The 127,666-nt window shown below is 38.8% G+C and overlaps 4 protein-coding genes and 2 non-coding genes across 7 annotated transcripts; 2 read left to right on the forward strand and 4 right to left on the reverse strand.

Moving 5' to 3' along the window:
- Positions 1 to 6,701: 6,701 nt before the first annotated feature.
- Positions 6,702 to 22,640, forward strand: c8b (complement component 8, beta polypeptide). The gene is made up of 12 exons (XM_052133652.1): positions 6,702 to 6,861; positions 7,125 to 7,245; positions 12,007 to 12,157; positions 14,554 to 14,695; positions 14,913 to 15,045; positions 16,520 to 16,717; positions 17,143 to 17,383; positions 19,979 to 20,107; positions 20,425 to 20,588; positions 21,290 to 21,443; positions 22,197 to 22,265; positions 22,401 to 22,640. Exons 1-12 carry the CDS (start codon positions 6,797 to 6,799, stop codon positions 22,553 to 22,555), a joined length of 1,722 nt encoding a protein of 573 aa, XP_051989612.1. The 5' UTR covers positions 6,702 to 6,796; the 3' UTR covers positions 22,556 to 22,640.
- Positions 22,641 to 23,285: 645 nt separating this feature from the next.
- c8a (complement component 8, alpha polypeptide) lies at positions 23,286 to 42,222 on the reverse strand. 2 transcript variants are annotated; one of them, XM_052133650.1, is made up of 11 exons: positions 42,070 to 42,222; positions 41,882 to 41,993; positions 41,303 to 41,447; positions 39,754 to 39,901; positions 35,643 to 35,832; positions 34,650 to 34,832; positions 33,986 to 34,226; positions 26,502 to 26,621; positions 26,260 to 26,417; positions 25,497 to 25,722; positions 23,286 to 23,640 (listed from the first exon to the last, which is right to left on the reverse strand). In XM_052133650.1, the coding sequence occupies exons 1-11, from the start codon at positions 42,162 to 42,164 to the stop codon at positions 23,492 to 23,494; spliced, it is 1,767 nt and encodes a 588-aa protein (XP_051989610.1). In that variant the 5' UTR covers positions 42,165 to 42,222; the 3' UTR covers positions 23,286 to 23,491. The 2 variants fall into 2 exon arrangements, with proteins under 2 accessions (XP_051989610.1, XP_051989611.1); XM_052133651.1 differs by having other exon boundaries at positions 41,882 to 41,975; positions 42,070 to 42,203.
- Positions 42,223 to 43,479: 1,257 nt separating this feature from the next.
- On the forward strand, positions 43,480 to 89,270 carry LOC127649398 (uncharacterized). The gene is made up of 18 exons (XM_052134470.1): positions 43,480 to 43,488; positions 43,785 to 44,712; positions 75,656 to 75,847; positions 81,812 to 82,029; positions 82,069 to 82,211; positions 82,349 to 82,482; positions 82,554 to 82,579; positions 82,873 to 82,913; positions 83,071 to 83,115; positions 83,627 to 83,759; positions 84,504 to 84,663; positions 84,931 to 85,054; positions 85,549 to 85,583; positions 85,704 to 85,767; positions 87,657 to 87,691; positions 87,764 to 87,827; positions 88,698 to 88,775; positions 88,982 to 89,270. Coding segments are annotated over exons 1-18 (2,430 nt in total). The 3' UTR covers positions 88,983 to 89,270.
- LOC127649399 (uncharacterized) lies at positions 47,085 to 49,104 on the reverse strand. The gene is made up of 2 exons (XM_052134471.1): positions 47,819 to 49,104; positions 47,085 to 47,651 (listed from the first exon to the last, which is right to left on the reverse strand). Exons 1-2 carry the CDS (start codon positions 49,002 to 49,004, stop codon positions 47,218 to 47,220), a joined length of 1,620 nt encoding a protein of 539 aa, XP_051990431.1. The 5' UTR covers positions 49,005 to 49,104; the 3' UTR covers positions 47,085 to 47,217.
- Positions 89,271 to 107,904: 18,634 nt separating the features above from the next.
- On the reverse strand, positions 107,905 to 107,977 carry trnar-ccu (transfer RNA arginine (anticodon CCU)). Its single transcript has one exon. It is a non-coding gene; the product is annotated as a tRNA-Arg (tRNA).
- Positions 107,978 to 127,186: 19,209 nt separating this feature from the next.
- On the reverse strand, positions 127,187 to 127,258 carry trnam-cau (transfer RNA methionine (anticodon CAU)). Its single transcript has one exon. It is a non-coding gene; the product is annotated as a tRNA-Met (tRNA).
- Positions 127,259 to 127,666: the final 408 nt, after the last annotated feature.

Below are 127,666 nucleotides of genomic sequence, written 5' to 3' on the forward strand. Positions count from 1 at the left end.
ATCCCTAAAAGGGGTCATGGTAACCTTGGGCATGTAGCCCGGTCGGGGTCTCAGGATGACGTGAGAGTAAGCCGGACCAAACTCTAGGCACAGTTTGCTAACAGAGAACGCCTGCAGGTTCCCTACCCTCTTGATGGAGGTGAGTGCCGTCTTTAGCTCTGCTGACTCAAGGGGCTCGAAGGGAGCTCCCTGAAGGACCACATAGAGGTCCCAAGAGGGAACAAGGTGCGGCCTGGGGGGGTTTAACCTCCTCGCACCTCTCAGGAACCTGACGACCAAATCGTGCTTCCCTAAATACTTACCTTCCACTGCATCGTGATGTGCCGATATAGCGGCTACATACACCTTCAAGGTGGAGGGGGACAGCCGGCCCTCCAACTTTTCCTGCAGAAAGGAAAGCACTGATCCAACTGCGAATCTCTGGGGATCTTCACCACGTGAAAAACACCACTGAGCAAACAGATGCCACTTCAGGCCATAAAGGCGCCTCATTGAGGGGGCTCTCGCCTGAGTGATTGTGTCTACCACCGTGGGTGGTAGGCCACCTAAATCTACCGTGTCCCGTCCAAGGGCCAGACATGGAGATTCCAGAGGTCTGGTCGCAGGCGCCAGATTGTGCCCTCTCTCTGAGAAAGAAAATCCTTCCTCAGGGGAATTTGTTGGGGGGCTTTCGCGAGGAGCGTGAGGTCCGAGAACCAAATCCGGGAGGGCCAATAAGGTGCCACTAAGAGGACCTGCACCCCGTCCTCCCTGACTTTGCACAACGTCTGCGCAAGTAGGCTCACTGGGGGAACCGCATACTTGCGAAGCCCTGGGGGCCAGCTGTGTGCCAAGGCATCTGTGCCGAGGGAGGCCTCGGTCAGAGAGTACCATAGTGGGCAATGGGAGGATTCCGGGGAAGCGAACAGGTCTACCTACGCTTGGCCGAATTGACTCCAGATCAGCTCAACCACCTCGGGGTGGAGCCTCCACCAGTGACGTGCGGTGATGTCTTAAAGAGGCTAGGCACTGAGTTATGAAAGCCAGATTACCTGATTTATTGTTTAAGCTAATAATACGTAATAACAGTAAACGTTACGCACAAGTGCGGCATATCAAGAAATGTACAAATCAGGATGTATATCGTGTACACTCTCTCTCTCTCTCTCACACACACACACACACACACACAAGCGCGTAAACAGTGAACGTTACGCACAAGCGCAGCATATCAAGAAATGTACAAATCAGGATGTATATCGTGTACTCTCTCTCTCTCACACACACACACACACAAGCGCGTAAACAGTGAACGTTACGCACAAGCGCAGCATATCAAGAAATGTACAAATCAGGATGTATATCGTGTACTCTCTCTCTCTCACACACACACACACACACACACACAAGCGCGTAAACAGTGAACGATACGCACAAGCGCAGCATATCAAGAAATGTACAAATCAGGATGTATATCGTGTACTCTCTCTCTCTCTCACACACACACACACACACAAGCGCGTAAACAGTGAACGTTACGCACAAGCGCAGCATATCAAGAAATGTACAAATCAGGATGTATATCGTGTACTCTCTCTCTCTCACACACACACACAAGCACGTAAACAGTGAACGTTACGCACAAGCGCAGCATATCAAGAAATGTACAAATCAGGATGTATATCGTGTACTCTCTCTCTCTCTCTCTCTCACACGCACACACACACACAAGCACGTAAACAGTGAACGTTACGCACAAGCGCAGCATATCAAGAAATGTACAAATCAGGATGTATATCGTGTACTCTCTCTCTCTCTCTCACACACGCACACACACACACAAGCGCGTAAACAGTGAACGTTACGCACAAGCGCAGCATATCAAGAAATGTACAAATCAGGATGTATATCGTGTACTCTCTCTCTCTCACACACACACACACACACACAAGTGCGTAAACAGTGAACGTTACGCACAAGCGCAGCATATCAAGAAATGTACAAATCAGGATGTATATCGTGTACTCTCTCTCTCTCTCTCACACGCACACACACACACAAGCGCGTAAACAGTGAACGTTACGCATTTATCAGATCCTTCAAATCCTCACAGTTTTCCTTTACCTTTTCATTGTGGTAGGTTATATTCAGCTTCCTTTGCTCATCAAGTGCAAGGTTGATCCGAGATTTTCCAAAGGTTTTCAGTGTAATTTGACACTGGATGTGAGCTGACGACTTTTCATGCTTGGTTAAAGCTGCTGGCAGGTTGTTCAAATCACAATATCCTGCTGAAGTCCAAACAGTCTGACTGGTTGAAAAAAGCAGGCAGGGATAGCAGTACAGCCGCTGATTGTTAGAACAGCCACATAGCCAATCTTTTCTTACATACCAATCAGTTTGAAATGATCGGATAATTTTTGGGCCCTTTTGCTGTGCTAGTCCATCTAAGGCTGGCGTAGACCTCCCTCTTGCAATTAACTCATATTTGGTTATAAAATTTCCTAATTCCGTGATTACGGCCGGTGTTCTGTCATTTTGAATTTGGCGGGGATTAGGCATGTACGCTAGCTGTGGTGTAATGACGTTAGCTACGCAAATGTCCAGGAATATCTCGATTTTAATTGGTCCATGTCTGATACGTAACGGAGATGATTACGGGCATAACATATTTACGTCAAAAGGCACAGCAGATTTGTGCTTTTGCCGTACATGTTAAAGAATACAGGATCGAGTGCGCATCGCTAACATGGGTTTTCCGCTTGTCGTCTGTAATGAATGGACCGTAAAAGCACTGCTTATTCTACCATTTGTTTTTAGTTGATTATGCGTAACTGCTACATTTGTCATCATAACGTCTAAACAATTGGAATAACACACATATTGCATATATAAATCACAAGAATAAAAAGTAAAAATACAAATACAAGTTTATTATTTAATAAACATTTTATTTTTGAATTTTGGCAGGGTAGGCAGTGCCTAGTTTGCCTACCCAGACCGCACGTCAGTGGCCTCCACTCTCCCCTGGATGTAACCTGCCGCGATAGCGTGTCCGCTGTGCTGTTGAGGTAGCCTGGGATGGGAGTGGCTCACAGCGACTTGAGTCGGTGCTGACTGGTTGATATACGCCGCTGCGGCTGCGTTGTCCGTCTGGAGCAACACATGCTTGCTCCGGATCAATGGCAAAAGCCTCCTCAGGGCAAGTAGTACTGCCAGCAACTCGAGGCAGTTGATGTGCCAACGCAGTCGCGGGCCAGTCCAAGGGCCAGCGACTGAGTACCCACTGCATACGGTGCCCCAGCCCCGTTGGGAGGCATCTGTCGTGACCACGGCATGTCTGGAGACCTGGCACGCCTCAGCTTGAACAGGGCCATGATGATTCACTTTTGGGTCAGAACCGGCGGCAACCTGTGATAGACACAACATCAGGACCCATATTACAGTCCTATCAGAAGGGCAACTGCTCCCTTTTGATTGCAATTCGTCCTCTTCTGGTTGCTTTTATTTGTGAAATTAAAATGATATTAAGCGGTCTAATTTCAATGAATTGTGTTGAATTTGTTTCTTTTGTGATAAACCAAAACTTATTCTACAAAGCGTTTTTTTTTTTTTTGGCATGACATCATCACACACACACCCTTTTTATCTATAAAAGGCCATTTGAATGGAAATGGGCAGAAGACGGCAAATTTCGCAAAAATATTTTTAAGCGTTTTCTCTTTGTCGATAACAAAAAGCGAAAAAGTGGATGGAAACTAGTTATGATGCTGTTAATCTTCTCTGTTTTTGAATGAAACACTGTATTTGTCTATTTGTTGAATTTTAAAGTCTCCGCTCGGGAGATATTGAGCCATGAGATTTTCTCATCTCAGTGTTGCAAGTTCAGTGGGATTCATGAGCAATACCGTATGTGCACATCTGGAAATCTTCAGGGTTCATGTTTGTTTTACTGACAAACCGTTCCATTCTGCATTTGCCACCTATTGTTTGTGAACAGTGTTGGGTAGTAACAGACTACATGTAATCTGGATTACATTACATACATCAGATTACAAATATTAGGTACTTAGAGTACATTATCTTTTAAAAGACATGCAATCATTTTACAGTTAAATAATTAGCTATTTTTATATATTACATAAATACATATTGACCAATCAGGCAACAACAATTAAATCGTTTACTGATAATTGACCATTATTTACTGATTGTGCCCATGCATTTTACAAAAGCTTTCTGATCCAGAGACTGAAATATGTCCAGTATTAAGTAGTTTTTACTAGTTAACTGGTAAACGTAACAAGTTTACTACTCTAACTACTATGTTTAAAGTATGTTATTTGGTATTTAAAGCACTTAAATGAATATTCAATACAAGTTAAGATCAGTTGACAGAATTTGTAGCATTATGTTGATTATCACAATAATTAATTTCAAATCGTCCTTCCTTTTCTTCCAAAAAAAGTTCAAATCTGTGTTACAATGAGGCACTTACAATGGAAGGGAATGATGCCAATCCGTAAACATTCAAATACTCATTGTTTCAAGTATAAAAGTATAGCCACAAGACAAACAATATGTGTGTTAGATTAGCTCACATGGTTCAGATAACTGTCTGGATATTGTCTGCTTTGTTTGAAGTGTTTGGTTGACAGTTGCAATGTGTTTTTCAAGATATTAATCTGATTTTTGCCCAATTTCCTCCAAAATGTATCATTATTTTTAGAGCTTCCATTACATTGAACCAGCATTTGTTGTATTGTAATTATCTACTCAAATTGCCCTTTTTGTTGATAAAAAGCCAGATGAAGTGCCATGTTTATAAGTAATGTCTGCCATTGTACTAGCAGATCTGCCATTTTAATTTTGCCTTATGGTATGGTTTAAAAAAGAAGAGGTTTGATTTTTTTCTTAAAAAAACAACACGACTGCATGTGTACTTATTCCGTTTGATACAAAGAGAAGAACTGGACTAACTGTGATAATGCTGTCAACATGGCACCTCAAAATCAGCAAAGCAATTGAAATAAAGCAAATAATATGAACTGTTATACGTCATGGGCTAGATTCACTTATATTTATGTTAGACATATACATGCTTTTGTCAGTGTGACTTTATGCACTGTGCAAATAAAAACAGTAAGTTGTTACTGAACATTCTTTGTTGTCATTATATTATTATTTGTCTTAAAAGTGTTATTAGGATCTAAAATAACAGATGTAAGTCTTGCAATGTTTTAAATGCATAGTAAAACATCCACCATATCATGTAATTCTCTTCACAAATAAAATATGTATTTGTGGCAGAGTGTGTATGGTAATAGTATAGACATCAATGCTTATGCCTGCATAATAATATTTAGCTGGTCAATGTTAGTTTAAGTTGCTTAAGCACCCTCAAACGAAACTTGGAGCTCCCTCAATTGCAGACCAGGGCAAACTACTGCCCGCGGGTCGATTTATCATGAACGTTTTAGATCTTTCTAAATCTGTCTTTTGGAACTATCGCACATCCACAAGCGTTAAATATGCTCAGGGTTGTCAGATAATAGATGCAACACCCCAATCAGAGATTTAAACAAACAAATTGGTAATATTTTGCCTTATGTCATACTTAATTTATCTGGCAAATCTACTGAATCTTGTGGTGTTGTTTTCGCACTAGAAATGACGTCACTTCCTGGAGGATGATGTCATTAAGGAAGCGTCTTTTTTTTGTTTTTGTTAAAGGAATATTATATAGAATTAAAAGTTACATTGTTGTAACTTAATATAATATATACAGTAAAATATCAAATTACATATTAAAACTATTCCATAGGAAAATATGATGTTGCTTTTTTAAATGTTAAAATTCATATGTTGATTAGAAAAAATGGCAATATCGGCTCAAACTAAATTAATTATGTTACTGTGCTATAAGAAAACAAAGATTATATCCATCTTTTTTTTAAATTATTATTTAGTTAGTTAAATGTTATCCAATGTATTTTTAGTATTATATGAAATTGCGCTGCATATTTTATTTTGAGGTAAATCTCATGTTGCGTCCAGCTTAGAGCAGCACTTTCCTGCATGATCATGTCTTACATCAACACCATCATGTGCAAAGAGAGCGTTTATTAATCCTGCAGTTGGAAAGATAAAAATTTAAATAAAAATATTTCTTTTTAATAAATAAAAGGTTGTCAAGTGATCAATCATGAACAAAACTACTAAGATAAGTTCATGAATTAATATAGTTCATTAATTAGAAGATATAATAGTGGTTTTGTGCAAAAAAAAAATGCAGGCATAAAGTCACTAAATTCAAATGTCTAATATTTAGCTAGAAGTCCAAAGGTTATATTGAAAACCGCTCAAAACAAACAATTATCTATTGATCCATTCTGACTCATTTACCAGAAATAAAGACGTCAATTTCTCATCTTTATTTGAACAAATCCTTGAAAAGTCTTTGGAGTTTTTACATTTGTTCTATGCTTAAAAGATACTTAGCGAAACACTTTACATGATGTGATATTGTTAACATTTTGCTCTAGTCTTCTTATAGCTCATCATACACTTTTTCCCTGGAAGTTTTACTGCAAAAATTGCACTGCAATGTCTGTGCCAAAACAAAATGCAAGCCAAAATGTGTGTTATGCCATACATAAACACATCAATGGGTGTGCAATGTAACTGCAGTGTTGTCCCTTGTGTACGAAAGTGTTTTCTGTTGTCAGAGATGAGAGGAGGGGTTGTTGGGTAGGTTCGAGTTTTAAGGTCGGTTACTGACTAATCTATTCTAGTCCGTCTAGGTTTCCTTGATGTTACAATGCCCCGTTTTTCAACAGCAAATTTAGCTCACAGCACAGCAAAACTTTGTTTGGCCATTATATGGTATGTATGAATTCATTTAACTTTGAGTGTGAGCGTATGATATTTTTCCCAGTGTTTTGGGTTCACTTTACCGTCAAGCATTGATTGTGTCTGTTAGTCTATAACATTTCAAGTTTAATATTTGCTGTTAGAGTACATTGTATTTATTATTCTTAATGTTTTAGTTGTAAATGTTATATTTGTTGTAAATAGTAGGTTCTGAATTTGTGTTCTAAAAATAATTTGATCTAGTATAAAAATTGTTTTATTTTTACTTCCACCAGTGCCTTAATAGTTTGTAGTTCAGAAAACAGGAACACTCAAAAACAATCTCTAGGCCCTGTGGACTGTTTAATGTCAGAATGGTCTTCATGGACACGGTGTGACCCCTGCCACAAGAAGAGGGTGAGAAATATGTCTCATGTATTATTAATCACATATTAGGCTAAACTATTACCAGTGTTGGGTGTGTTGCATTACTAAGTAATTAATAACTAATTATATTACTTTTCCTTAAATAAAAAGTAAAGTAAGAGTTACTTCTAAAGTATTTGTGTTAAAAATTGTATAGACAATAGAACAATTCTATCAAAAAAACAACAGTAAAATTAAAGTCTAATGTTAAAATATAAATTTTATAATTTATCGCTGCTCCCTTAAATGCTTTGGCCAGTTCAAGAATAATTTATGTGATTTAATATGATTTATTTGAAAAAATTAAGTTTCATGTCTGCGATGGACTGGCGACCTGTCCAGGGTGTCCCCCGCCTTTCGCCCAATGTTAGCTGGGATAGGCTCCAGCCCCCCGTGACCCTGTACACAGGATAAGCGGTTGACGATGGATGGATGGATGGATGAAGTTTCATGTCTATCCTTATATTCTCCCTGTATTCTTCATCAGGTCGAGGTTGATTTGGGTTTTAAAAAGTAATTAATTGGTAATCCAATTACTTTTCAGTCAGAGTAATTGGTACAGTAATCGAATTACAATGTAAAAGATGTAATTAGTAGTTAGTAATTAATAACTTTTTAGAGAAGCTTACCCAACACTGCTCATTACTTGTTGACATTGGGAGAGAAATCTGGTCATTACCAGCCTGTTTGGTCTGCCATGTTATGGAGTTATATTTGTGCCAAAATCTGCACATGCAAGATGATATTGAGCGTACAAAACTTTTCTGTGCTTAAGATGATATTGAGCATTCAAAAAGTTTTCTGCACGCAAGATGATATTGAGCATTCAAAAATGTTCTGCGCGCAAGATGATATTGAGCGTTCAATAATGTTTTGCGCGTGTAAGATTATATTGAGCGTACAAAAGTTTTCTGCACGCAAGATGATATTGAGCGTACAAAAGTTTTCTGCACGCAAGATGATATTGAGCGTTCAAAAATGTTCTGCGCGCAAGATGATATTGAGCGTTCAAAAATGTTCTGCGCGTGTAAGATTATATTGAGTGTACAAAAATGTTCTGCGCGCGTAAGATGATATTGAGCGCACAAACATTTTCTGCGCGCAAGATGATATTTTTAGATGGTTGCTGTAGCTAGCTCAACTGTCCAATCGCAGAGCGCTTGTAAGCAGTTCCTAATAGCCAATTATGATGTAGGAGGCGGGACTTGTCAGAATACGGGGCTGCGTTCCACTTCACCTTTAACATCTACTCGCTAACTCCCCTAAGCACTTCCCCTCGGGGAATCTCCAACGGCATTTTGGAAGTCCATTTCACTTCGTTAAGTGAGCGAGGGAAGTTTCTGTTGATAGACCCTCAACCCCTCGATTTTGGCCAAGGGAGCGAGGCTACTCTGATGTACACTTCAGGCAGCTCCATATCCCACAATGCAACACGATCGCGACGTGACAGCATATCACGCTTCATCAACTCCACTCCCACACAACTCCAAAGTATGATGGAAGTGAATTTAGGTCAGTTAAGCAGTTTAGAAAAGTTATTTTGGGATTTAACAGCATAATACTTGTAGCTACTTTAAACTGTTTATCACACAGTTATAGCCTATGTGCAGGGCTGGACTGGTAATCTGGCATCTGAGCGGGCCAGTGGGTCGCCCACGAAACGGACTGAATTAGCGGTAAGCTATAATGAGCCGCCGCGTTATGCAGAACGGACCACAAAACGGTGCGCGCAATATGCAGAAAAGGACAGCGAACACCCCCCATTTGAACATGCATTTGAACAGCGGTGAAACACTTTCTTGTGATGTGTTACATTCATACGAGCAGACAGAGAAGTAAGTTTGAAGTAAGTTTGGATCAGAAGAAATAGAAATAAACCTTGTGTAAATTGTTAGCTTTACGCTAAGCTAAAATGCTATTTCTAGCCATTTTACATGCACGTGTTACCAGACACGAACATATTTTTTTATCAAGAAAATTCCCGTTGGATCATAATTTCTTTTTTTCTTGTAAGAGCTTTGATATTAGGGTAAAAATCATATTCTTGATGATCATTTTTTTATTGTTTTCCTGTAAAAATATCAAAAAATTCTTAAAACAAGATCAATTTGATTTATCTTGTTTTAGAAACAACACTGCACAATATAATTGGGTTTTTCAGAGAATTTTTATTTTATTTTTAACATGTGTATTTTGAGTTTTTATAGTCAAAACAAGTGAAAAAATCTACCAGTGCTGAAGAAGTAATCCAAAGTATTTAGAATACATTACTAATCTTGAGTAATCTAATGAAATATGTTACAAATAACATTTTACAGCATGTATTCTGTAATCTGTAGTGAATACATTTCAAAAGTAACCCTCCCAACACTGGCAGTGATGTACATCCGAGTCCATGAGACGGAGTGCTGTTTGCTAGGGAAGGGGATACAAATTTGAAATGGAATGCAGCCCGGGTGGAAAAGCAATGAGTCTTTCAGCAATGAGTGGAAAAGCAACGAGCAGTCTAAAGTTCTTAGCACATGCAGAGCACGTATGGGGAAAGAGAGCCAGTGTTGGGCAAGCTAATCAAAAATATAGCAAGCTAAACTACAAACTACTCAACAGAAAATGTAGTTAAGCAAAGCTAAAAGCTACACTTTAGAGAAAGTAGCAAGTTACACTACAAGCTACACGCAAAAAGTAGCTTGAAACAATTAAGTCACTTCATATTTTTTCAACCAGATGCACAGAGCATACTGTCATAGACAAAGCATCTAAAATACTTATTCACATAATGTTTATCAAAGCCATGGTACAGTATAGTACAGTACAGTATAGAGCCATACAGGTGCATTATAAAATGTATGTGCATGTAAAAATATTTCATATTTATACATGCTACCTATACAAACACATGTGTTCAAAATTAAAAATCACTATTTTTACATTTCATTATTCGTATTGATACTACTCCCTCTACAATACCTATTTGAACATAATTTCCTTTGCACATTCATGTATAAAAACTCATATATTATTCATCTTATCCTGTAATTCTGTCTTGCTGTTGTATATTTCTGTATGTACTGGAAGCCTCTAATCAGAGGTCAATTGATATATGATTACCACATTCATTTACAATTGAATGTACACTACCATTCAACAGTTTTGAAACACTTGACTGAAATGTTTCTCATGATCTTAAAAATATTTTGATCTGAAGGTGTAGGCTTAAATGTTTGTGCTCAAAGGATACCATGGTACTACTATGGCACTTCACTATATGACTACCTTATTTGTATATCTCTGTATTAACATGGGCCTCCCAGGTAATGGTGCATCTCCAAAAAACATGGTAATGCCATGGTACTTCTTTGATGTGTTTTCGTGTAGGCTACTTATCATTTTTATACTCTTTTGGTGGTTACCTGCATTGCCATTCAAGCTGTACACATGTTAAACTTAATAAAGACCTTTTATCACTGGCAAATACGATAGGATACATTTGCAGGTTTGGTTTCCATTGATTGTAGATCCACTGCAACCAGTGTTATCTTTATTTTCCATATTTAAAAATATTCCTTGAGAGTGTTGTCAAGTGAAAGTGCACATCAAATGATTCAGCAGCCTGCACCTGAGCTTTGTGAGACATTCAGATTGAATCACAAACTGATTCAGACCTTTTTGCTATAACGTGTGACCGATTCTTTGTAAAGAACTGACTCAGATGAGTGATTCATTTGTGAGACAGACATCTTTAGTTCTGATTAAAAACTGGATAGCAAACAAATTTACTGAAAAGCTACTGAAAAGAAACGGGATGAGGTCAGGCAGTTCCAGGACAAGGATAAGGTCAGGCAGCCTCAGGATAGGATGTAGACAGGGTTGATGGTGGCCGCAGGGGAGATATTTGGTCAGTGGTGGCTGCTGGAGACAGGGCTGGGTCAGACTCACCAGCGGGTGATAGGGACAGGTTCGGGTCAGACTTTGCAGTGGCCAATGGGAACAGGATCAAGTCAGACTCAGGGCGACCGCTGGGGACAGGACCAGGACAGGCATTGGATTTGCAGACACCTTCTGGCAGCGGTAAGGTGCTGGCTTGGCAGACACCTCCTGGCAGGGGTCAGGCATGGGCTCAGTGGACGCCTGTTGGCAGGGGACCGGCGTGGGCTTGGCGGATGCCTGTTGGCAGGAGTCTGACTGGGTGTCGGCGGCTGGGCAGGGGTCAGGAAAGGCTGCTGTCTAAGGGTCAGACCTAGCCACACGGACCCTTCTCTTCCTCCTCCTGCTCCTCTTGAGGGTGGAGGAAATGACAGCAGTGAGTTTGGATGCCTCCTGCCAGTCAGCAGCAGTTGCTGGGGCAAAGGGGCAATAGCCCTGCCAACAATATTGCAGCCTTGAGGACAGGGGCATGTCTTTGGGGGCCAACTCTTGCCGGACCCTTAATTTACTTAGGTTATATAACCGGAAATCAATTAATGTGTTAGATCTAGTAGAAAATTATCCTTGAGGTAATAATTTTATGTTACTATTTTTTGCAGTGTATAAAAATAGTATACATTTTGATAGACAAATTTTACTTAAAGACGTCACTAACATTAAATTTTTACAGAAAATATAGCATATCGTAGATAGGTCATGTTACTACAGGTATCTGTTCATAAACGACATATTTATGTACATGTTCAAGATCAAACAAAATAATTTGAGAGTTTAACTTGATTGATTTTTGTGTCTGTGCATGTCTCTCAATGACTTTTATCTCTTCAGTATCGCTATGCCACAGTGATCCAGCCATCTGAGTTTGGAGGAGAACCGTGTCATGATCACGGCAGAGAGGAGGAGCCTTGCACTCCTCCATCTCGATACTCATGTCAGACTCGCACTCCTTTATGCCAGGGCTTCCGCTGTACCATCACAGGTGACCATTCATCAACACTGAACAATTCAAATAACTGCAAGATGAAGACAAATAAAACATACATGAAATACAATAATTAATTGTTTATTTTGGGTCCATACTCAGTGGCCCCAAAATTATGGACACTTAAATTTAGAATTGTATGAATGTCATTACATTAGATATACACTCACCTAAAGGATTATTAGGAACACCTGTTCAATTTCTCATTAATGCAATTATCTAATCAACCAATCACATGGCAGTTGCTTCAATGCATTTAGGGGTGTGGTCCTGGTCAAGACAATCTCCTGAACTCCAAACTGAATGTCAGAATGGGAAAGAAAGTTGATTTAAGCAATTTTGAGCGTGGCATGGTTGTTGGTGCCAGACGGGCCAGGCCGGTTCACAATCTGCTCAGTTACTGGGATTTTCACGCACAACCATTTCTAGGGTTTACAAAGAATGGTGTGAAAAGGGAAAAACATCCAGTATGCGGCAGTCCTGTGGGCGAAAATGCCTTGTTGATGCTAGAGGTCAGAGGAGAATGGGCCGACTGATTCAAGCTGATAGAAGAGCAACTTTGCCTGAAATAAACACTCATTACAACCGAGGTATGCAGCAGCATTTGTGAAGCCACAACATGCACAACCTTGAGGCGGATGGGCTACAACAGCAGAAGACCCCACCGGGTACCACTCATCTCCACTACAAATAGGAAAAAGAGGCTACAATTTGCAAGGGCTCACCAAAATTGGACAGTTGAAGACTGGAAAAATGTTGCCTGGTCTGATGAGTCTCGATTTCTGTTGAGACATTCAGATGGTAGAGTCAGAATTTGGCATAAACAGAATGAGAACATGGATCCATCATGCCTTGTTACCACTGTGCAGGCTGGTGGTGGTGGTGTAATGGTGTGGGGGATGTTTTCTTGGCACACTTTAGGCCCCTTAGTGCCAATTGGGCATCGTTTAAATGCCACGGCCTACCTGAGCATTGTTTCTGACCATGTCCATCCCTTTATGGCCACCATGTACCCATCCTCTGATGGCTACTTCCAGCAGGAGAATGCACCATGTCACAAAGCTCGAATCATTTCAAATTGGTTTCTTGAACATGACAATGAGTTCACTGTACTAAAATGGCCCCCACAGTCACCAGATCTCAACCCAATAGAGCATCTTTGGGATGTGGTGGAACGGGAGCTTCGTGGCCTGGATGTGCATCCCACAAATCTCCATCAACTGCAAGATGCTATCCTATCAATATGGGCCAACATTTCTAAAGAATGCTTTCAGCACCTTATTGAATCAATGCCACGTAGAATTAAGGCAGTTCTGAAGGCGAAAGGGGGTCAAACACAGTATTAGTATGGTGTTCCTAATAATCCTTTAGGTGAGTGTACATTAGGTATGATAGACCAAGTGCCATTTATAAATTATATATATATTATAAATTATAAATAAGTTTGTTAGGTTTTAAATGATGAAACATTAGATATGAAGGAAGACATAATGTATTTGGATACTTTGTGGTTGTCAAACATTCAGCATGATGACATGTGAGATTGACATGTTGCTACCGAATGTTCCAGTATTTTGACATTGATCAAATTCTGCCGAGTTACTGACAAGCGCTTCTCCCATTAGACATGTTTGCATTTATTCAAGTGTATTTATCTTTTCCTGCATATTTATTTGTTCACCACTAGCACGTTGCACTTGCTCGTTTTGATTATGGGGGACTTGATATGTCCATTTTTTTTTTACTTGATAAATTGGTTGCCAACCCAAAAGTACCTTACGTGAGGGAAATCTGTTATCTCTGCATATGCATTTTCTGAAAAACCATCATTTCTGGATATAGATGTCATAAAAAAATCTATTTTCAACATCAAGAATGCGTTTGTTTTTAATGTTATCCCAATTGAATAATAATAATAAAAAAAAAAAAAATACATTTTGACCCATAAATTACACTGATTTTATTTATTTAAAAAAAGTTTATTGAAAAATATAATCATGACATTAAGACATTTTCTGTGCACATGTGCATGGCAAATGAATAATTTGCCCCAGCCACTGATCTAGTGCCAGCCAGCTGAGCCATTTTTTCTCTGCATTTGGATTTGAGAAAAGAAAACTGATCCTAGACCAGCAGTTATGGGCAGCATTTTACCTAAAGGCGATCCGAAGCAGTAGAAGGCAGTAGATTAGTCATTGACAAAACGGGTTTAAAAAAGTGAAGTCAGGACTGAAAAACGCTTTAGAAGCATTTGTTTGCCGATGTCACTTGCTTTGAAAATTTTATTCCAGTGCAATGACACTGACTCTCTTCTCATATAGAAGTATAAAGACAAGATATCTTCATATTTCATCAGATACCATATTTTTTTTAAGATGTGTCTGTTTTAACAGGTCGCTGTGTGTTGGAGGGTCTTCTCTGTAATGGTGATGATGACTGTGGTGATGGATCTGATGAACAGAAATGTGATAAAGTGCACAAAGCATGTAATCAGCCAACTAAAGAGTATTATGGAATAGAAAATCTGGCTAAAGGGTGAGATTTTGATACACTTCTATAATCACAAATTGCACTAATCCATAGGCTCCATTGGTAAGTCCAAGATGACACAAAGACAAGTTACTGAGTGCACCTTAAATATATTGCCAATTGAATGCTGGGTCACCACTTGATGTCCAGTGTACAATCAGTTAATAAACCTGAACATTATATTTGGATCAAATGAAAAGAGATTGTGTCTTTTCATTTGTAGAATTAACATCTTGAATGGGAATCTGGAGGCAGTGGTGCTTGACAACCGCTACTATGCTGGTAGCTGCTTGCCTAATTTTATTCAGGACGTTCGCTTCAGGAAGCCATATAATCTACAACAGTACACAATAGAGGCATGTCTCTCCTCAATTACCACACAATATTGCACATTACATGCTACAAAAACTAGTTACATTTGTTCAAAAATGAGTACCCCCGTAAATTCCGGACTATTGAGCGCACCCGAATATAAGCCGCACCCACTGATTTTTAAATAAAATATTATTTTGAACATAAATAAGCCGCACCTGTCTATAAGCCGCAGGTGCCTACCGGTACATTGAAACAAATGAACTTTACTCAGGCTTTAACGAAACACGGCTTGTAACAAAAATAAATGGGCTTTAACGAAACACGGTGTGGCAGCGGGGGCGTGGTCAAGCGCCCGTCCGGGAGAGAAAAGCGGTAAGGGCGCTTACACCTGAGCTAAATTATGTCTAACACCGGTGTCTAATTTCAGTAAGCATGGGGAGAGCGGCATAAAAGGCAGCAGCCACAGAGCTGAGAGAGTGACACACGTCAGTCTAGTGTTGGCGCATAGAGGAATTGAGAAACTTTATAAAATTGATTGTAAACATTGCTGTGGCCATTAAAAGCCTTACCTGGAACGTCAAGTGCCCTGCTGAAAACTGTCACACTGGTGCCCGTGTGACAGTTTTCCCAAGAAGGACACGTGAAGCAGGGCACTTGAAATTAGACACCGGTGTTAGACATAATTTAGCGCAGGTGTAAGCGCCCTTACAGCTTTTCTCTCCCGGACGGGCGCTTGACCACGCCCCCGCTGCCACACACGGCTTGTAATAAAACATTTGCAGTAAACAGTAGCCTACCAAGAAAGTCATTGGTCACTATCTTCCTCGTCCTGTGCACTGAAACCACTGAAGTCATCTCCTTCGGTGTCGGAGTTGAATAGCCTCAGATTTAGTTGTCTTTTTGCACTGAGTCAATTCCTCACGCTGCTGTTTCCAGCGTCTTATCATCGACTCATTAAGACCAAGCTCCCGTGCAGCAGCTCTATTTCCTTTTCAACAGCCAGATCAATCGCCTTCAACTTGAAAGCAGCATCATATGCGTTTCTCCATGTCTTTGCCATGGTGAGGGTGACAAAATTACTACCGTAATCAGAATGATGGGAAGTTTGAGCCGCTCGATTTAATCTAAACAGTAAACAAAAAAGTTGTTTTGACCTTAACCCGTTCGGCAATTTCATTGGTCTAATGAAAGCTTCACGCCGCCAAAAAACTGAGCACGTCACAGAATGTTTTTTTAATATTTATATATATATATATATATATATATATATATATATATATATATATATATATATATATATGACATTTAGCGGGAAAAATCCATATATTAGCCGCGTCATTGTATAAGCCGCGAGGTTCAAAGCGTGGGAAAAAAGTTGCGGCTTATAGTCCGGAAATTACGGTACTTCTTTGGTGAAGGTGTATCATCTAGCGATACTAGTTAAGAACTAGCTAATAACTAGCTATTGTCGAGGCTGTATTTATGTGGGATATAATTCTCTTTTGTTATTTACAGTCAAAAGGCTCCTATGATTTCAAGCTGGAGGCATTTGAGTCATACAGTGACTTCTCTACAAGTGAAAGCAAGGCAACTCTGTCCAAGACCAGTGTCTCTATTGGAATTGCTTTTCCTAATGTTTTTGAATTCGGTTTTAATTATAATGACCACAAGTACAAGAAGTCAGTGAAGAAGATGCGCAGCTTTGCAGGGACGGTAAGATGTGTATCTACTACTACTTCATTAGTAATAGGATGAGGACTATCTTGGTTAAATTCGATTTTTAAATTTTCTGAAGAATATTTGAATGTGTTTGCCCATGCAAAACCTACAAGCACAATGCTGGGGTGTTGTGGGTGGATACCAGGGCATTGCTACTGTATGTGGTTGCTATATGGTTGCTGTGCTGCTCCATGATCAGTGCCAATCTATGGCACTTTTTTGGCCAATTTTTACATCAGCTGGGGGAAACTCTGTTTATAGTATGAGCAAAGACATTTGCCTTAGCAAACACCACAAACTAGAAATTATATCAAATATAAAGAAGAAACAGATGTCATTTTGGCTTATAACATATTAAACCCATGCCCAAACTGTGACATCTTACACTATCTTTATCTGACTTTATTTGTTGTCCTCAGAAAAAGAAATTTATCCGTGCCCACTCTGAGCTTGAGCTAGCACGATATGCTTTAAAGACAGAAAAGCTGATGTTACACCCTGAGTTCCTGTCCCGCCTGCACTCCCTGCCATTGGAGTACACATATGGCGAGTACCGGCAGCTGTACAGCGACTATGGGACGCATTTCATAAAAGAGGCAATGCTCGGTGGAGACTTTGAGTATACTGTTGTGCTCAATGAGGAGAAATTAGAAAAATCCGGTAAGAAAAAAATTAGTTGGAAAGCAGAATACTGTAGGTTGTTGAACTAGTAAACTGTGAACCAAAAGCTTAAGTCTACAATGATTGCACATGCAGTCACATTACATTACATTTATGCATTTGACAGATACTTTTATTTCAAATTGACTCATGTTGCTTTAAATTATGCTGTACATTAAATAAATGTAGGCACTCCCTAGGAATAGAACCCACAACTTACACAACCGTTACAAGCACCATGATCTACCAGCTACAGGAACATGCACAGTTCATGCTGATTTTGCACAATCATTCTAGAAAATTCAGTGTGCCTTTGGGCATTCTGTATATTATTATTATGTATTTATTTATTTTAAAGCATGTTCTTTCCTTATCTAAACTAATTTCAGGAACACTTCCATCAAATGAATACTACTTGAAAACTTGAACGAATCCTTTATTCACTTATAGACAATTGAAGCAATCTGTTGGTGTTGGCAGTATGGTTCTGTTCTGGGCAAACTCTCAACAGGGAGTGCAAATAATTAACTCCCTCTCCCTAGGGGTAACAGAACAGATCCAGCAAATAAACAGTGGAAAGAAAAAGTATGTGAACCCTTTGGAATTAGCTGGTTTTCTGCATTAATTGGTGATAAAATGTAATCTCATCTTCATCAAAGCCACAAGTATAGATGAACACAATGTGCTTAAGCTAACAACACACAAACAAATCTTTTATTTCTCTATTGAACACATACCATTAAACTTTCACAGTGTATCCTTGGATTTAATAACTGGTCAATCCTCCTTTGGCAGCAATAACCTCAACCAAGTGTTTCTGGTAGCTGCGGATTAGACCTGCACAATGTTCAGAAGGAATTTTGGACCATTGTACCATACGGAACTGCTTCAACTCAGCTATATTTTTAGGATTGCTGGTGTGAATGGCTCTCGAAGTCATTCCACAGCATCTCTACTGGGTTAATGTCTGGGCTCTGACTGGGCCACTTCAAAAGTTGAATTTTCTTTTTTTGAAGCCATTCTGTAGAGGATTTACTTAGATTTTTATGGTCATTGTCCTGCTGTATCACCCAACTTCTACTGAGCTTCAACCACCCTGACATTATCCTGTAGGATATCTTGATTAACTTGGGAATTAATTTTTCCCACAATGATGCAAGCAGTCCAAGCCCGAAGCAGCAAAGCTCCCCAAATCATGATGCTCCCTCCACCATACTTCATCATGGGGATGATGTTTTCATGTTGGTATGCAGTAGCCTTTTTACGCCATATACAGTGTTGTGTGTTCTTCCCAAACAATTCAACCTTAGTTTTATCAGTCCACAAAACATTTTACCAGTAGTGTTGTGAATTGTCCAGGTGGTCTTTGGCAAACTTCAGGCATGCGGCAATGTTTTTTGTTGGAAAGCAGAGGTTTCCTTCATGGTGTCCTGCCATGGACACTATGCCTGTTTAATGTTTTACAAATACAAGTAGCCACAGTACAAAATTGTCTCCATTTATAGACAGTTTGTCTAATTGTGTACAGATGAATATCTAAGCTCTTCAAGATAAATTTGTAACCCTTTCCAGCTTAAAGCAAGGGAACAATTCTTAATTGTAGGTCTTCTGAAATCTCTTTTTTGCAAGGCATGGTCCACATCAGCAGATGCTTCTTCTGAATGGCAAACTCAAAATTTTTGAGTGCTTTTTATAAGTCAAAGTAGCTCTAACCCACACCTCCAGTCTCGTTTCATTAACTGGATGCCAGGTTTGCCAACTCCTGACTCTAATTAGCTTTTGTTGATGTAATTAGCCTAGAGGTTCACATACTTTATACTGTGAATGTTTGAATGATGTATTCAATGTGTACAAGAAGTATACAATAATTTGTGTGTTATATGTTAAATCAGTGTGTTCATTTTTATAACTTAGTTGAAGATCAAACCAGATTTTAATACAAATGTATACATAAATGCAGGAATTCCAAAGGGTGCACATACTTTTTTATTTCCTGTATTACAACATTGTATAATTTCTTTTTTTAAATAATTCTGACAGTGCAACATTGTACAATCCTTTTTGCATAATTAATTAAATGGACATGTAATAGAACTTCAAATATTGTATATCAAGTTGGTAAATCAAGAACAAGGTGCAATAACACATTGAAGATAGGAATTCCAACTGGCAATCATCTGTATTCTTAGAGCACAGAACAACAAGGCAGATATAGAGAAAACTAAAAGGCAAAGCTGCCATATAAGAAGTGGAGCTGGGGATGGAGGAGGATGTTAAGTGCAGCTTGCATTCATGCAATGGAAAGGCAGCTAAAGCAATAAATAAATGAACTTAAATAGGACCGCTCTGATAAGTGTCTGGATTGTATTGGTAGACTTCATGATCAGCTGTGCATCAGCTTATTGCAGCTTGATTAACATGACCTGTATGAACTGTTGCTATGATTAATATTTGCCATCTACTGTACATAGAATAACTTACATATACTTTCTTCTTCTTATACAGTATGAATGCACAGTACAAGTACGGTACATTTGCAATTGTATGACAAATAAAACTGTGACTTTGATTGTGTTGGTGCTGTCTTAAATTTAGGCTACACGCTCGATGATACCAAGAACTGTATTCAGTTAGGACTCAAAGTTGGGGTCAACATTGATGGACTGTATGTGAGTGGAGGATTGTCTGGAGGTGGCTGTAAAGGTCTACTGAAAGAACTCGGAGGTGAGGAAAAGCCACAGCTCCACAGTTCAGATAAATTAACTTATGTTAAAATACTTTCTTCTATGCCATTTGAATGTTTATAGATGAAAGCCATTTGTAGGTTGACTTCCGCAAAAAGTGTAAACACTGACTCAACAGTCAACTACTTGCAATGGTGTGTTTAGTGCTGGACCATCTGTTTGTCCATACAATGGAAGAATTTAACCGTTTGCTTTTTGCAAATACGTTTGATGCGGCAAGCAAAGAAATACTCGTTTAAAGTCTACATGAAATCCGAATTGATCATCGAAACTCCTGTTCTGTGTATGGTGATTCAGATTCCAGTGTATCCAATGAAATGGTTGAAGATTTAATTATTAAGGTGAGAGGAGGTGACAGTGAGACAGTTTCACGTCTAGCAGCAAAAGAACTACCAACTCCAGACATCATGCAACAATGGGGTGATGCTGTCTTCTACAATCCTGACTTTATCAACAGGAAGGTAAACCTCTCAATGAACATCTGTTTTTCTATGAAATGCATTAAATCGTCATTTGATTCAGGGAAAATTGTTTGAGATGATGTGCAACTGAATTCTGAAGCAAAATCTGCAATTTATAAGTTTCTGTATACCGTTCTGTATAAGTTCTACAACCTGACCTGAGCCTGACGGGAACGACGCATATGAAAAGACATCTCTAGACACCTGCTTTCTGTTTTATTCATTGTGCTCTGTCTAGCTTTTTATTAGAGCAGGTGTAAAACTGTTTATGTTAACTTTTACAACAAAATGATTACATAGGTCAGCATGTTGTTTCTGAGGGTTTCATACTGCTACCAATTTCAATGTGAGATCTGTCTGGACACTATACCGTATTGAATGTTGCCTACCATGCTTAAATGAAATACAGCATTTTGCAACCTCTTTACGTGCTTAGATATATATCAAATATAATGATATCGGTCGGGTCACACGGTTTCGAGTACGGGGGTTCAGATTTCAATTTAATGCTTTTTCAAGCATTAAAAAGCTGATTTACCAAATACTTTCAATTTACACTTGCAATTTAATATCTTATCCTATATTGAAAATATGCCTCTGTTATTATATGACTGAAGTTATTTTCACTTTTTAGATTGCAAAGTCAAGGATATACTGTAAGAGTTGAGTCAGCAAAAGTTGCATGCAAGCTATTTTTACAGATAGAGCCACTGTATGAGTTGGTGTCATCGCGAGACATCTCTGATGCTAACATCCTAAAGAAGAACCTGAGGAGAGCTCTGGCCGAGTACCTGAGAGAAATCAGCTCCTGTCGCTGTTCGCCCTGTTTGAATAACGGAATAGCACTCCTCAAAGGTGAGAATAACTATAAACAATTAATAACTAGCTAACAAAGCACGACAGGTTTTTAGGACTCTCTGTCAAGTTAAAAGTAGTTGAAAAATTTCAAAACACATCTCAAGATCCCTGTATTCTTTTGTGCTTCATCCAGATGAACATGTCTGTTCTCTCATTCTGTGTGGCTGCACTGCTTGCGTGATTTGTTTAGGCACACTGACTGCCCCCTGCTGACGCGGCTCTTAAAAACACAAAGTATGACTGAGTTCAGAATGGCATATTACTTATACTACTTCTGCCATATGTGCTATAGTAGTATGAATAGTATGGTAGTAAGCAAATCAGCACACAGCCAATGTATTTAAAATTTTAAAGGTGTACTCAATTTGTCTTTGTGTCATCTTCAGCTTACACTGACACCTAGAGGCTTGGATGCAGCATCATTTAAAATAAATAGTTTTCAGTTTCAGATGTCGTTGTAGAAATGTAGTATTCACAGTCAGCCATGATGACTTGAATCAATGAGTGAAAGTGTCAAATAACAGGACAGTTACTGAGATTAAGCGAGGAGTATTCAGCTGGTCATGTGATTCTAACATGGCTGCCCCCATGTAGAATAAAAAAACTCTAAATATCACAAATCCTGCTTTTGATTTATAAACTTTGTTAAATAATTTCCCAACAGATTGCTTAAAATGATCAATACATCATATTTGACAAAAGTGGTCCTGACTGAAATGATATTTTTTTTGCATAAATTTTTCTCATTAGGCTCCAGGTGTGTGTGTGTATGTCCAGCTGGTTTCAGGGGAGTGAGCTGTGAGATAACTCAAAGAAAAGGTGCTTCTGTGTGTGCCATGTTAATAATAATAGAGAGATATAATAGAATATATTGTTCATAAGACATTAAATGTAGTTTTATTTTATTATGGTAAATATTTTAGTTTTTTCTTTTCATTTTCTTTACACATCCAGTAATGGCAGTAGATGGCAGTTGGAGCTGTTGGTCTTCATGGTCCACCTGTACAGAGAGAACCCAGAGTCGCACCCGCCAGTGTAACAATCCAGCCCCACAGAATGGTGGAGTGACGTGCCTGGGACCTCAAGAGGAATCAGCTGATTGCTTCTAACGTACAATGTTACAATCAACCCATTTTGTATGGAAAAGACTTATAAAGTAGTTTAATAAAACCACACAACATACATTACTGAAAACTGCCTATTGTGGGTCATTTACACTACCGAATATGGTTGGCAATTAAACTATTTCTTTGAGCAAAGCTGTAATAAAAGCTGGAAACTGATTCCAGTGCATAGAAATCCATTGGTTAATGCGTTCTCTAGCTCTTACAGTTCCAGAGATAATAGTAAAAAATATTAGTTATTATAATATTAGCGCCAACTGGTAGCCTACTCTCACAAAACTTGGCACACAGCTTCTTGTAGACACTGTGCATGTATTTACATAGTTGCATAGCCATCGGACATTCACAAATACATTTGTCGGCAACTGAATTCTAATTGGCTGTTGGCCATTTTTGTTGACTTGTCTCATGGATATGTTAGCACTTGCCTCAATGAAAATGCATGCCAAAATGCATCAAGCGATTGCAAAGTTGTAACAGGTTTAGTTGTTGTTGTTGCCCCCTATGGGTGAAATTTGATAAAACTTGGCATGCATCCTCAATGTTTTGCTGTCAAAGGATACCAAGGTTTTTTTTTTTTATTTTGGATTCAGAAAATGTAGGTCAGTGAGTGAATTTACAGCCCACGAACCAGAACAAATTTAATAGATTATATATGCCTAATTTTGACTGAATTGGACAAATGGCTTAGGAGGAGTTAAAAAACAACAACAAGGGTTTTCAGAAATTTTATTTCTGATTCTAGTCCTCATGGTTCCACACAGAAACATTCCTCACAGGTCAAATTTCACCCCAAAACAACCTTTGTTGTTCTTGTGAAATATAAATCAATGGCAAAATCAATATTTAAGGCAGATTGAACCTGTATTATCTTCATGAAATGTAAGACAAGGCAACATCAACATGAGATTTAGTAAATGTTTAACAATTCCTGTTCTGAACACCGCTTCCTTGACAAGGAAAACCACCATCTTTTGGTGGGGGGTTGTTGCATTGTCGTGTTCTTGTCTTTTTTCCAGACACACAAGGGGACCAGGAGCTCCAGCAGCTCCAGACTCCATGTGTAGGACCTGTCAGAGGGAAACATTTGAGTATAAGCTCTGTGGGGCAATTCACTGAGAATGTATTGCACACACTAATAGCACTGTTTATTTACATGCCTTTACTAAAATACTTAAGCACAGGACTAAAATTATTTCTGCAGAATATAGCTGCAAATGGCAACAAAGACCCTTTCAATTGTTCATAAGGGAAAAAGATTTTTTTTTTTAAATGCGTTAATTTTTGGTGAGATAAACTGCTCATTTTTATCTAGATTTCCATACCAGGTCCTGTTTTTCTCTTGCAAGATGTGGCAACACTGGAACTGGTATATCACCCATCCTAAGTGTGGTGTCATTTTTCAACTAATCAAGAGGATAAGTACATCAGAGTCTCTAGTTTGAGAAATAGATGCATCACATGTCCTCAGCTGACAGCTTCATTGAATTCTACCCGCTCAACACCAGTTTCATGTACAACAGCAAAGAGAAGACTCTGCAGGCCTTATGGGAAGAATTGTAAAGAAAAAGCCACTTTCGAAACAGAAAAACTAAAATAAAAGGTTAAAGTGGGCAAAGAAACACAGACATTGGACAAATAATTGGAAAAGAGTGTTATGGATCTAAACCCCATTGAGATTTTGTGGGATCAGCTAGATCTGGACAAACTGACAGCTATAATGCCAAGGATCTGCAAAGCTATCATTGCTGCACGTGGAGGATTTTTTGATAAGAAATCTTTGAGGTAGTTTAAGAAGTTCAGAATTTATTTTTCAAATTGTAGTAGTAATTTTTCACGTTATTAATATCCTGACTATATATTGTGATCAGTTGAATGCCACTTTGGTAAATAAAAGTACCAATTTCATTCCATAAGAGCAAAATCTTACATTATTCCAAACTTTTGGCATCAGTGTACTGTATATATATCAGCGTATATAGTGCCTGTTCAAGTTGGACTAGTGAGTGGTATGCAAATAAATTACATTGTTTCTTAAGCCCCATTCAAACCGCCAGCATCATCGTGCAACAAAGCGACAGGATCCCATTCATTTTCAATGACAACAGAGCGATTTTCTATGACACATGCTGCTGTGACCGTTGGTGACAGAGATCGCTGTGGTAAACGACAAGACAAAGTTGAGAAAATGTAAACTTTATGCAAATTACGGGTGACATTTGGGAGCGACTACCAATGGGAGTGAAGACAGTGGAGCTCACGTCATCTGTCTCCAGGCAGTGAGTGTACGAGATACTAGAGTCAAGTACAGGCAAGACGGAGAAGTTAAAAGTTTCTGTGAATGATTTCACTGTTCTATATCATTTGTCTGTAACCACATACATGGATATAGCCTAATTAAACTGATGCATTGAAAACCGTTTGATTTACATATACACTGACATATTTGGTAGACACTTTTATCCAAAGCGACTTACAGTGCACTTATTACAGGGACAATTTCCCCGGTGCAACCTGGAGTTAAGTGCCTTGCTCAAAGACACAATGGTGGTGGCCGTGGCGATCAAACCAGCGACCTTCTGATTAACAGTTATGTGCTTTAGCCCACTATGCCACCGCCACTCCATTTACTTTACCATTTACATAACAGCAGTATAATAACCAGCGACACAGAGTGACACGAAGCGACAAAGGGTGCTTCTCAATCGTAATATTGCAGCCTTGTTAGGCTGGATATCTTGGCTGCCATGTCATGATGCACCGTCGAAGGCCATCTCAATTGTGAGGACCCTTGGAAGGCAGCCTCATTTCGCAGCCTTCGTTCGCCATATTCGCCACAAAGTCGTTTGCAGTGTTATACAAAGGAATTATAAGGGGCTTAGACCACATACATTTATGAAGAGTTCTATTTGGTCAAGAACATCACCTTGTCTCTCAGTCTCCTCACAGGCATCACCAGTGTAACCACTTTTACAAATACATCTGCAAGCTGTCCCGGAGAGAACAGGAACTCCGTTATTCATGCAGGGGGCACAGTGACAAGGGTTGAAGGTCTGTATATACTCCTCCCATGCCATCTTCAGGTGGGGCAGCTTTAAACGTAGCTGCTCGGCTGCCGTGCTTAAACGCACCAACTCATATATTGGTAGAATCTAGAGTAGAAACAAAAACCATTAATTACTAATAAGGACTATTAAAACCTTTCCAATAGTAGGAAAACATAGACCCCATTATTGACATTTGTTTCTTTAAGTCCCTGTCTGTTAGCTTTGAGGCAATGTATTTATATCCCATATGAGAACGTCCCTTCCTCCTGATAAACGTTTTGAAAATGGGTCCACCTCAATTTAATTTAATGAGCACTCCGTTCTAAACACAACTGTGTCTGGGAAAATTGACGGCACCCAGGAATCAAGGTCCCAAGCCCTTCACTAGCGATTATCCTGAGCTGTGACGTTAAAGCCATTCAGACAAGCGCTTTAATACGGCCCTTTTCCCTGAGTGCAGGAAAGAAGACTGCACTTGTTTAGCTAAGAGTTCATGGGCTCTTTAAATAAATATGTTTCATAATGAATTTGGACGATACTCTCATCCAGTTACAACACCGCATCAGTGTTGATAATGACCTTACCAATGGTACAATACATATGACAAAGTATGAAACAAGTGTATTAATAATATAAATGCACCTCAAAATCAATTAATGCAGGGTTGTATTTAAGACTCTTTCCCCAGTTCTTGTAACTTATGGCATCCCTGATAGCCAAGTTTGCACTGCTGGTGCCTGTGTATCCACCCTTCACAAAGCCAAAGACATCCTCAATAGCACTATTGGATGCTTTCCCACCTGTAAAAGAAAAACATAGTTTAGTTAAAAGATGTGTAAAATCCAAACTCCTAATAAAAATGTGTCAGGCTCCAAGTTACATACTTTGATTCAATTCCCCATCTTTTTGGCATCCTTTTACGGAACCTTTAGCGCTGACATAATCATTGAATCCCACGCTCAAAGACCCTCCAAGGCACATTCCCATCTGTTGTCCATGCATTTCTAACATTGAAAAGAATGTGTTAATAGTACACTCACTTTTAGTTTTTCTAACTGAAATTTGCAAAAAAGAAAAATCACATAAAATAAACATTATAGCACAAAACAGCAATCATCTGGGTCCAGGCATATTGGAAAAGTGCTGAAAATTACCACACTGCAATACTGTTTGGTAACATAAATGATTTAAAAAAATATATAATTAAATGTAATTTATTACAAAACTCTGTTGTAAATGTGTGACTCTAACTGCATTTAAGAAACAGTCAAGCTGGCCTTGATGTAATGGTTGGAAGTCAATGAAATATATGAAGACATGCAGTAACTTACATAGCAATTAATTTACACATATTTGTAAATAAAATCATTCTATTTCAGTTTGACAGACAAAATAAGTGACAAGTGTAATTTTGAGGATTTTCATCTAAAGCGCTTTTTAGTTTTTCAAATATAATGAATTCACAGAGTCAAGAATATCAAGAAGTTTTTTCAGGGTTACACCACATGACCCAAGCATAAAAATGTACAAATATTGATATTGAATCATTTAATGACACAAATTTTATTGTTTTTTGTTAAATGACAGCAAAATGGCCACCTATGCAGTTACACCACAAACAAACTTTTTTAATATGAGAAATATTATAAAAACGTTTGGTTACACCACATAAACAAACTTTTTTTTTAATATGATAAATGTTAGGGCGGCACGGTGGTGTATATCTGGACTATATATCTGGACTACAAAAAAAAAAGGGGGAAAAAATGGGATTGTCTTATCTTTGACTCAAACATGGCGGGTCGATTTTCCCTGTGCTAAAAATGATAGCTTTTAAATAAATGTTAAATAGATATAATTGGCGGCAAAAAACCCCCCAAAACAATTATAATTAATTATAGGGAAGCACCAATATGAAATTTTTTGGCCAATACCGATTTGAACAAATAACTTTCATAATTTAGAATTAAAAATAATTCTGTCATCAGATCACTAGTTTGTTCAGGAATTGTGTTTTAAAAATGTACAAAGAGGTACAAAAGCTTTTGTTCAAACAGCAAGCAATATCCATTGAACATGGATTTGATCTACTGAACACTTGACAAGCCAAAAGTTTAAAGAGAGCCACAATGAAAGATAAATATCAAATAAAAAGATAAAAGAGATTGAAAAATAACTAAATACAGTATCATAGCATGATGCTTGATGTAAAAAAAAGTTTATTTTATACTTCAAAAAAAAAAAATTTGCACTTCTGTTTTTGCAGTTCAAAGCAACAGAACTCACATTTTACATGTTTGTACTCTAAATAATAGAACATCACAATTTCATAGTATGCAAACAAACTATGTTAAGCAATTCCAAGGAAACACATCAATTAAAAATAGAAAGTTACCAAAAGAACAAAGCGGCCTTTAAATTCTATAGTTGCGTTATGGATAATAGAAAATACCATCCAGACACCGCTAGAGGGCGCCGCTTGTTTACACAATGCTGACTGAAGCGCTAACTGAAGAGCTGATTGCAGCCTTGTTAGGCTTAGTTTGTAAGCTTAGCTTAATTGTAAGACCTTGCAATAACTTATTGTGATTTCAAACTTAATCAATTGTGCAGCATTAATGGATACATACCAATGTCTCAGAAGTAAAAGTTTACTGTTTTGGATGGTTTTACCTCATCATGTATAGGTAAGTGCCGCTTTCACAAGTGTCACATAACGACGGTATTTCCTCATTAATACAAGAGTGAGAAAAAATCAAAATGTTATATTATAAGTTCTTTGGAGTGCTAACCCTCATTATTATCATTATTTCTGGATTGTGCATTTGAATTCAAAGAGGTTTTACAAAGTGTGATGATAATTAATTATAAATGAACCATCGGTTTTTCATATTGGCGTTTTCATGCTTAAACCAATTTTCAGATGGTTTTAATTTGGTAATTAATTTGCTGATAAGTATCAACGGCTGATACAAGGCCCAGTTCTACAGGGGTGCTTGAGGATGTTCAGCACATGAGCATTGATTGGTTAAGACCTCAGCTCGCACATAGAGAATTTACACAAAACCATGTTTATTTAAACAAGGGTTGTGGGAAATTAAGTTGCTGTGGAGAAAGCTGCTTACTGACAGAGCCGCATGTACAACCCCAATTCCGAAAAAGTTGGGACAGTATTAAAAATGCTAATAAAAACAAAAAGGAGTGATTTGTAAATGATATTCACCCTTAGCTATATTGAAAGCACCATGACTACACAAAATATGATGTTATATCTTGTGAATTTTATTGTTTGTTTTTTTAAATGTACAGTAATTTCAAATCAGATAATTGTGTTGGGCCTCATGTGTTCAGATAGGAGACAAAGGCAGGCCTACACACAGTCATAAATTCTGACTGGGGCCTGTAGGAACACTCAAAGCCCGATAACGCAAAAACAGCACCAAAATCAAACAAAGGGAGTCCAAACAGACTACAGATCCCATCAAGCCTTGCTCACTTTACACCTAGGTGTGAAATTCTGAAGGATCGAACTCTCAACTCCTATTGGATGAAACGCACGACAGAACGTGTCCCTCAACCATGATGTCATCGAGAGTATAATACCCCAGAGATTCCTCCTAAGCCTTGCTTCCAGCGACAGCATGCTCCATGTCTAGTTGCATCCCTGCTGCTCCCAGGTGTAGCCTTGTTGCCCCAGGAAATAATGTATGTACCTGAACTTTGGCCATACAATCTTCATCCCTCTGGATGAGCTAAGATTCTCCGGTTCCACCAAGCACGCTAACAGAGTCGAAGGAGACCGCCGGCAAACCGTGTATCACCCTTTTGCCTGAAGAAGTGAAGAAAGAATATTCTATCTTCCTTCTTTAACAGAGTCGACTTCCCTGATATCTCCACCAACCCACCGATAATCAGCCGCTACACCGCCTGCCAACAGGGCAAGGAAAGGCCTATGGTCATCACCCCAGCTTTGAGGAACTGAGTCAGAGTCAAACGACGGACAAACACATCCTGCCCCTGTCCTCACGTGACTCAAGTAAGGGGTTTATGTCTGGGCAGAGATAGATTATTATATTGTGTTATTCTTGAGTATCAAGAATAACTTGTACGGTTTACAGACCGCAGAGTCCGCTCATTGTTGCTAATAATACTCAAGGTATTATAGTAACTTACGGTTACCACGAATGAGATTTGATGTGTTGTTGTCCAACCACATTAGGGTGTTTGTGCATTTCCGCCGTTGCGGGTGGGACTGGCACATTGAGTTTATCCATTATAGAACCAATGGCCACGGCAGCCGGATTAAGAGCTGTTCACCACGTCTCTGAGTGAAAAAACGGTTGCCGTCTCTCCCACGATCGCTAAACCAGACAAACAGCTTTGGCTGTTCTCTCTCTCTCTCGTACTAACCGCACACACACACACACACACACACACACACACACACACACAGAACCCCTCACAAACATACCCGCACACACATTTGGCAAACGATAACTTGGCGATAGAGCCCAGCTTTGTCCCAAAGTTATCGTACCAGCTGAGACACGCATTAAATGGGCAGACACAATAAACCAGTCTCTCCACCCACATTCGTGGCCACATGCTCTGGCCGGAAACTTCACGCGGCACACTCTCTAAGAGAGCCACATCCGTGATTTTGTGAACTCCTTCTCTCCTTACACACACATACACCGATTCACACACACCCCTACCCTCATCTCATGTACTATAAGCTTATCTCTTACCATATCTAATCATGTTACTGTTTAGTTTGTAGTTAGTGTATCGACTGCATTGTATTGATAATTAATTTATATTACTGCATCAATAAACTTTGTTATACTTTAAAGAGAAGTGTTTTGGTATTGTTCTGCATGCACCTATGCCAAGGTCTGGCTGTGGATGTCAGTGCTCAGATTCAAGCCTTCACTGTTTTCCTTTTAAATGTTGATGTTCTCTGGACGTCAACATTCCTAAGAGAACAATCCTATATTGAGACTGCTTTACTGTCTGGTTATTAGTCTCTGATTCCAGGGTGGTGCCCCGGCAATAGATATCCTTACTAATATTCTATTGATTTTAATAATTCGTCATTATCTTTATCTTATAATTATTCATTATTGCTAATAACCAAACCCTCTCCTGAACGAAGCCCCAACAATTTCAAAACACACCCAAAAATTTGAGACGTGCAATTTAAGACTAATAACAATTTGACTAGATGAAATATGAAAGGCAATGTGAAACAGGAGATGTTAAACAGGTGAGGAAATTGTGTCATTATACTGTATACTGTATAAGGAGCCTCCAAAAGACTTGTCAATTTGCCAACAAATGCTTCAGCAAATAATACAGCACTTTGAGAACAATGTTCCGCAAAGACAAATTGGAAGGATTTGGGGCATTTCACTTGGCAAATCTCGAGACGAAAACCACTTCTGATGGCGAGTGATATCTGATCTCTCAGACGTCACTCTCTTAAAAACATCATTCATCTGTAAAAGGATATCATGAACATGGGCTTGGGATTACTTTAGCAAACCTTTGTTAGTCAACACCATTCGCCGCTGCGTCCACAGATGCAAGTTAAGACTTCACTATGTAAAGCAGATGCCCTACATCAACACTGTCTAGAAGCACTGCCGACTTCTCTGGACTCTGTCTCATCTTAGATGGAAAGTAGTGGTTTTTTTTGGTCCGAAGAGTCCACATTTCAAAAAGATTTTTAAAAACACAGTCATTGTGTTATCCGGGCCAAAGAGGAAACGGGCCATCCAAGCTGTTATTAGCATCAGGTCCAAAAGCCAATGTATTTGCCAGGGGTTTGTCAGTGCCCATGGCATGAGTGACTCGCACATCTGTGAGAACACCATAAATACAGACAGATATGTATACATTTTGTTCCAACCTATACGGTTATCCAGCACCATCTTTTCCAGGGACGTCCCTGCATTTTCCAGCTGGACAATTTCAAACCGCATACTGCCCGGATTTCAAGAGCATGGCTGTGTGAGCAGAGTGAGGGTGCTAGATTGGCCTGCCTGCAGTCCTGACCATCTCCAATTGAGAATGTGTGGCACATTATTAAGCACACCATCCAGCAATGTAGACCCTATACAATTGTGCAGCTAAAAACCTGCATATTGGATGAATGGGGGAAATTAAGTCAAGTCAAGTTTATTTGTATAGCGCCTTTCACAACACACATTGTTTCAAAGCAGCTTTACAGAAGATCAGCATTAACAGACGATAAAACTGTAATGTCTATAAAGTCGATGAATCATCATCATTGTGCAATTTAGATAAAACACGATTCTTAATTGTGTTTAAAAATAATTAAATAATAATTGTATTAATAACCCCAGTGAGCAAGCTGTAGGCGACCGTGGCAAGGAACACAAAACTCAATAAGATGTTGATTAATGGAGAAAAATAACCTTGGGTACCAGACTCGCTGTGGGGGCCAGTTCCCCTCTGGCTAACATTATGAATGTAATGTAAATATTACTTGTGTATAGTTAAAATCATGGTTTAAAATGATTAAACTAAGTAAGGGTTAAGGGTCAGTGTTTAAACATCGATTGTGTTTGAACTGTAAGATTAATGACCACAGTCTTTGAAGTCCATCTTGATTAATTGCAGAAGTTCACATAGATGCAATTGTCCTTGTTAATTGGCTGATGAAGGCTTTTGTTGGCAATAGTTAGTCAATTACAGATCGTAGTCCATCAATAGACCGAGGTGATGCAGGTTGTAGTTGGCATCAGTTCATCCTCTGAAGTCCATCATAATAGACTGAAGTGATGTTTGGCACCGGCTGAATTTAGTCATCATCATTCAGCGACATGTAGCAGTGGAGTCCAACACAAAGCAGGAATGAAGCTGGATCCAACCGGTTCTGGTGACCTCAGGATAGGAGTCCCGAGGTTGAGACACAAGTTTAGAAATTCCACATTCTAAACTTAACAAACCTGTGTCTTCAGAGCCCAAATGCTTAATAAGTCTTAAACAATGAAATTCACAGGGTAAACATCATATAATGTGTAGTTTTAAACTGCGTACACACGGCCAGCGACTTTGTCACTGCAGGTCGCCAGTGGGCGTTCCCACTACTGGTTGCCTAGTAACGTTTATAAATTACATTCACGAATGCCATTCCATTGCTGTTGACAGCGAATCGATTTTCTTGCCACTAAAAACAAACATTTTGGAGGGAAATTACTAAATATAAATGGAGTCAGTACATAAAATGATTTATATCAAAGATGAATGAGAAACAAGGCGTGCTGTTTGCCATAGCGACTGTTTATCTGCGGCAAAAATGCAAATGCCGGTCTGTCTGGGTCCACAAAATCCCCGCAATCTCAGATACACCATTCCACGCAGTATTTTTCTTAAAAATGTCCTTGTATGTGGGAAGAGACATATCATAGAGCACTGGGAAATTGCTAACAGCAAGAATTTAGCCTTTCATCCATCTTTCCGTTACTGCAGGAGCTGAGAGAGAGAGAGAGATAGAGAGAAGGATCTCGTGAGCTCTCCCGTCTTCCCTCCTATTGGCTGTCGCTTATGTAAGTCGCTCTTCATTTGAATAAAGTTGAACTTGTCTCAACTTTGTCGCGTCACTGGACACGCCCACATCTAGTAGCCAACGGTCGCGATAGCTCGTGTCGCCGGAAGTCGCTGTGCTCTCATTGAAAATTAATGGGATGGAGTCGCTGTCGCGCGCGATGTCGCTGGCAGTGTGTACGCCCCTTTAGTGCTTTCAATATAGCAAACGGTGATTATAATTTACAAATTATTTTTTTCATACTGTCCCAACTTTTTCGGAATTGGGGTTGCATACGAGAGTAAAGAGTTTTGCTGCTTATACAGTGCATATAAACGGGAATATAAACGGGAATGCTGCTTTCTCACACAAAAACTCTTTCTTGCAATAAGCCGCTTTCTGGTGTCCATGTCAACATAGTCAGAACCAGGCCTATTGGTATCAATATTGGCTTTGAGAATACTTGGTATCGGATAAAATGGAAATAATTGGTATCGCCTATTCCCATTAAAAATCAATCTCCATTATAGTGGCACCTAGCGTTGGAATGTCGTATGCCTTTGTTTATGAATGCAAGTTGTGGTTAAGATTTGGGACCATCTTGGCAAGTTTTACCATCCCAAACTTTTTTAAGGCAGAAAAATAAGAAAATCAAAACAACACAACAGGATTGCAGCAGCTTTTTTGATTGGACCCCTAAATAAAGCTAGCACATGTATTTAACTTTTAGTTTATTTTTTTTCATGACATCATTCCTTTTTATTATCAGCAGTTCATCTTGTCCACTGTACATTTTGGACTGAAAAGTTTACTCACCGTTTCTTTTCATAGCATTCTTGTTCACAACTGCAACATAATCCAGTTGCCCTCCCATCGTTCCCTCCGTCACATAGTGTGTGCCATATTCATTGAAGAAATGGGAATATGCACCGAAGTCATACTCATCAGGTAGATCAGCTAGAGCCCAGAGCACGTCCTCGTCCAGCATCAGATCTTTACTCCTCATCTTAAACTGAGCTGTTTTTACTGTTGACAATAGCCTGACAAAACCCATCTCCTAAAAATGCAAAGGATAGTCAACAATATTAACAGAATACATTTTTTCCCACCCCCAGAAGGCATCCGTCTAGCCAGTGGTGCAAATATGGGGTATGCAGCATATGCAACACATTTAGGTGCCAGAGAAATGGGGGCGTCCCTCAGATGACAAAACATTAAATGGGGACCAAATCTTTCTGTCTTAGACAGTGGTTCTTGCCCAGAATATGCTGTAATATGGACCAGACTTTTTGCCAGTTAGTTAGCAAAACTAAAGAAAAGTAGGCTGTATTCCCTAAGTAAGATAAGGTCTTTCAACATTTGCAGAATGCTTCTAGAGATATATGTATATGCTTTATGTCTTTTTCACACATCAATATGCATCCAGTTGTTTCATGTATGTACAATCATTAAATGTATAAGCCATGATGTATTGCTTTACCTCACTATTGTATTGTGATATGTTTCTTAGCAACTTGTTTTCAGAACTGGCTTGCAAACCAACTTCCACCACAGCGACTCCAAACGTTGCTCCAAAGTTAAAGGATCTTTCTGTCTGTTTTGCCTTGAGAAAGCTGACAGCGTCCTCATAATAATCGGATCCCTCCTCAGTATTTGCTTGTGCCTGGCAGGAACAGAACCACAGTAAATCTGGTGAAAACCAAAATATTTTATCATATTTACAGATAAAAAATTGATACTAGTTGTTTGGGGGTCATTCTCAGCAAACTGCTGTTTGGGTGCTACAGTATACACTGTTGAGCCATAACATTATGACCACCTGCCTAATATACTGATGGTCCTCCGCGTTCCGGCAAAACAGCATGACCCGCCAAGGCATGGACTCTACAAGACCCATGATGGTGGTATCTGGTGGTATGGTATCTGGCACCAAGACAAAGCAACAGATCCTTCTAGCCCTGTAAATTGCTAGGTGGAGCAGCCATGGATCAGACTTGTTGGTCCAGCACAAACCACAGATGCTCAATCAGATTGAGATGCAGGGAATTTGACTGGGGTAACTCTGACCCAGTCATCTGGCCATAACAATTTGGCCCTAGTCAAAGTTGCTCAGGTCTTCACTCCTGCCCATTTCTCCTGCATTCAACACTTTGACTACGGGAACTGATTGTTCACTTACCAACTATTCTACCCAGACCTTGACATGTGGCCTTGTTAGGAGATGATCAACGTAATCTGCTTCACCTGTGAGTGGTCATAATGTTTTGGTTTATTGGTGTATGTGTGTCCCCATTACTTATTATTAATACAATTAAAAGAATACTGAACTTAGTCACATTATTTGATCATTCATGCTAATTTGTTTCCTAAGAAGATGCTTGAGATGATCAAATATAGACACACGAATGGGAAACATAGCAAACAATAAAAAGATTTTCTGCGAAATAAAAGTATCACAGATATGCAAACATACCGTGAAGTGATAGGAGAGGAAGTTGTAAGGTTTCCGGTAATACATTTCCTCATCATCATAACTGAGGTGTTCACAGAAGGGATCATACGTGAGTTTTCGCCACTCTCCATTATAGATGTATTCACAAGTACCTCCGAAGTATTTGGGATCCAGAACGTGATTTACAAAAGCACCAGATAAGGCATTATATCTGACAAAAACAAATCCATGCAATTGGATACAATTGTATATACATATGGTGAGTTTTTAAACAGTTTTTCCTTCTAAGCTGGTTGTGAAACCTTGTGAATTTTCTGAGTGAGTAAACTGATACAATCGTATCAAATCTACATATCAGATAACAGACCGTTGCTCTGAAAATAACTTGGCCGTGCTTCAGACCTCAAAGCTCAAAAGGTCGGAGTTAGCTGACAGATCAATCTTCACCGTCTGTCTGGTTATTTATGAGTACAGTCAGGTTTGTCTGGTGTGATGAAGTGGCCCTATGGTCCTCATGGGGCCCATACAGTAAATGTTCTCCTGAGTGCCATGAACTTCAGCGATGGCCCTGAGTCACACACTCAATGTTGTGTCGATGTAGTGACACTAAGGGTCGCCCTTAGGAGCCCCAAACACCTCTGATCTTTGTGAAAAGGCCAATGTTGAATTGGCGAGTGGAATTTGCATGCCACTCCCCCGGACATACGGGTATAAATGGAGCTGGGGTGCAACCACTCATTCAGATGTTTTCTTCAGAGCCGAGCGGTTGTGTGCAGCAAGCTGAATTTCTCTGCCATTCCATTGTCCTCTGAGAGTAGTGAGCTGTTGGATTTACGGCGTATTACAGCGGTTTCTCCCCCTCTTGCACCGGTGTTGCATAGAGAACGCCCCTGGGAACTATAGCAGCAAAGAAAGCATATTCTTCCTGTCGAAAAGGCATTAAAGATGCCTTTTCGTATGTGTAGTATTCCTGGTTGCGGTCGCTATCTCTCTGCTTCTGACGGCCACAATCGCTGTCTCTCGAGCTTGGTTGCGTCCCACGTTGCGACATCGTTCGTGGATGGTTCATGTCCACATTGCGAAAACATGACCATGGCAATGTTGATGTTGCGGGGGGCAATGGGAGCTTCTCCACCGTGAAACCCCCCACGGACTTCCCATTCCCAAGCACGCTTGTGTGCCCCGGTCGAGTTCTGGGATGAGACCGCAGGCTTTTATACTCTTATGTCCAGGGGAGTGGCATGCAAAATCCACTCGCCAATTCCCATTGGCCTTTTCTCAAAGATCAGAGGTGTATGGGGCTCCCAAGGGCGACCCCTAGTGTCGCTACATCAACAGAACGTCTTGTTCCATCCATCAGGGAATGGATGTTACGAAAGTAACCAGGACGTTTTGTTACAATAAATTTAAAGAATGTCTTCTGAAGTCTCACAGTTTTAAATTTTGAAGACAAAGCTTTTTATGTCTTATCTTGGTTCGGAAGCAAACAGCTGTGGCATCGTTCGGAAAAGGAACTGAAACGTAGTATAGGGTGCGAATGTTGGATGCACAGATCAACCGGACTAATGATATCATACCTTTTTCTCCCTTTGAATAATTTGAATATCTACTTGGTTTTGACATATGCCAGCCACAAGTGGAATATCTTTTTTAGAATATCTTATTTTGACCAGCAATACACCTTAGATTTGATTAGATTAACACAATCTATGGACAGTTTTTCAGCCCACCAATAATGTGAGAGCAACCGGTGGTAGAAACGCCCACTAATTATCAAAAGTACAGCGGCTAGCAATAAAATCGCTGGCAGTGTGAATGCGGCTTTATACAGCGATTTTGTTGATAAATACTAGCCACATTGTAACGTGCAACATCGTGACAGAATGCAACAGTCTGGTGCCGGAAGCAAAAATCCTATAGATTAATATGTACTATTTCTTTACTTATGATAAACAACTTTAAATCAATAGTTTCATATTTTTCTATTGTTCTTAATTCGATATTATTCATAATGCTTCATTGTAGGGGTAAGACAATAGGGTTATCTAATCATGATTCTATTTATTCGATTCAATGGATTTCGAGCAAAATGCAGTTTCTCATAATTTCTCATACAAATTTAATTTTCTAATACATAATATAAATATTCAAAGTTCAAATAACAATAGATTTTCTCAAGTAAATTTTTTCACAAACAAAAAACCTTCAAAAATAGTTTGTGTAGGTGGAGGTTGAACAGCTGTATTTGTTTCCATCCCTATAGCTTAGTACAGGGACTATCTATTTTGTTCAAGGAAAATATATATAGTGTGTGAAAGTGTATATGTATTTTTACATAACTTGTCTTATTATTATTATAAACACAATTTAGCTTTTTACATTTTATAATTTTACAATTTAACATTTTATAATTTAATATTATATTATAATATTATTAGCTGTCACTGAAATAATATGTACAATTTACAAGTATTTATCTTGACTTTACATTAATTTGTATTTCAAGAACTGAAGTACTTTTGCTTTAAGAATTGCGGCAGTTCTATTAGCATCTGGCAGAAACGTTCAGGCGATTTCTTTCACAGAAGTCGCTATTTCTTTACAGCACCCGTGCTATGTGTACTTAAAATTAATATTTAATTTTACTTTTTGACCAACAACTGACTGTACTGAAAGAATATTCTAAGACACATGGATTTCATCTTTGATGTACACACATTACATGGAAGACATTTTCCATTTTAACTTCAAGCACTTTTAAGGACTTTTCAACATATAATGTAAATTTACCTGGTATTCCAGTACTTACATTTCTAAAGGCTAAATTTGAGCACTTTAAACACTTAAAGGACAGAGAGATTTTAATGTTTGATGGGTTATTTCATTTATGAACACATGGAGAAAAAGCAGCTTTGCTCATTTAAAAATATAGAATTTTGCAGAGATATGGTTTGTCATTTATTTTGGTTATTTCAATATTTCAAAATTCAATATACTGACATTAAGTACAGTACACTGTTTTGAACCTTTGTTTTTTTGTCCGCTTTTCAAATACTACTTTTTAGCTTTAAATTCAAGTTTGTATTATTGTGATTCACCTCTGAGTTGGTTGGTTTGGTTCATGGCTTAACTTTTATGAAGATTTTAGAAAATCCTTATGAAAAAATGTGTGGACTTGGGTGAAAAAGTGGTGCTGTGGTGCTCCAATCTGGCTGAGTTCAGAATGGCATACTACTCTTGCTACTTCTGTCATATCTATCTTTTGCAGAAATAGTAAGAGTAGTATGCAATTCCATACTCAACCTCTGTCTTCATCCCGCAAGACTACAAGTAATACACAAAATCAAAAAGTGATTCCATTGGCTAAACGTACTTTTAAAATTCTATCCAATTGCTATATTATTCATGTTGTCTTAACCATGTAAATATGCCAAATAATAACTTTTAAATTATCTCACATTTCATATTATTAAACCAAAGCTATAAATAGTGAAATTAATCATTTCTCATTCTGTTTTCACCAGTAAGTTCACAAGCTAACTGGTTAGCCTACTAGCTTAGCATACTGTTAACAATTAGCCTGCTTGCTAGCGACAGAGGGTGCTCCTCCTTTTTAAAACTGTGCATCCTCGTTTCCTTTCTTTGCATCCTTTCCTCACTTCTTAGTGAACTGAACCTTATCATAGATGTAGTTCACATGTGGACATGTTGCACTACCTTTTGACATCTAGAAAGTGTCCAGATACTTTCTGTCTTCATTTTGAACAGTGTATAGACCTAAAATGTGTTAAACATTTAAAACTTAAAAAATGTCTTCTTGTGAAATGTTTTACTTAAGTACTCTATGCTTGTCCTTTTTAATAAATGCCAATTATTGCACTAATTTGCTATGGAAATAAATTACATTTACAGAGTTTCAAGTGTGCATTAAGTCAAATACTTTTTGTGCTACTGACGTATACGTATGATGTATATATGCAGTATTGACTATATATTATCAATATATATATATATATATATATATATATATATATATATATATATATATATATAAATAATATTATGCTATTAAAATATTTTAATAGCAATAGCCAAGAAATAAACCATGTGCACATTTCAATGTACATCATACCCTTGAGTGGCTTTCTCAGCTCCTGGTATTATCAGCATGTGGGTACATTTGTTTTCTTTTTTATTTGTCACTTCACAGTCAGTCTCATCATTCTGTGTTAGACAGTCCATCTCATCATTACAACGGAGCTCCTGTCTGAGACAACGTCCTGTGAAGAACACATAACATTTAAAAGATTCATAAGCCAGTGTAATTAAAAAAAAAAAAAGAAAACGAATTGAATTCATTTTAGTTAACCCTTTAAGCTTTGAGGGTGTTTTTAAAGATTCCCACAAATAAACAACAACATAAAAACAAGGAGGGTACAGTGTTTTGAATCACTGTAAAGAAATGTTTTTTTTTTTTAATGATATAGTAGATTTATATCAATTTTGAGACTCTCAGCCAAAGAAACTGCTGAAAAATAACTTAAGAATTTCTTTTATTCTTATTTTTCTGATTTGACAGATGTATCATTTGTCAACATTATTAAAATGTTTGGGCAGAAGACTATATAGTAAATGTGACGAATATAAGCAAAGTGACATTAGGCTCGTGAGTGGGGAGGCATGAGTTTAAACAGTATATATATTTCAGGGTGTAACTCATTTTTGTTTTGTTCCCAGTCATGTCGCCTGTAACTTACAAAATTTTGTGATGATACAACAAAACAATCAAAAGTTAAATAGCATTACAAATATAATTTATCCTAGTGTCCAAAAATGTCTCTAAGTGTCCAAAAGCCTCTCTAAACAAATAAAACATAATAATTGTGCATCAGATCTAATTACACATACACATAAAACAATGACTAAAGGTATGCTCTCTCTATCTCCAAAGCATCAGTTTCATTCTGTGTCATTTGAGCCATCATTGAGTCTGTGTCATGTACTTGGCACCATCTCCTGGTGTCCATATGTAATTAGAGTAAACGATCCTCTCTGCCCATATTTGGATGACTTCACCTCTGGTTGCAGTGATCTGAAACCTAATACGATTGGTTTAGCATTCCATGATGCTTGACAACGTACTACATAATTTCTGATCAAGTCATCTGATCCAGGAAAACGAACGTGTTTTAGCCACATTGTGCGTTGTGTGGATTATCTAATGATCTATGTATCCGATTACAATGTGTGTGGGCTTGTTTGAAAGATTATCACCTCTTCTAAGTAATGGTATTTGACATTATATGTTCCATTTAATTTTCATGAAGTTATAAGCTATAAAATATGAAACTTTTACAATCTGCCTACATAAATGCCACAGATATAAATTACACTGAGAAATGTATCATTGTTAAATGTATTTCGTCAGCTCTGTACAACAACACAAGTACAATAAAAACACAACTACAATAAAAATTAAACATAGTGGAAAAATAGAAAAACAGACAAAAATGTTTGAAAACACTAATGAAAATGCCCATTGGGAAATAAAATAAAACTGAAAACTAAATAAAAAAAAATAAAAAAAATATTTGCATATTGTGAAATATATAAACAAATACAAAAATAGAAAACCTGGACCAATCAAACATAATGACCGAAATGCAAGCAGAAATATTTACCATAGGGCCCACATGCAAACATGTCCCCACAGTGGTCTTGAGGCTCACACTCGCCCTCTTGTCGACAAAGTCTCTCATCCCACTGACTGTGCACACACTGGTGACCCTGAAACTGAGAGGGCCGTTCCAGATACTGGAAGCGAAACTGCAAAACAGACCCGAAATTACTTACAATATAGATAATTTTTCAACGCTTAATAGCTTATATTGTAAGAGCTTATATAACAGACTAATAGAGCATGCCTTCAACTTAACTATTGGACAGTCGAGATCACAGTTTTCTGACAACGTTTAAACAGGATTCAACAATCATGGCCCAATGGACCAGAGCTAGTGTGAGAGTGTTTCAGACCAGTTGATGGAAATTACATTATTTCATGTTCAAATTAAGTGTAAAATACTTAATTAAAAAAAAAATACTTTTATAATTTAAATGAATTAAAATTAATGTTGTATTAAACATTTGGTGGGTAAAAAAACAACTGCAAATATTAACAACATACAGTTTTAGGAGTCACATAAGAACCATTTGATGGTTCTTATGTAACTCCAAAAATAACCATTTTTAAGAGTTTTTACCGTCCTCTCTCTGCATGAGTTACAAGGTGACCACTGCGACCAACTCTTGAGTTTACAGTCAATAGGGTTGGGGGTGTTCACTCCTCTGGTCCGTCTTGAAGATGCATTAGACCTTAGAGATCAAATATAGTGTGCTATGAGGAATGACATGACACGAAAAGACCACGAAAGTAAAGTCGCTTGCTTACCTGTTGTGTTGTAAATCATCAGTAAATCTGGTAGAAACACAATGACAAAAGAGAAAAATCCCCAAAATACAAAGCGAAAACATGAATCTGCTCATAACTGAAATGGTTTGTTGGGGGTTTGAGATTGATTTGAGTCTTAGGTCCAGTCCACAAACTGTATGTCAGGGTTGTAAATGATTGACAGGGTTTGGGAAAGAAAAATTAAATACCTTTTTTTCAGCACAATGATACTTTTCCCAGAGAGCTCCACCTCCAGGCCAGTAGACTACTATAAGAACCTTTATCACAGACATCTGGGTTGATAAGACTGTTATTGATTCAAAAGAAAGAAAAAATACCAATTGTTACCACCTATATTAGATTTAATATAATTTTTACCCATTGTAATTATTTTGCCATTTGCACTCTTCACCTGGCACTCCAGCACACCCTGTATGTGCACTTTATTGCACACTGTATAGTACTTATTAAATAGCTTACCATTTGTCCTATTTTATGCAATGCTAGATTATGATTGAAACTGCATGGTAACTGTGATTTTCTTTTTTTTTTAAGAAACTCACCAAGATAAATTGTCAAAAGTGTTATTGATTTTCCTTGTAAAATGTCATATATATTTCAGTGTTGTTCAGTCATGGCGCACATTTGTAGGCCAGGAAAGCTAATTTGTCATGGGAAATCTAATTAATATTCATAAGCTACATCATTCACTTCCCGATGCTGGGCGAACCAGCGCGAACATCACGAAACTAAATTAATATTCATGAGGAAAGCCTCGTTAATTCGCCAGCTGACTATCACCAAAGTATTTCTAGCAAGTCAGTCCACTGTCGGCCAGCTTTGAACGCTCTCGGGATGCTATTTCCAGTCTTGCCCGTGCAGCGCTACCTACTTGAATAGGAAAACGCCGAAATCTCAAAAACGGTTGGTCAGGATTACGATCAAATAACATATTTCAAATCAGCAGTAAAATCTGACAACGCTGCTTCCATAAATTATGCTTCTTTACCTCAAATTACGCTATAAAAATGCTTTCGCAGTTTTCGCGGCTACACCTAAAGCGCATGCGCGTTCTTGAGACAATTGACAGGCTATATCTGTATATAAAAGGTGATGGCTCTTTTACATGTAAGGCGGGACTTCCTTTCTACGTCCCTTGGCAGTTGTGTGCTAGAGCTTCTTGGTTGGGCTATTCGTTTTAATAGAAGTGACTCATCTCTGCAAAATAATCTCCAGCACTCGCTTGCCAACGTCTGCGTTTCAGCCAATCAGGTAGAACAATTTAGGGAACGACACACAACATATTCATGAGTGATACTACACTGCCTGAACGCGTTGTGTGAGTTACTCGAATAACTTCGTATTATGTAATATTTAAGGTGAAAAAAACAACAACGAAAAAAAACAGCAATGGAGCAGGTAAGGAGATTGTTTTGGGATAATCAACTTATAAATGTATTTAAAAAAAAAGCCTTTGTTGGCCTCATGTCAAATGGATGGAAGGGTTTCAGTAGAATATTTTGTTGTTTAGATGAAGCCCATGATAAGTTTCTCTTGTTTATAGGTTTATATTGTTATATTTATGTATTTTTTTATTTTGTTTATTCTACAATATTTATTATGTAGAAGTTTAAATGTATTTGTTGATGGGTTATCATTTGTTTGATTAAGCTGTTGTTATTTACCTTTTACATTTGGGGTTTATATGATTATAGGAAGTGTCCAACAATTTCAGATCCATAAGGGCAAAGTTCCAGGAGGAGATCCAGGTGAGAAACAGACCACTGTTTCCTGAGAAGCCCAAACGTCTCCCAACATCAGGTGTAGGACGTTCTGGTCCATTGACCACCATGAGCTCCAGCTCAGCTGTGGCCAACAAGACCCGTAGTCTACCCTGGGGCGTTTTAAGAAATGGAGAAGACCAGAAAGCTCCCACAGGAAAACACCCAGTTTCATTTCCAAGCTTTCCTCACACAACACCTGAAGTCCATCGATCTGGAGATGGTGGGAACCGGCATTCGCTTAAAGCCCGGCATCTGCCCCTTGTGTTGCCATTGACAAATGAGCCAAAGCACGATGCTGCTACTCCTTCATCAAAGGGATTCACATCACCTCTCAAATGCATCAAGAAACCAATGCCCGCACCATTCAAGTCAACCAAAATGTCAATGTTTGGCAAAGAGATTGGAAAAAATGGTGGAGAGGATTTGAAAAAGGGCAGTGTTCAGGCAGAAGAATCCACCCTAAAGGCTGTGAATACAGAAACTGGAGGGATCCACCAGGCTAGGGTGTCAGATCCTGGATCGTTGAGTCACAGTCCAGATATTCCATCTTCATCTTCTCCAAGCGAATCATTGACGGATTCATCTCCTGGTAGCGTTTCCCAGTTCTTTGATCAGCATGTCCTGAGTACGCTCGAGAAAGCCAGGAGAAAGTTCTCTCACAAGAACATGCTGGTGTGTGGTCGACCAAAGGGCTTCTACTCTAGTAAAGTTGTTGTACCCTCAGAGAGTCCTCCGTCCTCTAGTGAATCTGAGAACTGTCGCCCAGAGACCGTGCTACCTTACCAGCCAGGATATTCCTCCAATGGTGTACCTGCCTATGCAGCCACTTCTCCAGTGAAGATCAATGGAGCTTCATGCAGTAAGTTTTGAAGATGTTTTAATAAGGTTTTGTTTACACTTAATCATATAGTATTTTTCTTTCATATTTTTCCATGATGTGAGGGAAAAGCACTGCATTTACTAAATGCAACTGTGATGTATTAGTCACAGTTGCAATACTAAAACCAATACTAAATATCTTGGCTTTTAAGTTGTGTCGAGGCCCAATCTAGGTGTCATTGGAAAGCAGAGAGTCACATTGATGTGTAACCTATTTTGCTGATTATTTGTCTCATTCTTTTTATACCAGACTTCATATTTTGTTCTAAAAGCTTTAGAAACAATATTGGATCATTCTCTAAGCAAGCTAACAAACAAGTAATTTATTTTACTCATTTTAAAGCTAACAACCCAAGGTAAGATTTGATATAATGGGGCAGTAGTGGCTCAGTGGTTGAGGCTCAGGGTTACTGACCAGAAGGTCGGGGGTTCAAGCCCAGCACCACCAAGATGCCACTGTTGGGCCCTTGAGCAAGGCACTTAGCTCCGGGGGGATTGTCCCTGTAATAAGTGCACTGTAAGTCGCTTTGGATAAAAGCATCTCTACCAAATGTGTAAATATAAAGTTCGAGGCTATTTGGGGCTTGCAGATCAGTGGTCAGCACAGAAAAGAGACATTTGCATTTTATGCCTTACCGAAATAAAATTTCACTTAGTTAAACATTACAGTCACCTTCCTGAGAATGAGAGCTGTCATTTGACTTGTCTATTTAAGTACTATGTGGAGGACTTTTATATTAATTTTAACAATTTCTGCAATGTAACCTCTAGGTGGGGCCAATTTGCGACACAAATATTTTCATGCCATATTGTTTTATGTTATGTAACTAAATGCCAAAGTTTAAGTTCAGATTCTATGCTTTCAAATGATACCACATACAATGGTGGCCAAAAATGTTGGCACATTTTGGCACCTTGGTAAATATGAGCAAAAAAGGCTATGAAAAAATTAAATCTACATTGTTAATGCTTTTGATCTTTCATTCAAAAAAATCACAAAAATCAAACCTTTTAATTGAAGTAAAACAACTGAAACGTGGGAAAGATCTCATTATTAAATAGTTTTTATCCAAAACGCATTGGCCACAATTATTGACACCCTTTTATTCAATACTATTTGCAACCTCCCTTTGCCAAGATAACAGTTCTGAGTCTTCTCTTATAATGTCTAATGAGGTTGGAGAACACCTGGCAAGGGATCTGAGACCTTTCATCCATACATAATCTCTACAGATCCTTCAAATTCAGAGGGCCATGTTGGTGGTCTCTCCTCGTCAGTTCACTCCACAAATTTTCTTTGGGGTTGAGGTTTAACTGGGATGGCCATGGCAGAACCTTGTTTTTGTGGTCAGTGAACCATTTTAGTGTTGAGTTTAATGTTTGTTTTGGGTCATTGTCCTGCTGGAAGATCCAACCAGGGACCATTGTAAGCTTTCTGGCAGAGGCAGCCAGGTTTTGATTTTTATCTGTTGGTATGTGATAAGTCCATAATGCCATGTATCCAAACAACATTAAAGATCCAGCACCACATTTAACCGTTGGCATTGGGTACTTCATCTCTGTGTATGCCAATCCCATCTCTGGTGTTTGCTTCCAAAAATCTCTTTTGTTTCATCTGACCATAGAACCCAGTCGCATTTGAAGTTCCAGTAGCATCTGGCGAACTGAAGATGCTTGACTTTGTTGTTGGATGAGAGCAGAGTTTTTTTTTCTTGAAATCCTCTCAAACAACTTGTGGTGATGTAGGTGACGTCTGATTTATTTTTTTAGACTTTATGACCCTAAGACTAGAGTTGGGTCCGAGTCCACCTTTGTCGAGTACGAGTCAAGACCAAGTCCTTAAACATCAAGTCCGAGTCCGAGTCAGAGTCCAAAAGTGTCCGAGTTGGACTCAAGTCCGAGTTCTTAAAGGCCGAGTCCGAGTCGAGTCCGCCCGAGTCCAGAAAGAAATTAAATTGAAAAAAGATTAGAAATTGTTATTGTCAGTTTTTACATTCTATTAATATTTTAACCTTTCAACCCATTAAACCAATGGCAATATAAAATGAAATAATAAATACCACTATTACATCTTGTTATTGCCATTAAACATTTTTATTTTATGTCAACAGAGCTAGTTTCCTATCAAAAATGTTTTCAAAGAAAAGAAGAGATATACAGTAGAGGTAGCCTATATGTAGAACTTTTATTATATTACAAGTGCATGAAAATACAAATGAACCTGTTTTATTATTGTATCACACTATATTGTCCTCCAGTTAAAGCTGACATTTCAATCATTTAATGCCTCTCCCCACATTTAAATAGGCTGAGGCAATACTCAGAGTAGAATTTAAATATATCAGCTTGTAATAACAAATAAAAAAGCTTTATTACTGTGCTTAATCAACAACAAACTCCTTTCTGAACACCGCTCTCTGGTCTTGTAAAATGAGTTGTAATGAACAATGAACATGCAATGTACTATAGTGCACACAGTCAAGCACTAAACCAGGGCCATATTGCTTTTCAGAAATACAAGCGCTGTGACCATTTTATGTGTTAAGCGTGCACGATGTGGTCTCACGATGAGGCCACCTTTGCTAAAGACACGCTCTACTGGTGCAGAGGATGCTGGTATAGACAGCACTTTTACAACCAGAGAGTAGAGCTGTGGGAATCTCTCCCTGTTTGTCAACCAAAATTCAAGTGCTGTATTTGTGTCTGTGTCTTGAATGGCATCAAAGTACTTGTGTATCTGAGCTGAAATGCTGCATGTATCCTTAGCTGAGTGGCTCAGGTGCTTGTGGGCTCGATAGCGAGCTAGAAGTCGTGGGCATTTGCCAGGAGGAGAATCTGTGGTTTCATCAGCATCAACTCCAGAATGCAGCATGTCTCCATCTGCTGTGGCCTCGCCCTCAACTTCTGCAGTCAAAGTTTCTGAAAAATATGAAACATGCACAAATAACACACGTTAAAATGCATTATTTGGATTTAGGGACCTAAGGACCATTATTGTATGCCTACTGCATATTTCTATGCTCTGCACAGTCTGCAGTATACAGAGTATATATTTTTAGGTTATTAAAGCAAATAAACTGCATTACCTATAAGTGTTCTTTTCAGATCCTCTCTGAATTTCTTCACTGAATCTGGACTCTCACTGTTGGTTACATCTAGATCAACCCAGTTAAGACCAAACTGAGGATCAAGCATTGTAGCCAAGAAATATACATTATTGTTGAACTGGTCCTCTTTCCCATTTTGCTCAACCATTTTGGTTCTCACAAAGATCCCAGAGAATCTCTTTAAAAGTGATTGCCGAAGGGCTGTGGCTAGTGGCCGGCAATGACTTCTTGACTCTGATATTTGGAGCAGATGAGTGTTTAAATCAAGTACAGTGGGGACCACCATACTAATAGTGACCATTTTCTCACCCTCTGTAAGGTCTGTTGCTTCTGCAAAAGGATAGAGAACAGAACCTAAATCCTTCAGTTGATTCCATTCACGAATTGAAAAAAGAACATGTTGGAAGTCTGAACTGCAAATTTGAGTGAGATCCCTATGGTCAAGTGCTGTAAGGGCCTGTAGCTGCTTGAATGTACTGTTCCAGCGTGTGGATGTAGCTGCAGGAATTGATCTATCTGTCCCAAATGTAGCCTCAAATCGCTCTTTAAACGTAGTACTTGTATGAAGTAATGAGGTTAATTTTGACATTTTGGCAAGTGCTGAAGAAAAGGCCTTGGCTTCTTTCATTCCATCATGCACAATTAATTGCAGAGAATGTGCAAAACATGACAGCCTTTGTCTTGTTCTCACCATGACAGTCTCGTCTTCCCAGGTCACATCCTCCCAAAGACTCTCATCATCTAAGTTTTCCTCTTCTGCATCACTGTCATCACTGTGCTGCTCTTCTTGTGGTAGCTTGACTTTGAATGCACACTTCATATTGGCTGCATTATCAGTTATAATGTACCTGACTTTACTTTCAATGTTATATTCATCAATGATCTCGTCAAATGCCATGGCTATGTTGTCTCCACTGTGTCTGCCACAAAACCTCCTACAGTCTAAAAGAAAGGACTCCAGCTGATTTCCATCTTGGTTTAATCCATGGGCTGTAACACCGAAGAAGGACCGCATGGTTCGATCAGACCATATGTCAGCAGTTATGGACACAGATGATTGGGTCTGGAGCTTCCTTTTAATTGAATCCTTCACCTGGTCAACCAACAAAGGAATGTGTTTTTCAGTGATTGTTTTTCTTGCAATGGGAGTGTATCTGTTGTCCATTACTTTCAAGAAATGCCTGAAATGCTGATTTTCAACAATTGACAGAGGTAAAGTGCAGCCAATGAGCAGATCCTTAATGATGGCATTATGAATTTCTTGTTGTCTTGGAGAACTTGCATCATAAAGTTGCACTGCTTGTTTGGTCAATTCTGGTCTTGCAAATCCTGCTATGCTGGGCTGTGCTGCATCTGCTGGTTGCTGCTGTCTTTGGTACTCTCTTATTCTGGGACAAAAAAGAGAAAATTTGAGCAATTCTTGGTAATTCAAAAACAGTTTTGATTCAAATTTCAACCACAAAATTCAAAGTTTTGTTTAAGCTACTTAACTAGTTATTGCAATTCAGATCACATTAAGTAATTGAATGAAAATAACATTGCATTAAGAGCAAATTATTTTACATTTAAAAGGACTATATTTACAGTCCCTGCATTTCTGTGGTGATATGTTAATTTCCTTATTCTTTACTAAAATGTACAAAAAAAACACGTCTCAATCAGCAGGGTTTATGTTATTTCCCACATTAAGAATTAAATTACATTTAACATTTTGTAAAATTAAAGACCGGAATCTCCACATGCTAATGTTTAGGCGTGGGCGATACTAAATCTTATTTCACGAAAATGATGTTTTATAAGTAGGTCTGCATTCAAGTAAGAACAAATACTACAGAAATTAAATAGGCTAAAGCAATTAAATGTAAAACAGACTTCACTGTATGACACGCACAATGATTCTCATTAAATTTAATAAAGTTAGTCATCAGTAGAGTAAGTGAGTGATTTTGTTTGATTAAAATTACGGCAACAGATTAATATTGGACTGATATTGATATTGATTGAATTGATTTTTCCCAACTGTTTACATTCACTTAAGACGTCTGTCTTACCAATGTACATAACCGGCTGTGTACATAAAATGTACATAACCGACTGTTTACATGAATACTTGGCCAGACTTACATTTTGACATGATGTGTGTGAATTTATTTGACCGTACATGCGTAAAACCATTAAATCCATTACTGATGATGCACATTGAGGCGGCCTCATTTCTGTTTGCACGATTTAAGTTGGCGCGCACGCACACACACACACACACACACACACACACACACACACACACATACCTACTTAACCACAAAATGAGGTCGTATGACAGAATACCCTAACTTTGGGGACACCCCTTTCTAGAGGGTCTAGAGACAAAAGAAAAACATGACTGCACTTCAGGAGATGCTCTCATTACAAATATCACTTGATATTTTCAATAAAACCTTTCATTAAAGACCTGACAAATTACCTTCACTTTAGGGACAGTATTTTTTATGTCACTTTTAGGGACATACACAAACTCTGATCAAGTCAAACTTTTAGGACTTTGTGGTGATACACAAACTCTGATCAAGTCAAACTTTTAGGACTTGATAATTAAATAATATTAGAGGGTGAAAATGCTACAAAAATTTATTCCAAGTAGGCAGAAACATGCTTCAATGCAAAGTTCTCATATTGACAAGAAATGTACAAGCCAGCACAGAGATATCATTGTTAGAAAGTAAAATATCAGTTTCTTCATGGTTGAGGATTAGACAACTGAATTTTTATTTGGACTTTTGAGATGCCACAATTAGACAGGCAAGCCACAATTCTTCTCACTATTAACTTGAATTGCTGTATAACCTTAAGAAAAAAAAATGGTTTGAACCAAATTCAGCAGTGAGAACCAATATTGCAACCAACTGATGATGTCATCGGTGCTTGAATCAGCAAAAACTTATGTGCTAGTTATTTTACTTCTAAGTGCATCCCCAAGTACAGGTTGCTGTGTCACTCATGTGACTCATGCCACAGATCTATTGACACCGAACTCCAACCACCTCCTGCAGGTAGTGCTGATGTCATGGTTGGGAGGATTACTTTGAAATGTATTCCACTACAGATTACAGAATACAGGCTGGAAAATGTAATTTGTAACATGTACCATTAGATTACTCAAGGTCAGTAATTTATTCAAAATACTTTGGATTACTTCAGCACTGGTAGATTTTTTTTCACTTGTTTTGACTATAAAAACTCAAAATACACATGTTAAAAATACATTCTCTGAAAAACTGAAATATCTTATGCAGTGTTGTTTCTAAAACAAGATCACATTTATATGGATAAATATTCCTTCCATCTGAAAGCACTGAATATTAAAAAGAAACAAATGACAATAAAATGCAAATTAATCTCTTTGATCTACAAAGTGGAAAACTAATATTACTAATATTTTGTATTTTAAATACGTAATCCCATTACATGTATTCCGTTTCTCCCCAAACCTGTCGCATGACACATTAACAACTTTTCATGCCATCCTAAACTGCCAGTGTAAAAGCCCTCAAAACCGACACTATAAGCGGACTCCAGCGTTACACACACACTCCACTTAATAGACATTTCGAGGACTCAGGCGTTACACACACTCCACTTAATAGACATTTCGAGGACTCAGGCGTTACACACACTCCACTTAATAGACACTTTGAGGACTCAGGCGTTACACACACTCCAATTAATGTCACTCGAGGACTCGGACGTTACACACACTCCAATTAATAGTCACTCGAGGACTCAGGCGTTACACACACTCCACTTAATAGACATTTCGAGGACTCAGGCGTTACACACACTCCACTTAATAGACGCTCGAGGACTCAGGCGTTACACACACTCCACTTAATAGACATTTCGAGGACTCAGGCGTTACACACACTCCAATTAATAGACACTCGAGGACTCAGGCGTTACACACACTCCAATTAATAGACACTCGAGGGACTCAGGCGTTACACACACTCCACTTAATAGACGCTCGAGGGACTCAGGCGTTACACACACTCCAATTAATAGACACTTCGAGGACTCAGGCGTTACACACACTCCAATTAATAGACACTCGAGGACTCAGGCGTTACACACACTCCACTTAATAGACGCCGAGGACTCAGGCGTTACACACACTCCACTTAATAGACGCTCGAGGACTCAGGCGTTACACACACTCCAATTAATAGACACTTCGAGGACTCAGGCGTTACACACACTCCACTTAATGTCGCCGAGGACTCAGGCGTTACACACACTCCACTTAATAGACGCTCGAGGGACTCAGGCGTTACACACACTCCAATTAATAGACGCCGAGGGACTCAGGCGTTACACACACTCCAATTAATAGACACTCGAGGACTCAGGCGTTACACACACTCCAATTAATAGACGCTCGAGGGACTCAGGCGTTACACACACTCCAATTAATAGACGCTCGAGGACTCAGGCGTTACACACACTCCAATTAATAGACACTTCGAGGACTCAGGCGTTACACACACTCCACTTAATAGACACTTCGAGGGACTCAGGCGTTACACACACTCCACTTAATAGACTCTTCTAGGACTCAGGCGTTACACACTCCATTAATAGACTCTCGAGGACTCAGGCGTTACACACTCCACTTAATAGACACTTTGAGGACTCCGGCGTTAACAAACTACGTCTTGAATGACTCTTTGGGGACTCTGATACTGATATACAAACAATTGAGGATAGAAAAACACACCACACTGTATTGTACAAGCAAACTTTTTTAAATTGACTTTGCAATATATAACATTGACAGGATGTTGCAAAGAATATTACATGCAAATGCACTGCATGCACAATCATTCTCTTAATCCTAAGAAATGCCAAGATGTTGAAAGAGCAGTGAACACATTGTAGAAGATAAAATATAATATATACTTGAGATCGAGAACCTTGGCCTAAACAATTAACTATATCTTCATTCCTCCCTCTTTTCCTCTACTTCACTTTCCTCCTCCATCTTTTTGTCTACTTCACTTTCCTCCTCCCTCTTTTCCTCTACTTCACTTCCTCCTCCCTCTTTCCTCTACTTCACTTTCCTCCTCCCTCTTTCCTCTACTTCACTTTCCTCCTCCCTCTTTCCTCTACTTCACTTTCACTCCTCCCTCTTTTCCTCATACTTCACTTTGCACTCACTCCATCTTTTGTCTACTTCACTTTCGACTCACTCTTGACTCTACTTCACTTTCCTCCGCAATCGAATGTCATTGAATCGAATCGACATCGAATCGAATCATTGAATGGAATCGATCATTGAATCGAATGAATCGAATGTGAATCGAATCGAATGGAATGAATCATCGAATGGAATCGAATGAATCATCGAATGAATCATTGAACGAATGAATCGAATCGAATCGAATCATCGAATCGAATGGAATGAATCGAATCATGAATGAATCGAATGGAATGAATCATCGAATCATGAATCATCGAATGTGAACGAATCATCATCGGATCATCGAATCATCGAATCAATCGAATGGAATCATCATCATCGATCATCATTTGAATCATCGAATCATCATTGAATCGAATGCATGAATCATCATCGAATCGAATGAATCATCTGAATGTCATCAATGAATCAAATGTATGATCGAATCAATGAATCGAATCGAATCGATCGAATCATTGTACATGAATGCAATGCATCATCATCGAATCATGAACTGAATCATCAATCATTATCATCATGCATCGATCTTAGTCACATCAATCAACATCATCTTGTGCTACTGCAATCATAACTCAGATCATGACTTCACTTTCATCCTACCTCTTGTCAAGTCTACTTCAGCTATCAATCCTCACTCTTTTCATCCATTTCACTTCTACTTTTAACAACTGTTTTCAGAGAAGATGAAAGAGTGTTAAACACATAGTGGTGAACAGCTTATGAAACAAAATTCAAAAAGTGCTGAATATTGAAAAGTCATTTTACTTCTACGGCTACAAAGCACCCTTTTTTTTTGAGAGTTGTGATCCTGTTTACGCACATAGTTTTTCAGGCCAGTCCATGTTCGCTCCTTCAAAGCCTCTGGCTCTGCTTCAATGCATCTTTCACAGTCTTGCTTACCAGGAACTTTGCATGTCTTGATGAACCTCATCATGTGCCTTTCTATTGCTTTTACCTCAATGTCCTCCCATTTTCTTTTTGGAGCCTTTAAAGAACCTGAAAAAAATAAGGAAATAAAGTTTTAAATCAGAACCAATCATGACATATTGTAATCTGTAGATTATTAGAAAATGTGAAAAGCCCTCAGATGCTTATTGCTCAGGGATGCCAACTGCTTACATTTCAGGAAAATTCCCAGCTTTGAAACCAAAATCAGTCACCTACATGATGTGTGTTTGAAAGAGTTTGTGTCAGTGAGGATGGGGCCCAAATGGCCAATGGCAGTTAGTAATATTTGTGCTATTCTTTGGCGATCTGACAGGAGTGCAGTTTTAGATAAACAGCTGAGAATAAGGTGAGGCTGCCTATGATCACATAATAGTATTAACACAATAATATTAATCTTCTGCTAAAGGTGCTGTTTCTCTCCTGGTAATGTTGTAATTAAAAATGACAAACAAAATTATCACGTTACCGTATGGGATTAATTAGTAAATTGTTCTTAATCGTGAGTAATGCATTTACCGTTGTGTTCTGATGTCCCAGTGTGTATACTGGGAGGACTTTTATAATGGCGTCTATGTTGTGTGGCTAGATGGCGCCACCAATCCAATGTTACTTTCAGTTTTTTCCTGCCTTTCCACAGGTGTGAATGTGGGTTAATACACACAAGGTTTTTTAATAATACTCTTTTACAAGTGGTGTATGCTTTTTTGAAACACTAAGTTTGAGTCATTGCAGTTTATATTGGTTATAATGATGCAAGTTCCTTGTGGCGATTCGCGAGCATATGTTAACCGCTATTTACCCTTTCATTTGCATAATAGTGCACATATTCATGAACGTGGCTGTATGGTTGCTGTGCAAAACAAAAAAAGAAAGCCATATACTTCCAACTGATTAATATTGTGGAGGATGAGTGTTAAAGAGATTTAATGCCCATTTTAGGACTGCACAATATATTTAATTTATTGATATATCAAGGGCTTGCAAAAATTACATTATTTTAATACTTTAACTTTCATGATGACTTTTTCTTACACAATTCCCACATTGAATGAAGTCACAACAATTGGATCAAAAAATAAAAATAGACTCATTCAGAATATCCCACAATATGCTGAAATTAACTATATTCATTTATTTTACAAAGCAAATACAAATAATTGCATTTTGATATCAATCAGTAAATGGCATAAATAAATACAGTCAGGTCCATAAATATTGGGACATGGACACAATTCGAATCTGTTTGGCTCTATACACCACCACAATGGATTTGAAATGAAACGAACAAGATGTGCTTTAACTGCAGACTTTCAGCTTTAATCTGAGGGTATTTATCAGGTGAGCGGTGTAGGAATTACAACAGTGTGCATATGTGCCTCCCACTTTTGAGGGACCAAAAGTAATGGGACAGATTAACAATCATAAATCAAACTTTCACTTTTTAATACTTGGTTGCAAATCCTTTGCAGTCAATTACAGCCTGAAGTCTGGAGCATAGACATCACCAGGCGCTGGGTTTCATCCCTGGTGATGCTCTGCCAGGCCTCTACTGCAACTGTCTTCAGTTCCTGCTTGTTCTTGGGGCATTTTCCCTTCAGTTTTGTCTTCAGCAAGTGAAATGCATGCTCAATCGGATTCAGGTCAGGTGACTGACTTGGCCATTGCATAACACTCCACTTCTTTCCTTGAAAAACTCTTTGGTTGCTTTAGCTGATGCGCTTCTGGTCATTGTCCATCTGTACTGAAGCGCCGTCCAATGAGTTCTGAAGCATTTGGCTGAATATGAGCAGATAATATTGCCCGAAACACTTCAGAATTCATCCTGCTGCTTTTGTCAGCAGTCACATCGATCAATAAATACAAGAGAACCAGTTCCATTGGCAGCCATACATGCCGCGCCATGACACTACCACCACCATGCTTCACTGATGAGGTGGTATGCTTTGGATCATGAGCAGTTCCTTTCCTTCTCCATACTCTTCTCTTCCCATCACTCTGGTACAAGTTGATCTTTGTCTCATCTGTCCATAGGATGTTGTTCCAGAACTGTGAAGGCTTTTTTAGATGTTGTTTGCAAACTCTAATCTGGTCTTCCTGTTTTTGAGGCTCACCAATGGTTTACATCTTGTGGTGAACCCACTGTATTCACTCTGGTGAAGTCTTCTCTTGATTGTTGACTTTGACACACATACACCTACCTCCTGGAGAGTGTTCTTGATCTGGCCAACTGTTGTGAAGGTTGTTTTCTTCACCTGGGAAAGAATTCTTCGGTCATCCACCACAGTTGTTTTCCGTGGTCTTCGGGTCTTTTGGTGTTGCTGAGCTCACCTGTGCGTTCTTTCTATTTAAGAATGTTCCAAACAGTTGATTTGGCCACACCTAATGTTTTTGCTATCTCTCTGATGGGTTTGTTTTGATTTTTCAGCCTAATGATGGCTTGCTTCACTGATAGTGACAGCTCTTTGGCTCTTATAGTGAGAGTTGACAGCAACAGATTCCAAATGCAAATAGCACACTTGAAATGAACTCTGGACCTTTTATCTGCTCCTTGTAAATGGGATAATGAGGGAATAACACACACCTGGCCATGGAACAGCTGAGTAGCCAATTGTCCCATTACTTTTGGTCCCTTAAAAGTGGGAGGCACATATACATACTGTAGTAATTCCTACACCGTTCACCTGATTTGGATGTAAATACCCTCAAATTAAAGCTGAAAGTCTGCAGTTAAAAGCACATCTTGTTCGTTTCATTTCAAATCCATTGTGGTGGTGTATAGAGCCAAAAGATTTGAATTGTGTCGATGTCCCAATATTTATGGACCTGAATGTATATTGTAAGTGACCTGCATGCAATTTGGAACAAAAGACAACTTTGTGATCTCTGGGATAGATCGTAAATACTGTAGGCACCAATGCTCTTTTTTGGGAAACACAGCCCTGATCTTTCCCATTATACATTTTAAAATTAATTTCAATTTAAAAGGTAAAATTTTAGCACTTTCAAAATCAGTGATTATTCATGATTAATGATGTAAAATTATGTGATTCATCACGATTAAAACTTTTAATTGACCGACAGCACTAGTTGTAATAAAAAACACAAGATTGTGTCATATTCTTATAAACAGCATTGTTTTATACTATGCATATGTTCTGTGATTAATGAATACAATTGTAATTACATAAAAAAAAGATGTGTGAAAATATAGAAGCCGAACAAAAGCCAGCAAAACAGCGAAACCTTACTGAATGTACATTTAAATCATTTACTTTCTTTAAACTTGCAGTCTATTTTCTCTAAAAGAAAGCCCAGAGGCATACCCCAAGATATAAAACAACCTTTTTACTTCGAACTGGCCTCCCTGATTGTTGTCTTTAGTTAATATAAAAGTAATTCTTGGTGATTAAATGATTGGTTAAAAACTTTGCTTACTTTGATCCTTTTGTGATCCAGACAGTTGAGCCGTCTCTTCTGGGGATGCTGACTGAGATGGGTCGCTGCAATCCTCCTCATCACTTGACATATCATTAACGAGGGGTTCAAATTGTTCTAAAGAAAGCATTGATGAATGAAAATATAATATCGTCATAGCATCATACTTTCAAATGTAATTTTTTTTCTTACATTTTCTGTCAAAAAACTTGCATAGACAAAAATATTAGCATAGACATGCAAGCATGCTCATACCATTTGGGTCAATTTCAATCTCATCAAGCGTCTTTCCTTTGAAGTCTGAGAGTGTTCCCTTTTCCATTGCTAACAAGACCTTGCTCATCTTTGCCAGCTGCAGCGTCCCCTCCGATAGCGGTAATATTGTCTGTGGATTCTGATATCATGACCGAGGAAATCAGCCAATTGATCTGCTTCGTTCTCATCAAGGTTCAAGATTTTTGACATGGTTGCTATGTGTTTCCTCAGCTTAGTTGATGACAGTGCTTCTGGATTCTTTATGCCACATTCCTGAGCAGCTCTGTAAATGCACTCTCCTCCTCGGTATGCAGACATTGCTCCTGATCTGGCAAACAGAAAAGGATTCTCAGCTGGGACTTCACAAACCTCACGTGTTTCAACAAGCAGCTCCATGGCAGAAACCATTGAAGGCTTGAGAAGCACAGGAACCTTTCTCCCTCGTTTACCACGGATCTCAACTTCGGGTGAAGTGCAGACACAACTTTCTCTCGAACTCCGAAAGACAGATCGCTAGGTCTTCATGTAGCTCAGAAGAATCCCTGCTTTTAAAAGCTGCCAAAAGCATTCAGTGATACCTCACCTTCTCTTCTTCTGTTGAACAGGATGACTTGCGTCAATGTGACCTTAGCAAGAGCTGAATAGCTTTTTGCCGATGGGCAGTTTCTGAGCTTGCTTAGGAACTGTTTGTGTTTCTTTTCAGATGTGCATGCAGAACTTTGACATCTTGAGTGAAAGGAATGATCTGAGGCGTGTTCCACTTGGCTTCTTTTAAAGTAGTTAAAGCACCAGCAGAAATGTATTAGTTCCATCTTGCCTGGTGTATTTTTCTGAAGTCTCGAGCACACTCAGCACGTTGATGGTCTCCGTACATCATGGCATTGCTCTCAACAATACTACAGATCTTGTTTAAAGAATGACCAAGTTTGAGAGCTAGAGAGGAATCGTGGTAGCAGTTTTTCTCTTCATCATAGCCAGATACAACTTTAACAGCTGAAATGACTTGTTTGAAATTTGCTGGAATGATGAAGTCCACCATAGATCTTAGCCGAGTAATCTTCCTTGCTTCAAGAAGAAGTCTGCCAACTTCTCTCATCTTCTGTCTGATGTAGTCATGTTTATTAACATCAGATCCCATCCTATTAAACATGTGCTCCCCAGTTGCATGATGCAGCAGTCAGAGTGAACAACACGGGAAACTTCATCATAGTTCATAATGGAAAGTATATTCTTTAAACCTTTGCTCACTTCTAAACCAACTGGAGTTTTCAGGCGCAGAGTGATCGGACTCTTTTCCTGCCCTTGGATTCATCATCTTTAGGTTTCAGAGGACAGTTCTTTAAATGTTTCCAAAGGCTACAGCTTGTTGTAAAGCCCTTGGCAGTAAACACAGTGAATGAAATCCTTGGCTTTTTGCTCTCTTTTGGACGGTAGCAGGCAACCATCTCTCCATGTCCATTTCTTGCCACATCTGTGTTGTGGGCAAAGTTGCCCTTTTTCTAAGGAGGTTTAACTGGATTAGCCTCTCTTTAGAATGTTTTGGAAGCGTAACTGCCTTTGCAGCGTCCACTTCATTGCGATGGACAGATTCAAGGTGTCTTGCCATTTTTGAAAAAGGCTTAGAGCAATAAAGACAATACTGCTTCTTATATGACTTGCGATCCTGCACAGGTGATGGCATTGATTGAATAAAAGACCTATCTTCAGAAGAGGGTCTGTCTCTTTAGTTTTGCATTGCACTTTAGCATTTGGTGATGGTGTTGTCACGCCTGTGTCTGATGAACTGCTTGTATCTTTATAGCTTTGTGAAAAAGGTGAAGTTGGATTTTTCAGAGAACTTTTGACCATACCTTTTCAGAAGTCTTTTCATTAGCTTCATCTAAGCTACTTTCAACCATGCTATATCCAGAAGCACTATCATCTGATTACGTCTGAGCTGCTCTTGGGTACATAGTCAACATGGCTGTAGTCTGTAACATCTGAATCACTGAGGGCTTTCCATGAGTACTGAAAAGAGAACAACACATGATGAAAATAAGGATGTACAATTTCAGTAAGTTTCAGTGCTCAAATAAGGGGAGTGAACTTTTAAATAAGATAAGGTGTTAGTAGTCTATGGGCATTATGTGGTTTCTGTAAATCTAATTAGCATTGTACTGTGGTTACTTAAGTGTAATGACAAGCAAGACACTCTTTCAGGTTATCATACAAGCATTAAAAATGCTGCATAGCATATCACATTACCTCTCACATAATTTCTCTAATAATCTAAAATGCCCTTCTTTGGAGAGTAATATGTGATTGGAATTTGAGTGCACAAAAATTTTTATCAAATAATTATGGTTGGACATTTATGTAATAATAGTGACTTATCTTAATAGAGATATTAAGACTGGGTGGCGTTTCATCTCCACGATATACTGTATATATTTATATAGAAATAAAGTGTCAACTGGTGGAGATTTTTTTATATTGTTAATATCATTGTATGTAAATATCTAATGCTTCACCTGGTTGCACTGACAGACAAACATGCAGAAAGATGAACACACAAAATCTTGGGACAGCATTGAATTTGATCATTAGCAAGAGGAATGTATTTTTATATAAAAATGTGCCGTTTTCTCATGTTCTCACTAGGGCTGGTTTATAGGATGATTTAATTGTATATCGATGAATAGAGCTGGGTAGTTTCCAAATATTTTAAACAGTATCCCATTTACCATGATTTTAAAAGCGTGCTAATCGAAAATTAAACAATTAAAATCATTTCGGATTTTAGAGACAGGCTGTGTCAATTTTCATTGCTCTGTTGATTGTCGACATGTTCTCTAAATAGAATCAGCGGATGACATCAGCGGATGATCACTTTTGCACTGATATTCCTGGCCAAATTGAGAACAGATACTAAGGATGTCTGCATACTATTTACATGTCACAGCAAGCATTGTCCTACATAAAGACATTGGAGTAAGCCATGTGGATGAATCTGCTTGTTTTAGGTGCTTATGCCTCAAGTTGGCTGGAGTTTGTTTTGTGGAATATTTCTTACAGGACATTGGAGTGAGTTTGACTGCACAAAGAACTGAATAGATGCTTTGTGCAGGTTCACTAGCGGCTGGAGCTTGTTTTGTGCAGGCCCAGACCTTCAAGACAATTAAGTGGATGAATCTACACTTTTTTTGTGTGTTTATTCCGCTTATGGGCTGGAGTTTGTTTTATAGATGATCTTCTGATGTGTAATTCTGTTTAAAAAAATTGTGTGGAAGCACCGGACTTGAGCAATCTGATGGCAAGTTTGTGCTAGGGACTATCGTAGGCGTACATGGACTGTTTGAGTTTAGAGGGATGGACACCAATTGGTGATGTTGTGCGTAGGGTTAATGCACATGTTTTTCTTTTTTTTGCTGGGGAAAGTTAGGGGTTGATTGTTGCACCAATGTGGAATGTGGTCTTTATAATTACATTTTTATCTAATTTCTCTACTATGTTAATGTCAAATACTAATATGAGTGGATTGTCACTCTTCACATGGAATGTGAATGGTTGGGACACCCATAAAAAGAAGGAAGGTTATTTATTTTCTTAAAAGCGTAAGAAATAGGATATAGTGTTTCTTAAAGAAACACAAGTTTTCTGCAGGAAGCTGAACATTTTGGGAAGATATGGGATGGACATGTTTTCTTTAGTGCTGGCTCGAGTAAGAGCAGGGGAGTCATTACATTGATAAGTAAACATCTACAATTCAAATGTCTCCAGCAGATTAAAGTTAAATTAGAGTCATTATTTTTTTTTTTGAAATTCAGGGGCAAAGGTTGATTTTGGCTAATATTTCTGCACATAACAATGTGCATTATAACAATATAATGTTGGGAGGAGACTTTAATCTATTGATGGATTCAGTCCTTGATCATAGTAAAGGAAAAGTGTGTAAGTCCCCTAGAGCAACATCTACGCTTCAGAGGATGTGTACAAATCTTGGTCTTACAGATATTTGGAGACTTTTGAACCCATATGGTAGGGTCTATACATTTGAATCCATATGGTAGGGACTATACATCTTAGTCTCTGATCACACTCTGGTGAGTTTAAAGGTGTTGCCACATACAGAGAAAAAAAAAAAAAAGAATATAGTTGGTGTTTTAATGTTTCCCTTTTGCAAAATTCTGAGTTCCAACTAATTTTAAAGTCGAAATCATTGTTTATATGGAGTCCAACTGGTCCTCATTATCTTCTGTGGGCGTGGCTTGTAGACACTTAAGGCATTTCTTAGGGGTGGGATCATACAGTATGCCTCATTCATCAAAAATCCAAAGCATGAGAACTTCGTGGAGTTGGAGGGAATATTAAAAGTGCGAGGCAGAGCTGAGCGCCAAATGTAGATCTGATGGCCTCAGAGAATTGACCCGATTGAAATACAGATATAATACTATTTTGTCATACTTTGAGTCGGGGGACAAAGCAGGGAAGCTTTTGGCTAGATATATAAAGGAAAGAGTCTTTTCTACCATTCCCTCAATTAAATCTGCTGCTGGTGAAATATTTACCATTGATATTAATAATACTTTTAAAAGAAATCTATCTTGATCTTTATAGTTCCATGTTTTAGATCTACTGATGAAGATATTAGAAATTTTGTGGAACCATTAGATCTCCCTAAACTGTTGACTGAGCAAACATTTTTTATTGATTCTGGAGATAAACTTGGAGGAGCTTGGCGAGGTAATTAAGCCCTTACCTACAGGCAAGGCTCTGGGGTCTAAATTCTATTTAACTGGTCTAAATCTGAAACTTTGGCTCTGACAGCATACTGCCCGTAAACAGCTTTTCATCTGACATCTTTCAGTGGCCCAAACAGGGCATTTAGTATTTGGGTATTTTATTCCCAGCAAATTTATGTGATTCAGTTAATTCAGAGTTAATTTTGACCATTTAAAAAAAATTTGAGGGATGTGGGCAGGTGGGGTATGTTGGTTAATTGTATATGTTTTTAAGTCATCAAGTATTTTATTTGGACTGTTTGTTTATATGCGTGTCTGTTGTTATTTTATGTTTGACCACTGGAATGTATGTGTGGTTGCAGGTGGTGGGGGGGTACATAAATGTTAAAAGTTGTTTAAATTGAGTTCTATTTCATTTTTAGGAGGCAGTAACTGCATTACCCAAGCATAAAACAAACACAAATTAATGTGCATGTACCAGAAGCTAAACTGGTATGGCGACATCCACAGATTGTCTACTAAATGTGTATACCCACCTCCCTTAATGAGACAGGCTCAGGTTCCTGTGATAAGCCATTCCCTGCGGTGGATGCAGCACAGGGCAAAGGTGATGAGGATTGCGGCACATTAAGTGGTGAATGTGATGGTGTATCAGATGTGCATACTTCAGTGGGTGGCGGGGACAGCTGGAAAACATAATCAGAAGTAATATCATATGGACTAAATGAAAGGCTCAAAAGTACCAAAAAGCACCTGTAAAGAAATTGAGGTGTTAATTATTTGTGATCGTCTGTGTTCATATATATTACTCACCGAGCAATCTTTTTGTGACAGCTGTTTAGTGACCTGATCATGCAATAGCTTGAGATGTTTCTTTTCACTCTCATTCCTCTCAGTCTCTGCTCTTTTAAAGCGATTATAACAATCTTCATGATGTTGTGCATAACTTTGACATTCTTGATTGAAACAGCTGCTGTAGATATAAAAGAGGTATTTAGCTTAAGCCAAGAGTAAAATATACATTGTCAATGTTAAAAACTGTGGCACCTAAAGACATTTAAGCATCACTGAGGTGAGCCAAAAGGTAAGATGTATGTTTTGTTAATTTAACGAAGTTGTTTTATTTTTGGTAAGCACTGCTCTGGTATAGTTGAGGGAAAAGTGAGGACAAGTCAAAGAAATTTTGTATCACTTCTCACTTGACTTGTTAACACTTACATTAAGCGTGCGTGGAAGGGAAGAATGTGACCAGAAGTGAAGATTATCATAACTTTTTAATTCTGTTATTTTCTTATAAACATCATTAATTTAGCTTGGGAAGACATTAATGGCGGACTGCAGTTGTGTCGATTACATTGGGACTATCAAAATTTGGTACCTGTTGACTTGCATTGTCACGGACCTACAGAGCTGAGATATTCTTCTAAAAATCTTTATTTGTGTTCTGCTGAAGAAAGAAAGTCATATTCATCTGTGATGGCATGAATATAATGAAAGAATTGTTATTTTAGGGTAAACTACTCCTTTAAGAGTTAGTTATATTGTTTTAATGCATTGTAAAATCCGGCCTCTAAGCTTCAAAATTACCCATTTTGTCATTACAAGGAGTGAAGCAGAATTAACTGTACTTACCGATTTCTGTGGGCCCAAACTGCTGACTGATTTTACATCACTGGATTCTGTTGACGGTTCATTTAAAGACTGGAGAAATATGAGACCATAAAACACATTAGCAATTAATGACAGGAAAAAGGCATCATATATTGCTGCTTATGAATTCTAGCATTTTCTTTATGGTACCTTGGCTCTCCACGGCCAGTCGAGTACGCCATAGTTGTAAGTGATTTCTTCACCTGGTAAAATGTCTCGTACAGCAAATAGACAAAGATGAGGCTTTTTCTTCACTTCAACAGTTCTCATTTTGCAAGTTGGATTTTTGTGCTCATCGTTGACAAGTCTTCCCAGGGACTTGTCTTCCTTGGATGCATCCATACTATATAAACACACACACTTACCATTAAATGTATGCAAGACATATACAGAAGTGTTTTTCACATCTACAGTCTGTTTTTATATTAAAGGCACAGTTCACTATAATTCTCTCATCATTTACTCGCCCTCATATGACTTTCTGTCTCCTGTGGTAATCATTTTTGGCGTGTTTTGGTCCTTACAATGTAAGCCAATGGAGTCCAAAGCTTTCAAGCTCAAAAAAGGTTATAAAGGGAAAACATACAGCTGCTCAAAAAAATTTAATATTGTGGAAAATTCATTCAAAAGTGGAACTTTCTATATTCTAGATTCATTTCACATAAAAATTATTGTTGCAATCTTGATGATTACTGCTTACAGCTCATAGAAATAAAAAATCCAGTATCTCAATATATTAGAATACAGAATTTATAATACAGAAATATCAACCTGAGAAGAGTTTTAATCAGCTAATTAACTCAAAACACCTGCAAAGGTTTCCGAGCCTTTAATCTCCGTCTGGTTCAGTACACACAACCACAATCATGGGGAAGACTGGTGACTTGACAGTTGTCCAGGCGACACTCATTGACATCCTCCACTAGGAGGGTAAGCCACAGAAGGTCATTGCTGAATGAGTGCTGTTCCATTCCAAGACCAGAGACAACGCCAGAACCGTCTTACCTGGGTTAAAGGAGAAGAACTGGACCGTTGCTCAGTGGAGAGGCCAGTGTGAAGTTTCCACAGTCAGTGATGATATGGGGTGCCATGTCATCTGCTGGTGTTGGTCCACTGTTTTCTCTCAAGTCGAGAGTCAATTCAGCCGTCTACCAGGATATTTTAGAGCAATTCATGCTTCCATCTGCTGACAAGGTTTTTGGAGATGCTGATTTCCTTTTCCAGCAGGACTTGGCACCTGCCCACAGAGCCAGAACTACAAGTAACTGGTTTTCTAACAATGGTATTACTGTGCCCAACAATACAGACAAGCTGATGGCCGCTATCAAAGCATCCTGTGCTTCCAGAACACCTCGGCAGTGCCACAGACAGATTGCCTCCATGCCACGCCACATTGATGCAATAATTTGTGCAAAAGAGCCCTGACCAAGTATTGAGTGCATAAATTAAAATACTTTTCAGAAGGTTGACATTTCTGTATTATAAATTCTTTATTCTAATATTTTGAGATACTGGATTTTTTATTTCCATGAGCTGTAAGCTGTAATTATCAACATTAAAACCAAAAAAAAAAATTTCATGTGTAAGGAATCTAGAATATATGAAAGTTCCAATTTTTAACTTTTCCATGATATTCACATTTTTTTAGATGCACCTGTACCTCTCAAGTGTTTAGTCCATGTCTTCTGAAGTGATAAAATTAGCTTTGGGTGAGAATTCAACCCAAATATGTCATTATTCTCTATAAATCCTCAGCTGTAGTTCATGAGAGAAGCTGGTTTACGGTTGTTTGCACTTGACACATGTGCAGAGCACTCTACATTTCAAATGTGAAAGGAGTTATTCATGAATAAAGATTTATAGGGAATGATGACTTAAATTGGGAGTCAGATAGAATAAGAATGAGTAAATGATGAGAGAATGATCATTATTGGTAAAATTGGCCCTTTTACTCTCTTGAAGAAAAAGATCTCTTTGAGCTTCCCTGCTACATCAAGTCAACAGTTCTTGATGTACTTACCATAATATTTTCCATGCCACTGAAAATCAAACAAGAATGTGCTCTCAGTTTCAGTGTAGTTTTTAGTTCGTTCAAGACTCTCCTTTGAACTCAGAAGTTCACCTCTGTATTCAAGAACAAAGTCTCCTCTGCAGAAAGATTCAGTGGTGAAAGCGCCACGGCCTAAAGCAGAAAAAAACATTATTTTGATTACTGTTACAGGGTGTCTGCAATCTCATTTAATAAGTAAAAATGGAAATATCTGAAATGTACTAACATTTTACTAATTCAACAGTTCAGCTGCGATACAAAAGTAATCCAAAGTACTTATATTTGAATTGTCTTGCCTTTATATTTGCTGATGTACTGCTCTTGAAGACCAGGCTTTTCAGTTTCAAATATGATGTTATCTTCAGCATCCTGCTGAGGTCTTCTACGTCTTTTACGGATAGCCAGCATGCTGAATTCCACACATAGGGCAATTTTCATGAGGGAAAAAACGATTATATAAAATTAATGGAATAAACAAGCATAATTACAATGTAAAAAATATCTTAGAAAGAATTGTTCAATCAAAAGAGAGAGAGAGAGAGAGAGAGACTCCAAATTAAATAATGACAGAATGTTGATTTACATTGGGGTTTAATCCCACTGGTCACAACTGTGATCACACTTTGCTTCCATGTTTGTGGAGTATTACAGTAAGAGGTAAGATATAAATAATGATATACACCAAACTATTTCATTTCTACTTCACCACAGAAAGATAATGTCCTCAAAGCAAAATATGTTAAAATACAAATAGCAAATTTGGTACCTTAGGTACTGCTATTAATGCATTTCTAAGATTTACACTGAATTATATCCATCAATACACAAATGTGACTAGTGGGAAAGCACAAACTTAATTGGCTTAATTGTTTAATCGTCAACTTCATAATTAAACAGGTTCAACTAACAATTGACATGAAGAACACAAGTGAATACAACGCTAAACATCGATTTATTAGTCAAGAATCTCTTATTGTATATTTTTATGACAAGACATCTTACCTTTTCTTCCTTAATGAGCGTGTTCAGTGTTGTCGTTCGCGGGAAAAACTGTCTTCGCTCCATTAGACGTCATTGTCACGTGTCTGAATTCCCGGGAAAACGAGGTTTGTCACGTGTTAAACTCGCAATGACACACATTCATACTAACGATTTCTGCCATATACGATATAAATATTATGTTTAGTCTTGTAGGAAGCTTTTCTGAAATTAAATGTTTAGACAAATATTCTGATAACGTCTTTTTTTCTTATTCTGATACAGATTTTGCCAACTATGTATTTTTATAGTGCAAACACAGGACATTTAAATGCTAAAAATGCATAATCTCATGTTCTCATGAAAACTGACATTCTACCTTTCGTTTAGTTGAAAAAACGCCACATATCAAATGTCTTTCAAAACATAATTAATCTCATCGCGTTACTGTGTAGTGACGTCACTGCATCTCACGGTCAGCGCGAGCGCCCATCCCCCTTCAAGACTTTTCCGCGGGCAAATCAAGTGCTTCTGAGTGAAAGCAGAGTGGGGGAGGGGTTAATTGAGTGTCTCCAAACTTACACTTCACTTGCAATCTTATATTCTGTTCATTCTAATAAATCAATGGCATTTCCCATTAAATACAAAGTTAGAAAAGTGGCTATGTCTAGTAACATTTCTTTTTAATTGCTTTATTTACACAATAATTTAAATTATCAATATTCTTATGAGTATATCTACTTTATCTTTTTTGAGCACGTCTAATTTTCTTTCCCTTTTTGAGCATGTCTACTTTTCTTGCTTTTTCAATTTTTTGAGCTGTGAAGTTTTTGCATGTGAAGTTTTGCTCTGGATAGGCAGCAGTGATCAGGTGTGTGGGGAAGGGCAGCCTACACTGACCTGTATCTGATACACTGCACAAATATCTATCTTAAATCATCTTGATTTCTGATTCCCTTAAATACCATTATTGTAAGAAACTATGTAATATGGACATAACTTGGCTGATGGTTATTCTGCATCAAATCATCAAATTATTTTTATTTATTACTTAAGAATACATTTCCCAGCTTAATCACTTTGTCACATGAAAAGCAGCATACAGTCCCTTGCGATACATAAATAAAATAATCTACTTTTAAGGGTTAGGTAAGAATTCAACTGAGATTTGCTTCAAGACAGTAAATTAATCTCCATGTCTTTTAATATAATTATAGTATACACACATATACATATATATATATTTTGTATATATATATATTTGTGTGTGTGTACTATATATATATATATATATATATATATATATATATATATATATATATATAAATAACAAAGTGTTAATGAAAAATATAATAAGTGTTGTGCTGTTCATTGCTCGTCTCTGTACTGCTCTCATTGAGGCAGGGGAGGGTGCGGTGCTTCCCGCGCGGCTGAAAGATACCAAAATAATTGAAGTGGGGAATACAATGTTTAAAAAGATCACTAATAAAATCAAGCGATTTCGATTTTAACACATCCTTTACAGGCATATTTTCATTGAATACATCCAGGTGCATACACATACTTTTAAAAACGTTAATAAATGTAAATATTTGTCCCCCTCTCTGAGAAGACAATGATTGCTTTGCAAAGACACGTGCTTATGTGTCGATCACCTTCCCTATTTTAAATATTGTTTATACATTTATCTTTAATAAACTAATATCTAAATTTCAGTACAATCAATTGACTGCACTGCATCGTTCGCGCCGCCTCCGTCTCGGTAATTCTCGGTAACTCTCGGTAAACGGGGGAGGGTCAGCTCGGTAGTGTGGCAGATAAGGATCGGGATTAGAAAAACATTTTGGACATACGATTTTAAATCTCCCAGTGCTTAACCAAAACCACTCTATTTTTATTTACTCACTAATGATTTACAATGTAATGTTTTAGTGCAAACACACGACATTTAAATGCAAAAAAACGAATTGTGTAATACATACATAATCTCATGTTCTCATGAAAACTGACATTCTACTTTTTTCTTTTAGTTGAAAAAACGCCACATATCAAATGTCTTTCAAAACATAATTAATCTCATCGCGTTACTGTGTAGTGACGTCACTGCATCTCACGGTCTGCTTGAGCGCCCATCCCCCTTCAAGACTTTTCCGCGGGCAAATCAAGTGCTTCTGAGTGAAAGCAGAGTGGGGGAGGGGTTAATTGAGTGTCTCCAAACTTACACTTCACTTGCAATCTTATATTCTGTTCATTCTAATAAATCAATGGCATTTCCCATTAAATACAAAGTTAGAAAAGTGGAAAAGTGTCTAGTAACATTTCTTTTTAATTGCTTTATTTACACAATAATTTAAATTATCAATATTCTTATGAGTATATCTACTTTATCTTTTTTGAGCATGTCTACTTTTCTTGCTTTTTCAATTTTTTGAGCTGTGAAGTTTTTGCATGTGAAGTTTTGCTCTGGATAGGCAGCAGTGATCAGGTGTGTGGGGAAGGGCAGCCTACACTGACCTGTATCTGATACACTGCACAAATATCTATCTTAAATCATCTTGATTTCTGATTCCCTTAAATACCATTATTGTAAGAAACTATGTAATATGGACATAACTTGGCTGATGGTTATTCTGCATCAAATCATCAAATTATTTTTATTTATTACTTAAAAATACATTTTCCAGCTTCATCACATTACTTTGTCACATGAAAAGCAGCATATACAGTCCCTTGCGATACATAAATAAAATAATCTACTTTTAAGGGTTAGGTAAGAATTCAAATGAGATTTGCTTCAAGACAGTAAATTGTATATATGTATGTGTGTATATATATATATATATATAATAAAGTGCTCCTCTGTGGAGATCATCAAGAGCACCAAATTCCTTGGTGTTCACCAGGTAGGAGAACCTCATCTGGTCCCACAACACCAACTCTATTACCAAGAAAGCCCAGCAGTGTCTCTACTTTCTTCGAAGTCTGAGGAAAGCACATCTCCCACCCCCATCCTCACAACATTCTATAGAGGGACTATTGAGAGCATCCTAAAGCAGCTGCATCACTGCCTGGTTTGGGACTTGCACCATTTTGGACCACAAAGCCCTGCAGAGGATAGTGAGGACAGCTGAGAAGATCATCGGGGTCTGTTTTCCCTCCATCAAAGACCTTTACACTAAACGCTGCATTCAGAAAAAGCAACCAACATTGTGGATGATCCACACTCCCCTCACATAAACTATTCACCTTCCTGCCGTCTGGCAAGAGGTACCGAAGCATTCGGGCCCACACGGCCAGACTGTGTAACAACTTCTTCCCCAAGCTATCAGACTCCTCAATACTCAGAGACTGGTACTAACTGTATATGGTAGAACGACAATAAAACCACATGACTTAACCTGAACATCACAGTGTAGTATGTCACTTTTTTTTTATTTACTGCAAGCCACTTTGCTTACCCTGGACATTGGTTTGAAAACTGGCTAAAAGAAACACATTTATCAAGAAAGTCAGTCTATTTTTCTTTTTGAAGATGAAGGCTATTCCATGCACCACTACTTTAAAGAATAAAACAATCTGAATTAACAGAGAAATGGACAAGCCAGATGCACAACTAGTACACAAGTCCATCAGACTCTCTAGATAACTCCGCACAAATCCTAGACCTGTACATGCAAATACCAGTTTTATTCTGCAACATTTAGAAGAGAAGAATTTTAGGTAGACTTAAAAGAAAAAAAGTGCCTGACACTGGCTAATAGGAAAAAAGATAGAACATGCAATTTAAATAATGAACTGATAAATGATTAATCCATTCAAATGTCTCTATTCTGTACAAAGTTTGAGATGTTGAGCTGTTGTTCAACGTTTGCGATAAGGTCAGTGAAAGGTGTTCACTTGAAGATCTAGAATAAACTGACTGCTAGGAATGCCTGAGGTGTCAATGCTGCAAGTGTAGGATTCTTGAACACAGCATTTATTTTAATTAAATTAGTCATTTTTAACAATATAAATGTCTTTACTGCATTTCTTGTTAAATTTAAAGCATCTTTGATTAATAAAAGTATAATTTACTTACAAAAACATACAAAGTTCATAGTGATCCCAAACTTTTGAATAGTAGTTTATCTGTATACTTGTATCTAGTAATTTGTAAGTATACACATATCTATACTTATACAGTATATGCATACTTAGTGATATTGCACAATTGGTCACTGTACTTTTAAAAACTTTTTTATTTCATTTTTTTTGTATTGTATTTTTTCCTGCATTAAATAAATATTCAAAATAACCACTCCAGCAAAGGGTGCAATATTTCCTGTTAATTTCCACTTTTGGCTTTTGTAACATTGTACATCTTTAATCTAAAATGTTGCCACAGACATTTCACAAATGATTTGAACATTGATTATGATTTGAACAGTCAATATGGACAGGCTCTACACATCATTCAGAATAAATGTATTACCCCTCAGTTATGAAAAGCAATTAATTGTCAATCAGGCAGTCTGCACCTTCTCCCCTGCCAACAGTTTTTGTGACTTTTAGCTCCTGCAACAGGGGAACTTTTACCCCCAGTACTATCCTTGCCAAAATTCAATGTTTATTGAAAAACTTTTTATTTAATCACCTTCAACAAAACTCTTTTGTCTCAAAATACATAGAATCATTTCAGGTATTCTAATTTTCTACATCAATTTGCAGCATTTTTAAACATTATAGTTAGTGATTTTTTCACTAAATTATATTAAATTATAAATTATATTAGCTACATTAAAATAATAATAACAATAATAATAATAAAATAACAAAGCAGCCAAGTATGTCAACAGGAACAACAGGAAATTAACTATTAAATAAGAATTGTGTTTAAAGTTAAGCTTCTCCTTGTAAAATAAATAGGGCTGGCCCATGGTAGTTGTTTCTTTTCATTCTTTTTCTTTGAAGTAAAAGTTAATATGCTAAATGATTTCCCTTTCAGTCAGAAGTCTGTTATGGGTCTTGAAGGCACAGAACTAATGACACTGGGTCTAATTCTAGTTAGATATCAAGTTTATTTTCTGTTTCCAAAAGCTTTTGTAACTTATAACATGACCACGTTACAATGTGTTTTAGCTACATTGGTGAAAATGAGGATTACAATAATGACTACAACTGTGTGATGTACAGTATGTAACAAAAGTGTTAATTTTGAATTGCTGTTGTTTGAATACACAATACATATTTTCAGACAGGGTTTCAAATGTCCTAAAATTTCTCAATATCAATTGCAGTCACTCCTCTACAGATTTAATCCTCTGTGTGATGAAATTAAACACAGCACCATAAAATAAACTAATAGTCATCCGTCTTGGTATTGAAAACAACATGTTCTAGTTAATAACGGTCGTATGCTGTATAATAATTTGATAGGAAACAAAAAAGACAACTTGGCTGCTGGTTATTCTGCAATCAATTATTTAAATGTATTACTTAAGAATACATTTCCCAGCTTAATCACTTTGTCACATGAAAAGCAGCATATATCCCTTGCAATAAATAAATAAAATAATCTACTTTTAAGGGTTAGGTAAGAATTCAACTGAGATTTGCTTCAAGACAGTAAATTAATCTCCATGTCTTTTAATATAATTATAGTATATACACACATATACATATATATATATTTGTATATATATATTTGTGTGTGTGTACTGTGTATATATATATATATATATATATATATATATATATATATATATATATATATATATATATATAAATAACAAAGTGTTAATGAAAAATATAATAAGTGTTGTGCTGTTCATTGCTCGTCTCTGTACTGCTCTCATTGAGGCGGGGAGGGGTGCGGTGCTTCCCGCGCGGCTGAAAGATACCAAAATAATTGAAGTGGGGAATACAATGTTTAAAAAGATCACTAATAAAATCAAGCGATTTCGATTTTAACACATCCTTTACAGGCATATTTTCATTGAATACATCCAGGTGCATACACATACTTTAAAAACGTTAATAAATGTAAATATTTGTCCCCTTCTCTGAGAAGACAATGATTGCTTTGCAACGACACGTGCTTATGTGTCGATCACCTTCCTATTTTAAATATTGTTTATACATTTATCTTTAATAAACTAATATCTAAATTACAGTACAATCCAATTGACTGCACTGCATCGTTCGCGCCGCCTCCGTCTCGGTAATTCTCGGTAACTCTCGGTAAACGGGGGAGGGTAAGCTCCGGTAGTGAAGTGGCAGAAAAGGATCGGGATTAGAAAAACATTTTGGACATACGATTTTAAATCTCCCAGTGCTTAACCAAAACCACTCTATTTTTATTTACTCACTAATTATTTACAATGCAATGTAAAATATAATGTGATTTATCCTTATATTCTTTCATGTAAATAAGAACTCTCCTTCCGCCATCTTTAAGGATGACGTAATTGGCTTCTGATTGGTCAGATTGACAAGGTATTAAGTAAGTGCAGTTTCTATAAGAGCCACTGAGTGCGCTGTGTCGAAAAATTCTTACTGGCTTCTGATTGGTCAGATTCCGAAAGTGTGTATAAAATCGGAAGTGCAGTTCTCTTAGGGGCGCTGTGTTATACACAAATTGGTGGGGGATACACACTTCAGGTACACAAATCACTTAAAAGTGTTTTTTTGGGACAAGTGAGATTTTAATGCTGGGGACCATTTTAAAGCATGCTGAATACGATTATATGGTCAAACAAATGAGGACACACAAAAAGTCCCAAATTGTCAAGGTGGTGCTCAGTTTACTGGTGTGTATTCTGGTGAAAGTACCCAAAAGTGACATAAGTAAGTACACACACACACACACACACACACACACACACACACAGCTGATATATATTTATCGTCATATCGCCCAGCCCTAACAATGTTATTTGGATTTAAGTTGGTATAAAGTTATAATAAGCAACTTACCTTTCTTTATGTTTTCTTTGAACATGTCGGTAGAAATTTGAAGTTGTGCCAGAAACATCAGAAAGAGTTGTTTTGCAAAATTTGCAATCCATAGAGTGCTTCTTTTTACCGGATGTCTTGCAAATAAATTCTCTATGATTTTCAGTAAGCAAAACAAATTATTGCTGACTTTGAAGACATCGTCCTACGCATTGATATCCACACTGTGTGATGTGTGTGTGTTTTGTCTGCAAGCATAAGATGATGCTACTGCTGCCTGCCGGTGTGGTGCAGTAAAATGACAGGCGTGGAGACATATAATAATTTTAAGACAATTACAAATTTTATGCTGGTTTTATTGTTACACATGGCGCTGGACTCGACGCGTACTCGAATATTTTCCGAGTCCAAAATGTTCAAGTCCATGTCAAGTCCGAGTCCAAATTCATCCGAGTGCGTGACAAGTCCGAGTTCATAAAAAATTGGACTCGAGTCCGGACTCGAGTCCGAGTCCAAGTTCGAGTACCCCAACTCTACCTAAGACCCAACTTACAATTCTCCAGCTGTGATCCTTTGAGATTATTTGGCCACTTGGACCATCCTCACTGTGCGTGGAGACAATATAGAAACACATCCTTTTCCAGGCCAATTCTTAACATCTCCAGTTGATTGGAACTTGTTATTTATTGCCCTGACGGTGGAAATGGGCATTTTCAATGCTTTGGCTATTTTCTTATAGCCACGTAACATTTTGTGAAGCTCAACAACCGTTTGCCACACATCAGAAGTATATTCTTTAGTCTAACCCACTGTGATTGATGATTAAGGGAATTTGGCCTGTGTGTTACCTCACATTTATACCCCTGTTAAACAGGAAGTCATTGCTGTACAATTTCATGTCACCCAGGTGAACTAAAAAATGTAAAATACGAATGGGAATATACTTCAAATACATTTTACTCATAAGAATTTCAAGGGGTGCCAACAATTTTGGCCAAGTTTTGGAGAAAAATATTTCTTTAATAATGAGATATTTTACTTGCTTTCAGGTGCTATCATTGCTATGGAGCTAAATGCAGTCGTACAGCCTGAAAGAAAATTTTCCCGAGCACACAAACCTCTTCCTGATCTCGCATCCCTGGGCCCTGTGCCCATTAAAGCCCCCTCGACCACCACACGTGAGGAGCTTTTTTTGAAGGAAAGATCAAAAGGATAAACAATACATATATTTTTCTTTGTTCATACTTACCAAGGGTGCCAACATTTTGTCCACCATTGTATGCCTCCAGGGACTTCAGTCTTTTTAGTGATAAAATGGCTTGCCATATAGTGCTTCCCACAAGTTAAAGAGGAGGTGCACACTGAGATGCTTTTAAACAGTATTGAAGTAGATCACAAGTATGATGGTCACTTGTTGGCTGTTTTTCCTTCACTGTACACTCCTAATCCATAAAATATTGTATTTGACTACCAAACAAACTTAATTTAAGCATAAGCCTTTAGATCAAAAGCTTTTTGAGATCATGAGAAACATTAATTCAGTCAAGTGTTTCCAAACTTTTTAATGGTGTTGTATTTCTGCTTGCTTTCAGGTGCTATCATTGCTATGGAGCTAAATGCAGTCACACAGCCTGAAAGAAAATTTTCTCGAGCACGCAAACCTCTTCCTGATTTCGCATCCCTGGGCCCTTTGCCCGTAAAGCCCCCTCGACCCCCACATGTGGATCTCAGCAGATATAAACCTGGAGCCCATGTTATTGATTCAAGTGAAACTGTCTCTATTGGTTGGTAGAAGTTCATTCACCTGCCTCTTTTACATTTTTCTGATTTGTTACTTGCGCACACAATAGCAGTTTACTAAAGAACTTGAATTCAGAATTGGTGCATATACACTATTAAGTGCTTTGGCTGAATGCTGCAACTGTGAGATTATTAGTTTACTCTATGGCAAACCGCAATATCATGTTACAGTAACAAGCCATGAGAGGCCATGACTTATTTGGATGTTACTATTGGTAGGGGTTGTTTATGGGTAAGATATGAAGTTGAATGTGTTAAAACCTCCACAAACATGGCAAAATCACTTTAATTCACAGCTTTGCGGTTTATTGCTTTTATAAAATGGTGGCAACAACAATATTATAGGGCTGTAAATCATATTAGTTACATTATTTGCTGAGTAATTAATCAAATGTATTGCAATTAATCACATATCAATATTTACAGATATTTATTTTAATAATAATTAAACTATAAATATAATATTAAAATTCCAATGATTAAATTGCATTACATCATATAAATATATTGTGGCACCAGACAAGGGGTGATCGATCACATTACACTTCGCGATGTGAGGACCCGTAACCAATGAAGATCGAAACGGCACACCCTGACCTCTTGGCTCAATTCAAAGGAAACATACATCAAAGCTGCACATCTTGATTGTTGAAGGAAAGTCAGTACACAATAAATTTTTAATATAATAGTGTAAGGAAGTGGACTCTCTGAAGGAGGCACGAGCCGGTCAAACATCCAACATAAGACACTTTATTGTCAGCACTTTTCAGTGTAACAAAGACATTCAACACCACTGCTTTTCAGCAGCGTGAACACGCATTAACAAGGAGCTTTTCAGCTCCACATAGACATAAACAGCTTCATTGCATGTATTTCTCTCTCGACTGCAGCTCTCATTGATTTATCCCCCGCCCGCAAACACCACAATCGACAAGAGCTGGGCAGGATAATTCGCTCCAGGTGTCCATGCTGGCCTCACTCTGCACAATCCCGCTCTCCTCATATCACGATTGCCCGACTCAGGCCGGGAGCTCTCTGGCCTGTGCCTTAAAAATATGTACTTTCAAAATCAAGAATGCACATACACATCGAACTAAAAATTACATTCCCTTTCCACTGCCCCTCCCCGAGAACCTTTGAAAAAAAGACAAATATCCACCCCACTTCCTATTAAATAAATCCCATTTTTCCCAACCAACTAAAAATCGTCTCCTCCAATGCCCTGCCCGCAGCACTCCTAGGATGCCCCAACTGTCTTTCATCCCCTAAGAATAATTTGCCTTCCAACCATAACCCCAGCTAGGACCCAACTTTTCCATCACCTAAGATGCAAAGTCTGAGGCAAAATGAAAATAGAGTGCCCAATACGTCACGCATAAATCTCTGTACCCTCAACCAAAATTCTTGTGTCTTAATACATCCCTAAAAATATGGGTTGTGTTCCCGTCTTATGAATAACATTGCCAGCAGGTGGGTGTGTCATTAAGACCCAGTCTATACAATCTAGAGGGTGTCCAATATAATCGGAATTGCATCAGACACACCCTTGAATCTCTAGATGCTGACTTGAGAATACTTTAATGCCCTCATTGGCTGAAAAGCCATTACCGGGTAGTTCGCCGTCAGAGACAAAGTTTCGGATATAGACCAACTGACTCTGTATCCTTCGAAATTAGAATAGGAATTAATAATTCTGTGGAGGCAAGGCGTAGATCTAGAGGGGTTGGAGACCAATGATAAAATATAATCTGCATAAAGCAAAAGCTTACAGTACGTGTCATGCCTCCTGCCATGACCCCTGGAAAATCACCTTCCCTTCTTATCATGGCAGCTAATGGTTCCAGGGCAAGACAGAACAATAATGGGGAAAGAGACAACCCTGCCGGGTGCCCCTATCCAAAGTAAAATAATCTGAAATTAATAAATTAGTTTGTACCGCCGCTATCGTGTGTCTATAAAGTAACTTAATCCATCCAATAAAAATATTCCTGAACCTGTATATTTCCAAAATCTTAAAAAAAATAATCCCATTCTACCATATCAAACCCTTTTTCAGCTTCAAGTGAGATGGCAGTGACCGGAGTCTGCTCATTCGCCACTGACCACATGATATTAATTAGCCGCCTGATGTTATCAGAAGAGATACAGCCCCGAATAAAACCCACCTGATCTATATGTATAAGCGATATCATAACTTAATCATTTAGCCAAAACATTTTTGACAAAATGTTAATGTCTTGCTGGTCAGTGAATTTGGACTGTAACTCTTACACTCACTTGGATCTTTGTCCTTTTTAAGAATCCGACTGATCCAGGCTTGTGTCTGGTTGGCGGAAGCTTTCCGTTCTTTATTTATTTCATATAAACTTCTAGCAAAAGTAGAGCCAGTTCTGTAGCATGAGATCTGGCCCCGGAGCCTTGCCTGTAGGCAAGGCCTTGATTACCTCTGTAAGCTCCTCTGTTATCTCGGAATCAAGATAATTGTTTAGCTCAGTTTTAGGAAGTTCTAATGTTCTATAAATGTTCTAATATCTTCATTGGTGGACGAAGATGTAGAACTATAAAGATCAAGATAGAATTCTTTAAAATAATTTTTAATATCAGTGCCAAGGGTAAATATTTCACCACCAGCAGATTTCACAGGGAATGGTAGAAAAAGGCTCTCTCTGCTTTATATATCTAGCCAAAAGCTTCCCTGCTTTGTTCCTCGACTCAAAGTATGACTGTCTTGCCCTGAAAAACCAAAACTCCACCTTCTGCAACAAAATTTTATTATATCTCAGTTGGGTCAATTCTCTGAGGCCATCAGATGGCATTTGGCGCTTCATCTCTGCCTTGGCACTTTTAATATTCCCTTCCAACTCCACGAGTTCTTGTGCTTTGGATTGTTTTACAAATGAGGCATACTATATGATCCGACCGCTAAGAACCACCTTAAGTGCCTCCAGCTAATAGGCAGAATAAACACAAAGAACGTAGATTCATTCACAAAACTGTCTCAAAGGTGTGTTCCTCCAAAACGAATTCCAGCCGCTAGTGTAATCAACACAAAAACAATTATTATCCGTTCAGTTTCCTCGGATGATCAGTTGTATGTTCAGTGAGTCAGCTCCCTGGGAGGCAATGTGAGAGACACACTATGACCTCCTCAGTCCATTGATTTTGTGAAAAACATTGCTTGTTGTGTAAATGTAAATATTTTGCGGCCATCCTTAGTATCGTTTCTCAATTTGGCCGAAAAAATCAGTGCAAAATCGATCCTCCGTCGATGTAGGAGTTTCTTGAAGGAGTATTACTACACAAAACAACCTCCATCCGCTAGGTGGAACCAACAGATACAAAATGGTGCCCTGTCTCCTCAAACAGTCGAGGGTATATTTAGCAAGTCAATCCACTTGGGGGCCAAATGGCTTACCCCATTGTCTCTATGAAAGACAGTGCTTGCTTTAGGCATGTAAATATTTTGCGGCCATCCTTAGTATCTATCGATCATATTTCTCTCTTGTTAAATTTGCAAAGTCTGGGAACAATAAAATGCTGTGGTTCTTCCAAGAAAGCTTTCCTTTGCTCCTCGCCTTGCGCAACACGAGATCCTTATTGGATGATCTCAGAAATTTGGCCAAAATTGATCAAGGCCTGTTTCCCTCAGCGGATCTCCGAGCCGGGACTCTGTGAGCTTGCTCGATTTCCAGCTTATGGCCTGTTATGTCGAGCAGACTCGGGAAGAGCTCGTCTAGGAATTTCACCATATCTCTGCCTTCTTCATACTCAGGAATTCCAACAATTTGGATACTATTCTCAAGGTCTTCCAGTTTTTCCAAAATGCATTCCAAGTTTATCTTGGTCACTAACAGATTAGCAGCTAATTCCCTCTCCGATGACTCCTGATAATCGATCTGTTTCTCAACCTCCAACAATCTTGTAACCAACTCGGAGAATTTTGCCATCACCATAATCAATCGACATTTTACAGCAAGATCCTCCAAGTCAGCCACAACTTTTGTCAACATCACAGACATGCTCGCTAGTTGCCGCTGGATTTCTCACACAGCACCATCCAAAACAGAGTCCCTGGTCTGTGGGCCTGTCTGAGGTTTCGGCTTGAGCACGTAAGTGTCTTTTAATATCTCCAGAACCCGAGGATTTTGAATTCTTTGCCATGTTGACTTCAAAGAACAGATATGTGGCAGGGTATATTGAATCTCACTGGTTTATGACAAAGAAATTATTAAAATTAGCAAAGTGCACAGAGCTTGACGTTTACACATCTGTTCCTCGCATGGCATACATTAAAACTCCAATATTGATGAAATATTAAAAAAATACATTAAAATGATGTAGCCTTTAAGTGCTTCTCCTACACTTTACAAAATGTTAAAGTAATTATTTAAGAGCTGGTAATAAAATAGAGAAAATAGTACAGTGCTTTGTTTTTTGGAACTGCAGCAATTCATAATTAAAAAAAATTGTGATATAAAAACAAGTAATTAAAGGAAAAATAGAACAACTTAAATTTACTGTGATTCAATACAGATTCTATACTGTCAAAAAGCAGATCTGTTATTAAAATGTATTGGGCTTAAAGCATCTGAAGTTATCCAGCCAAGGGCAATGAGTGCTTTTCTCTTTTTTTCTATTTTTTTATTCTTTTTTTTTTGGTAAAAGTTGTTGCTTTATGTTTAACATCTGTGTTTACATATTACATATCGCATCAATAAGTGCATTTAAATGTTCACGCGTGCAGCTGTTTTCACCATGTGGAACATGCTCTATAAAGAGCAAGTGCACATATGCATGTTTGTGCTTAAAAACCTTCGGCTGTAGACAAACAGCCCGCGGGTACGGAATTGAGTCAGTACTCATTACCGCTGGTACTTTCAACTGGTGGCTATTTAAATATTAAACTGAGCAGAGATTTCGTGGCACCCTTAGCCAGTCCTGGCAGCACCCCAGGGTGGAAACCACTGGTGTAGAGGGTAACCCCCCGGCAGCCTAAGTCTCACGAGAGTCTCATTCGCTGTTGTTAAGGTTAGGTTTAGATTTAGTGGCAGGGTTAGGTTTAGGGGTAGAGTTTCTGTAGGATTCTAAATAAACACAAAAAACATATGTGAACATTCAATATGGCTCTCACAAGACTTTGGGTAACTGGGGGTTACCTTGTAGACACAACCTCTGTGGAAGGCATGCTCATTGGTCTAACAAGGTGTTGCATGTACAGCTGGAGTTGTGCTGACTACCCCCTACTGCTGCAAACTCGGACATCAAGGTGCTACATCAAGCTTGAAATATTCAGATGTTAGGAACATTCCTTATGACAGAACTTGTGTATGAATCAGGGGAATTATTAATTTTCTTTATTTTTCATATAATTAATCGCTCTAAATTAACATGTTAAATTGACAGCCCTATTAAAAAACATTGTAATAATAACAATCATAAGTAGTTTTTTTTTTTTACAGTTATTAAGCAAAAAAAGCAATTTGCCATATTAATATAGAATTCAATTGATTTGCAGTCACAAGTCTTACGGCTTCAAAATTGACACATACAATCAGATTTAAGAGATTAAGTTGAAATTATCAGGTTTATAATGATCCTTTTACAACTGCTTGGTTACAAAGAACACAGAATGAAAAGTTTGTAATTAAAATTAAATGAAGGCCCAGAGCTGCAAACATCAGTCTAACTATTTTATAATCTCATCTGAGGTGTGATTTTAGGGAAATAACCGTAATATCTGAAGTTTGAATTCGTTTTGGAGTCGTTGTTACATGTTGGCTGATCTAACAGTCTGCTTGCTTATGGGTAGTAAAACCCAAATAACCATTGATGGATATTGTAGTCCATTCAACACCCAATCATTCTTATTTATGTCAAGGAACCAAATTTAATCATGTTCATATTTAAATATTTGTAGTTTAATACTTGATTTGACTGTGTTGTTTCAGAATGTGCACCAAAGTCTCTTGGTAATGAAACAGTTGAGAATGCAACCCTGCCACCCCCTGAATTTCCAGATTTTGACATTCCTGCACCAGAAGACACCGACTGTAGCGCCATAAATCTAGCAGCACTGGAATCAGAGGTGACTGAATTCCCCGAGTGTGATCCCTTACTTTCGTCTCCACTGCAAGATGAAGTCAATGGTTTAGACTTTCATGCTACGGTCATGCAGTCGGGAGCGGGTCTTGCTGGATTTGTAGAGGAACTGAGACGTTTAGAGGTCTTGACGTCACAACAGTCAGTCATTCCTCCTGAACCAGAACCAGCCACCTCTGACATCCAAATAAATGGATCACACACTGCTTTCATCTTGAGCACTGAACACCAACTTCCATCAGAACCAATGTAAATGAAGATGTTTTCATTAGTCGCGCTATGTTGACTTAAATCAGTGTCACAAGAAACTGTATCTTATTGTGGGACCATTTCAGAAATCGATGTAGCAATGTATGTGACACTTTAAATTTGTATTCTCTTTATAGTTGCATTCGTCATGCATGTTTTTTCTGCATTTGTCATTTTCATGAAAGCTGTGACAATGTCTATGAGGATGTAGAGAACGCCCCCAAATTCCCTTTTTCCCAAAACTCCAAGAAACGCAAAGGACCTCCAAAAAGTGAGTAGTACACTTAATTCAGATACTGTTGCATAACGTTTTAATTAATTGGTGTATACTGTGTTTTTCAGATCCATATGCTGAAAATAGCCATGTGGTGAGTAACAATAATTTTACTTATTGGAGTTTTTAGATCCAGCTATAAAATCCCACATGTCTAACTGGTATAATTCTAATTCTTGATCAGTTGTAATTATATTTCTGGTACATTCATATAAGGAATAATAATTCCAGCATTATGATACAATAATATGTTCATTTTTGGGCGGGTGTCCTTCATACAGAATTACACTCTTCCATTTTCCTTATTGCTCATTGGTTTTGGTCAAGTTTAATCTCTCTACTGTGTCTGATGCCTTGATGAACAATACAATTATTATTGTTTTACAGAAAGAGGAAACAAAGAGGCACTTATGGCACGTCACTCAATGGTTAGTTTGCATTTATGTTTTATTGAGAATTTATTATTAGTTTCTGAAGTAACAGTAATGATTTCAGATGCATTGCAGTTTTAGAAAATAGTAATTCATTATAATTTTTATACTTAACATTTGCTTAAAGACCCATTTCCCATATTTCAATTTAAAGGTCTAGTGTGACTGAAGATCAAAATGTGCAGACACAACATGACAGGTATCAATCTACTGGTTTTGTTTTGTGGCTGAATTCACTTTGGCCAACTTTACTGTACTGTGAAAAAAAGGCTCATTTTCATTACATAAGGGAATAAATGATGGTAGTATTTTAATTGAAAATCTTTTTGCAGAGACAGGATGATTTTCATGTATTAGAATAATGAGAAACACCACTGAGAACAATGATAATTACAAATAAACTCTAAAGTGACATGTCCGGAAAATGTGCTTAATTGCTATGAAAATATCACAATACAAAAAACATTTATAAAAAAAAAAATACTATTAAGATATGCTTCATTTTATTTTGCAAAATCTAATTTATTTCTCTTAAATTTGGTATGAAATATTCCATTTTGGTGAGATTCACCCTTATATCTTTCAGTATATACAGTGCACTGTCTTTGATAAATCACATTTAAATGTAATTTTCTGTGGAGTATCTCCAAAAAGGACCTGCAATCTCTCAATGTTTTAAAAAAAAAAAAAAAATGTTTTTTATTTTTCAGAAAAGAGCAGCAGAGCCCTGACCACCACGATGAGAAAGAGTGGAAAAAGAAAGAGAAACAGCGTCTGGAGAGAGAGAAAAAAGAACAGAAAGAAAAGGAGAAAAAGAAAAATGAGATGCACAAGAGATTTAAGGTGAGGTCACATACAGGACATTTAAAGGGATAGTTCACCCATAAATGAAAATTCTCTCATCATTTACTCACCATCCCAGATGTGTATGACTTCTTCTGCTGAACACAAATGAAAATATTTTTTGAAGAATATTTCAGCTCTGTAGGTCCATACATTTCAAGTGAATGGTGACCAATACATTGAAGAACCAAAAATCACATAAAGGCAATATAAAAGTAATCCATATGACTCCAGTGGTTAAATCTATATCTACAGAAGTGATATGATAGGTTTGGGTGAGAAACAGATCCATATTTAAGTCCTTTTTTCTCTCTCTAAATTTCTACTTTGCTTTCACTTTCAGAAGTGAAAGTGAATCTAAACAAGGACCACATGTGAATTTTAAATGTGAAAGTGTAGATTTAAAGTAAAAAATGATCTGTTCCTCACACACGCTAATTAAATTGCTTCTTAAGATATTGATTTAAACACTGGAGTCGTATGGATTGCTTTTTTGTTTCCTTTGTGCTTTTTGGAGCTTCAACATTTTGGTTCCCTGTTCACTTGCATTGTATGGAACTACAGAGCTGAAATATTCTTCCAAAAATCTTTGTGTTCAGCAGGAGACAAAAAAGTCACACACATCTGGGATGGCATGAGAGTGAGTAAATGATGAGAGAATGTTCATTTTTGGGTGAACTATCCCTTTAAGACCCACTTAAGTCATGTAGATGTGTCATGGATCTCTGACATGTTTTTCACTAGATCACAGGAATGGAGGAGCCCATGTATCACGCCAGAGTTCTGGTGGCCAGCAAGCTCTGCAAACACCACCTGCCCGTCAAGAGCGGAGATGTCATCAGCATCATACGAACTATCAACTGCCCCAAAGGCAAATGGCTCGCCAAGGACGGCAACAACAAATGTGAGAAATATCTGCGTTAAACTCGAAGGAACTATAACCACCTGTTCTGTGTTTACTTTTAATTACGCATTGTGTTATGTATACTTGTACAGACTGATGAAGGGTATGCTACAGTAGTTTACGCACAAACCCGCTGTAGCTTGATTTATAACTGTTCATGTGTACATTCTAATCATCCACTGAATACTGCACAATGCTGCACTGCTCATGCTTTTCTCACCCATGTACATTACTTTCTCACTGGTGTACATAATGATGGCTGTGTAGATGGCTACGTATCTGTGATGAATGTGGAGTTGAACATTAAGGAGATGCTGGAGCTAGGGAAGAGAGCATCACAGGCTGCCGGACAAGGTCAAACCGATGGAGATAACATCAGCTTCAGCAGCAGGTGTGGAGCAAGATGGAACAGCAAACACACTCATACCTAAACAAAAAACATAATGACCTACTCTTTTAATTGTTAATGAAGACTTTTCAGGTCAGGTGCCACCTTCAATCAAATCAGAACGTCAATGTATCACTGATGTTTATTTTTTAATCACTTCAAGTGCAATCTTAAGGACATACACATCAATATACACAATTTAAGAATCAATATTCCTGTAGTAAACCCTAAAACACACAGCTAACTTCCCTAGAATGCACATACACGCTTGGTGTACATAAACACAATTAGATGTAAATTCTTCATAACTATATAACCATAAAATGGAAATACTTCCAATGAATTGTGTGTTGTCTTTACACTAATACTATAATAGTAACATTTACAAGTTTAGTCATTACATTAAACAAAAAAAGCATTTTTGGTTTTGGAATTTAGAGCAATGTAGCCTTAAAACATATCAAACATTTCCCTACTGTCTTGATTTGTCTTTTTAGGTCTTCCCATCAAAATCCCATGTTAACAAGCAGCTGTAAGTTGTTACATTTTGAAATGTTTTATTGATGGCCTATTGTATCTCAGTATATTATCTCAGTAAGGTCTACAGTATATATATTTTTTTCCTTTCCATGTGTCTTCTTTTGGCTTTAAGTCACCGATGACAGTGAGGAATGGACATGTGATGAAGAAACTTTGTCTCCATCTGCTGACGATCTGTGAGTTTGACAGTAGCTCTGATCAGATTTGTGTTTGTTTGGATGATTTTGAAACATTTATTTTAACCACCCAAAATATCACACCTGGTATTACTGTAACCTGTGATGGCTCCGATACTGCTGCAGCAGTTTGGCAGGTTGATGTTGAAGTCTGGATAACGGGACGTTTTATAAAAGCAATAAGCCTTGAGAGTCTGTGCATTACAGCGACTTTACAACAATTCATTAAGGGCTGTTGTTAGGTGCGATGCAAAGTCTTGTGTGGCTGATTGTTTCATGAAACAGCAGCAAAAGCAATAGAGACAACAATATTCAAAAAAATGACATTTTATTAAAGCTGATGTAATTTTTGCGATTTATTATTATTTATTTTTTTTGAATACTTTTTCATATCCCAGCTTAATATGCAGAGACAACTGTCTATAAGTAACAGGTTGATTCCTCTATTTATTTGAGCATCCCAACTGGCCCCACACGGCAACATTGTGTTGACTTGGGAGTCTGGTTTCAGAAGTTAAAAAAAAAAAATCTACAGAGGGGTTTATTTGATTATTATTAGATGATTATTACTGATAACTTATAAATGGGGCTATTGATTTATTGCGTTAATTCAGTGCAATCGTTAAAAAATTTAATCTATTAATTATGTCCCTGCACCGTAATAAGGAATATTCCTTCCATATAAGCAATTCAAGCTTGGAGTACAACCAGTTTTCTCTAGGGGGCAGTAAGCCAACCTCGCTGTATAGGCAATGCGCAGCTCAAACAGACAAAGAACAAACTAAACTACAGAGAGCAGACAACGGCAAGATGAGAACACATTATTGCTGTCAAAACACAGCTCGATGGAGCGCAATTCGATACTGAAGAGAGAGATCCACCAATCAGAGAAAGTGACAAACAAAGTGCACCAAATGAGCTTTGCAGCGACCACTCACTCCCATAAAGCAGTGTGAATGACGCAATCGTGTCTGTCTTCCTACACTCTCAAACTATTTGTATATATCTGAATATTTGGTAATAAACGTAAAATATATTGTTTATATTCTTATAATCAAAAACTAAAAATTAATAGTTGTTTGGATTGTAGTTCATTCCTCCATTAAAGCCGTCAAGTACAAAGTCTTGAACTTTTGTCCAATTTTTTAATGGTTGTTTGTTTGCTTCAAATCAAAGTTTGTAATGTTGATTCATCTCAGAACTGGTTGGTTTGATTTATTGCTTACAACTCTTCTATGAAGGATTTTATGATATCTCAATGGAAGAATTGAATATAAAAGATTAGAATAGAAGAACAGGGAGCCCTGCAACAGATGTCATGGCCCCCACAAATCCCCCCACTGAACATCAGGTCAGTCTGAAATTACAAGAAGAGACAGAAGCAATTGAGACAGCCGAAATAGATAGAAGAACTGTGGTGAATTCTCCAAGAAGCTTGGAACATCCTATCTGCCAACAACCAAGAAAAACTGTGTCCAGGTGGACCTAGGAGAATTTGATCTATTTTTAAAGGCAAATATGGTCACACCAAATATTGATTTAGCTTTTTTATGTTTGCTGGAATTTGTATGACATTAAGTGATAACTGAAAACTATTTATGGCATTATTTATGAAGACATCCTCACTAAGCAACATTTTTCACCAATGCCCAAAACTTTTGCTCAGTACTGTACTTCTGAAAAGTGAACGGGCACTGTTGCGCTATTCCGTTCGCTGTAAGTAATTCCACAAAAATTGCACACTTAAGCTTTAATAACTGCTTGATTTTTACATTTGCTATTTTCTACTTTAGATTTTAAAGTTGGAACTAGTACACTTTTGACCTGCTGATCTGTAATGTACACTGATCTCAACTTTTTTGAATTTCTCTTCATTTGTCTCGATACAGGAGTCAGAATCGAGCTGTCTCTATGCCTAACATGTGTAAGTATGCACTTTCCCTTTCTCAGGAGTAAGTTAAATAATCATTAATTCGGTCTCTATTTCCTCCATCAGTTTACAGTAACTGCTCTGCTCAATATACTGTCAGTGATGGCAGTATGGAGGATATCCACACACAGTGAGTTGAAAGGGATAGTTCATCCCAAAATGAAAATTCTGTCATCCTTTATTCAGTCATGTTTTTCCAAATCCATATGACTGACTGATATCTATGGGGCACAAAAGGAGATGTTAGCAGAATTTTTTAACACCAATATTGAACACCACAAGTTTCACAACTGTACAAGTTTCGAAGTGGTCAGTAATATCGAGAATATTCTTGCTTACGCCAGACATGAAGCTCTGCAGAAGTTAGCTGTCTTTTTCCAGAACACCAATGATCATAACATCGCTGCCACTGAAAATGAACCGTCTCTCCCGAAGTACAAACATTTTGTAACTATATTTTTAAATTAATTCTATTATCCTTTTATTTTTAATTTCATTATATACATAACTTGTCATGTTTAACTTGTGTTAAGTTAAACGTGTGCATAATTTTTTCTCTTTTTTTTCCACTTTTGAAAAACAAATCTGCTGCATTGATGATCCAAGTAAGTGGTCATAGTAACTTGGATGCTTTTGTTGTTTTATTACTTCTGAATACTTTATTTTTCTAACAGTCCACTCATGGAAAGCTTGAAAGAATAATTTGAATGTCTACTGTGCATGTAGTGCATTGTTTTATGAGCTGCTTGTCATTAGTTTTTTTGTTTAATAGGCTTTCTGAGGACTGTGGATGAGCCCCCATACTTGTAAGTAAATGAAAGGGAAATTGAAATATATTTACTAACCTATACAGTAGATGTAGCCTTGAACTACTAAGCAAATGTTCATTCTAGACACTCTGCCAATTGTTTGGGTTACACCTTTTAAAGAAACAAAATAAATAATTTTACTGTATGTGTGATCATGCCCAATCTTCATTATCCCTTTGTGTTCATTACAGAGAGGCAGAAGACTTCCAGTTTGCAGACATTGATCTGCTGCCACCGCCTGAGCTGTACGCTGACTCTGTGAGTGTCTGGTATGTGTGTTACTGCTTCATTATCTCATTCTGATTGATCAAGATCATTAGTGTATGATTTCAACCCACTGTAGGCAAATCTTTTAGGCTTTTAGACTTTTTCCTTTGAGAAATCTGTAAGTGTCACAAGAACAGCCAATGACTGTCAAACAGAAAATGAAACCAAAAAACAAACATCTGAATTGTATGGTTTCTTTCCTCTACAGAGAAAGTGATTCCAGATCGCTGTCTTTACTGAGAAATTCTCAGCATACAGTTCTTCAATGGTGGTTACTGAAAAGCACCTTATTGTAGCACTTGGCTTTTGTCATTGGAAGTCAAATCAGACGTCATTCACACATAAAGAGGACATAATTCTCCTTGAGGTCTTGCAAAGTTTATCCACTGTACCAAAGGTAGAAAAAAACTGTTGTATTGTGACATTTTGATTGAGATGAATTTTCAAGTTTGAAACCTCAGATTTGCACTATGAGGAAGGAGGGGTAGATTGAGAGTGAATGACAGACAATGCCAGCTATGGGTAATAAATTACATTGAAATGGGGAAAAGGCAATTTTTCTATGAATTATTAAATGACTTAAAAATAAATCTGTATTGTATTAGTAATCGACCTTGGATGAATTTATTTTGCTTTGATGCATTGTGTTTGTCAATTTGTTAGATGGTGGTTTGATTTGCATGTGTGTTTATTCATTAAAACTTGACTGGGGAATGTTAATATGCAATAAATTGATCAGTAAACAGCAGTGATTCTGATTTGATTTTGTTTGAGACTTTATAGTGTCTAAGCACAGTTTTGCCATTTTATTAAGAACATGGCATTACTACTGCATTTGAAACAATTGAAACAACCACATGACTGATGGGTGATGAAAACGACCAGCCACCACACTGACCATGATTTGTCGCCAGCTTAATCCTTGCTTCTCTCCTTCTCCATTTTAAGTGGCTTTGCCTGATTCGGATGGCCATGGCAATTTTCTGGCACTTGTTAAATGCTCCGCTCCATGATTTTGGTGCTCTGGCCACCAAGATCTCTGCCCGGGAAATCAACAGGTTTATGGGTGGCCCAGTGTCCGTGGAGTGACACCTCTGGCTGAATGTTTCATTGATTTGCTTCTTGCTTTCCCAGCCATTGTGAACCGGGAATGAGAGTGCAACATATCCCCTGTAACACAGGATGTGCTGATTTTATGCTCCGATGTACAGTCTCTCCTTATCAGAGATGTGATTGAGAGCGTACCAGCATGTGATGCACTGAAATGCTTTTACCAGCATGTGATGCACAGAAATGCTTCTACAGCCATTATTATCTGGTTGAGAAGAAGGATGGTGGTTCCCATCGGCTTATCCCTGGCTCCTCACACATTTAACAAATGTTTGAACGCTGTGCTCACTCCACAGAGGTTGAGCGGCATCCGTGTGTTGAACTACCTCGACAATTAGCTGCTCTTAGTGCAATCAGAGGAATTAGCTGGAATTGGGATCTGTTGCATACACACCAGGAGCTTTAGGGCCCATGATGGGAGAAAGGTGCATCAAGGTGTTCCTGGAAGGCAACTTAACATTACTTCCTCCATATGGTTAGGATTAGGAATGGAGGTGGTGTTGGGGCATTCTCGGCTTGCCAGGTGCAGTTCCAGGCACCTTTGTATTTTGGTGCGCAGTTAGCAAGTTTCCTTGTTGGGGATGAAAGTCGACTCTGTGACCATGTCACATTTGACTGAGCTGCTGGATGCTACTTGAAAGCTCGAGGCACAATCTGGCTTCCCCAGCCAGAGCTGTGGAGACTTGATGTCTGGCCATAGAACGGTGCTCATCAGATACTCTGTGGTTGTCGCACCCAGTTCTCGACACCATATTACAATCTAGAACTCCCTTGATGAGGCTGCTGTATGTCCCCGGTGAGCCTGGTTTCCCACAAGTTTGTTATTCTCCATTAACCAACATCCACAATTGCCAAGTCGGCTTGCTCACTAGGGGTCTAAATACAAATAATGTTTTAACAGCATACTCCACAATCACATCTGACAGAAAAATTTTAGTGTCTACTGTGTATGTGGTGCATTGTTTTATGAGCTGGTTGTCATTAGTTTGTCTGTTTAATAGGCTTTCTGAGTACTGTGGATGAAATTCTATTTACCAACCTTATATTTAAAATGCACAATGAAGACTTTTAGATATTACAGCTACATTTTCTGTTTACATTTTTTGTAAAGCTGCTTTGAAAAAATGTGTGTTGTGAAAAGCTCTATACAAATAAAAATTAGGGGTGTAAATCGCCAGTTTCATCATGATGCAATCTTTTATCCATTCGCTTAGCCAGCAATCCGATACCTCAAAGCCTGCCATGATATGATTTCAATTCAAATATGATCCTATTTCACATAATCCATTTATTATCTCACAAATGTAACCAAAATATTATTTGAATATTTTAATGAGCTCCCTGACTTCAGTCTTCAGTTCTTGAAAGTACTTTCTGTACTTAAGTTATTGAAAATGTAAAAAAATAAAATAAACTCTCATACATGCAATCATAAATCGTTTGACAGCTTATTGTTTAATGGAATGAGGTAAACATTACAGTGACAATTTGTCATCTCTACAGTCAAGTCTTTCGAAATACTTGTATATCCATGACTTGTTTCTGACAGGAGAGAATGTGTGATCCACTTTTTTTCTTGACTACATTTTCCACAGTTGTGTTACAGTTTACTGTGATAAATGTAAGAAAGGGTGTTTGTTTAGTTGTGAAAGATCATGTAATTAATGTTGGTGCAGGGCAGATGTTATCTCTTTCCCCTGGTCAGTGCTGTTCGTAATGTCAGTCCTGTCAAGCCATTTGACATGGTTGAATTGCTTCATCACGCTTTAGAATAGAAAGACCACATTTAGAATTCAAATGTTCGCATGCGCCACGATATCGAGGGTAGCCCTATTTAATTGAGCATGTGAGTGTCTCTACGCAATCAGTTCACCCCTCCTCCAGTTGAGTCGGAGAAGAAAAAGAGGCCACACATGCTTTATCTAGTAAGGACATTGACTCATCCAGTCAAAATACATGCGTCGTGCAGGTTGTCAGAACAGCTATGTGGCAGCGGGGGCGTGGTCAAGCGCCCGTCCGGGAGAGGAAAGCGGTAAGGGCGCTTACACCTGAGCTAAATTATGCCTAACACCTGTCTCTAATTCCAGTGAGCACGAGGAGAGCGGCATAAAAGCAGACACCGAGCCTTCAGTCAGAGAGAGACGACAAGCCAACTCAGTGCGCTTGCATGATATTGTGTATTGTAAAGAGAATTAAAAGCTTACCTTGTGCTGAACACTTGTTCCCTGTCCTCCTTCTTGTGGGAAGCGTTACACTGGTGCCGAAACCCGGGACTTGTTCATCCAAGTATGGAGATGGGTCGCCCCGTAGAGTCCTCCCAGCTGACGGAGGTCCTCCAGTCCCTCGCGACACTACACCAGAGCCACCAACAATCCCTGCTTGAGCTCCGGCAGGACCAGGATCGCCGGTTTTTGAGATCATGCGGGCTCAGGCAGAGGACCGGCACGCCATCCGAGCCTCCTTAGCCAGGAGGCGCGCCAGCCACAGCCGCGACCCCGACACCCGCTCCACGCTGCCCACGCTACAGAAGATGGGGGTAGCAGACGATCCTGACGCCTTTCTTGATTTGTTTGAGCTTAACGGCAGAAATCTGGGGCTGGCCGCATGAACAATGGGCAGCCCGCCTAGTTCCTCTCCTGTCCGGGAAGCTCAACTCGTGGCTCAACAACTGCCGGCAACTAACCTCCTGGCCTATACAGACCTAAAAGAGCCATTTTGCAACGGGTCGGTCGGAGCCCGGAAGAGAATCGTCAGCTCTTCCGGGCATGAAGTTGGAAAAGTCCGATCGCCCGCTCGCATTTGCCCAACAGCTCCGGGACGCCTGTCGGAGGTGGCTGATCGCTGGGGACCGCGACGTCGAGGGTGTTATCGATCAGGTGGTACTGGAGCAATTTAGTCAACGGCTGCCCCGAAAACGGCGGAGTGGGTCCAGTGCCACCGCCGGCGTCGCTGGAGGAAGCCGCTCGTCTCGCAGAGGACCATTTGGCGGCGATCCCGAGGGCAGACGAGCCCTCTTCTTCGCTCTCTCTCTCTCCCCTTCCCTTGTGTCTGCCCCTGCCCTCGCCCCTCCCCTGTGTTCTCTCCTTCTGTTCTCTCCCCAGGGCCTGTTCCTGCCCCGCAGCAGGCGTGGAGGGTTCCAGAGACCAGCTTCCCAGCCTTGGGAGAATGTACCCTCCCATTCCCCGTCTTTCAGCCACTCTCCTCCTCAGGTGGGGGCTCGCCAGCACAAGTGCGGCCGCAACGCCTGGGCCGGCCTGTTGGAGGTGTGGAGACCGGACCACTTCGGGATCAGTGTCTGCTGATGGAGGTGGGGATGGTGGTGCAGGTCTCCAACGTCCCGCAGGCTGCCCCTATCGGGCTGGAGCATACCGGATTCGGTAAGGATCAGGGGGTATTTACCAAGCTTTGCTGGATACCGGCTGCAATCAGACCACCATCCACCAACGCTTGGTTCAACCCGGGGCTTTGGGTTTAGCTAAACTGGTGGGGGTGAGGTGTGTGCATGGGGATGTTCACAAGTATCCCATGGTGACTTTGGCGATTAAATTCAGGGGAAAAAAACCATAGTGTGGAGGCAGTGGTTAGTTCCCGCCTCACCCATCCGCTAATCTTGGGTACCGATTGGCTTTAAAGATTTTTTGAATTTTAAAGATATTTTAGAGGGTATTTGTGCGGATGGGTCCTGCATAAAGAGGTGTGCGGTGTGCGATGCTTTGGCAGGGGAGGCGGAGCCGGGGCTGTCCTCGGCTGCTCGGAATGACGAGGGAAGGGGCGAGGTGGCCGCCCCTCCTCTCAGGGAATTCCCTGAGGGGGACTTCCCTCTAGAGCAGTCGTGGGACGAAACCCTTAAACATGCTCTTGACCAAGTGAGAGTAATTGATGGTCAACAGCTCCGGCCGGGCATCGCCATTGCATACCCATATTTTGCCATGATTAGAGATCGGTTATATAGAGTGACGCAGGACGCTCAAACAAAGGAGGAAGTAACAATTATTGATTCCACGGAGCCGCCGGGAAATGGTTTTTCCGGCGGCTCACTATAATCCTATGGCCGGTCACCTAGGGGAACGGAAAACACTTCTCCGTCTAATAGCCCGTTTCTATTGGCCGGGCATTGGCGGTGACGTCCGCAGGTGGTGTGCGGCGTGCTGTGAATGTCAGCTGGTAAACCCACCGGCCACCCCAAAAGCACCATTGCACCCTCTACCATTAATCGAGGTCCCCTTCGAAAGAAATGGGATGGACCTCGTCGGGCCATTAGAACGGTCAGCACGCGGACATCGCTTTGTGTTAGTCCTAGTGGATTACGCAACGCGATATCCGGAAGCAGTGCCTCTGAGCAACATCTCCGCAAGTAGTGTTGCAGGGGCACTCTTCAAGATAATCTCCCGGGTGGGGATTCCGAAAGAAATCCTCACCGATCAAGGCACGACTTTTATGTCACGGACACTTCACGAACTTTACGAGCTCTTGGGCATTAAATCGATTCGCACTAGCGTTTACCATCCGCAGACTGATGGCCAGCTTGGGAGGAGGGACCTTCTAATAGCAAAAATGAAATTCAGTTCGTTCTCGATCTTAGAGCAAAACTCCACACACTGGGGCGACTAACACAGGAGAATTTGCTCCAAGCTCAAGAACGCCAACGCCGGCTGTATGACAGGGGTGCTCGGCTACGGAATTCGCGACCGGAGATAAGGTACTCAGTATTACTCCCAACATCGAGCTCTAAATTACTCGCCAAGTGGCAAGGACCCTTTGAGGTCACACGACGAGTAGGGGATCTCGATTATGAAGTTAAACGCACCGATAGAGGGGGCGATGTCAAATTTATCACCTCAACCTCCTGAAATTATGGAGGGAGGAGGCGCCTCTGTGACGTTGGCCACGGTAGTTCCGAGAGGGCGGAGCTCGGACCGGAGGTAAACAAAAACTACAATCTTAACACTCCGGTTACTTGTGGAGACCAACTGTCACCGCGGCAACTCACAGAGGTTTCCGAATTACAAAAGGAATTTGCGGATGTGTTTTCCCTCTACCAGGCCGTACAAACATCATACAGCACCACATCGAGACCGAGCCGGGCGCGGTGGTGCTGTCACCTCTATCGCTTACCCGAACATAAAAAGAAAATAGTACGGGAGGAATTAGATGTGATGCTTGATATGGGCGTAATAGAGGAATCCCACAGTGATTGGTCCAGCCCGGTTGTTCTTGTTCCCAAGAGTGATGGGTCTGTTCGATTCTGTGTGGATTACAGAAAAGCCAACGCGGTGTCTAAATCTGACGCGTACCCAATGCCTCGTGTTGATGAACTGCTCGATCGGTTAGGTACTGCTCGATTTTATTCGACCTTGGATTTAACAAAGGGTTATTGGCAGATCCCCTTGACACCAATGTCCCGTGAGAAAACAGCCTTCGCTACGCCGTTTGGATTACACCAATTTGTGACGCTTCCTTTCGGTTTGTTTGGGGCGCCGGCCACGTTTCAGCGACTCATGGATCGGATCCTCAGACCTCACACCGCGTACGCCGCTGCCTATTTAGATGATATTATCATTTATAGCAATGATTGGCAGCGGCACATGCAACATCTGAGGGCCGTCCTGAGATCGCTGCGGCGGGCGGGGCTCACAGCAAACCCTAAGAAGTGCTGATTGAGCGTGTGGAGGTACGGTATCTGGGGTTCCACTTGGGTCATGGCCAGGTGCGTCCCCAAATTGATAAGACCACGGCGATATGCGACTTGCCCTAGACCTAAGACCAAAAAGGGGTGAGGCAGTTCCTGGGGCTGGCTGGCTATTATAGAAGGTTTGTGCCTAATTATTCGGACGTCACCAGCCCGCTGACTGACCTCACTAAAAAGGGGCTCCAGATCCGGTTCAATGGTCGGGGCAGTGTCAACAGGCGTTTATGCAGATTAAAGCCGCACTTTGTGGGGGCCGCTTCTTCATGCACCTGATTTCTCTCTCCTTTTATTTTGCAGACGGACGCTTCAGACAGAGGGCTGGGGGCCGTACTCTCGCAGGTGGCGGAGGGGGAGGAGCACCCAGTGCTGTACATTAGCCGGAAGCTCTCTTTGAGGGAGACTAAGTACAGCACCGTGGAGAAGGAGTGTTTGGCCATCAAGTGGGCAGTCCTCACCCTCCGGTATTACCTGCTGGGGCGGGCCTTCACCCTCTGCTCGGATCACGCCCCACTCCAGTGGCTCCACCGCGATGAAAGATACTAACGCCCGGATCACCCGTTGGTACCTGGCTCTCCAGCCCTTTAAATTCAAGGTGGTCCACAGACCGGGGTGCAGATGGCTGTCGCCGACTTTCTCTCCAGAAATGGGGAGTGGTAGGCAGGTCGGATGGTGCCCCGGCCTGAGTCGGGCGGTGGGGGTATGTGGCAGCGGGGGCGTGGTCAAGCGCCCGTCCGGGAGAGGAAAGCGGTAAGGGCGCTTACACCTGAGCTAAATTATGCCTAACACCTGTCTCTAATTCCAGTGAGCACGAGGAGAGCGGCATAAAAGCAGACACCGAGCCTTCAGTCAGAGAGAGACGACAAGCCAACTCAGTGCGCTTGCATGATATTGTGTATTGTAAAGAGAATTAAAAGCTTACCTTGTGCTGAACACCTGTTCCCTGTCCTCCTCCTTGTGGGAAGCGTTACAAGCTCTTTGAATGCTTTGAAGGCCGCACAAACGGATTGGCCGTATCGAAACAGAGACTTTTTCATTGGGTGGTTGAGGCCATTGTGCTTCCCTTACAATTTGCAATGCTCCATGGATGATTAAGCTCATTCTTCTAGGAGCATGGCTTCCTCTTGGGTTTGGGTGAAAGGATTATCTCTAGAGGACATTTGTCTGGTTGCAGGCTGGGCTTACCCTAACACCTTTTCTAGGTTTTAGAAAATCGATTCCAGACTTTGGCTGCAAAGGAGGGTTGATATTTCGGTGTTTCACAACCATACTTTATAGTGTCGTTGATTGTAGTCTTTTGCCTGGTTTCATAACCAAGGCATTCTCTCTCTCTCTTCCCAGTGCGTAATTGAAGAGTAGCTAATTTTCAATGTCTTCAATACCCTGGTTGGCTAATGGCATTGCTGGTAATATTTATGGCAATCTGTGTTTCTCCCTCTTCCTTCCCATTTGTCAATGTGAACTGGAGTTTGTTCAATGCTTTTACTACCCTGTTGGCTAGTTAGCATTTCTCTGGAGTGTGTATCATTATCATGGCATTATGGTGTATGATTCCCATAGTGCCAGCTTCTGATGCAACATTGAAGAGACCAACTTTGGTTCCCTGAATGGAGGGAAAGAGATGCTGCATAACTTACCACACTTTTGATTTCTTGATGTTAAGGGACAGATAGATGGCTATTCCCTTCAGTTGAAATATCCTGATGAAATGACACTGGTCTGGTTTATACGCTTGCAATGGCGCATGCAAAAAAGGTGTCATGCCAAGCGTCAACTGCCAATGAGATTGACATAATTCAATACAGGTTTCCTCTCCTGGGAGGAGTTCCTATTACCTCAGTTACTGACACAGCATCTCGTTTCCTCCACTTAGGGAACCGAGGTTATAGTCGTAACCCAGACATTATTCACTGCTACACAATCCCGATCCACTGAATCCCCTACCTGTAGTCTTAACACCTAATTTTTGGTCAGTTTTTAATGTATTTATCAGGCGCTTTTATTCGAAGTAACTTACAGCACATTAATGTGTTTCCTGAGAATTGAACCCATCCAGCTTACTCCCTACTGTCAAGCCTCTGTCTCATAAAAGTTTTCTAATTGTGTTTTTCTATTTTGTTTGGTTGTTAATCCAATGCTAAAGATGTTATGACACCTGGACCTTTTAATAATTTATGGTTTCTCTGCTGCATCTTTGTTTAATTATTTATTGATGTGTATTGTGCCCCTTGCATGGGGCAATAGATGTTTTATATTTTCGTGTAGCAAATAAACCATTATTTTGTACACCTGCATCTCCTGCCCTGTTAATGGAACTAGGACTTGCATGGCCTGATTATTGGTTTTGGCATAGAGAATTTCCAGGGTGGAAGTCCCTGGATGGCGTAATCATTAGTTTAACCTTGGAGTTTGAATACCAAGGACCCTCCTCTGCCACATTTGAAAGAATAAAAACCGATGTTGGAGGAAAAAAAGGCAGTAGATGAAGCAAATATACAGTCCACAGCCTAAGACAGATCCAGCAATGACACATTTGAGTGACAAACTTCTCTGTATGACTGCCTCAGTTTTTCTGTTCATTGGAACCATAAGTGCAACCTTGAATTCTCTTGAAGGGTTAGTTCACCCAAAAATGAAAATGATCCCATAATTTACTCACACTCAAGCCATCCTAGTTTTATATGGCTTTCTTCTTTCAGTCTAACACAATCAGAGTTATATAAAAAATATCCTGGCTCTTCCAAGCTTTATAATCAGCCTTCTGAAGCGATGCATTGTAAGAAAAATCTTTAGAACTTTATAAACCATAATCACTGGCTTCCAGTGACGGCCGTCCGCACGTTCTCAAGAGAGTCTAGTTCCGGCGTATGATGTAGGTGTAGCATAAGCTCTGGTGAGAAGTGACAAATATGGAAGCGCAGAGGACAGAGCAAAATAAAATGCTGGTCACGAATTAGAAGACAACAATGAGGATTTTTAAAGAAAAATGTAAGAGGATTTTGATATAAGAGAAGAGGAGATTTTTGCCCAGCCCTATTTGTTTGAACCGGAGAACACCAACCAGGAACTCCGGGAGATGGAGGAGGCTGCAGCAGTGGCACAAACAAAAGAATCTGGTAGACATGAGTACGGGACGTATGAAACATGGTGGTGCTCATGCAGGAAATGCGAGGTAATGCCAACAGAGGCTGAGAGTGTTTGCTGCCATGAATGGACAATTGGAATGACTTGATAGATGCACGGATGTACCATTTGTAGACTAATACAAATCTACAGTATATACAACTCAACACGCCGTTTTCCTTTGCCGTAAACAACGGGCGTTCCGCGTTCTTCACTTCTCACCAGAGCTGACGCTACGCCTACGTCATACGCCGGAACTCGACTCTCTTGTGAACACATGGACGGCCGTTACCGGAAGTCAGTGATTATAGTTTATAAAGTTATAAATATGGATATTTTTCTTACAAAAACGCATCACTTCAGAAGGCATTTATTAACCCCCTGGAAAATCTAAGGTACCATTCATTCCGATTTTAAAGCTTGGAAGAGCCAGGATATTTTTTAATATTACTCCGATTGTGTTTGACTGAAAGAAGAAAGTTGAGGGTGAGTAAATAATGGGATAATTTTCATTTTGGGGTGAACCAACCCTTTAACAAATGGAAAATTAATGTTAAATTGTTACAGAATCTGGGATTTTATCTGTAAGTGTTCTGTAGCTTTTTTTAAATATTGAGTCTTTATTTTTATACTCAAAAACTAATGATCAGCATTTTTGTGATTCTGTTTTGAAAAGTAGTATACATTCACATTTTTGACAGGTGTTACATATATGAGCATGGAACATCCTGTAATTTAATCAAGCCAATTAAACATTAACATGCTGTAATGCTCAGTTACTTAATGTAACCAATTATCTAAACCGATAATTAAGCCCACACAGGATTTGCAAGCACAGAACACTGCAGAAAGCTTTTCAGATTTTGCAGAATTGAAACACCTGTCATTCACAAAGTTCTATACATCTGCCCTTACGTGTTTATTTATTGTACACTCAATATTTTGTCTAATTTAATAATGATTTCAGCTACCAATAGGAGTAGAGTACTCTCAGCTATGATTAACATATTTGACAATATTTAAATCTTTTCTGCAGTAGGATTGTACATTCACAATAACCAATCACGTCTAGTATTGTCTGGTGATTTGCACATGGAAAAACTAGGTTTTGATGCAAGATTGTAATTCTTACCCATCATGTGCCCAGATCACAGTAGGTGAGGGCTACAGGATTTGCTTCATAAAAGTTCCAACGCCTTTGTTGGGAACCCACACATCTCTGCTTTCTACAAGCAAGTTGGTGTGTTCATCTTTGGTTATGCCATCAGTCAGTCCTTCACCAATATTGCCAAAGAGTCAGTGCCGGCTGGATTTAGTCAACTGTTCTTTGGGTTTCATCACTGAATACAGGTGCACTGGAGATGACTACGATTGTACAGAGTGGTTATCTGAGTTAACGTAGACTTTCAGCTCAAACCAGTCTGGCCATTCTTTGTTGACCTCTCATCAACAAGGCGTTTTCATCCACTGAACTGCTGCTCATTTGATGTTTTTTGTTTTTGGCACCATTCCAAGTAATCTCTAGAGACTGTTGTGTGAAAATCCTAGGAGATCAGCAGTTACAGAAATACTCAAACCAGCCCATCTGGCACCAACAATCATACATGGTCAAAATCACTGAGATCATATTTTTCCCCATTCTGATGGTTGAAGTGAACTGTAACTGATATGATAATCGCATGAATAAGTAGGTGTACAATAAAGTCCTCAGTGAGTGTATATTGAATATTGTGTGTGTTTTAGAAAATGAATATCTCTTGTAATTCCCAGTACATTTTCAGCTGTCTTTTCATGAATGGAATGGGGCATGATTTACAATATTAAATGATTTCCTTTTTTTCTGGTTGTTTATAGGAAGTCCTTCTCTGGCCATTCCTCCTTCTCCATGTACAAAATGCTGTATTTGGCTGTAGGTATTTCAAATTATTTGAAATCCTAAACTAGTATTGCTTGGCATGACATTGTGGCTCAGCGGTTAAGGCTCTGGGTTACTGACTGAAAGGTTGGGGGTTCAAGCCCCTGCACTGCCAAGATACCACTGTTGGGCCCTTGATCCTTTCATGGCTGACCCTGTGCTCTGACCCCAGCTTAGTTGGGATATGTGAAAACAACTGCATTTCATTTGCCCTGTACTCTGCACAATGACTGTTAAATAATTTTGTCATCCAATGTATTTCATTTATTTTGTTGATCTGCAATCCCCATCTCGATACAGCTCAGCTGAGGGAAGAAAGAAATGACACAGACACCCAATGGTATCAAATCCTTCTTCCAAGTTTATTGTTCAGCATTCTGTTATATGGTCCAGAAAAACCACATTCCACTGGACCCCCACCAATGAAATAGTTCTTTACCTTATATGGGGTGACATACATGTTTGAGCTACGTGTGAAACGTGAGAGTAGAGACAAGAAACACATTCCTTTAGAACATCTTTAGAACAATGAGCAGCTGCAGCTACCCAACAAAAGAAGTTTAAAAGAAGCCTTCATTATTCCACATTACATCACCAGAGAAGTTGAGAAGCATTCATTATTTCACAATGACAATAAAGTTGAATCTTAATGACTCAAAGACCTTGTTCGCAACAATGCCATATTTGATTTGTTTGGGGGAATGAAAATGAAGCATTGAGGGATAGACTTACAATCTTGTTAGTGACATGCACTGTATAAACTTTCTAGTTCACATCTAAATTTTATTTGTTAAAAGTTGTTTGTTTTATTTTAATGAATTTTCTGGAGTTTGTTGTCTTATGTTTTTAGAAAAGACATTTTGTCATCTGAACAATGAACACTTCTTCACATAAACAACAGTAGTACAACCTTATAAAGAAGTCTATCCCTCACAGCCTTGTTTCATTCACATTAAAGTATTTTACCTATGAGCATATTATTGGTTGGTTGGTTTGTGTCATTGTAACATTTGTTCTTGTTGTTGATACTGGATGTGGAATGAGTTTTGTCTTTCTGTGATAAAGGGAGGTATGTAACTTTCAATTCAAAGGACCAAACAATGGGTTTTGTGTTCAAGATGATTTAATTCACTGTTTTGTCTCACACATGTCTCGAGTGAAAGGTGCACATTTCATTGCGACTCATGTTTGTCGGGCTTAGCCTTTTGTGCCTGTAAATGAGAAAAGGTGAATGTAAATTATATAAATAATGAGCTGTTTGTTAATGGTGAATCTTTGTCTTACCTTCTTCCTGGAACTTCCTACTAGGAGGGGCTCGCCAACAGGAAGCCTGATTTATACCTTCCCAAAGGAGGAGTTCAAGTATTGAAAATGCTGAATGTTATTACATTGAATGCATGTTTTTTAAGATTCTCGTTGGTTTTCATGATGAAAATAGAGCTTGATAACGAGGATGCTAATATTCATGTTTCAATGTTGATGTTAAATATGATATTATAAATAAGTTCTGTAGATTGTATTTGAGACAGCCTTGCCATTGGTATGTTTGAATTTTAGGGGAGGAGCCTCAACTATAAAGAGTCTAATTGTTTGGACAAAAAGGGAGAAGAGAATGAAGGGTGACCGTTGGGCCAGTAGCCAACGTGTTTGATGTTTCTCATGTAAATATTATTTTATGTTTTTTTTGTTTTTTTCTGCTGTATTGGATTTTTGGTGGATGGAACCCTGTTACACTGTTTGTAGCATGCCCTGAAAAGAAAATTAAATCACCTTTGAGAGACTTCAGAGTTTTTTTTACTTATTCTTGCTGCCTGCCTAGCCACAGCTAAGACTATCTTACCACACTTTCCTCATACAGTTGTACCTGCAGTCACGGTTTTTCTGGCGAGGGGCTCGTGTTCTCAGACCTTTTGTTCAGTTCACTCTGCTCATGATTACATTTTACACCGGTCTGTCACGCGTCTCAGATCACAAGCATCACCCCACTGCACTGTAAGAACAGTCTCCTTTACCCTTTAAATGCATGGGTGTTTCAACATATACAATTGCATATCTCGGGTCTTTAGCGACCCAGAAGATATATCCATCACAAATGGATCTACCAAATGCCAAATAAATTATTTTGTTGATCATCAGGTTTTTGTTTTGTTTTGTTACAATATTCATTAAAGAAAGCTTGAGGGATATTAAAGAGATGGGGGCATAACTCCAAAAGATGACTAAATGTTTTTAACAAACGTGTTTTACGTGTCAGACCTCTTTAGGTTAAAAGACAGGTGCTCTTCTCTGCCATCAGCCCAATGAAAGAAAGACGGTCCGTCCTCTGTAGACATTAGGGAATGGACCCAACATCTCACTATAGCTTGAAATCCAAAATGTCTGATTAACCTGAAGTGATTGAAGCAGCTTTCAGCCAGTGGACTCGCTAAGACTGAATGAGTTTACCCATAGGAAAACCACTATATAATCAACATAACATGCAAAGTTGCAAGTTACTTGTGATTTCACATCTCAAGCTACTTACACTATGCTTTCACAATAAAAACACCAACTGACACAAGTGGGAAAACATTTGAATCTAAAAAAATACAAAAATACAAATATATTCACAGGAAATAAACTTCAGGGTTGAGAAAGTGAGTCTGAAGAAAGCACCTCAGATTTTGTGTTGTATGTCTGTAAACATACCTTGCATGAAACAACTTCCTATTGCTCAGGAAAGATTATTAGTTGGATTATTAAACCATAGATTGTATAGCATAATTTGAGTTTACAGCTCTATATTGAAAGGATGAATTGTCCATTATTCTATTCCTACTTTGGCCTACTGAATACTGTTTAGTATACGGCTTACAATTTTTTTTTAAATGGTAAGTAGCCGTTATGCTTGCATTTCAAACTGTAGTATAACTTGTCACATGACTTTATGGTCTGTTATCTGGATTTCCTTTGCATACATAAAATCTAAATACTGTGCACAGTATACATACTGCAGAGACAGTAATAGCAAATGCTAGTATGCTATTCCGAATATAGCCTCTGTTTTTGTTTTGGTTTTCCCTACTCACTTTTTTTACTATGTATATTAGATTTGTGGGTAAGGTTGATTTATAGTGGCTCCTTCCGTTGGTTGGAATTGGTGTCTATGGATTAATTCAATTATAATTTTTAAAGATATTTACCAATGTTTTGTGTGGGTGGGTGTGTATTTGAGAAAGAGACAGACAGCTTATATAATTGTTTATGTCTGTTTTTTTTTATCTTTGTACGTTTGGTGGCACAAATGTAAAGAACTGAGTGACCACTACAGTATGTGGGGGAAAAAAATAAAAAAAGGTTTTGGTTTGAGACTGAGGAAATACAGCAGTTGCATATTGTTGTAAAAACAAAGTTGTGAAAAAAGTCTCTTGAAAAACTCCTATTGACACTTTACATGTACAGGTGTACAGTCAGAAGTTTACATACACTTAGCCAAATAAATTTAAACTCAGTTTTTCACAATTCCTGACATTTAATCATAGAAAAAAATTCCCTGTCTTAAGTCATTTAGGATCACTATATTTTAATGATGTTAAATGTCAGAATAATAGTAGAGAGAATGATTTATTTCAGCTTTTATTTATTTCATCACATTGCCAGGGGATCAGAAGACAGATTACTTACACTTTTTAATTGTTTGTACTTGGGACATAATGTTTGGGTAGCCTTCCACAAGCTTCTCACAATAAGTTTTTGGAATTCCTCCAAACAGTACTGGTATAACTGAGTCAGGTTTGTAAGCCTCCTTGCTCGCACATGCTTTTTCAGTTCGGTCCACAAATTTTCTATCAGATTGAGGTCAGGGCTTTGTGATGGCCACTCCAATACCTTGACTTTGTTGTCCTTAAGCCATTTTGCCACAGCTTTGGAGGTATGCTTGGGGTCATTGTCCATTTGGAAGACGCATTTATGATCAAGCTTTAACTTCCTGGCTGATGTTGTGAGATTTTCCTTCCTCATGATGCCATCTATTTTGTGAAGTGCTCCAGTACCTCCTGCATCAAAACACCCCAACAACATGATGCTGCCACCCCATGCTTCATGGTTGGGATGGTGTACTTCGGCTTGCAAGCCTCACCCTTTTTCCGCCAAACACGATGATCATTATGGCCAAACTACGTTCATCTCTAGGAGACAGAATGTGTCTCCTCCCTGAGCGGTATGATGGCTGCCTGGTCCCATGGTGTTTATACTTGCATAATATTGTTTGTACAGATGAACGTGGTACCTTCAGGCATTCGGAAATTGCTCCCAAGGATGAATCAGACTCGTGGCGGTCCACAATTTATTTTTTTCTGAAGCCTTGGCTGATTTCTTTTGATTTTCCCATAATGTCGAGCAAAGAGGCACTGAGTTTGAAAGTAGGCCTTAAAATACATCCACAGGTACACCTCCAATTCAGTAAACCTCCAATCAGTAGCTAATTGGCTAATTGCCTAAAGGCTTGACATAATTTTCTGGAATTTTCGAAGCTGCTTAAAGGCACAGCTAACTTAGTGTATGTAAACTTCTGACCCACTGGAATTGTGTTATCGTCAATTAAAAGTGAAACAATTTGTCTGTAAAATCATGCACAAAGTAGATGTCCTAAATGACTTGATAAAATGTACTGGCATTTTGTAATTCGAAAAGAACAAAATATTTAGGATTTATGGACAACACAGTTAATGTTTGTTAATTGATATTCATGCGTTCTATGATTTATTTGGGGTCTGTTGGAGATGAGACGTCCTACTCTTTAAAAGTTAATTGTGGTGTTCTGGAAGGATCACTGTCAGGGCCAATTTTGTTTTCAATGGTTCTGGGATTCATAAGTACAACATACATTTTCATTACTATGCACACGACCTGCAATTGTATTTGTCATTGAATCTTGATGATCTGTCTAATATAAATGTTCAAGCATGTATAGTATATATAAACATTGGATGGCATGCAATTTTCTTCAGTTAAATACTGACAAAAATCTGTATAATCAGTCATTACTCTTAAAAAAAAAAAAAAAAAAAGAGTCAGATAAGGAAACTCAATCAATTGGTCTCAAATATCAAGTAGGTGGTGAAAAAGTTGGGAGTCTATTTGGATGTGAATGAAACTTTTGAATATCAAATCTGGAAGTTAGTTTAGTCTTGTTTTTTTCCAGTTAAATTAATATTTCACTCAAAAATGAAAATTCTCTCATCATTTAATCACCCTTATGACTAAGGTGACCAGATTTCTTAAATGAAAAATGGAGAAATTTCTTTGAAATTCCACGTAAAAAAGGAGCACAATTACGAAACGCAGGTCAAATTGATAGTTTTTAATTGTCTTCTGTTAAATGAATTCATTCTTTTCTGCACTGTATACAGTAGATGACTCTGTGGCATAAGTGAAATTAAACTGCCCTTGGTAACACTCTTTACATCACACTTCTTACTCTCTTCTAAAATTACTTCTCTTCTCCTCCACCTTTATGTGGCACTTTCTTAAAAGTAAGACGATAAGCTGCTAACTTGCTTGCTGGCAAATTGGGTTTAAGTCTTGCACAGTTTTAGCTTTACTTTCCCAAGGAGATGGGTGTCTGCATAAGAGAGCAGATGTTTGCAGTGGATGGTTTTGATTCTTTGGTCTCTTGGTGATGGGCACATCGTGGTTACTTTGCAATACTCTACTTTCCATTTGGTTTTCATTCCAAGTATTCTGTTGTCTTTAACAAAACTTCAGTTTAGACAATGTTTTTGCGCATTTCCATACTTACATTTGAATGAAAACCACTTGGATTTAAGTGTTGCACACTTTTAGCTTTACTTTCCCAAGGAGATGGGTGTCTGCATAAGAGAGTAGATGTTTGCAGTGGATGGTTTCAATTCTTTGACCTATTGGTTATAGACACATCACACTTCCTTTGGAATACTCAGCTTTGTCATTTGGTTTTCTTTCCAAGTATTCTGTTGATTTCAACAAAACTTCAGTTCAAACAAATTATTTGTGCATTTTCATACTTAAATTCAGTTGAAAACCACTTGGGTTTAAGTGTTCCACAGTTTTAGCTTTACTTTCCCAAGGAGATGGGTGTCTGCATAAGAGAGCAGATGTTTGCAGTGGATGGTTTTGATCCTTTGACCTCTTGGTGATGGGCACATCATGCTTAATTTGCAATACTCTACTTTCCATTTGGTTTTCTTTCCAAGTATTCTGTCGTCTTTAACAAAACTTCAGTTCAGACAATGTTTTTGCCAATTTTCATACTTAAATTCAGTTGAGTCTTGCACAGTTTTAGCTTTACTTTCTCAAGGAGATGGGTGTGTACATAAGAAAGTGTAATAAGTAGCTGGGTGTGTAAATAAGAAAGTGTATGGTTTCGATCCATCGACCTCTGGGTTATGGGCCTAGCACACTTCCGCAGCGCCACTCTGCTGAAACTCACACCAGATGGGACTTGAACCCACAATCCCTGGCTTAGGAGGCAAGTGCCTTATCCATTAGGCCTGTTTCAATGATGTTATAGGCCTTATAGCAGAGGATGCTTTCGATGAAAAACTACTTGGGTAATGGATGGTTTTGATCCATTGATCTCTTGGTGACAGGCACATCATGCTTCCTTTGCAATACTCTACTTTCCAATTGGTTTTCTTTCCACAAAGCTTTAATTCAGACAATGTTTTTGCATATTTTCATACTTACATTCAGTTGAAAACTACTTGGTTAATGGATGGTTTTGATCCTTTGATCTCTTGGTGATGGGCACATCATGCTTCCTTTGCAATATTCTACTTTCCATTTGGTTTTCTTTCCAAGTATTCTGTTGTCTTTAACAAAACTTCAGTTCAGACAATGTTTTTGCGCATTTCCATACTTAAATTTTGTTGAAAACCACTTGGGTTTAAGTGTTGCAGAGTTTTAGCTTTACTTTCCCAAGGAGATGGGTGTCTGCATAAGAGAGCAGATGTTTGCAGTGGATGGTTTTGATCCTTTGACCTCTTGGTGATGGGCACATCATGCTTACTTTACAATACTCTACTTTCCATTTGGTTTTCTTTCCAAGTATTCTGTTGATTTCAACAAAACTTCAGTACAAACTAATTTTTTTGTGCATTTTCATACTTAAATTCAGTTGAAAACCACTTGGGTTTAAGTCTTTTACAGTTTTAGCTTTACTTTCTTAAGGAGATGGGTGTGTACATAAGAAAGTGTATGCTAGCAGAGGATGGTTTCAATCCATCGACCACTGGGTTATGGGGCCAGCACGCTTCCACTGCACCACTCTGCTGAAACTCACCCCAGATGGGACTTGAACCCACAATCCCTGGCTTAGGAGGCCAGTGGCTTATCCATTAGGCCACTGGGGCTGTTTCTATGATGTTATAGGCCTCATAGCAGAGGATGATTTTGATGAAAAACAACTTGTTTTTGTAATGGATGGTTTTGATCCATTGACCTCTTGGGACAGGCACATCATGCTTTCTTTGCAATACTCTACTTTCCAATTGGTTTTCTTTCCACAAAGCTTTAGTTCAGTGTGATGGCCAGGAATTAAGCCACACAATTCTTATATATTCATATTTGCAGTTTATTAATAAATAAAAAGGACATTACTATATTGGTTTGGTTAAGATCTTTTGTTTTTCATGATACCAAGTCCGTGCATGGGCTTAGTTATTTGGCTTAAGGTTAGAACATTAAACCAGTTAAAATTCCTCTTTGGCTAAAATATGATTTGTAGAAACAGGGTTCAAATTGTTAATTCATTTTATAATTAAGATGACTTGAAATATTTGGTACCTGGTGTGTTGTGGGAATGGACCAGTCTAGTGACAAAGAGATTCAAACAGGAAGTTGATCTGTTTTATGGGAATTCTAAAGGAAATGAGACTGTACCAACTTTGATGCATTAGAGGGGACATAGGAAAATGTAATGTCTTGATTAATGTGATTTTTGGTTTAATATAGTTATTTTGCATTAACTAAAATGTAGTCATGGCTCTAAATTTAGTTAAATGTATTGTGTTTATTGCAAGGTTTGTGTTGGTATTGTTGTGAACAGTTGTATGGGTTTGTTCCCCCTTTGTTTGTTTTCATGGTGCTGGCCACTTCTTATAAATTCAGTGTATGGTTTATCTAGAAGGGAGTGACTTATTGTATCCTGGGAAAGGTGGTGTTGAATTTTGTCCTCTGTCAGTTTGAGAGGCTAAGCCCAATTATGTTTTCTGTCAACCCTGGATATTACCTGTGATGTAATCTGGAGGAATACAATTTCTTTAAAGGATGGGGCTGAAGAGAGTTCTGGCGGGGCAAGCTAAGGAAGTTACAGAGGGAGCAACAGGAGGACGGGACAGTGCTGAGAAGGAGTTGGGTAACCTTTCTCAAGATGTTTCTCTCCAAGAGCTAAAAGATCTGTTCCAGACACACATTAACATGCAACAGGCACGAGACAGCCGAATGGAGCAAGAAGCAGCTCGTCAGGAAGGGCGATGGAAGACCCTTCACCACCAGTTTAGCCAGCTTCAACAAGAAGTGCATGTCCGTACTACTCCTGTACCTAATCCAGGACTCGGCACTAGTAGTCATGATGGCCCTGTTTCTCCTCCTTCCATCCGTCAAGCTTCTCAAAACTTCCTGCAGATTTCTAGTAGCGGACAGCCAGCAGCATCACCAATTCTTCATCACAATTTCTATTCCGGGTTAGGACATTCAGCTGTACAAAAGGAGCCACACCTGCAACAGCTGTCAGAGGTAGATGACATAGAGCACTATCTCACGACATTTGAAAGGATAGCTGTGGCGTGTCGGTGGCCGACAACCGACTGGGCAGTTAGACTAGTGCCCCTACTGACAGGTAAACATATGGACATTATTGAATCTCTCGACTACCAGAAAGTCAAAACAGCCATACTTAGTAAATATGACATTAACTCTGAAAGCTATCGTCTGCAGTTCAGGTCTTCCGAGGTGAGGAAGGATGAAAACCCAAAAGAGCTATATGTGAGATTGAAAGAACTGTATCACAAATGGGTTCAACCCCAGAATTGAACCAAGGATGACATTGGTGAAGTAATTGTGCTGGAACAATTTCTGCATATGCTAGCCCCCGATCCTCAAATATGGATTAAAGAACATGATCCAAAAACTGCTTCTGAGGCTGCAGCTTTGGCGGATGTCTTCCTGTCAGCTCGACGGAATAATCAAGAGTGGACTTACAACCAGTGGCGGGGATTCAAAGAACCAAAAAGTCAAGCGAAAATGTCCCAGGGCGGGAATAAGTCCGCAAGTGAGGGTAAGTCTGTGGGTGATTGGGGTGGTCCTGTCATTCAAAGCCCTAACCAGAGGTTTACTAGCAGGAAGAGTGTTGTGTGTCATAAATGTGGACAGGAGGCTCACATTAAACCTAGGTGTCCCAACAATCCTTCTACCAATGCTTATTTGTGTTGTGTGCCACGACCTGTCCACGCTGAGCAGAGAGATGTCCCCTTGCATTATGCGGCTGTAGTCCTTAATGGTCAGGAAGTATGGGCCTTAGTGGACACAGGTAGCATGCAGTCATTGGTTCGCACAGATTTAGTTTCAGAGAGTCTCAGAAATTCTGTTTCAAAGGTGCCTATACGTTGTATTCATGGAGATGAGAAATGTTATTCTACAGCAGATGTTCATGTAGAAGTGCAAGGACAGGTTTATTTGCTGAATGTTGGTCTGGTAGATGATCTTCCATACTCAATGCTTTTAGGCCAAGATTTACCAGTGTTGTTTGATTTGTTCCCTGGTAGGCATGAATGTAATATGGCTGAAACACCGTCTATGGTTAGGAAGAGAGAGGAAGATGTCCAGTATGTAAGTGCATTGCCTTTTTTTGATTCTGATTTAGATGATCAACCAGGAAAATCCCGTAAACCGAAGAGGAAAAAGAGACAGGAAAAATGTAACTTTGTTGCAAATAGTATTGAAGAACCCCTCTCTGAACAGCTTGAATCACATTTTGTGGTCCTGCAAGATATAGGCCTATTGCAACAGGATGATTTAGAGATTGGGCCATTGTACAGAGAGGTACAAAGGTTCCATAGTCAAGGAAGTCCAGAAGGCCATGAGAGTAAATGGTTTTTACAAGATGGAGTGATGTATAGATGGCAGGGTGCAGAGGCCAAGATGGTTGTGCCCCAGAAGGCAAGAGATTTGGTGCTTCAGCTAGGCCATTCGGTCCCATGGGCAGGTCATTTAGGGAGACAAAAGACCATAGCTCGTATTGGCCGTCATTTCTTTTGGCCCAATTTGAGAAAGGATGTGGGTGACTTTTGTAGGAGTTGCCCCGAGTGCCAATATACCACTAGTAGACGTCCCCCTAAAGCTCCTTTAGAACCACTACCTGTTATAGGCATACCATTTGAACAGCTGGGAATGGATGTGGAAGGGCCCCTTGAGCGTAGTAAAACCGGGAACCGGTACATGTTGGTTATTAATGATTATGCCACTAGGTACCTGGAGGTTTTTCCCCTTAAGAAAGTAACAGCCAGGAATGTAGCTCTTTGCCTTGTTCAGCTGTTTGCTAGAGTGGGTTTCCCTAAGGCCATAGTGACTGATCAGGGGTCTAACTTCATGTCTAAACTATTAAAACAAGTGTATCAGTTGTTAGGGATAAAGGGCATAAGGACTACACCCTACCATCCACAGACAGATGGGCTGGTTGAAAGATTCAATCAGACCCTTAAGCAAATGCTACGCAAATTTGTTAATGATTCTGGGGTCAATTGGGACCAGTGGCTCCCTTATCTGTTATTTGCATACAGGGAAGTACCGCAGGCTTCCTTGGGGTTTTCCCCTTTTGAACTGCTGTATGGCCGGGATGTCCGAGGAACCCTGGCCCTTCTGGAGGAAACCTGGAAAGGCGACCACAGGATCACTGGCTCCCAGAATGTTGTTTCCTATGTCCTCCAAATGAGGGAAAGGCTTGAGAGTATGACACAACTTGCTCACAGGCACTTGATCGAATCTCAAAGTCGACAGCGAACCTGGTATGACAAAAAGGCCAGAGCCAGAAGTTTTCAGCCAGGAGCCAAGGTATTGGTGATGCTGCCTAGTGACAACAGTAAGCTACTGGCTAAATGGCAAGGACCTTTTGAGGTGATTCGGAAGTTAGGGTCTACCATCTATGAGATTGCCTTACCAGGGCAGAGCCGATCCAAACGGGTACTCCATATTAACTTATTAAAAGCGTGGCATGAGAGGTCAGATACCGGAGTGGAGGTCCTAATGCTTCGCCGGGTGGAAGATGAAGAGGAGGTTTGTGAACAGTATCTGCCCATTCCTTCTAATGTTACTTTGGACTTTCGGCATCTGTCATTACATCAACAGGCGGGCGTTCAAGGTCTCTGTAGCCCAGAGGTGTTTAAAGAGACTCCTGGAAGAACAAGTTTGGTTCAGCACGACATAGTACTTTGTGATGGAGTAGTACCTCGACGAAGGAGTTATCGTGTGCCTGAACGGCTCTTGACTTCTCTAAAAGAGGAATTGGATCAAACGTTGACTATGAACATCATTGAACCCTCTCGAAGTGATTGGTGTAGTCCTGTGGTGTTGGTTCCCAAGAAGGATGGCAGTCTCCGTTTTTGTGTGGACTTCCGTTATCTTAATTCCGTCTCTAGATTCGACTCCTATCCAACACCCAGAATTGATGAACTGATTGATCGCCTAGGACAAGCTAAATGGATAACCACTATTGACCTATGTAAAGGTTATTGGCAAGTCCCCTTGACTGTCTCGTCAAAAGAACTGACTGCATTCCGCACTCCCTGGGGGCTCTACCATTTTTCTGTTATGCCTTTTGGGTTACATGGGGCTCCCGCTACATTTCAGAGGCTTATGGATCTTGTGTTGTCTGGCCTTTCTGATTATGCAGCTGCATACTTGGATGACATTATTGTGTATAGTTCATCCTGGGAGCAACATCTCCAACATCTGAAGGAGGTGTTCTATCACATTCAGGAGGCGGGTCTCACCATTAACTCTTCCAAGTGTGCTCTGGCTAAAAAGGAAACGGAGTACCTGGGGTATGTAGTCGGTAATGGGGTCATTAGACCCCAGCTTCAAAAGATTGAGGCTATACAAAATTGCCTTTGCCAGAGACAAAAACTCAGATCCGATCATTCTTAGGGATGGCGGGTTGGTACAGAAGATTTGTACTGAACTTCTCTGCTCGTGTGGCACCCCTGACTGATTTGACTCGAAAGAATTGCCCTAACCAGATTTGCTGGACAGAAGCAGCAAAGGAAGCCTTCCAGGACATAAAGGCTGCCGTATGTGAAGAGCCAGTGCTTCATTGCCCTCATTTTGGAAAGCCATTTGTGTTGCAGACTGATGCCTCTGATATTGGCATTGGTGCAGTGCTCCTTCAGGGTGAGTCAGACAGTAGACATCCAGTGGCATATGTCAGTAGGAAGCTGTATCCAAGGGAGGTACGGTATTCCACCGTTGAGAAGGAGTGCCTGGCGGTAAAGTGGGCCTTGGATACCTTCAGGTACTACCTTCTTGGTAGAGAGTTTACCATCGAAACTGATCATCGACCATTGCAGTGGATGGACAGAATGCGGGATACCAACGCTAGAATTACCCGCTGGTATCTTTCTATGCAGCCTTATAAATTTAACATCCAGCATGTGCCTGGGAAAAGTAATACAACTGCTGACTTCCTCTCCCGCTTACCAGTGTGATATCTTAGGTGGGGGGATGTGTGATGGCCAGGAATTAAGCCACACAATTCTTATATATTCATATTTGCAGTTTATTAATAAATAAAAAGGACATTACTATATTGGTTTGGATAAGATCTTTTATTTTTCATTATACCAAGTCCGTGCATGGGCTTAGTTATTTGGCTTAAGGTTAGAACATTAAACCAGTTAAAATTCCTCTTTGGCTAAAATATGATTTGTAAAAACATGGTTCAAATAGTTAATTCATTTTATAATTAAGATGACTTGAAATATTTGGTACCTGGTGTGTTGTGGGAATGGACCAGTCTAGTGACAAAGAGATTCAAACAGGAAGTTGATCTGTTTTATGGGAATTCTAAAGGAAATTAGACTGTACCAACTTTGATGCATTAGAGGGGACATAGGAAAATGTAATGTCTTGATTAATGTGATTTTTGGTTTAATATAGTTATTTTGCATTAACTAAAATGTAGTCATGGCTCTAAATTTAGTTAAATGTATTGTGTTTATTGCAAGGTTTGTGTTGGTATTGTTGTGAACAGTTGTATGGGTTTGTTCCCCCTTTGTTTGTTTTCATGGTGCTGGCCACTTCTTATAAATTCAGTGTATGGTTTATCTAGAAGGGAGTGACTTATTGTATCCTGGGAAAGGTGGTGTTGAATTTTGTCCTCTGTCAGTTTGAGAGGCTAAGCCCAATTATGTCTTCTGTCAACCCTGGATATTACCTGTGATGTAATCTGGAGGAATACAATTTCTTTGATTTTTTTTTTCTTTCCTCTTTAATGAGGTTCGATCACTACTTATCTTGCGTAAGCAAGATTTAATAAACTGTCACAATTGAAGACCGCTTCGCTCCTTGTTTTTTGGCAATGGACTCATTTTTTTGTGGTGATTTGCTAATACTCATGGCAGATCCGTCACATTCAGATAATGTTTTTGCATATTTTCATACTTGCATTCAGTTGAAAAGTACTTGTGTAATGGATGGTTTTGATCCTTTGACCTCTTGGTGATGGGCACATCATGCTTCCTTTGCAATATTCTAATTTCCATTTGGTTTTCTTTCCAAGTATTCTGTTGTCTTTAACAAACTTCAGTTCAGACAATGTTTTTGCACAATTCTTTGACCTATTGGTTATGGACACATCACACTTCCTTTGCAATACTCAGCTTTAAAACCACTTGGGTTTAAGTCTTGCACAGTTTTAGCTTTACTTTCTCAAGGAGATGGGTGTGTACATAAGAAAGTGTAATAAGTAGCTGGGTGTGTAAATAAGAAAGTGTATGCTAGCAGAGGATGGTTTCGATCCATCGACCTCTGGGTTATGGGCCCAGCACGCGTCCGCTGCGCCACCCCAGATGGGACTTGAACCCACAAGGCTTAGGAGGCCAGTGCCTTGTCCATTAGGCCACTGGGGCTGTTTCAATGATGTTAAAGGCCTCATAGCAGAGGATGCTTTCGATGAAAAACTACTTGGGTAATGGATGTTTTTGATCCATTGACCTCTTGGTGACAGGCACATCATGCTCCCTTTGCAATACTCTACTTTCCAATTGGTTTTCTTTCCATAAAGCTTTAGTTCAGACAATGTTTTTGCATATTTTCATTCTTACATTCAGTTGAAAACTACTTGGGTAAGTAGTCACACTTCCTTTGCAATACTCAGCTTTGTCATTTGGTTTTCTTTCCAAGTATTCTGTTGATTTCAACAAAACTTCAGTTCAAACATATTTTTTGTGCATTTTCATATTTAAATTCTGTTGAAAACCACTTGGGTTTAAGTCTTGCACAGTTTTAGCTTTACTTTCTCAAGGAGATGGGTGTGTACATAAGAAAGTGTAATAAGTAGCTGGGTGTGTAAATAAGAAAGTGTATGCTAGCAGAGGATGGTTTCAATCCATCGACCTCTGGGTTATGGGCCCAGCACACTTCCGCTGCCCCACTCTGCTGAAACTCACAAGGCTTAAGAGGCCAGTGCCTTATCCATTTGGCCACTGGGGCTGTTTCAATGATGTTAAAGGCAATATTATGAAGGTGCAGACTCGTAGCCTGCATCTACAGTCCCGCACTCAGAGTCCCGCATTCTCAGACCCCTCGTTTTTCAAGACAGCGCCTCCTGCTGTTCGGAAGATCGTATAACACCCGCACACAGAGTCCCGCGTTCTCAGACCCCTTGTTTTTCGAGACAGCACCTCCTGCTAAATGCCATTGAAAATAATAGGATAGTAGGAAAATAATAGGAAAATTACTGATGGAAGGGATACAATTACAGATTGAACTATCTTTTGAAAAATATTATGTGATATTATATTGCTACAATGTTTTATTTATTCAAATTCCAATTTTTCTTTCAGTTCAACCTATAATGGTCTAATTAACATTATACCATGCTAACATTACAAAACCTGTTTTTTTATATTTCTAATGCGAAGCAAAACTCAAATAAGAATAGACAAAACACCAATAATAAACAATTCTGTACTTTATTTAACAATCACCTAAACATCATCTTGCTGTAAACAGGACAAAGCAAAGAAAAAAGGAAGAAAGAATTGTATTAGTGACTTTACTTTTCGTCTTCAATTGCATTAAAAAAAACTTTTATAAGTCGCTTTGGATAAAAGCGTCATGTAAAATGTAAAGTAAATGCATAAGGTAAAATAATTACTTTCTGGTAGGCGAATGTTCCTTCTTTTTTCATTCTTTTTGCAATCGCTCTGTCAAATTCCTCGACTTCACTAAAATAAAAGATGAATGCCATTGTCAAAAATATTGTGTAATAATATATTTGTTTTTGCAAATGCAAATTACAAGCATACCTAGGGTGATAAGTAGGGCCATGGAGGAAAACCTCCTCAGCTTCCTGCCAGGATAATGCCTGCATCTCACATAGGCCATGAATGATGGCCTGTCCATATAAATAAATAAATAAATAAATAAATATATAAAACATTGCATATATGGCAATAATAGAAACAATCCAATTGACAAACATGTTCGGACCTACCTCAGGAAAAAGAAAACTACAAATTAACTCCACTTCATCTGTGAAGTTCAGTTGAGTTTTAGAATTATCCAGCAGAGCTTTGAGGTGTTGAAAAAGAATGGCACACTGCTGCTCACTGTCCATGTAGACTGGCACACGTGGCTTTAGGGGGAACCACTTTGATGGTTTCACCCACATGAGTTCCATCGCTTATCTCCACTGCTGTCACCTGAAACTCTTCAGCGCTCCTTTCAGTGCTCCGGACCTTCCGAAAGAGTTCTGCATTGGTTTGGAATAAGTGCCATTTTGCAATGTATTTATGTGTGCATGATCTCTGTGTTTTTGCACAAGGACAGTGCCATGCATTTTTTTTTGTATCATAAGACACCATGACTCTGCCTAGTCTGCTGTAATATGAAATAGTTGGCTCATGAACCGATATAAATTTTTTAGATGGAGGGGCTCCAATCTTTGACAGAACTGAAAGTGGTGCATTATTTTCTTTGGCTAGGGTTTGACGATCAACACACAGTTTAATTTTTTCCTTCCCAAACCACTTGCTTTTCACCATTTCTTTAAGACTATCTTCTCTGAGTGAGGGCGAGGTTAAAAAGGTTTTGCAGTATGAAACTGACCGGAGGTGTACACACTGGTATGACTGCAGTCCACTTCTCCATGCCAACTCCATATTAGCTTGGCACTCACCTAATTCACAAGAAACATGATGTTGTTCCCCCCATATTTTAATTTGAACATGGAGAGGAGTAGAAGCCCCATGAATACTTTTGTGGACTGCATACAGTCCATTCTGGGGATCTATGCATTCACTTTTGAGATGGGATGAGGATGAAATGTCCATCATTTTTGCTGTGTGTCTTCGTTCAATGTGCCTTTTTAAATTTTTTCTGTAAAATGTCAAATGACATTTGGGGCATTTCTGCAATACTTTTGGACCCACACGGATGCCAGTTTTTGTGACTGGCCTGACAATGGCAGAGGTGGTTGGTTCGGAGGTGGCAGCAGTGGGTGGCATAGTGCTGGTTGGCACTGAGGTGGCAGCATTGGGTGGCACAGAGGTGGCAGCAGTGGGTGGCATAGTGCTGGTTGGCACTGGGGTGGCAGCAGTGGGTGGCATAGTGCTGGTTGGCACTGAGGTGGCAGCAGTGGGTGGCACAGAGGTGGCAGCAGTGGGTGGCATAGTGCTGGTTTGTACTGATGTGGCAGCAGTGGGTGGCATAGTGCTGGTTGGCACAGAGGTGGCAGCAGTGGGTGGCATAGTGCTGGTTGGCACAGAGGTGGCAGCAGTGGCTGTGGTAGAAGGCGCAGCAGTGGGCGGCACAGAGATGGCAGAAAAGGGCGGCATAACAGTAGGTGGCACAATGATAGATGGCACAGAGGTGGCAGCGATGGCTGTGGTAACTGGAACAGCAATGGCAGTAGCTTGTGCAACAGCAGTTGCCACAGCAGTGGGTGTGATGTTACAGGCATCAGTGGCACTTGCTCTCTTAACGCTCTTACATTTGCAGGAACCTAAATGTGTAATGAAATCTGGCTTTCTTAAAATTGTTGACTGACAGTACAAGCAATGATAATGTTGCTGGGTTCGGCAGGGGCGACCGCATCGATGTATGGTGTACCCTGGAAAACAACAGCAAAGGATTGCACTGTCACACACAGTCTTATGATCTTTCAAAAAGCAAACAAAAAAAAGATGTTTGCAAATGTTACCTTCATGTTGCACTGCTCTGTTGAAGTGTCCCTTGAGATGTTTTTGAACTTTGGACAACTTTGTGGGTTTGAAATATATGGGGTGACAGAATGGGCAGTGAAAATCACTGCAGCATTTTTGACATTTCTGGATTTCTGGAAGTGAATTCCCCCTTTGAATTGTAATATCCATCTTTAAAAAAAAGAGAGAGTCAAACTCAAATTAAAATTTTAAGACCAGCCCACAGAGCCCATACAGTCAAATTTCAGTCAATACAAATTAAAACAAGGAACCCAAACAAAAGGCCAAATTACATATTGTAGCTCACACGTTAATACCATAGACTGGTTAATACATAGTGAAGGCATAGTAAATTTGATTTTTAGGCAATTGTATGAGTTGTAAATGGCTGGCAACAACTTCACAGTTAAATTAATATTGATTCATTTTAATACTTACGTTTTATAAGAACTAATCTAAGTAGTCTACATAAATTATATAAAGTAAAATAATTACTCAGGCATTAATTAATTCAATTTATAGTTTTAGGAGAAACGGTCCGGTAATTAAAAAAAGGTCAAACGGCAAATCTGATTAAATAATTAATGATGACATTCTTTGATATTAACACACTTAATGTATTTAATTGGTCTACATTAAAGTCAACTAATTTTAATCAATAATAATTTTTACAATGGCTTGTCTACAAAATGTCCAAGGTTAAAGGCTAACGTATCAGCTGTCAAAATATTTTCGGGGGAAAAAGGCGAAAAAACATACATTAACGGCTCAAATTTTGTTACAAACTATCTTTATAAATATTAAATGGACTATGTTGGTGTATCGATGAGCTATAAAGTAGTTTGATTAAAAAAGAAATCGAATGATTCGCTAAATAAAATTGACGATACTCACCTTTCAGCTTAAGTTCTTCACATGTTTATCCGATTTGATAGGAGGCGCTGTCTCGAAAAACGAGGGGTCTGAGAATGCGGGACTCTGGGTGCGGGACTGTAGATGCAGGCTCCGAGTCTGCAGCTTCATACTACTCGTTAAAGGCCTCATAGCAGAGGATGCTTTTGATGAAAAACTACTTGGGTAATGGATGGTTTTGATCCATTGACCTCTTGGTGACAGGCACATCATGCTTTCTTTGCAATACTCTACTTTCCAATTGGTTTTCTTTCCACAAAGCTTTAGTTCAGACAATGTTTTTGCATATTTTCATTCTTACATTCAGTTGAAAACTACTTGGGTAATGGATGGTTTTGATCCTTTGACCTCTTGGTGATGGGCACATCATGCTTCCTTTGCAATACTCTACTTTCCATTTGGTTTTCTTTCCAAGTATTCTGTTGTCTTTAACAAACTTCAGTTCAGACATTGTTTTTGCACATTTTCATACTTACATTTGAATGAAAACCACTTGGGTTTAAGTGTTGCACAGTTTTAGCTTTACTTTCTCAAGGAGATGGGTGTCTGCATAAGAGAGTAGACGTTTGCAGTGGATGGTTTCGATTCTTTGACCTATTGGTTATGGACACATCACACTTCCTTTGCAATGCTCAGCTTTGTCATTTGGTTTTCTTTCCAAGTATTCTGTTGATTTCAACAAAACTTCAGTTCAAACTAATTTTTTGTGCATTTTCATACTTAAATTCAGTTGAAAACCACTTGGGTTTAAGTCTTGCACAGTTTTAGCTTTACTTTCTCAAGGAGATGGGTGTCTGCATAAGAGAGTAGATGTTTGCAGTGGATGGTTTCGATTCTTTGACCTATTGGTTATGGACACATCACACTTCCTTTGCAATTCTCAGCTTTATCATTTGGATTTCTTTCCAAGTATTCTGTTGATTTCAACAAAACTTCAGTTCAAACAAATGTTTTGTGCATTTTCATACTTAAATTCAGTTGAAAACCAATTGGGTGTAAGTCTTGCACAGTTTTAGCTTTACTTTCTCAAGGAGATGGGTGTGTACATAAGAAAGTGTAATAAGTAGCTGGGTGTGTAAATAAGAAAGTGTATGCTAGCAGAGGATGGTTTCCATCCATTGACCTCTGGGTTATGGGCCCAGCACGCTTCCGCTGCGCCACTCTGCTGAAACTCACCCTAGATGGGACTTGAACTCACAAGGGTTAGGAGGCCAGTGCCTTATCCATTAGGCCACTGGGGCTGTTTCAGTGATGTTAAAGGCCTCATAGCAGAGGATGCTTTTGATGAAAAACTACTTGGGTAATGGATGGTTTTGATCCATTGACCTCTTGGTGACAGGCACATCATGCTTTCTTTGCAATACTCTACTTTCCAATTGGTTTTCTTTCCACAAAGCTTTAGTTCAGACAATGTTTTTGCATATTTTCATTCTTACATTCAGTTGAAAACTACTTGGGTAATGGATGGTTTTGATCCTTTGACCTCTTGGTGATGGGCACATCATGCTTCCTTTGCAATACTCTACTTTCCATTTGGTTTTCTTTCCAAGTATTCTGTTGTCTTTAACAAACTTCAGTTCAGACAATGTTTTTGCGCATTTTCATACTTACATTTGAATGAAAACCACTTGGGTTTAAGTGTTGCACAGTTTTAGCTTTACTTTCTCAAGGAGATGGGTGTCTGCATAAGAAAGTGTAATAAGTAGCTGGGTGTGTAAATAAGAAAGTGTATGCTAGCAGAGGATGGTTTTGATCCATCGACCTCTGGGTTATGGGCCCAGCACGCTTCCGCTGCGCCACTCTGCTGAAACTCACCCCAGATGGGACTTGAACTCACAAGGCTGAGGAGGCCAGTGCCTTATCCATTAGGATACTGGGGCTGTTTGGGCCGGGTATCGTTCATTCATTTGATTTTGCTTTCGTATATAAAAACGAAAAAACGAGAAAACAACTCCTTTTTTTTTGAAAAACGAAAAAACTAAATTATGACTTGATTTTTGGTTTTCCCGTCCTTGCACGGAAATCAGAAAAACGACTTGATATTCCGATTTTCCCCTGTGGGTGGGGCTAAATCTGATTGGCAGGATATGCATTCATTGTTTTTCAAATTAAGAGTTTTCCAAACACTGTATTTGTTAGCCTGTAAAATTAATAGTCTATATGCATGCTATTTGTCACCCAATTATTTGGCTTCACTGACTGAAAAAATCTATTGAAATAGCCTAAATTCAAGCCTAAAAGCCTGTTCACGCACTGACAGTTGTCATTATACAAATTTAAATAATACATTTATTCTTTGTTTTAGATGTTTTTATTAACTTAAATTCTTATGAATAATATATTTTTTATAATGTCTATTTGTTATTTATGGCCTGTATGCACATACACATAAATATGCTTTGAGGTTCCTAGTAATATGCCACATGCAGGCTATAGTCAAAGTTTAGTGCTATATTACATCGTCATTATAATACAATATAATGCAGGATTGTCATCTGTCCTCTTATGTCAGATTCTTAAATTTAGTCAACAAATTCAATCAGAATGCAAAGACACTGTGTTTGGTGTATGGTTACTATGACCAAATAAATGGAAGTCGGTATCAATATAATACATTTTTGGATTGAGATTTTGGATTGAGATTGACCCAGGCTGTTTAGCCTGTGTCATGTGGATTTACACATACACAGCAAATTATAATTGCATAAATTATGTTAAGAGATTAATGTTTTAAATGTAAAAAATTGTATGTAGAAATATGAAATTATTGGAAAAAAAATGAAACGTCTACTTTTTAACTATATGAAACTAACACCGCCATTAGGTGGCGGCAAGTCTCTAATGAGAGAGTTGATTCCTTTATTCCAGGGGTCGACAAGTAAGGTTGGCATCGGGCCAAAAAATATTTTTGACACTAGATGGCTGGCCAGAACATAGTCAATGGATAATTTAAGAAATTAATTGATGAAAAATGCAACTAGAATTGCATGTGACAGACTGTTACAGTGTCTTTTGTAACTGGTAGTGAGCTGTTACTCTGTGTTAAATCCTGTAGTAGGACAGTCATTAACAAAAAGCCACATTTGTGTGGGGGTGTCCGGGTTTTACACTGAATACATTAATAAAGCAGTAGGGATGAGTCACGATTTTCGAATATTCGATTTGTTGATTTAATTATAGAATATCGAATAGGTTGTGCGATTATTGTCTAACCAGAGGGTGACGCTGCCAATAACGCAAAAGCTGTCACAGGGAACCGGCAAAAGTAATGATTATGAATGTTTCAAATATAGCAAGGAGACATTTTAATTGTTAGTGTATGTGTCGGCTGCAATATTGACCGCAGTAGTTAACGCGCATAGAGAAATGCACATTTCGGATTAGACATAAGCAGAGAGTAGGCTAGTCGATTTCTTTTCGTTTTGAATTGTTTCGTTTAAAATTAGACATTTTTAAGCTTTCTATATATTTCTGGTGTCTGTGAGGCAGCTTAAACACCGAGTTTCGGTTCATTTATAAGATGAGCTCCAGTTCACGAGCAATGCAATCTTGCCGGCGCCTCCATGTCCTGATTATATTGTCTGCTATATTTGCTTCTTATTTATTAACTCCAGGCAATTGGTTGATAAAACATTGATTAAAAATAAGATACAAATGATACAAAACGAAATTAAATTTTTAGAAAGGCTTTCTACAAAACAAAACTTAATGATGGTCAAAATTTCAGGCAGAGGAGTACCAAATCGCCTGGCTGAGGGTGGATGCAGAGCCAAGATTGATGAAGTGTTTCTGCCAAATGCCTCTGTTGCAGCAGATATGTATCATCAAGAAGTTGGGTCAACTCTGACCAGGTTGTCCATGTTTGGCAGTAATCCCATCACATCAGTAGAGGACAGAGCCAGTGTGGAACAGCACTTCACAGAACAGTGGCCTGACATTTCTGTTCTTTTTGATGAGGCAGTGAACTACAATGGCACACCTTTCAAAAATGCGTTGATGTGTCTAATAAACACAACAAAAAGATTTGCCTAAAAATTTTTCATGTTTTATTGATTATCTGATGTTTCAACGATTTACTTAATCAAAATAAATGCATGTAACAAGCTAAAATTTCTGTAAGTGTTTCCATGCATATTGGAAATATAATTTCAATAACATCTTAGTGAAAGCTACCCTACATTTCAGATGACAAATGTGGATATTTGTAGGCCTATGAGATTATTAATTCATGATTCAAAAGTATAACAGTTGTTACTTATTTTTATATATTTGATATAGTCTATTGGTGAAGTAGCTTTTTTAATATAGAACTGCTTTTGAAATTATTATACAAATGTAAAGTCATTCTGTTGGATAATATTTGTTCCTTAGTGTAAAATGGAAGTATATGGTAATTTTATTATATGAGCAAAAAAACGATATGCTGTAACAGTTTTAGAACTAGACAAATCTCTGCATTAATAATATGGTATTAAATGCATTAATAGGCTAATATAAAAATTGCTGTGTTTGCTCGGGATTTGAACCCGTGTCATGATCGTAACGTAAGTTCTACCACTCGGCCATGAGGGTACTCACTGAGAAAAGCCCAAACGTTCATTTCTCCAGTGTGTGTTCGCTCACATGAGCGAGAAGCGCTCTTCATTCGTTTCATTCCTCAATAGAATAGTAAAAAAATATCAGCTTAATTGCACCTAATTTATTTTTGTTTGTTTATTTGATTTTTTTTTTTGTTATCGCGCTGCTCCCCGGCCCGGGGAATAGGCTTATGTCGCCAACCGACGTCAAGATAGGCCTACAATATGAAATATATAGGCTATATATTGTTCTTGTCTCTATTTTTTCTATTTTTCTGGGCTAAAAATGTTTTATTCTGTTTACCATAGTTGTAGTATTTCATCTTTACTGTTAATTGACATTAACCCCACTTACATTTCAAAATGCGGCAATTGCTGCTGTTTTGCACAATATCCATTTGCGCCACCTGGCGGTCATTTCGTGAATGACTTGAAATGCGACTGGTTTATTTTTCTCTGTGGCGATAATAGGCATTTTGGTTGACTACTGTAGGTGTTTGCCAATGACTGTCTTGAAAGGCATCCTCAAAACTGTAGTGAGCAGGAGTATAGGGACGGCAAAAGTAACCTATATTGCGATGGAATGCAATATAAACTATAAGAAGGGCCTTCTCTCCATTCAGCCTTTTGTCTGATAACCACCGTGACAACTTCAATGCGTGAACATGTTTACATTTAGGCTATTTCAATAGATTTTTTCAGTCAGTGAAGCCAAATAATTGGGTGACAAATAGCATGCATATAGACTATTAAATTTACAGGCTAAAAAATACAGTGTTTGGAAAACTCTTAATTTGAAAAACAATGAATGCATATCCTGCCAATCAGATTTAGCCCAACCCACAGGGGAAAATCGGAATATCAAGTCGTTTTTCTGATTTCCGTGCAAGAACGGGAAAACCAAAAATCAAGTTATTATAATTTAGTTTTTTCGTTTTTCAAAAAAAACGAAAAAACGAAAAAAGGAGTTGTTTTCTCATTTTTTCGTTTTTATATATGAAAGCAAAAACAAATGAACGAACGATACCCGGACCCTGTTTCAATGATGTTAAAGGCCTCATAGCAGAGGATGCTTTTGATGAAAAACTACTTGGGTAATGGATGGTTTTGATCCATTGACCTCTTGGTGACAGGCACATCATGCTTTCTTTGCAATACTCTACTTTCCAATTGGTTTTCTTTCCACAAAGCTTTAGTTCAGACAATGTTTTTGCATATTTTCATTCTTACATTCAGTTGAAAACTACTTGGGTAATGGATGGTTTTGATCCTTTGACCTCTTGGTGATGGGCACATCATGCTTCCTTTGCAATACTCTACTTTCCATTTGGTTTTCTTTCCAAGTATTCTGTTGTCTTTAACAAACTTCAGTTCAGACATTGTTTTTGCACATTTTCATACTTACATTTGAATGAAAACCACTTGGGTTTAAGTGTTGCACAGTTTTACCTTTACTTTCCCAAGGAGATGGGTGTCTGCATAAGAGAGTAGACGTTTGCAGTGGATGGTTTCGATTCTTTGACCTATTGGTTATGGACACATCACACTTCCTTTGCAATACTCAGCTTTGTCATTTGGTTTTCTTTCCAAGTATTCTGTTGATTTCAACAAAACTTCAGTTCAAACAAATTTTTTGTGCATTTTCATACTTAAATTCAGTTGAAAACCACTTGGGTTTAAGTGTTGCACAGTTTTACCTTTACTTTCCCAAGGAGATGGGTGTCTGCATAAGAGAGTAGACGTTTGCAGTGGATGGTTTCGATTCTTTGACCTATTGGTTATGGACACATCACACTTCCTTTGCAATACTCAGCTTTGTCATTTGGTTTTCTTTCCAAGTATTCTGTTGATTTCAACAAAACTTCAGTTCAAACAAATTTTTTGTGCATTTTCATACTTAAATTCAGTTGAAAACCACTTGGGTTTAAGACTTGCACAATTTTAGCTTTACTTTCTCAAGGAGATGGGTGTCTGCATAAGAGAGTAGATGTTTGCAGTGGATGGTTTCGATTCTTTGACCTATTGGTTATGGACACATCACACTTCCTTTGCAATACTCAGCTTTATCATTTGGATTTCTTTCCAAGTATTCTGTTGATTTCAACAAAACTTCAGTTCAAACAAATTTTTTGTGCATTTTCATACTTAAATTCAGTTGAAAACCACTTGGGTTTAAGTGTTGCACAGTTTTACCTTTACTTTCTCAAGGAGATGGGTGTGTACATAAGAAAGTGTAATAAGTAGCTGGGTGTGTAAATAAGAAAGTGTATGCTAGCAGAGGATGGTTTCGATCCTTCGACCTCTGGGTTATGGGCCCAGCACGCTTCCGCTGCGCCACTCTGCTGAAACTCACCCCAGATGGGACTTGAACTCACAAGGCTTAGGAGGCCAGTGCCTTATCCATTAGGATACTGGGGCTGTTTCAATGATGTTAAAGGCCTCATAGCAGAGGATGCTTTTGATGAAAAACTACTTGGGTAATGGATGGTTTTGATCCATTGACCTCTTGGTGACAGGCACATCATGCTTTCTTTGCAATACTCTACTTTCCAATTGGTTTTCTTTCCACAAAGCTTTAGTTCAGACAATGTTTTTGCATATTTTCATTCTTACATTCAGTTGAAAACTACTTGGGTAATGGATGGTTTTGATCCTTTGACCTCTTGGTGATGGGCACATCATGCTTCCTTTGCAATACTCTACTTTCCATTTGGTTTTCTTTCCAAGTATTCTGTTGTCTTTAACAAACTTCAGTTCAGACAATGTTTTTGCGCATTTTCATACTTACATTTGAATGAAAACCACTTGGGTTTAAGTGTTGCACAGTTTTACCTTTACTTTCTCAAGGAGATGGGTGTCTGCATAAGAGAGTAGACGTTTGCAGTGGATGGTTTCGATTCTTTGACCTATTGGTTATGGACACATCACACTTCCTTTGCAATACTCAGCTTTGTCATTTGGTTTTCTTTCCAAGTATTCTGTTGATTTCAACAAAACTTCAGTTCAAACAAATTTTTTGTGCATTTTCATACTTAAATTCAGTTGAAAACCACTTGGGTTTAAGTCTTGCACAGTTTTACCTTTACTTTCCCAAGGAGATGGGTGTCTGCATAAGAGAGTAGACGTTTGCAGTGGATGGTTTCGATTCTTTGACCTATTGGTTATGGACACATCACACTTCCTTTGCAATACTCAGCTTTGTCATTTGGTTTTCTTTCCAAGTATTCTGTTGATTTCAACAAAACTTCAGTTCAAACAAATTTTTTGTGCATTTTCATACTTAAATTCAGTTGAAAACCACTTGGGTTTAAGTCTTGCACAGTTTTAGCTTTACTTTCTCAAGGAGATGGGTGTCTGCATAAGAGAGTAGATGTTTGCAGTGGATGGTTTCGATTCTTTGACCTATTGGTTATGGACACATCACACTTCCTTTGCAATACTCAGCTTTATCATTTGGTTTTCTTTCCAAGTATTCTGTTGATTTCAACAAAACTTCAGTTCAAATAAATTTTTTGTCCATTTTCATACTTACATTCAGTTGAAAACCACTTGGGTTTAAGTCTTGCATAGTTTTAGCTTTACTTTCTCAAGGAGATGGGTGTGTACATAAGAAAGTGTAATAAGTAGCTGGGTGTGTAAATAAGAAAGTGTATGCTAGCAGAGGATGGTTTCGATCCATCGACCTCTGGGTTATGGGCCCAGCACGCTTCCGCTGCGCCACTCTGCTGAAACTCACCCCAGATGGGACTTGAACTCACAAGGCTTAGGAGGCCAGTGCCTTATCCATTAGGCTACTGGGGCTGTTTCAATGATGTTAAAGGCCTCATAGCAGAGGATGCTTTTGATGAAAAACTACTTGGGTAATGGATGGTTTTGATCCATTGACCTCTTGGTGACAGGCACATCATGCTTTCTTTGCAATACTCTACTTTCCAATTGGTTTTCTTTCCACAAAGCTTTAGTTCAGACAATGTTTTTGCATATTTTCATTCTTACATTCAGTTGAAAACTACTTGGGTAATGGATGGTTTTGATCCTTTGACCTCTTGGTGATGGGCACATCATGCTTCCTTTGCAATACTCTACTTTCCATTTGGTTTTCTTTCCAAGTATTCTGTTGTCTTTAACAAACTTC

The sequence above is a fragment of the Xyrauchen texanus genome, chromosome 9 (assembly GCF_025860055.1).
Source record: "Xyrauchen texanus isolate HMW12.3.18 chromosome 9, RBS_HiC_50CHRs, whole genome shotgun sequence".
NCBI classification, from domain to species: domain Eukaryota; kingdom Metazoa; phylum Chordata; class Actinopteri; order Cypriniformes; family Catostomidae; genus Xyrauchen; species Xyrauchen texanus.

What these genes read in the sequence shown, in the direction of transcription:
- c8b (XM_052133652.1), top strand. Translation starts at nt 6,797, where the DNA reads ATGCCCCGTTTTTCAACAGCAAATTTAGCTCACAGCACAGCAAAACTT. An exon ending in TACAACAGTACACAATAGAG is followed by an intron (nt 15,046 to 16,519) that starts GCATGTCTCTCC and finishes TGTTATTTACAG; the next exon opens with TCAAAAGGCTCCTATGATTT. An exon ending in CGGAATAGCACTCCTCAAAG is followed by an intron (nt 21,444 to 22,196) that starts GTGAGAATAACT and finishes TTTTCTCATTAG; the next exon opens with GCTCCAGGTGTGTGTGTGTA.
- c8a (XM_052133650.1), bottom strand. Translation starts at nt 42,164, where the DNA reads ATGAGCAGATTCATGTTTTCGCTTTGTATTTTGGGGATTTTTCTCTTT. An exon ending in GATGATTTACAACACAACAG is followed by an intron (nt 41,994 to 42,069) that starts GTAAGCAAGCGA and finishes TTGATCTCTAAG; the next exon opens with GTCTAATGCATCTTCAAGAC. An exon ending in GAATGCTATGAAAAGAAACG is followed by an intron (nt 26,622 to 33,985) that starts GTGAGTAAACTT and finishes TTTCAATGTTAG; the next exon opens with AAATGCATGGACAACAGATG.
- LOC127649398 (XM_052134470.1), top strand. An exon ending in GATCAATGGAGCTTCATGCA is followed by an intron (nt 44,713 to 75,655) that starts GTAAGTTTTGAA and finishes GCTTGCTTTCAG; the next exon opens with GTGCTATCATTGCTATGGAG. An exon ending in GTGCAGACACAACATGACAG is followed by an intron (nt 83,116 to 83,626) that starts GTATCAATCTAC and finishes TTTATTTTTCAG; the next exon opens with AAAAGAGCAGCAGAGCCCTG.
- LOC127649399 (XM_052134471.1), bottom strand. Translation starts at nt 49,004, where the DNA reads ATGGACAACAGATACACTCCCATTGCAAGAAAAACAATCACTGAAAAA. An exon ending in TCTGAAAAGAACACTTATAG is followed by an intron (nt 47,652 to 47,818) that starts GTAATGCAGTTT and finishes CATATTTTTCAG; the next exon opens with AAACTTTGACTGCAGAAGTT.